General features: G+C 34.7%; 12 protein-coding genes across 13 annotated transcripts; 5 read left to right on the plus strand and 7 right to left on the minus strand.

Moving 5' to 3' along the window:
* The first annotated feature begins 21693 nt into the window (after positions 1-21693).
* LOC145036533 (uncharacterized) lies at positions 21694-26246 on the plus strand. Its single transcript, XM_078984991.1, has 9 exons — positions 21694-22100; positions 23394-23584; positions 23668-23846; positions 23922-24206; positions 24290-24348; positions 24456-24492; positions 24579-24650; positions 24776-25100; positions 25600-26246. Exons 1-9 carry the CDS (start codon positions 22001-22003, stop codon positions 26020-26022), a joined length of 1671 nt encoding a protein of 556 aa, XP_078841117.1. The 5' UTR covers positions 21694-22000; the 3' UTR covers positions 26023-26246.
* Positions 26247-34749: 8503 nt separating this feature from the next.
* LOC145036534 (sulfhydryl oxidase 2-like) lies at positions 34750-38178 on the minus strand. 2 transcript variants are annotated; one of them, XM_078984993.1, is made up of 11 exons: positions 37779-38178; positions 37115-37139; positions 36950-37042; positions 36667-36848; positions 36494-36566; positions 36250-36392; positions 36014-36161; positions 35901-35941; positions 35682-35828; positions 35175-35609; positions 34750-34992 (listed from the first exon to the last, which is right to left on the minus strand). In XM_078984993.1, the coding sequence occupies exons 1-11, from the start codon at positions 38015-38017 to the stop codon at positions 34971-34973; spliced, it is 1548 nt and encodes a 515-aa protein (XP_078841119.1). In that variant the 5' UTR covers positions 38018-38178; the 3' UTR covers positions 34750-34970. The 2 variants fall into 2 exon arrangements, with proteins under 2 accessions (XP_078841119.1, XP_078841118.1); XM_078984992.1 differs by lacking the exon at positions 34750-34992 and having other exon boundaries at positions 35001-35609.
* A 2951-nt stretch (positions 38179-41129) lies between these two features.
* On the minus strand, positions 41130-43797 carry LOC145036535 (uncharacterized). Its single transcript, XM_078984994.1, has 9 exons — positions 43662-43797; positions 43525-43571; positions 42653-42931; positions 42483-42554; positions 42286-42353; positions 41954-42107; positions 41780-41860; positions 41616-41705; positions 41130-41468 (listed from the first exon to the last, which is right to left on the minus strand). Exons 3-9 carry the CDS (start codon positions 42893-42895, stop codon positions 41367-41369), a joined length of 810 nt encoding a protein of 269 aa, XP_078841120.1. The 5' UTR covers positions 42896-42931; positions 43525-43571; positions 43662-43797; the 3' UTR covers positions 41130-41366.
* Positions 43798-50758: 6961 nt separating this feature from the next.
* On the minus strand, positions 50759-51259 carry LOC145035522 (uncharacterized). The gene has a single exon (XM_078984053.1). The coding sequence runs from the start codon at positions 51257-51259 to the stop codon at positions 50759-50761; it is 501 nt and encodes a 166-aa protein (XP_078840179.1).
* Positions 51260-85275: 34016 nt separating this feature from the next.
* On the plus strand, positions 85276-88511 carry LOC145036536 (uncharacterized). Its single transcript, XM_078984995.1, has 12 exons — positions 85276-85684; positions 85976-86085; positions 86181-86291; positions 86386-86443; positions 86586-86675; positions 86756-86850; positions 86940-87131; positions 87285-87342; positions 87436-87550; positions 87863-87932; positions 88047-88118; positions 88222-88511. Exons 1-12 carry the CDS (start codon positions 85483-85485, stop codon positions 88336-88338), a joined length of 1290 nt encoding a protein of 429 aa, XP_078841121.1. The 5' UTR covers positions 85276-85482; the 3' UTR covers positions 88339-88511.
* Positions 88512-98643: 10132 nt separating this feature from the next.
* LOC145036539 (shikimate kinase, chloroplastic-like) lies at positions 98644-101520 on the plus strand. Its single transcript, XM_078984997.1, has 11 exons — positions 98644-98796; positions 99544-99878; positions 99985-100037; positions 100120-100174; positions 100270-100342; positions 100428-100515; positions 100590-100672; positions 100744-100873; positions 100973-101051; positions 101136-101200; positions 101279-101520. Exons 2-11 carry the CDS (start codon positions 99653-99655, stop codon positions 101312-101314), a joined length of 888 nt encoding a protein of 295 aa, XP_078841123.1. The 5' UTR covers positions 98644-98796; positions 99544-99652; the 3' UTR covers positions 101315-101520.
* Positions 101521-101952: 432 nt separating this feature from the next.
* Positions 101953-103041, minus strand: EMB93 (Mitochondrial transcription termination factor family protein). The gene has a single exon (XM_078984996.1). The coding sequence runs from the start codon at positions 102985-102987 to the stop codon at positions 102049-102051; it is 939 nt and encodes a 312-aa protein (XP_078841122.1). The 5' UTR covers positions 102988-103041; the 3' UTR covers positions 101953-102048.
* Positions 103042-103388: 347 nt separating this feature from the next.
* LOC145036540 (uncharacterized) lies at positions 103389-105013 on the minus strand. The gene is made up of 4 exons (XM_078984998.1): positions 104813-105013; positions 104616-104709; positions 104296-104505; positions 103389-104220 (listed from the first exon to the last, which is right to left on the minus strand). Exons 1-4 carry the CDS (start codon positions 104885-104887, stop codon positions 103490-103492), a joined length of 1110 nt encoding a protein of 369 aa, XP_078841124.1. The 5' UTR covers positions 104888-105013; the 3' UTR covers positions 103389-103489.
* A 1310-nt stretch (positions 105014-106323) lies between these two features.
* LOC145036541 (putative histone chaperone ASF1A) lies at positions 106324-107708 on the plus strand. The gene is made up of 3 exons (XM_078985000.1): positions 106324-106679; positions 106953-107068; positions 107134-107708. The coding sequence occupies exons 1-3, from the start codon at positions 106571-106573 to the stop codon at positions 107575-107577; spliced, it is 669 nt and encodes a 222-aa protein (XP_078841126.1). The 5' UTR covers positions 106324-106570; the 3' UTR covers positions 107578-107708.
* Positions 107709-109825: 2117 nt separating this feature from the next.
* On the plus strand, positions 109826-110309 carry LOC145035524 (uncharacterized). The gene is made up of 2 exons (XM_078984054.1): positions 109826-110062; positions 110121-110309. Exons 1-2 carry the CDS (start codon positions 109826-109828, stop codon positions 110307-110309), a joined length of 426 nt encoding a protein of 141 aa, XP_078840180.1.
* Positions 110310-111701: 1392 nt separating this feature from the next.
* Positions 111702-113727, minus strand: APG2 (Sec-independent periplasmic protein translocase). Its single transcript, XM_078985001.1, has 4 exons — positions 113398-113727; positions 112531-112835; positions 112158-112448; positions 111702-112063 (listed from the first exon to the last, which is right to left on the minus strand). Exons 1-4 carry the CDS (start codon positions 113627-113629, stop codon positions 111854-111856), a joined length of 1038 nt encoding a protein of 345 aa, XP_078841127.1. The 5' UTR covers positions 113630-113727; the 3' UTR covers positions 111702-111853.
* A 5519-nt stretch (positions 113728-119246) lies between these two features.
* On the minus strand, positions 119247-119990 carry LOC145036543 (calcium-binding allergen Ole e 8-like). The gene has a single exon (XM_078985002.1). The coding sequence runs from the start codon at positions 119916-119918 to the stop codon at positions 119451-119453; it is 468 nt and encodes a 155-aa protein (XP_078841128.1). The 5' UTR covers positions 119919-119990; the 3' UTR covers positions 119247-119450.
* Positions 119991-144179: the final 24189 nt, after the last annotated feature.

The following is a 144179-nucleotide window of genomic DNA, read 5'->3' on the forward strand; positions in this document are numbered from 1 at the left end:
GGAGCCATGTGTAATATTATGTTGTTTCTTTAGCTAGTAAACCAACACCAATTGTCGCATATCTTTTGTGGTTATCAATCACAATAAAAGGAACAAAGATCATGTTATATCTACAAATCATTAAAATATCTATGCTAAATATTGAATACAAAAATTAAGATTTATATAAATTTTAAAAGAAATAAGTATTACTTACTTGTTTGTTTTGTATGTAGCATCAAATGATATCACATCATAGAATTCTTTGTAGTTTCTCTTTGCTATTCCATCCGCCCAAAACAGTGCCCTTAGTTCATTATCTTTCAGCAAGTAATGAAAAGTGAAAGAAGGCACATTTTTACATCGAAGTGTCAAAAGATTTAGCACCATATACGCATCACTATCTCCTATATAACAGTTTAAATCTCTTGAAAAGTTCTTATAGTCAATTTTAAATCTCTTGAAAAATTCTTGTAGTCACTTTTTTGCACCTTGTTTTAGCACATCCATCCTTTAAAGAAATAACCATGTTATGTACTTTGCTTGCACCTATATTTGATGTGCTTAGCTGAGCTATAACTATTTTGTCATAATGGTCCAACTTTCTTTTTGACTTTGACATGTGTATTGTACTGTTTGTATAGAGCTCATGGTTGTGTTTTTCATAAAATGTTCTAATGAAAAAGCGATCAGTATATTTTATGAATTTTAAACCAATCTTCGCTTGATAATAAATCATTTGACTTGGATGTTTTTTTTACCTTCTTCTCCTTTCAAAGTGTCAGCATCCTTCTTACCTGTTTCACCATCCCTGCTACATATCACATACATATATTATAAAACACCATTAACTGTTTTATTCCATGATCTAATGATTGAAACACAATATTTTTCTTTGGAAGGACTGATTCATCAACTTTTGGTATGCACTCAATTGTTTTTGTACCACAAGGAGATTTCACTTCTATGCAACTTAATTCGTCTTCATCTTCTAATACACATTATTTTGTTGAAAGTTAAATAATATTAAATTGAGAACAAATAATCCACAAGTGAAATACTTTACCTCAACTTGTGTTTTTTTTTTTAATTTTATTAATCATATCTGATTATATAATTTTATTAAATCGTATTCATTGTAAAATCAAAATTGCATCAGATGGGATTCAAATTCTGAAAAATATATGATTCCTATATATTTATTCACATGTAATTTACGTGTTTATCATATGTGATTAACATATAAAACAATATGTATTTTATAATCAATTAATTTTTTTTAATCATATTTAAATCAGAAGTGATTTTCATAAGAATCAGATGTGATTAACATATAAAACAAGTCAATTACAATCAAAACTTTGTTATAATTTATATTTAAAGAAATTTACCATGATCATTATTATTTAAATGTGTTGTCGAAGAAAACTGCTTATCCTCTTCAAAAATATCTTTGTAAAATCCATCTTCAACATAAAAATTGTCATTGCTTATGTTAAATTTGCTAGACTCCTTATCAATATCACCTATCAACAAATAACAAATGATTATATCTTCTTATTATCAATCACATATTATTCAAATGTGATTCACATATGATTTTCATTTAAATCAAATATAAATCACATATGATTCCATGTGATTTTCATACAAATCACATATTATTTACTTATTATTCATCTGTGATTAAAATATGATTTTCATACAAATAACAAATAAATCGAATTTTAATTTGATTTATATGTAATTTACACACAAATCACATATGATTTTTAATAACATACATCAATTATAATGAGATAATTAATTAACACCTGGTAAAAATATTGTTTCGTTTTCCACATCTTCATTCATTCTTTCAGAATCCATAATATTGTTGACAATTCTCAAAAATTATATTGAATAAAACAATGTATTAGACATCCAAATGACATTGTATTTAAATATTCAAATAAAAATTAAGTATTCAAGAATCTATTGTTTTGTTCATTGAACTTTTCGTAATGAATAATGAATGTGATCTACTAATTTATCTTATTTCTCTGTTTTTTTTTTTTCAATTTATCTTAGTTCATTGAACGTTTTGTAATGAATAATGCATGTGATGTACTAATTTACTTTAAGGAAACATAGATCAATACAGTAATAGGCCGATTGAATAGATTTAAGTATGAATGATATGAAATTAAACGAAAATAATCACCTTGTAATATTGATTCGATCTACTAATTTACTGTACCGAAACACAAATCAATACAATCATAGATCGATCGAATAGATTTGTGGATGAATGATATGAAATTAAACGAAAATAATCACCTTGTAGATCGATTTTGTGTTGAGATCAAACAGATGTGAGGATAAATGAATGATCATTGTTGAATTTCTTGAGCTGGATGATTGTCGGCGTACGATAATTTTGGAAAAAAATCATATAGAATCTGTTGCTTTTTTAATTAAATGATGTTATAATCAGGTAATTAAATTGTTTAAAAATATTATTTAAAAAGTGCAAAAACAATCTTACCCTTATGATCTTAAATCAAATCTAATGGTCCACTTTTAGTTTTTGGGTTCTCTGAAAACTACGAGTTCTCAACGGATTTCACACACACACATATATATAGAGGTATCTTTGTGAATAGTTCTTTCCTGTGATTGGTTGATCTTTTTTTGTTTTTTTTTTAACTTTCTTTTTGTTTCTTTGCTTACTGGCACAATACGTGTTATCTTCACAACCCATCGCCCACCATTTATCTCCTTATTAACTTTTCCCTGGTTCCAATTCACAGTTTCAATCACACTCTGTCTTCCACCGCCTCCCTCACCCAATCACATAAACTTGCTTCCACCGCCTTCAATTTCTTTCATCTACATTCGTTTTTACAGACGATCACTCAAAGTATCAGCTTCTTCTCCTACCGTCTCTCTCAACAAATGTTCATCTTCCTTGATTGTTCTCTTCCTGCTTTACTTCTCACCCCTTCTATTATCTCTCAGTTGAACCACCGATCAACCTATTAATCGGCTATGTTCTCACATGCACCATTGCTACCACTTCGCACCCTTTCCCCCCCTCCACTTCCTCTTATCCTTGTTTAAACATCCCTATCGGCACCACCAGAGAAGAAGATGTCAAAATACCTCGGATTTCTGGTGTATAAACTTCCACCTGTAATTAATTTATGCCTCAACTCTTTTACCTATTACCACTTACTTTAGTTTTTAATTTTAATGAATTATCACTTTAGGTCACAGATGAGTCATTCTCGATTGGTCCTATAGGAAGCAACTCCCTCTGCTTCTGTCTCCGTTTGAACCACTGATTTCGCTTGGTGTGCTCGATTAGCACTTCCTAAAATTAGTGTCGTGTCTCTTCGATAAAGGTAAGCCCTAATTTATTTTTTTTAGAAATTACCCAAAATCATACGTTGATTGGCTTCGTTCTTTGTTTAAAGAACGAGATGCCCATTCCCAACGTGGTCTTCTTCCCCCTACTGTTGTCAATCATTATCTTCAAGTATTTTTATATGTTTACATCTTTTTATATTGTAATCTTTGTAATTTACTTTTTTGATACCTTCAAAAGATTCAGATTCAAATTCAAATTCATAATGTCGTAAATATAAATACAGGTAAAAAAAGACGATGCATAACATGCACCAATATCAACTCCCTCTGCAGTGTTACTAGAACATCATGGATCTTCGGGTAAACCACGTGGAACTTCATTGCTAATTAGGAACATTAAATGATTGTTGTAGGCTACTGGTAATTTTCATGTACCTATTTCGATATTTAGTTTACCTTTGCTCTTGGTTTGTTGTTTCAGGTAAAGCAATTAACCTATGCCCCTCCACATTGTTCAAGTCATTATGAAACCTATAATGCTTTAACAAGATCTTTTTATTGGTCCAAAAATTGATCTTTTGGAACGACCCATGACACTAATGTGAGTTCTAATTCTTGATTTTTCATGTAATTTATCTTAAATTTCTTGAAGAACATCTTTATTTAACGTTACTTTCTTCAAACTGACTTTAATAGCCACATACTTTCTAGAAAGTATCTTTAATAACAACCTACTTTCTGGAAATCAAACAATATACACATATTTGAATGTAGATATTATGGTATATTACAATAATATAGTTAAGTGGATACTTAGATTGTGTTAACTTACTTTTATCTAATCCATGCAAGTAAACTATATCACCAGATAAATATTTCGTTTTGAATTTGTTGATTCTTTATCACAAAATAGGTGGCTGTGATTACAGAGAACGGTGGTTCCACGGCACCGATTCATGTCACCTGTAAAGATTAAGACTTTGTAGCTATGTTGTTCAACCATTGTACATTGAAAAGGTATTAATAACTAAGTTTTTTTGTTTTAATTTGTTGATTGTTTTTTAAATGGTGATTTTTGCTTAATTAAGTTCATAATAATAAGAACTGGAAGAGGTTTGGAAACTAAAGATGAAAACCACTTTCTTCACTTTAATTTCCTGAATAGAGGTATGACTACACATTTATTTTTGTATGTATGTGTGTGTATATGTATGTTATATGTTACTGCTTGTATCCCTGTTTGTAAATTAGGTGTGTGTCTGTGTGCATTTGTGTGTGTTTCTCTTTATATGTAGATGTTTTTATCTGTATGTGTGCTCTTGTATGTATCTACATAAAATCAGAGTGTTCCTTCGGTTAATGAATCTCCAGCTCCTGAGAAAGTTGTCCATATTGCTTCTGGAGGTTCTTCATCAGCTATTGTAACTGGTAATATATGTCTCATTTGAAACAATTTTAGTTGATCTTTTTTACTTTTATCAACTCCAACAAGGATAAAATGGTCATTTACCTTTTACTAATTCATTCTGGTCCACAAGAGAAACAACAGATCTCTGTCTGGATAAAGTGTTTGTTGTTTACATAAGGTATGTTTTTGTTTCTTTTCTACAAACCATTTTGAATGAGACTAAATGAATATTTTACCCTTACATTACAAAAAAAAAAAAAAAAAAAGCTATCGAGATTAATTGTTTAACTCGTTAGGTTAACAAATAACGCCTTAATGGGGAAAAAGAACTATGAAGGTGGCATTCTATAATCTATATTTAAAATTAATATAAAATATACAGATAAAGATAAGTTGTATATGTGGGGGAATTGAAGGACAATTAATTTTTCCTTTTTCCTTTTTTATTTATTTTGACCAGGTTCATGCTCATTTCAATTATCAACCCCTAAGTGCATATTTATCTATAAATTACTTGGACATATTCCTTGTTGTTTATGAATTCCTTGTAAACTTTCATAATATTTATTAGAATATATAATTATTTTTTTATACATTACATTCAATTTGTTGACTAAAATGAAACAATTCCATTTATGTCATAAGGACAAAAGTTGGATGATGAAGTTGGTAGCTGTAGCATGTTTATCATTGACAATCAAAATGAAAGAGATCGAAATATCCCTCATTCAAGATTTAGAGGTGTAGATCCTATTTTAGCTAAAGTTGTTAACTTTCTTTAAAGTAACCGTGACCATAGGATTGGATTTATGATTGAATTCACAGGTGGGTCGATCAAGATTTGTATTTGAAGAAAAAACCATTCAAAAAATGGAGTTGCTTGTGTTGATCACATTGCAAAGTATGGGCTACAGTCAAGACAAAACTTCAAATCAGGAGAAGTGTAGGGATATATGAACATCCGATATGCAATTATGTTCTTAGAATTAACATGAACAACATACTTTACAAACGAATATCGTCCAACCCACACAACGTGGGGAACCTTTTCTAGTTGATCATTAATGTCAATTCAACGTCACATCAACTGCATTATATATATATATATATATATATATATATATATATATATATATATATTCCTTTATTTTAATACAACATTATATAATTAAAATTATATAAATTAAAATTAAATTAATTACATAACTAAAATTAAATTAAAATCCTTTTAAAAAAATACAAAACTCTATTATTGAAAATAAAGACTAGAAAATAAAATATAAAATAAAAACAATAAAAGCTTAAAACTTAACATTACAAAATAAAAATTATCATTTGTTGTTGCCATCGGTTGTGTTGTACTCGTCATCATCATTATGGTTATGTTGTCTTTGGTATATGTGTTCCTTCAAATCTTCACAAAGATTGTTGTGCATTTCTTTGTTTTTTATTTCCATAATTCTCACATAGTATGTGAGGGTGCCGCATGTATTTGTGCATGTGGCTAAAGTACATTGTTCATATTACACATACAAATTGACCGACTAATTTCTTTTATTAACATGTTATGAAAATTGGTACAAGTAGTCATTACCTTCTTCATTTTTCCCACTCCTATGATTGTGTTGGGTGTTTTAGTATGTGTCATTTGTTCTTGAGAACTCCAAAAGCTCGCTATACATCATTTCTTTTTGATTTTTGTACTAACTTGAACAATATTCTTTTTCGCCTTGTAGATATGAGTATGATTTGAAAAATATAACATACTACAGATATATCTCATCACCAAGGTAATACCCAAACTTATATCCATTTACATTCACAACATATGAATGCTTTACCATGCAGAATATTGTTGAATATCGGCGGTGCACCTAGCACATCCACATCATTATTTAATCTGTCATATCGAAGTATGCATGCGAAAACCATAGCTTGTTTGAAACTACTGCTTCTAATACTATTGTCGGCACTCCATGATCTTGAATTTACTCCACCATGCATCAGGACAATTTTCCCACACCCAATGTGTACAATTAATGCTACCAAGCATTCATGTGAAACCGTATTTAGCTTGATGTACGACATACAACTGTTCAACATCATTTCTCGTTGGCTTCCATAAATATATTCCACCATAAAGCTCTACAACATACCTATATAACAAATATGCACATTAATGTGTTGTTTCCTTAAATATCTTCAAATACTCATATGATGCACCCGCGATGAGGCCATATACAAAAAGCCGAAGTGATGTTGTACAGTTTTGTAGCGAACTAAAACCTCATTTACCTCTAACATCCCATCTCAATTGAAAGTATTCACAATTATCTTCCAAATATGTAGCTATATGTAGGCATAAAGAACTACTGCTATAGAGACGACATTTGAATTGAATATGGTTGTATAAGCCATCACCGGTAAAGTAATAAAACACCAAAATTGTGTGTGTAGTGTTGCAATCCATTCTTATTAAAATCCTAGTCTTGTTGAGTTTGAATGTAGTTGTGAGGTGTCTAAGTCTGTCTAGGTTAGTCTTAGTGTCAAAAGTTAGTTTGTATGTTTTGTATAAGGGCACTATTTTGTGTCGAAGCTGCAATGTTTTAGTCCCTTATATTTTCTATACGCTTTAGTTATCCCTATAAATATGGGATGGTACTAGAGTTAGAGAAGTTATTGGAGTCTTCGACTTGTACTCTCTATTTTTGTTTGTATCTTGTTGAAGCGTAATCAAGCCATACATATCATATTTACATCGTGTGTTCATAATTCATTCTAAACTCTGATCACGTTCGTATAAGCGATCATTAACAACTACATTTGGTATCAGAGCAGGATTCATTTCAGTTTTGATATGATTTTCTCGAGTTTTCAAAAGTTTTTGAGTCTCGTTCCTAATTCAAAATATTCCGTTCTTTTGATTTTGAAAATCATAATAAATCATTTGTTTTGATTTGAGTATGCATTTGGTTTGTTAGATCGAGTATTTGTGTTTATTTTCTGGAAGTATTGCTCATGAAATTTCAATTTTTGAAGATTTTCTCAAAATCCTTCCGTACATCAATGACGAATTTTAACATGAACACCATGACCTCATATTCTCATCTTCTAGGTTCATCAGCAAAGATTCATATGTTGATTCTAGAGTTATATGATCAATGCGTTGATCAAATGAAGGACTATTTAAACAGAATCGACGAGGAACTCTGGAATTGCATTACTGATGGAATTCATTCTCCTACTAGGCTACAAAGTGATGGAACTGCTGCTACCAAGCAAGATGTTGCTCAACAAGCAGAGAAAGTGAAGAAAAATGAGAAACAATGTTTGTGTGAACTCTGTGATGCTCTTCCACTGGTAGTTTACAACTATGTGCATAGTTGCAAGACATCAAAGGAAATTTGGGATACATTGAAGGAAAAATATCAAGGTAGTGAGAAAACAAAGATAAGCTCAATTAAGTAGTGTCTGTTCGAGTACTTGGTAGAATTCAAGCATTAAAGAAGGAGAATCCATTAAGTTCTATTACGATCTTCTGAATGAACTAGTCTACAATAGTTATGGAGTTACAAGGTCAACAATGGAGTTTAACTTGACTTTCATCATGGGTCTTCACAAGGAATGGCGCAATGTCAGCTTAATGATAAAAACTCAACAATTTTTCGACTAGTTTTCTCTCAATGATCTCTATAATGTCTTAAAGGCACATGAAAGTGAAGTGAATGAGATGTTTGAGGAAATAAGAAGTGGTTTGGGAGGTCCTTTGGCACTGATGTCGAATGTTGCTAGTAAAGAAGCTGACAAAGAGTCTGTTGACAATGAGGGTTCGGAAGATGAAGGATTGATTGTCAATTCTGATGATGAATCTGTAGCTTTCTATTCTAACAATCGAGTGAACAAATTTTTCAAAAAGCCATTTAATCCAAAGTAAAAAAAATGGGTGAGATGAAAGGAAGTTTTTCTGGGAAAAATGTGAATGATGAGAAGCGAGTAGAGAATAAGGAAGTGAAGACTGAGGAAGCGAAGATAGAGAAGAAGATCAAAGGAGATTATGGTTTCGACTGCCATTATTGCAATGGATCGAATCACATGGCGAGTGATGGCATGTTGAGGAAGAGAGATCAGAAGAAGAAAAGAGTCAAGGACGAAGCCTACTATGTGGAGAGGCTTGAGGAAGTGAGATCGAAGACTAAGGGAATGTCTCTGGTTTCGAAGGGAGTGGATGATGAGGTGGGGACGTATCAAATCTGTTCATCAGGATAAGATAATGAGAAGATGCAAAACCCGACTCATGGAGCGATGTTTGCAAGCTTTGAGGAAGAGGATGAAGAGAATCTTACTGGGAAATGTTTCGTTTCTACCACTACTCATAAGTCTCCAATGAATTCGCAGGTATGTTATCTTTTTCAATCTTTTAATATTCCTTCTACTGCATATGATTCAATTTTATCTAAGTTTGATGAAGCTATTACTTATGTTAATGATTTGCTTATTTCTGCTAGTAGTGATGCCAAAAAGTTCAATTCTCAACTACTAGAAACTCAGAAGTGTTTGGAGTCCAAGAAATCTAAGATACATCAATTAGATTTGCAATTAACACACATAATGTGTGACAGATATAGTCTCAGAACTTATATCAATATTTTACACAAACAATGATATACATATATATATATATATATATATATATATATATATATTAATACAACTAAGCATTTGTATGGAAAAGTAATTGCATTGCATCATTCATCAGACATTAGCAAAGAACAACATAGGAAGCTTTTATCCTTTTTAGCCTTCGAAAAGGAGAAAATTGATTCGACTTCCTTTGACTGTGAGAGAAATTTTCTAAGTTTAATAAGATCCCAAATGACTCTTATGCATATGGTGTTGTGAAAATTGAAGAATGTTAGATGCGGATGATCTTGTTGAAGTTGTGAATGAGACCTTAACCAAAAAAAAAAAACAAAAACAAAAACAAATCAAAATTTTGAAAAGAACTAAGAATTCAACATCTAACTCTCAAAACAATTTTGCTAATATCGAAGGATGATTCTAATGATATTAGTGAAATTGAGGAAGACGAATTTGTTGATTGTTCTCAATTATCTGTCATTAATGTCACTTCAATGACTAAGGGTAAAGAAATTTGTAATGATTCTTTGGTTAAAGTTGACACTGACAAACCCTCGTCTTTGAAAGTTCATGATAATGATGATGTTTCAAACGAAACAATCATACCCAGGGTTGTAGTCAATCAGGTTTATGGCGGAGCTAAGAAGTTCGACAAAGTTATGAAAGAAAAGGGTTCTCATTATCTTGAATCAAATGTGGCTGTGTATTCAAACTTCAAATGCACGAACGAAGTTATCATCCCACATCATGTGTTTGTTCATCAGGAAGAAGTGATAAACCTAAACCTGAAATCCATAAAGTTGATGAAGAGGATAACAAGGAAGCTTCGAAAGAAGGATTTTTCTCAAACCAAAGCACTATTGGAAATAATCTCAACAAGAACTCGTTCACTTTTCAAGGACAAAAACCATAAAGAAATTGGGTAGTTAAAACAGAAAAAACAAAACTTGAAAAACAAGCAAATGTTGATGTTCCACAAAAATCAAAGTTTAATGCCCAAAGTTTCAAAGAACAAGTTGAAAAGCTTTCTAAAGAAAATGGGATTTCAATGACCAAAGCGAGAAAGAAGGTTTATTGGCATAATATTGAGTCTGGAAAGAAACAAAGTGTTTTGTTAACTAAATCATCTTAAACGATTTTGTCTAAATCTGTTCAGACATATTCTCAAAACAAGTCTTTTAATAAGAAAACACCCACTCAACCATCAAAAGATTTTTCAAAAAGTCAACCATAAAAAGAAAATTCCAAAAGTAAACCACAGAATTCGAAGTTTACTTCTAAAACGAATTTTCAAAAATCAAACAATGAGAATTTTGTACAATCTCAATCATCAAGAAATTATGTTCCAAATCAACATGCAAGGTTTTCTCAAAATCATTCTTAATGAAAAGATTTTCATTTCATTGAACCAGGGAATTTGAATCACTTCCCAAGTGAACGAAGATTTTCGAATGATTCACAAGTTCTTCATCTTCAAATGTTGGTTATCAAAAACATTTTCAAAATCTTTTTCAACCACAGGTAAAACCTGGTTTTTCAAAACAACATTATGAATAGTTAAATGTCAATACAAAGAGAAATGCCACGTTCAAACCCTCACAACCTTGTTTTCCCAATCCACACTTGAAGAAGCCAAGTAACGCTTCGTTTTCCAAAGGAACAACAAATGTCAAAAACATCAATAACTAATTGGAAGTAAAAGGCAAACTTTATCAAACCGGGAAGTTTTCGCAAGAAGAGATCAAGGTTGCGTATGAAAGTTACTTGAATGAGTCTTCTAATGGAAGCTCTTCATCCAAAGAGTCAAATCCTTTTGTTCGACTGTGGAGAGCTATTCCAAAAGCGAAAGTCGATGAGAAACAAACTCAGAAGGTCATAGGGAAAGTTAATGTTGATTCTAATCAACGAATGAGTAGATTCATGTGCCTTTAACTAACGAAGAGGACTTAATTGATAGTTTGAAATTAAAGTTCGTAATTGGGTTTTAGGATCTTCGTTTCATCATGCATTTTGTTTTAATCATCAAGGACCCAAACAGCCTTGGGGACCTAAATTCTTTAACTGATTTCATGTTTTGTGTGACGAGCAATATGATGACAAGTGGTATATTAATAGTAGATGCTCTCGTCACATGACTGGAAAGAACGAAAACCTGAGAGATTTTCAAAGTTTGTAAAATGCTGAAGTGGTGAAGTTTGGCAATAATAACAAATGCAAAATTAAAAGATATGGCAAAGTTATGAATGACAAGTTCACACTTAACAGAGTTGCATATGTCGAAGGTCTTCAACATAACTTGATAAGCGTTTCACAACTTGTTGTGGGCACTGGAAATCAGGTTGTTTTAATGAAGAAGGAAGTGTGATTTCGAACATAGAAAGGAAAGAAGTTTTGCTCAAATCCAAAAGAAAAGGCGATATGTTTACCCTTGAAATCAAACCAATTATTGGTCTTCCCTCTATGTGCTTACTTTTGAAAGCTTCATCAGATATCAGTTGGTTATGGCCTCAATGACTATCTCACTTAAATTTCAAGAATTTTAACAAATTGGTGGTGAATGATCTTGTTTGTGGTTTACCAGTATTAAAATATGATAATGATACTTTATGTGCAGCTTGCGAACAAGGGAGGAAACATAGATAAGGCCATCCAATTGTCATTGATTCGAAGATCATTGAACCTTTGGAGCTTCTTCACATTGATCTATGTGGTCCTTCGACTGTTGAGACTATTAATAAGAAAAGGTACATATTGGTCATAGTTGATGATTTTTCCAGGTTTACTTGGGTATATTTTCTACGAATGAAGTCTGAAATAGCCCAAGCAATGATTGACTTTATCAAGCACATAAAAGTGAGTTTGAAGAAAAAGGTTCGTAAGATCAAGAGTGATAATGGCTCAGATTTCAAGAACAAGGTTCTTGATTCTTACTTAACGGACAAAGAAATTCCGCATACTTTTTCCTCACCTTACACACCTCAACAATATGGTGTTGTCGAAAGGAGGAATCGGTCTCCCTGTGAATCAGCAAGGACAATGCTTACTTATATGAATCTTCCACAATATCTTTGGGTTGAATCAGTTTCGAAACTTGTTTTAGTTAAAATTGATCTTTCATTCATCGTCAATTTAATATCAAACCCTATGAAATCATTAACAATAGGAAACCAAATGTTAAATTTTTTCATGTTTTTTGTTGCAGGTGCTTCATTATAAATCTTAAGAATAACCTTTCGAAATTTCAGTGAAAAGATGATAAGGGGATATTCTCATAATTCGGTTGCATACAAGATGTTAAACAAACGAACCAGGAAAATCAAAGAAACTTTTAATCTTACCTTTGACGAATATTATGTTAAAAGAGTCGAAAATTTCTTTGAACAAAAGCCAATCATTAATTAATCGAATGATGAATCTCAAAGTTAGAATTTCTTAGATTTTGATTGTGATTTAATTTTTGGTATTCCTGACAAGGCTATCGATGCATAAGTTCATGATGATTATAATCAAATACTTGAAGCATCAAAACACTCTGGTGATTCGACTACCACACATGATGTTGATATACACTCTTCAATGAATTCTCCAATGAATAACGAAAGTCTGCCATATTTACCCAATGATCAAGTTGAGGGGGAGCACTTGAGTTCAACTAGTACTGTTGAGGGGGAGCACACTTTCGAAGGGGAGCTACATCAAGTGAATGTCAATGTCGAGGGGGAGCATCATACTAATGATCCAATTGTTGAGGGGGAGCATCATGCTAATGGTCCGATTTTTTAGAGAGGGGGGGGGGGGGGCAAAATGGATCTTTACCAAATACTTTGAATGTTTAAACTGATGTCTTTCATGACATACCTAATAATATGCCGAATGCAGGGGAAGGAACTGAAACTGATGAAATGTTCGAAGATGTACCATTGGACTTTGATCCTGCAGATCCTCCAATGGATAAATGGGCTCAAAGTCATCCAAAAGAACAAGTTCTTGGTGATCCTCATGATGGAGTGTTAACAAGAGCTCAACTTCGTGCAAAGAATGAGGTATTTAATGTTCATCAAAAATTTTGCATGTTCACTGTTTTCATTTCCAAAAATCCAACAATAATCCGTCAAGGCTGCTATGGAACATCCTAACTGGGTTGTTCCTATGCAATCTGAACTTGCTGAATTTGAAAAAAAACAGGGTTTGGCGACTTATTCCAACACCTGATGATGTATCAGTAATAGGCTTAAAATGGATTTTTTTAAATAAAATTGATAAAGATGGAAACATTGTTCGAAACAAATCTAGGCTTATAATTAAATGTTATTTGCAACAAGAAGGTATAAATTATGAATAAACCTTCGCCCCTGTCGCAAGACTCGAGGCTGTTTGAATATTTTTAGCCTATGCAGCACACAAGGACTTTGATGTATATCAAATGGATGTCAGGCGTGCATTTTTAAAGGGTGAACTGGAAGAGACTGTGTATGTCGAACAACCACTAGGTTTCATTAATGAGAAATTCTCTGATCAATGTTATATTCTAGATAAGGCGGTTTATGGTTAAAACAAGCACCAATAGCCTGGTATGCAACTCTTACCACATTCTTAAAACAATCAAAATTTAAACAAGGATCAACTGATCTCACTCTCTTTCGAAAAAAAGTTGGGAATCATCTCATGCTTGTTCAAATTTTTGTTGATGATATTATTTTTTGCTCTCTTGTTGTATCAAGTGAATTTCAAAATCTTATGAAGAGTCAATTCGAGATGAGCATGATGGGGAAGATCAACACTTTTCTAGGATTAAATATTCGTCAAAGAAGAGATGACATTTTTATCAATCAAGAGAAGTCCTCTCGAAATTTGCTTGAAAAGTTTGGAATGATGAATAGCTCAAAGTTACGAGTACCGATGGCAGTTGGAACAAGACTTGGTCCTTTGTTGGATAAGCCCGTTGTCAATCTCATATTATACTGAAGCATGATTGGGTCTTTATTATATCTCACAGCTAGGCGACCTGGTATAACGTTTGTTGATTGCAATTGTGCTAGGTACCAATCGAATCCCAGAGAACTTCATCTAACAACTGTCAAGAACAATTTTCTCTATCTCAAAGGCACGGTTTCATTAGGATTATGGTATCCTTAGAAAATAGGGTTTTTCATTCAAGCGTTTTCAGATGTAGGCTTGGGTGTTTGTCAACTTGATCGTAAAAGCACAAGTGGTGGATGTCAACTTTTGTATGGGAAGCTTGTGAGCTGGCAATCAAAGAAACAAACATTGTTTTAATTTCCACAGCAAAAGCAGAATATGTTGCTGCTGTAGATTGCACTTCTCAAATCATTTGGATTCAAAGTCAACTGCGTGATTATGCAATCAACATGAAGAAAATTCTGTTTATTGTGACTCACAAAGTGCTATTCGCATCTAGCATAACCCTGTGCAACATTTTAAGACTAAACACATTGCACTTTGATATCATTTTATCAAAGATCATGTTGAGGATGGCAACATTGAAGTTCATTTTGTAAAGACAACAGATCGGCTTGCTGATATTTTTACTAAACCGTTGGATGAAAAGACTTTTCTAAGAATTTTGTCGGCCTTAGGCATTCTTGATGCAAATGTTTTTCCTGGTCTAAATTCGTTATAAAGACAAACGATGTCAAAATCTCGCTGATTCATTCATATGTTACTGTTCACCATTCAACGTTTGACACGCTTCGCTTTCGAAATTCCTCTGAAAGATTCAGCATACGCTTCGCGACTTTACACCAAACGTTGTGTCACTACATTCATTCCTTATATAAGATGTTTAACACTTCGCAAGTCTGGTACATTTTTCTTTTTTTTTTTCTTGTTATTTTCAAAAAGACGTTTTTCCTTCTTAAGTTTTTCATTAAAAAAAAATCAAAAATATCAAAAAGATTTTTTTTTTGTTATTTTCATTCAAAAATCAAAAATATCAAAAAGATTTTCTTATTGTTGTTATTTTCATTCAAAAATCAAAATTTTCAAAAAGATTTTCGTCATTTTTGTTGTTTTTATTCAAAAATCAAAAAACCAAAAATATTTTATATTTTCTTTTTATTTGGTTTAACTAGTTTTGTGTAGCTTGTTTTCGATGTCTCTTGGTGACAATTGCATTGCATATTTAGGGACGGTATAAATTTGCAACTTTATCATAGTTAGGTATCCCTAGAAGTATGCTTCAGCATGTTGTCCCAAGCCTCCCTGACTCAATGTGTTTCGAAGCCTTAATGGAACTCTCATTACGAGAAGTCCTTCCCAATTAGGCTATAGTCACATTAGTCATTGAGCTACCTTACTCCTCTCAAAAGAGTTAAGAGTTTCCCGCTTAGTCCACTTATAGCAGAGGTACATTTTGATTCTCAAACCAATCTTTTTCACCCTAAAGTTCTTTCATGATCACACACAATGACACATACCCAAGACATATCTGGTCAAAACCAACCTGGTTATAGGTATGTAAACAATTTGTGTTTAGGATCTGGATTCATGAGACCGTGATGAAGCTGAAACCCATCATTTCGAAACCTATAAGGAATTGACGGTGAACTTTTAGTTCAAGCTTTTAACGAAACACTTGTTTTAGTACCATATTTCGATATTCAAAATCATATTCTTTCGTTTTGAGTAGTCTTGATAAAATGCTCTTAACCCAATACATTTTTGCACAACGAGATCCAACACTTATTTTTCTTGGAATATGATTTCCATCTGAATATCAATTTGATCATTCGTTACTTGATGTGTTTTCCAAAGCATAATTGCCACTAAGGTCATACAATTAATTTTGTTTACAATTTCTCACACTTATGTTAAGTTGTGATAAGTAACAAAATTTGCGCCTACCAACGAAGGCTAGTTTGTATATCGTGTCAAAGCTGTAATGTTTTAGTCTCTTATATTTTTTGTACGCTTTAGTTATCCCTATATATATATATATATATATATATATATATATATATATATATATATATATATATATATATATATATATATATATATATATATATATGGGATGAGTATTAGAGTTAGAGAAGTTCTTGGAGTCTTCGACTTGTACTCTTTATTTTTCTTTGTATCTTGTTAAAGCGTAATCGAACCATACATATTATATTTACATCGTGTGTTCATAATTCATTCTAAACTTTGATTACGTTTCATATACTCGGTCATTAACAACTACAAGTCTTCTTGATGGCGTGTGAACTTTCATATTGTTTACTAATAAGGTCACCGACATTCCAAGAATGACTGAAAAAATATCATCATCGAATGAAGATGAAGATGAAAAATTATTCATCATTTAATTGTGTTTGTGTAGAATGTATAGAAATATTTGTAAAGAATGTGTGATATTTATAGTGTGTAGTGTGTATAAAACAAGTTAGTATTTATATGTAAAAATGTTAATTTAAAAAAATGTTTAAAAGGCTCAACCGGTCAAATGACCGTTACATTATTCTCTCTTCCGTTACATTATTCACGCGTGGGTTTGAGTGCCAACTCGCCCTTACGAAAGATCGTAAGGACCATACCTCATAGTCTAACCTAGTTCAAGGTCTCAGTATTACTCATGATTCATATATTTATTAGCTAAATGTGTGATTTTAGTCTAAATGGTAGATCCTATATGAGCTTTTTGTGTATGATTTGTTGCCTGAACAAATTCTTTGAAGATGTCGTAAAGTTGAACAAATGCTTAAGGCAATATTAGGGATAAACATATGGACCGGGGAACCGGCCGGAACTGGAACCAGATGGAACCGGTCGGGTCGGGCCGGGACCGAGATCATATTTTTGTAGATTTTTGGAACTGGGAACCGGTAGAACCGGACCCGATAGAACCAGCAAAAACCGGAACTGTTTGTTGCTATTTATCAAGGATCGGTTCCAACATTGAAGACACGGAAAGAACCGGTAGGAACTGGGAACCAGTGGAACCGAAACCGGTAGCACCGACGGTCCGATTCGGTTCTTAATTTCGGCCGTCCTCGGTTCCCGGTCCAGGTCCGGTTCGAGCCGGTTTCCAGCCGGGTCGGTTCTTTTGCTTATCCCTAGGCAATATATCTTCCTTTACCTAAAAGTTCATATAACATCGTTGCTTCCTCCTTTAGTCTTGTCTCCTTTGACATGGCCCGTACACATTCAAGACACATGATAAGAGAAAATGTATGGCGGCATGATAGGTTCACAAAGAATTTTAATATTCTAAACCCCGATCCGAACTTGAATTTATCCCCAAATTTAAGTTTGCGTGTATCTGCATAGGGTAATGAGGATCCTCATGTAAAAATAACTACAAGAATCACCATTCCTTGAAAACCCAACTTGGAATTTGCCTATCAAACTAGATTAAACTTTATCTATAAAGCAGAACTCGATCTTATGAATTCCAGTTACAGTAAATAATCCCAATGAGTTCACAATGACTAAAAGACTCTTTCATCATCAAAAAAATGTATTATAAATATCCGAACATCTTAAACGAGTTCACAATGACTAAAAGACTCTTTCATCACCAAAAATGAATCGTAAGTATCCAAACATCTTATACAAATTCCAAAATATTACACTAAACTACAACTTAACTGGAGACCAAACATCTTATACAAATTCTAAAATATAACATTCAATTGTAATTTAACGGGAGACTTTTAGTTTCTTTCTAATTACCTCCAAAATCGATTCTTCATTGTTCAAGTTAAGTTATTACGAAATCACTTTGATACGATAATAAAATAAAAAGTTATTAAAACTAGAGATATGTGCAAAAAAAATCATTATATTTTGGCTCTATTGATAAAAAAAAATCACATATAATGATTTTTTGCAATTTAACCATTAAAATGGATAAACACTTTCAAAACAATCATTGTAAGGTTAAAGTTAACCATTAAATGGTAACCGGTTAGTGTTGGTTTTAATTGTTAAATTGCAAAAATAAATAAATAAATAAAATCATGGATGTTTTTTTCGTTAATAAGGTTAAAGTTTAAGGATTTTTTTTGGAGTTTTTTTTATATATATACTAAATTTATTTGAAGAAAACTTATATTTATTTATTAAAAAACTCAAAATAACAAAAATTTTAAATAAAAAACACAATAATGATAATTTATATATCATGTTTGGAATTTTTTGTGTTTCTCTTTAATAAATATCATTACTAAAATCATAAATATATCATCTATATTCTATATAACTTAAGAGGGATTTGTTGATTTTTCGCAATAAGTGTGTTTCTAGGTCAAATGTTATTTCATTGTTGAATTTTTAGGTCTTGGGTGTAAAACATTTATTATAAAACTAAAACTTATCAAATATCATTTCACAATTGAACGACACCTCAAAAAATAATGCATATGAGAGGTTGTTACTACCACCACCATTTGCCACCAACAACACCATCTCCACCACAAAACATCGATAGCCCCTATCAACACCATCTCCGACTCACCTTCTGCATTTTTCATCTCTAACCCACCATCATTACCATTGTTCACCTACTAGTTTTTCTCTTCATAATATTCTAAAAAGCCCAAAATGACAAAAGTTACCTAATATGAGCCATTAATAAACACAAATTTGGACTTAGGACATAACCACACATTTCATGTAAAATGAGGGCTTTTACGGCAACAACCCTAATATAAGAGCTACAATAATTATGAAAACACATGTTAAATACAAATAATATGATTTTTGTTGATTTGTCGTAAGGATTGCATTTCTAGACCACATATATATCATGAGAAAATTATTTTATGTTTTTAATAAATAAATATAAGATTTATTCGAATAAATTTAGTATATATATAAAAAATCATTAGAAAAGTCCTTAACCTTTGACATTATTAACGAAAAAGTAATCCATGATTTTTTATTTTTTATTTATTTATTATTATTGTTATTATTATTATTATTATTATTATTATTTTGCAATTTAACCTTTAAAACCGACATTAAACCGGTTATAAGGGTTGTTTTTTATTTTTCAATTTAACTCTTAAAACTGATATTAAATCGATTTCAATGGTTAAATTGTAAAAAATAACCAAGAATTACTTTTTTGTACATGGAGCCAAAATATAAAGATTTTTTTTATATATTTACTTTAAACTAATAAGTAATATATTACATATAAACCATATATTGATGAATTTACAATTGTCAACTATTCCATTTGACATATTTACATGTCCAATATCACCATGTCATAAATAATTCACCAATTCATCATGGTAGACTACTTCTCAAACCACTTTGCTATAGTTACATAAAACTTATAAGTTTCCATAACGCCATCACATTGGTTTCTTATGTTTATGATCACGAGTTTTTTAAAGTCATGAAACAGTTCATACATAGCTTTTGTTCAAGTTTTTTTGACTTCATTTCTGATTGATCAACATTATAGTCTTTTTAGACCACACTTTATAACTTCAATCTTGTACCACGTATATAATATGGTTGCTACCCACCACCCTATGAAGACCAAGGAATGTATGCCATCTCTAACCTTGTCATGGACTCATCTCTGTAGCTTGCTACAATTTGCTTCCGTTTGTTTCTTTAGTTAGTTTTTTCTAAGAAAATTTTCCTAATGAGGGTTTTTGTGCCAATTTTTGTACACAGACTAATCCATTTCTGCAAATATAATGCTGGAGTTAGTACAGATGAACTTAGTAATATCAGGATTTGACTACTAGTCAATAAATTATCATTATATCTTCCATATATATTACCAAATCACTACAATCCGAAGGTTAGTTTCTTTAATACTCGCATAAATCTGAGTGTGGGTTTGGATTTTTTTTATGATTAGTTTACATTTAATTGTTATAGATTTTGGTTGAAAGTATTATATTTAGAGTTTATTGAGAAGGGAGAAGAAAAATATCAAAGAGACAATGACAAACCTGTCACAAACAAACTTTTTATAAGAAAAAACCAATAATAATAATAATAGTAGTAATAATAATAATAATAAAATAAGGGAACATTTTTACAATTACTCAATTGAATAATATAGTTAATTATGAGACAAATAAACTATGGGAAAAATGGTCTTTTAGCGGCGAAACAAAAGAGTGATTAGTGGTAAATTAGGCAACATGTGGTGGTCACGTGGGACCTATTAAAGCATTAAAAAGAGGAAAGCACTAAGATCCGGGAAGGCCCACATGTAAAACTAACCCGATATAAATGTTGCACCTAAATTAAATGTTGTTTTTTCTGTATCATGGTAGTATGATCTATGTATATTTAGTCTTTAAAATTGCGAACTTTAATGTAAAACGTTTTTATTTAGATCATGAAAATTTATCATTTTCTAATTTATTCATTGGAAAAGAATTAAACTTGGGTAATTTATCAAAGAAACATTCACGACAAGGTGCCTAACTCCTTTTTTCTTTAAAGCAAGTTTCCATCCTTACTATGCTTTCGTTTTCCATGTTTGTTATTTGTTATCTTGCAAGAGAAGAAATGTTACAACTAATATTATTTTATATTTTATTAATTTTAGGGTTAACGATGCTCTTTTTATTAATATTTTTTTTAAATATAAATAGAAACAAACTATTTCGATGGCTTTGGTTGACCAAGTTGTCAACAAACTGATTCTACTAAATATAAACATTTTGTTTTTGTTTTTTACATGCTACTAAAAACTCTTAACCAGTTCTAACTTCTATAACTTTAAATAAATTTCACTTGATTAGAATCAATCTCGGCTTGACTCGTTAACATCCTACATGTGTTGAACATTAATCTACAATCTGTTATATAATTATGTATTTTAAAAATATTATACACAATAATAGAAAGTTAACACGAAAATAAAAATACACCCCAGAAATAAAAACACATTATTATTTTATGTTTCACCGTGTTTAAAAGACAAGAAGTCGGTCTCATAAAATAAATAAAACTTATATCACCGAAACAACTAAAATCCCACTTTCGTATTATTTTTTTTATATATTTTTATGTTTCTTTTCGGCTTTTTTGACCAAGTTTTACTATGGATTAGACGCATTTTCTTCTGTTTCAAAAAGTATTATTTGTTTATAAATGGTCATTAAAAATCGGGGATAGTTGTTTAATTTTATGATTTATTATAATATATTCCGATTTTAATTCTATTATTTTATTTAATAAAATATATATTTTTATGTATTGAACTATTGATCATAAAGATCGCTATTTTTTATTACGCATTTATACATTGAAAGTTGATATTATTTTAGAAAAGACAAATAAAACCCATAAATCTTCTTATATACCTTTCTTCTCTGTAATCTTTACACTCCTGCATTCACACAGCCTCCCTTACCCGCCTTTTCGCTTCTTCGTCTCCATCACCCATGTGCGATCACACCCTCATCTCATCCCGATCTCTCACTCTCTCTATATATACACAATTTCTATACGTATACGTCAGCTTAGAAGACTAATGTGAAAGACGATCTTTCGTCATGTTTCTTGTTTTCTTTCCGTAATTCAATCATACAAATGGATTTCAAGACTATCAAGAATTTGGGGTTCCTTTGATTTCTTCACTGAAATTTTCAACTTCAAACATCATCAGCACCTGAAGGAAGAATGGCGAAGAACCCCTTGTCTTTACTGTTCTTCATCGTCTTCATCACCTCTGTTTCACTTCTCTCCGTACAATCAGAAGATCAATCCAAGTTCATATTAGGTTTGCTCGCAACCATTGCTCTCTTTATATGATCCTTTTAATGCTTATTGATATGTCGGTTCTGGGTTTTTTTGTGTTTGCGGAATTCAACATGTTTCGTGAACAAAGAAATCATCTTTAATCGAATTTCTGAATTTTCTAAAAAAATGGGGTTAAGGATTCAAGGTTCTTGTTGAAATTTTCTTCGAAATTGAGAATGTTTCGTAAACTGATAGGTCACTTTCTGGTCATACTTTACTTCCTGTTCATGTTTTCCATCATTAAAGTTCATTAATATGATTTATGAAGATTATAAATTTGATGAGTTTTGGAATTGGGGTTTTTCATTGTTGCTGTTTTGTTGTTTGGAGTTTGGTGATTATGTCTGTTTCTAATTGGATGAATGTAATCTAGACACATTGGGTCATTTTCTATTAGTGTATATATAGTTAGGCCCTTAAAAGTTAAAACCAGTCTAACTAGTAGCACCACCCTAAATGGCACACCACCCACCCGGCGGCGCTGCTCTTAACTCCCGTCGCAGTCGTAGCCCACTCGGCCTAATTCCGGCTGTTCCATCTGTCGCAGTCACCGGAATTCCTGTTTTGCTCGACGGAGCTTCAGATTCTCCGATGCATACCATCAACCGTCGTTCTCCAAACTTGTTCATCCCTGATAGCCAGATGATGTTCAATATGCTGAGTGTTTGTGATCATATGATGACATCTACTGAAGAATTCTTAAATTCTAACCCTGGGTGGATACCAATTGTCTCACAGCTCTACGTCTCTGTTTTATGGGTCGTTCATATTCTCAGAGTCTTCGCTAAATATGGATATGGAGGAGCTATCATCCATAACTCAATTTGTGATTACTTTGTCGGATACGAGGAGTGTATGATTCCGGGTCCTCTCGTTCCTTTCTTTCAATCCATCGCCGCCGTCAACGGCCCTTTTGACTGGATCGGCGATATGCCAACATCGCCTTTACGAATATCAATTGGTCCAAAATTAACAACGACAATGACAAGTTTATCGGGATTGAAGAGAACGCCCTTTACACCGGAGATTATTGGAAGATGCTTCCTCATCGATCAACCTGCCCTGTTTCAGCCTTTTCAGTCTCTTCTCTTTATACTAATTTCGTTGCTTCCAGATATCACGTTAACTATCTTTAGGTCGTTAGTTTCCAGTCGTTTCGTTTCTTGTACTGAAATCAACATTAACAACGAATATGAAGCTTTTGTTGAGTTTTAACGTTTCTGCATTATGTTAATACGCAATTCCTATGCGAAATTAAATCTTTTAATCACAGGGAAAGATAACTTCGGCCATTGGAGAAACGGGATCTTGAGCTCAACACCTGCAACTGAAGCTCCTTCTCCCTCCAACTATCCATCCAATACACTTGTATTAGCAGGATCAAGAACAAAAAGACCCGACATTCTTAACAATTTCAAACATTATCAAGCTGGATGGGACATCACCAATAAACATTACTGGGCTGTAAGTTTAAAGATTCATAAATTTAGTCTCATTCATACATTCAAATACCCAAATTTTCAAGCTTTTAGTGAAATTATCAACAGTCTGTTGGATTTACAGGCGTTGCTGCTTTCATTCTTGCAATATTATGGTTCGTGTCCTTTGGATTGGCCATGATCATCCACCATTGTTGTGGATGGAGAATAGACATTAAAGGCCAACAATCACACAGCTCTCAAAGGCTTTGCTTGATTCTGCTTCTTGTTTTCACATGTGCTTCTGCGTAAGTTTTTTATATTATGTCAACTTTATTATTGATTTTATTGTGAATTTTGGTAACAATCATGTTGCTACACAGGATTGGTTGCATACTTCTTTCAGTGGGACAAGATCAATTTCATGGGAAAGCTATGGACACGTTGAATTATGTTGTAAACCAATCAGATTACACTGTTCAAACACTTGTAAATGTCACGGGGTATTTGTCATTAGCAAAAACTGTAAATGTTGCCCAAGTTTTTCTTCCTTCAGATGTGAAAGATGATATTGACCACTTGAATGTTGACTTAAACAATGCTGCAAATACATTGAGGCTGAAAACGAATCAAAACTCACATACGATTAAAACCGTTTTTGATACAGTGTATGATTCCTCCTATGAACACAAGATTATTATCCTATTTATGTTAAATTTTGAAAAAGTTTCTGATTGTTTGTGTGTTTCAGGCGATTATCAATGATTGCTGTTGCTGTAGTGATGCTTCTTGTTTCACTTTTAGGCCTTTGTAAGTATGCATTAAAAGCATGAAGCTACTTACTTCCATTCATAACATGATTGTTTTTTGGCTTGTGTCTTATGATTTTCATTGTGTTTTCCCTCGTTTTATTGCAGTTTTGTCTATCCTTGGTCACAAGAACACAATCTACATGTAAAGTTACATTCTTTTTTCGTTTTATGGACTCGTTTTTTAAAGGGTATAATTGTAATTTTAACTCATCGTATCTCTTTATGCAGATTCATTATCAGTGGATGGCTGCTTGTTGCAGTTACCTTCATTCTATGTGGAGCTTTTGTGATTATCAACAAGTAAGACAGATATCAGTTTAAAATTACATAAAGTTCCAAACTTTCTTGTTTTAGCAATGTGTTAAGTTAAAATTACGAAATTGCCCATTACCAAACTAATGCGCTAATGTGTTTTTTTTTTTCAGTGCAATCACGGACACTTGTATGGCAATGGGTCAATGGGTGGATAATCCACATGCCGAAACTGCCCTTAGCAACATTCTTCCTTGTGTCGATCAAGCAACTACTAATGACACATTGTATAAGAGCAAATTAGTGGTTAATGATATTACAAATATCATCAATGGATTCATAGGTTCTTTTGCCAATTCAAATGCGCCACCTGGAGGGAATTCTAATTACTATAACCAATCTGGACCTTTGATGCCATATCTTTGCTATCCGTATGATTCTCAACTACACGAACTGGAATGTCCCCCCCAATTGGTTTCAATGGCAAACGCTTCTGTGGTACGTGAATTTGACCTTTTAAGGTCAATTTTGACCAAATTTCATCTTCCGAATATGTGTGAATTTTGTTATAAATTGAATCCCTAAAAATATCGAGGTGTTTCGTTTGTTACAGTGTTTAATGTGGTTATGGTTACGAACTTTAGTATTATGTAACTTTCTACCATTGAAAAACACCCAATTTTGTATTTGAAGTTCGATTACATCCCGCAAGTTTTATTCCTGGAAGTAATTCTATAAGGACTTGTACCTCATGCTTTGGGCTTTGTACATTTCTCAAGATTCAACCTTTTTAGCTCCCTATTCAAATAGCTCCCTATTCAACTTGGATACCTTTGTACATTTATCAAGATTTGAAACACCCGTTTTTGCATTTGGGGTTCTTAGTAGATAGGCAAAATCTTTTTCCTGGAGGAGTAATCGTGTAGTGACTTGTACCTCGTGCATCGATAGTTGTACATTTTCCAGATTTTGACTAACTTGACTTATGGATTTACAGGTGTGGCAGAACTACATTTGCAGTGTGTCAGAATCAGGTTATTGCAGGAGCACAGGAAGATTGACACCGGAGATGTATCAGGAACTGGTTGGAGCAGTGAACATAAGCTACGCCCTGCAACACTACGCACCACCATTGCTCAGCCTTCAAGACTGTAATTTTGTACGTGAAACATTCAGAATCATCACCTCCGATCATTGCCCTCCATTAGAAGATCGACTTCGAATGGTGAATGCAGGGTTGGGTCTTGTTTCTGTTGGAGTGATGCTCAGTCTTGCACTTTGGATTATGTATGCAAACCGGCCTCAAAGGGAGGAAGTGTTTGGAAAGATCTCGTGTAAAATGATGGGAAAATGCAATGGTAGTAATACGAGCATTGATGTAGAATCCAGAAGTATGAAAATGGCAAGAGGTGAAGTTTAAGATGTTAGGAAAGTTGGGTTATGATGGTATAAGGTTTTATATATATACATATATATAGAGTAATGTGATACGGGGTTTTTCGTTGTGATCTTCCCCTTTCCCTGCCAGATTCAATATGGAGCGAAGCACCATTTTGGATTTTGAGCTGGCGTATAATGTGTAATCATATATGGTTCTTGTTTGAATTCTTTGTCATAAAGCATAAATTTCTATATTTAGAGCAATGCTTTGCATGGGTTTACATGTTTTTTAATGTTTACAGAAACAAAAAAGTGCTTTCCCTTTGGATATTGCCTCTTCAGGCTCCGTTTCAAGTTTTATGCCAAGTACAATCTGGAAAAAAAAAATGATTTTTTAAATTTTAACGGCATGGCTACGACAGGTTCCAAAAATCTAATACTCCTACATTCTATAATCAAAGTGCAACATTTTCCTATAAATGTTTCATCACACATCTTTTATCAAATGACCGATGTAAAGGAGAGAATGAGTTGATTAAAGAGAATCTCATTTAAGTGAAAGGTATAATGCCTTAATAAAAAAAATCTGTAATTACAATTTACAACGATAGAGTAGAAAGAAAAATAAGTTGGATGCTATAAGTTAACATATAAAACAAATGAAAATGCATCAATGGAATGGAATGCTTCATTCCATTCCATTGTTCGTTGAATTCCATCATACTAAAATAGAGAAGCAAGACCTGTATAAATGCTTTGCAATCTGAAATCTGAAAGGACAATCATGCAAGTTCAAATCTTTCATGCCCATCTGAAAAAATATAAATTATGTACCTCTTTTCCAGCCAGCTTCCAAAGGTCCAACAATGCCTTGAATTTCGGCTGCATGAACTCCTCGTAAAGTAGTTTTTATCATATCTTGTTTTGGGAACAAATTCCGCAACCGTTTTCTTTAAGCGATTACTCTGATTTTAAAATAAAGCATAAATAAATCGGTCTTCTCTGACCGAGAAACTGGGGATGTCACAATATATATATATATATATATATATATATATATATATATATATATATATATATATATATATATATATTAATGAATTGACATATATGTTTGTTTTTTCATCTGTTAGGCCTTTTAGTTATTAAGTGAGCCTCTTAATAGTACCATTCAAACTTCTTCTAGAATATCCATTTGTGCCTAATTGGTTTTTTCTTAGGAGGCAAAGCTATCAATTTCCAATGAGTTTTAGATGAATTCATAAATTCCTTATGTGTTTGGGGTTTGTTACTTATTAAAATTGTCATTTAACTCCGTCCAAAATATTTGGCTTTTTTGACATGTTTGCTTCACTAGGCTCCAAGTTCTCTTTTTAAACCTTAGAAAAACTCTTTATTTGAATGTGAACTTTTGTGAAGATTGATCGGTCCTCCTTCATCTAGAGGTTTTTTTCTTTAAACGGAAAATGACTTTTCTTTATCCTTGTAAGGAAAATTATTTTCAAAGAACTTAGCTTATGTTGTTTCCATGATGATTTTATTTTGGATATTTTCAACATATGAGTTATACACCAGAAAGTAGGAATCCATAAGCTACACAATGTATGACACGAAATATTTGTATTTCGCAAAATCGTAGTAGTGAAAGTGGAATATTGGGGTTTGTGATTTTTAACACTTGAAAATCACAGTAAATTCAAGAATTTCAAAATCAATAATTAATCAATATTGTTTACAAAAAATTTATTGTTTCAAAAGCTTTATTTCGGATCAAAGTTGTGCCAAGACCCGAAGAAATAAAAACAAAAGTTGTGTGCAATCACGCATTCGTCTTCCCGCGATCCTTGAAAGTACCTGAAATCATAAAACAAAATTAGTTAAAACACCTGAACCTAGCTCTCTCTCTCTCTCTCTCTCTCTCTCTCTCTCTCTCTCTCTATATATATATATATATATATATATATATATATATATATATATATAACCTTAATTTTGTGTGGGTGGCCAATATCCACTCTTGCCCTATATTACGCTCTGTACGATGTTAAAGAATTTTGAAAATAAAAATAAGAATTCAAATGATGATTTTGAATTTAAAAAATGACATGATAAAGATAGGATGTCGCCTCTAACTTCCAAAGTATTTTGGATTTTGGATAAAAATCCATCTTGTTTATGCTTAAATAATTTGCAATCATAGCTTATTTATTTGCCCGACTTAACAAATTAAATAATGTTATTCTTAAAAGTCTTAACTATATTTAAATATTATTAAAAGAGAACTCTTAATTCATCAATGAGACAATCATGATCCTTGATTGTATTTCAATCTTATGTTTCCCACCGTGAGATCAAATTACTAACATCATCTTTCATCAAATATAATTCAAACACAATTACATTTAATTATAGAATCCTTAAATTCAGTAATTATGTTATCAATTGAAGCATATTATTCTATTTATATAAATGATATCAATTTCTCTAGTTAATATTGTTCCAAATTTAACTCCTTTATTTATAGTTTTTTGCTTTAAAATTCAAACCGATTTAGCTTTTTTTTACTAAAAAAACTCATTAAATGATTATATCAATAATTCATTTATTAACCTATAAAATCTAATGTAAGCTCATTAAATCAGCAAAATATTTGAGAGTTAAAATTAAAGTCAATATTATTTATAATTTATTTCTCAATGTATCCCACATAAAATGAATCAATTTGAGATAATAATTTGAATTTTAAAAACTAATTCAATAAGCAAGTCAATTAATTTTAAATTTTAAATCAATATAACTGTTATCTTTTTTTCAAATCAATAGACGAAAATCTCTAAGACGATATCTTAGGATCCTAATTTTTTTTGGAAGATATTGATTTATTTATTCAAAAACAACCTATATATACGATTACATTGAAGTTATTATTATTACGATTTTGGATTGAGTCCTACAATTTACAGTGTTCTTCTTCAGTGGTCTTCCTCTCCGATTCTTTTTTCCAACTTCTTTCTTTACTTTGTTCTCCTTCTTCTTCTCCAATTTCTTACATTTACTTTGTTCTTATTACCTATTATTAGCATATTCCTGTTTGAGAGGTTATGAAAAAAATTAATCAATCAACTTTAAGCATATAAGTTTCATTCATCTCTATCTCTAAATATTATTAAACGAGAACTTTTAATTCACCAATGAAGCAATCTAGGCCCTTGATTGTACTTCAATCCTATGTTTTCCACATTTAGATCAAATTGTAAATATTATCTTCACCAAATAGAATTCAAACACAATTACATTTAATTTTAGAATCTTTAAATTCAACAATTATGTTATCAATCGAAATATATCATTCTATTTATATACGACATTTCAGTTTTCCAATTAATATTGCTCCTAATTTAACTCCCTTATTTATAGATTTTCGCTTCAAAATTCTAACCTGTTTAGCTTTTTTTTTATATATAAAAATTCATTAAATAAGCATATTAATAATTCGGTTATTTACCTATAACATCTAATCTAATCCCATTAAATCAGCAAAATATTTTAGAGTCAAAATTAATGTCAATATTATTCATAATTTATCTCCAAGTATATCTCACGTAATTGAATCAGTTTGAGATAATGGTTTTAATTTTAAAACTCATTAAGTAAGTAAGTCAATTAATTTGAAATCTGAATGAATATAACTTATATCTTTTTTTTACAGATGAATAGCCAAAGATCTCCATGATGATATCTTAGGTTCCTAATTTTTTTTGGAAATAATGACTTTCTTATTCCAAAACACACTATATATACGATTACTTTGAAAGTACATTGTTGTTTTAAACTGTTTTTGTAAACATATAAAAAGCTAAAACTATACAGTTAGTTGTTTTAGGTATATAAGTCAAAACTATGAATCTATGAATTTTTTAATAACTTATACGTAAACACCAACTTTTTATTAGATAGAAAATTGCTTTAAAAAATAATTTATATTGCTATATATTGTTGTCCATATAAAAAATATATTTTTTTAAATAAAAACACTCGGCTTTGAAGAGTGTTACACTAAACGATTAATGGTATATACTTATTGATATGTTTTCTGATGAGCATCAACGAAAACTATTTATCCTTACTTTATTGTCAAGTTTGCATTATTTGTTTTTTAAATATATATATCACCATTCATATTCAGATGATAAGAATTTTATTTTATTCTTATAATTAGTTTTCTCATACATTTCTGACATGATCTTCAAATGTTTTTTGTTCCATTCTTTGTTTTTTATTTATATCGGTTTTGTGTATTTGATTTGTTTCTTCAAGAAACTCAGATTTCCATTAATCTTGATAATAAATTTGTTGAACTAAACATACTTTTCTGATTATAAATTTGTCCATTTTCTATTGTCCATTTTCTATACTTTTACTGGCTTTTAATGAACAATTACTTCTTTCACTTGCTTTAGATTCTTGATTACTCATATAGGGCTGTAATAAAATAAAATTTTGATAAATTGAAAAAATTATTCATCGAAATCTTAAAATTTTGAAGTTTGTCGGAAATTTAGTTATATGTCAAACTGGGCTTCTTTTTGTGTTGTCATGTTTGTTGATTTGGCTTTGTAGGGTTCATTTGAAGTTTCACTTCAAAAATGTTAATGTTCACATCCAAGTGGAAACAATCACAACCGGTAAGCATTCTAAATGATTTTTCACTTACATTAATCAAAACCGTTACTTTAAATGGTGCGTTCTCATAGATGTCACACAGTTATCACTATAGAGACCTTCTAGCGGTCTATAAAAGAATAATAGCAGCTCTATGAAGAATTGTGTTGTTTTTTCAAAGAAGGATAACTCTCTCAACATTCGTTCTTTATAGTTCTTTCTTTTATTTTAGATATAGATGCGTGTCACAAAAATAAGACAGTAAGAGGTGTTAGTGACCATTAATGATGAAAATGTAAGATATAATTAAATAATATCATATAAAGTATAACTTTTAGATTTGTGATATTTATTTCTGTGAAAAATATGGTGTTTGATTGCTAGGTTACATATCTAGGGGTTTTTTTTCTAATTTCATTTTGACAAGTTTAATGTAAATTTAAAAATTGAAGCGGGGAGGAAAGATATGTGCTAATGATTTTGAATTTGTATTGCCCTCCAAAAACCAATCATAGCCTCACAGACCGTTCTCTCATATCTCAGTAGATCTCAGCATTTCCCCAAAATCAACTACAAAATGTAACGTCCCGATTCCAGGTATAATTTTAATTAAAGAATAATTGGTATTATGTCCTACTCGGCGAGTTGGTTGCCCTACTCGCCGAGTAGCAGTGGGATTGGAACGCGTGTTTAGTGACCTACTCGGCGAGTCCACCAAGGGACTCGGCGAGTAGGAGCTGGCAGATGAAACCCTAAATTCTTGGGTTTTACACCCAATTTAAAGGATCATTGGCCTCCAGCAGCCTCCCCTTATGCCTCTTGTCTCTCTCTCAAACCCTAAAACGTGTGTGTGTGTGTGTGTGTGCGTGTGTGTTTGGTGTCCAAGCTTGAAGGAGTGACTTTGGAAGGAAGCAATTGAAGAAGAAAGGAAAAGCAAGGCCAGGAACTCGGGAAAAGCTAAGGGATTGCATCAAACATCACTCTCTGGAAGGTAATAAGCTATTCCCTTAGGCTCTTTTCACTTTGAACCTCCCTTGGATGGGTGCTATGAAGGACTCTCCATGTTTAAGCTAAGATCTGAAGTTATAACTTCAGATCTGGACTTCCTTTGACCTCTAGATCTATAAAGTTCCCAGATTGTGCAAGGTTGAGACTCTCCCAAGGTGTAAAACTCGATTAAAGAGCTTAGATTGATCATTTCGGGCCTTTAGAGCCTTGCATGTACGTAAAGATTGCAACTTTACGTAATAAACGTGCCTTAGGAGCTTGGATCTGTAATTTGGGGCCTTGCCATGGCTTAAAAAGCAGCTGCATGGATTAAGATCTGCATGGACTCGGCGAGTTGATTAAGGGACTCGGCGAGTCCGTTGAAGATGGCCATAAACTCGGCGAGTTCGTTGAAGATTGTCTTGAACTCGGCGAGTATTAGAAAACTCGGCGAGTCGGAGACCTGCACTCGACGAGTCGAGTCAACATGGACTGTTGACTCTGACTGTGGACTTTGAATTGGACCAAGGGGTTGACCAATTGAATTTTGTGGGTCTCTGGGATTGGGAGATTTATGAAAAAGGTTGTGTGGTACTTTTAGGTGGTGAAGTTCGTGTTGGACCCGAGAGTTGAGCTTTCTTATTTCCGACGACAGTTGCGAGGTGAGTTATCCTCACTATACTAAGGGGTCTAAGGCACTAAGGCCGGCCCATTGGATTTGATATCCTAGTAGTCATTGATATGTTGAGTTGAGTTAGTAATGCATGCCAGTTGATATGCTAGTCGGGTAGATCTGTAGGATTGCCTGTGATACTGATTGATTACCTGTATGTGCATTTATCTGTTACATGTCGACATGTTATGTGGGGTGGGTTGAGGTTGTACTGAGGGCCCAGTAGGCATTCCAGACTCATACTGAGGACTCGAGAGCATTCCAGATTCGAGCTGAGACGATGGCATTCCAGATACGAGCTGAGGGTCCGGTAGGCATTCCAGACTTGTACTGAGGACCCAGGGGTAGTACAGCTTGTAAAGCTGTGGACCCAGTGCATGTTGTTATGTTCTGTTTTGATTGATATGATATGCTAATGTTGATATTGCTATGTGAACTGTATGTGTATCGGTATTTTGGGGGTAACTCACTAAGCTCTCGGGCTTACAGTTTCAGTTTATTGTTTCAGGTACCTCAGGGGATCGCGGCAAGGCTAAGGCTTGATTGTACAGCTCCTCCTATTGTGTTATGTTTCTGGGGAAAACTCTGATATAAATATATTTTGAAAATAAAGTTGTAATGTTTTGATGAATTTGACGTGTTTTTAAAAATTTAAATTTGGCTTAAATTTTTAGTGTTACACAAAAAGTCATGGATGTATTTCTTGAATCAATCATCTAAACTGAATTTCATTTGTTAGTTGGATTCAGTGACCAAAATGCAAGATTTGTGAAAGTTCATTATTATTTATTAATGTTACCCTTTGACAAATTATGAAACTAATATTATATTTTTGTTCATAACATTTTTTTTTTTTTGGTAATAATTTCTTCAATCGGAAGATATGTATATGTGATTGGGTGTAGTTTAAAAATCATATTTTAATTCTTATAAAGAAAAAAATACTTTAGAAATTGACCAGATTACAATTTGAATTTGATGTTTATAGTTATGGCAATGCACTTTAATTGCAATGTTTATCGAATTTCTTTGTGGAATTTAACATTGCTAGTACATATAACAACTTATTGTTGCTTTTGGTTTTACAGGGTCAATATGAGAAGAACCATATAAGCCTCCATGGGGGTTGATACACCGAAAAAAAAGTCAATTGATAGAGCTACTGCACAATATGTTTTAATCAAAGAGGTGCATCATATTGTGATAAAAAAAAATCATGTGGATCATTTATGTTAAAAAAATATTGTATTAAAAAACCAAATTGCTCTAGTATAAATATTAAATATTTTTATTTAATAAGTTTAGTTCAAAAACTCTAAAAATGAATCTAACTAACATATTTTATTAAAATTTCACCTAAGACAATGCTACCTATTAATGTGATATGTATTTAATTTATGTTTCACACGTTTACCGGGGATGATAATCTAGTTTTATAAGATAGTAAAGATAACATTCATGTTCCGTGTTACCCAAAGTATTAGTGGTCGTGAAGGCTAATAATTCCTTAGAAATCATTTCATCTTACACTTAACAAATAAAGGTCCTAATTAACAATCTCTCAAAATCTTGCAACAAAAATCTTAAATTAAATGTCAAAACAAAATTTACTACACGAATTAATAAACACTCACTCCTTCCCTTTCAAGCCTTATGCCAATGTATTTGTAAGATAATCTATGAGTGATCTTCCTTTGTCCAAATCCCATCATAGTACAAATCTACAATCCTTACTTCAATTTTCAAAACTCCAGACAAGCACTACATATACCACAAAGGTAAATGAAAATTCATTTAAGTGATTTCCAAGATAATCTATGAGTGATCTTCCTTTGAAGTAATACCTTCCTATTCCTTATAAGCCCATCTAATCATGAATGAGTATCATCCACCCATTGCAATCATCAGAAAATTCATCCACCCATTGCAATCATCAGAAGTAATGACCTTGTTATATGATGAATGCTTATTTTAGTTAAGTGATTTCTTTTGTCATAGTAAAAGCATAAGCTACTGTATTTCCTGCAAGAGTAGGCGTGTTGTCACAAGCTGTAATATTCTCTTTGTCTCATGTGTTGCATAAATCAATACTATGCTCTCGGCTCTTTCTCAAATTTGACATGCTTGTTTGAAGGCGTTTCATCATAGAACATAGCTAAATTTGGACCAATGGTGCACCAACATTTTCGTTTTGTACTAAAATCACATAAATTTGCCAAGCACAGGGATCATTTTTGCAATTTTGTTAAGTTAAAAATATAATGTGTTTGTTTATTAACACGAGATGCTTACGATAAAATGTTAACTGATATATTTAATTTAAAATATATACTATTACTAACTATACCATTGAAGATTTGAAGAGAATTCGACGTTTATAGGATTTCATATATCCTTCCAACCTACCTACCACATATTTTAATGAAATTGTAGTCGCAACTCAAATACGTTAAGACTAATGTCATTCATCATGTTACAAAAACCAGACCAAATCTGTACATTCATTCCCATATATGTATAAAAAAATTTTATAGATAATAGAATAGATGTATGTATGTCAAAAAGAAGTAAGAATGGGACCTCATGCATACACCACAATTTTGATCAATTCTTGTAATTCATTTGCATTTTGCTTCCATCACTCACTCAATGAATCAATGAACGAATCAGCTCCAGTTCCTTCTTGGCCTGAAATTGTTGCGCAACAAAATCATTATAATATTATATTTCCTTTCCTCTTCTTCTCTTAAAAAGCAAGTCATTATCATACAATCTATTTCTTCTTTCATTTTTTTTCCCCCATAAATAAATATAAAGTTATAAACCACACACACTACACAATCTTTAAAAGTTGAGGTTTATGAAAATACTTCCGGTTCTTCTGCTGTGACCTCCAAAAGCACGCAAGCGCCCCAAACAAACAGCTGGCAACCGCAATCCCCACAGCGGCCCCCACAGGCACCACAAGCGCATTTGTTGATTGTATCAAATCCTCCGAAACTGCCCGGATTTTCATTTGGGCCTGCCCGAAAAGACTCTTCTCTTTCTCCACGTAAAGTGACACAAGCATCTGCCCGTAGTACCTGCCCAAAAACTTGTACACCTCTTCCCGATCCCAATCCCCATCCCGGGCAGTTGTGTAGCATTCCGGGCAGAGGTGTCTTGAAGGCCAGATTGCTTTCGGGAACTTCGGGTCACCCGTGCTGTAAAGTGCTTCGGTTGACTTTAGTCTCTCGTTGACTTCATTGTGTGCTGTCCATAACCACAGGACAAAATCACGTGTGGTGGTGAACGGAGTACTTACCCTGCAACCACATTCATATGAGAGACTAAAAAGTAACATTGAAAGTCAATGTAACAAACTTTGACTTTCTTACCTTGAGCACATATTGTAGAAGTGTTGACTACACTCTTCACAAGCGAAAAACTTATGTATAAAATCGCAAATTGACGTGAATGCCATTTGACTTTCTTCGTTTTCAACTCTCACAGATAATGAATGTAGCAAAACCCATAAACCACAACTATAATAAAAAGAAAATATATGTTATATATAGGATTATAAGATTAATATTTAATAAAAATATATTATATACCTGAATCCTCTTGTACCATTTTTGCTACCACGACAAAACATCTGTACATATAATACCCAAAATCAAGATTTTCAAAAGTAATAATTTTTTTTTTAGAAAAATATAAAAATTACCCAATATCCACGTGGGACTTCTTTTCCACATATCTCAAATTTAGTAAGACCACCATGTTGAGTGTTGTTTTTTTCAGATGGTGATAAAATATTTGAAGGGTATAAATCGTCAAAATTCACAAGTATATCAGCACTTCCTCTTCGACACCTACAATATTTTAAATTATAAATTAAGTAAATAGAAGAAGAAAAAAAATGAAAGAAAGAAAAGTGGGTTTGTTATTTAAAATATGAACCTCCTTGAAGGGTGATGAGCTGTCATTAATTGCATGAATTTTATAAGAGTAGCTCGAGTTTCTTGTTTAATCATCTTGTTTTCAAGAATAATGTCAAAAGCAAGAGAAGTAGCCTCTTCAACATCATAAACAGCACGTGCAATCTATAAAAACAATAAGTAATTCTAATTTCTAAGCTTTAATTACAAAAATATAAAACATAAAAATCTTACTTTTATAGAACAATTGGAAAATTGATTCAAACCTGTCCAGGGTCTGAGAAGTTTGATTGAAGAAGCTCATCATTTTCATACTTTTCATCTTCCAATTTATATGAACTATGTAAAAAAGTAAAACATGTAGTACATATTAAAAACTCATTAACATTGTAAACACAAAAAAAACAATATAGATACTTCACGATTATATATTATATACCTTCCTAATTGTGTATTAATCCATTTGAGTAAACGATCAGAAGTTCTTCCATCTTCAATAGAAACAATTTTACTTTTTTCATCTTTCCCATTCCAGCTACCACCCACAAATTTTGAAGGTGGGCCCCAGAATAGTGTAGGGTAGTGACTAATAGAGAATTTATCGCATAGATTAGTGTTTATCTGTGCTGCCAAACATGGGTAAAAAAGGAATTTGTTGCTAAACCATATAATAAATAAGTGACTTAATGAAAAATATTAAGAATGAAGAAGTGTAACCTTACCTTATTGGCACAGTCTACTCGTGTCATTAATATAATCCCTGGATGAACAGCATTGGCTCCATTGAAAAGCCTAGCAACCTTTTCATATTGAGGCTGTGAAATTAAAGATAGAAGATTAAGTGATGCATCAGAAATATTAACATTGTGAGGAAACTATTTAAGTACCTTATAATTTCTGCAAGCTGGACACCTGCAAAGAGTAATAACAGAAACAAATTAGGGCTATAAATGGAAGATATAGATTGAGTCCAGGGGAAAATTGTTTTCATGAAAGGTACAAATTCAAGAAATTTCTAGGTGTAAATAGACCAAGTGTACTATAGGTATGGAAGAGAAGAAGTGAATGAGAATCCTTTTGTAACTAAAAAATAGAATCTTTATAGCCATGAGACTTTAGATATTTCCTTTTAAGGTTCAGACATCCTACAATTTTCTGCAATGGTATGACTGTTCATCTCTGTTCTTGATTTCTTTTCCTGCAGCAACATCCGAGTAGGATCTGATTGCTCCATCCTTTCCAAATCGAGGTAATTTGTGGATTTTAGGTAAATACACTCTACTTTACTCCAGATTGATATGAATTCCAGATTGTATTTAGAGAAAAATCACTGGATGAAACAATTGTCCCATAAATTTGTAACGGTGTCCATTTGGAATAACAGAGGTTCTGATTTATGTTTCCAAATATGGAAATTGTGAAAAGAAGAAACAGAGTAGAGCATAACTTCACGTAAAGGAAATGAAAAACTGACAGCAGAAAATTCCTCAATAAAGTAAGATCTAACTTAATAAACCCTAGAAATAAAGAAAAGGGGTGTCATAGACCAACCAGTGAGCGAAGAACTCCACAATGGCAAAAGTAGCGGGTGTATCCTTGAGAACTGCATCGAAGTTGGTGGCGTTCAAATCAACAGCGAAATCAGGTTGATCTCCACCGCTGTTGACGGCACGTAGGAGCAATCGAGATCCCGCCGCATGATTGATTATCGAAGCCGATGAGAGCAAGGATAATGATAAGAAGCTCCAGAGAAGCAGGGGCGTCGTCAAAAGCCTAAACCCCGAAGACATGGATATAGAGAAAGAGAGACGGGAGGTTCTGAGAGATCGGAGTGCTGTTCGGAAATTTTGGTTGACCGGCGGAGAAAGGTGCGTACGGCGCTACTTCCGATTGAAAACGGGAAGTCTGTCCAAGACTCCAAAGTAACCGGTGTTTTGAAGAAATAAATTGTGCAAAATACATTACCATTAAACCACTTTAACCTTTTTTATGATTAAACGTTATTGTATTTTTTTTTTTTTTTTAAATGCAATTTGATTCTATTTATGAGAAAGTCGTTTCTTTATTTATTTTTATTTTTTTATATTTTAGAGCTAAATTTTTTGAAAATCTTTAAAGAATTTTAATTTTAACTTTATTTAATAAAAATCTGTTATTATAACCATTTTTTATTTACCAACTAATCTTAAAATATGCTTTTAGTTAACTAATTTGTTAATTTTTTTAAAACATTTATAAGACTTTCAATAAAAGCTATTACTTGGCAATAATCTTTAATAAAATAAATGTATTACGGTACAAAGAAGTATGTTTTGAAAACTAACTGCACGAGTTGGTTCAATCAGGAATCAGTTACAAAATCAGTTTTTTAAATAAAATAAAATAAAATAAAATATTAAAAAAAAAAAAAAAAAAAAAAAAAAAAAAAAACTAGAGTTATTATCATTGTAACCCAACAATGTTTAATATATTGGTTTAAAATGTCTTTCGTGATAATTTTTTGCATTTTTAAGGGCAAGAACTTTTGTTTTACCTTTATAAAAGGTACTTTTACATTTTTTAACAGGTAACATTGCCTCGTCCTTATCATATGACAACTATGCTTATGAGTCAACACAGACCCGTTATTGAGTCCACGCGATGCCACATATGCATGGATTAACGAGAGTCATTTACGTTTGTCAACCTCAATCAGGCAATCACCCTTAGAGCCCAAGTAATCATCGATGGTGGTGGGCATATTAAAATTTGACTGGTTACACAAACAACCACCCTAAACATCAAAGCAAAAAGAAATAATGTCTCGAAACAAATCCCAATAGCCATTCCAATAATTTTCCCAATATTTTTCTTTGATTTTCTAATCGATGGTAGAGGGATTGTTCTAATGTTACAAGTGTAAACTCCACGCCCATCACCGCATAAACTGGGATTTCCCTCGAAGCTTGAGTAATTTAGTAAGTTCTGGTTCGGTCTCCGGTTCAATTCTTAAAACCTTGGTTTTGAGTAATTTAGTATGTTATGTCAAATTAATTATAGATTATATTTTAACAATGCATACACATTCTTGAATTTAATCTCGATTATTTTAGCATGCTTGATGTATCATTTTTTGTACCATTCAATCTCAATTTTATTTTGGTCTTATGTTTCCACAAAAGAAAAAACCTCACCAAAATTTCTAAGAAGTTTTGAAGACCTAATAATCTTATTTCTAGGTTTCCATCTATAGAAAATGTAAATCATATCCTAAAAGCTTGATTGTATAAAATATCCAATATTTTATATTTTTTTTATGTTCAGCTTTTTTATTATAGAAAAATCTTTAAAAAAAAAATATTTGATTCTTTTAACAGGTTTAACGATAACCTTTTGATTTTACACCGTTTTTTTGTTTGGCTCATGATTACCTTGATTTTCTTGTTGTGGTTGGTATGTTGTTCTTAATGGTTTTCAACATTAAAATTTGAAAGAAACATTTGATTTTTTCAAACAAAAGAAAAATTATTTTCTAATTTTAAATTTTATGTTTTTCCTGTTAAAAACTTTTTCAATCTCAATAGTAACTTGATTCATAATAAGGGCATTAGATTCCTTTTTGACCAATTTTCCCCGTTAAAAGACATATAACATAGTCAACAAATTCCTTAAACATTCATTATTATTCAATTTCAAATTAGCTAACACTGAACCTTTAGTTAGCATAAGCAAAACCTTTGGTCTCCAAAATATTTCGTTTGCTAGCCGAAGGGTATGCAACTATGCATCTCCTAATTTGAAATTTGATAATAATACAATGTTTAAATAATGAGTTGAGTTAAATTAGATTCCACCATAGATTAAAGTTTGAAAGTTGTTTTTTGTTTGATTTTGAAAAGAGTTTAAGATGTCAAGCAGCATAAATCGTTGTTTTAATTTCCATATGATACTACTTGTAAGCATCAATTAAAATCACTATTATTAAATAAATGAATTTAAATAGCGACCATCAACCATCCATTGTTATTAGTTTCATTTCATATAATTCAATTGAGTTGGTTTATTTTCGTTTTCATGGTGTACGTGTATATATTATAAGAAACAACTAAGATAACGATTTAAGATTCTTAATAGAGTACAATAAATACTCATGATGATGAGACTGATTTAACCATCCAAGTATAAATATGTGTTTTATAATTTTTATTTAGCATATAATTGAAAAGTATAAAATTTATTTCCTAATACTATTACTTTAAAATAGCAATACTTAAAACATTAATTTTTTGAAATATTTTTTTCCCATGAATAATCATATAAAATATAAACCGCTATTTTCCCCACCCTAACGACTATAAACCTAACACCTACCCCATAGACGGAACAACTACCAAAAAATGTATGAGTTTTACACTACTAAAATACCAAAGTATGATTTTTGCAACTTTGTTTCATCTACTTTTAGATCATAAATCAGAAACTTGTTTCGTATAGTTTTACTTACACCATAATGATAGTGACAATTAAAACAAAATGAAAGAAAAAAATGTTTACCACATGTGAATAAAGTGTAGCATTTTCCTAAGGATTGTTATTCCATTTCCATGATTCGACATATACTTTTATGTAACTTCTTTAGTAGTACATATTATTTTATTTTATTTTTAAGTATTATCTTTTAATTTATCAATTTAATTCCATTTTGTCAACCTCTAAATGATTCAGAGGCCGGTAAATCCGCCTCTAAATGTAAATGATTCAGAAGAGGCCAGTGAAAATGTCTCTCGATAAAAAAACATATTGTTTGGTCAAGTCTCTGAATAATTGTGTTAGTATTTAAAATGATAAAAATGACCATTTTACCCTTTAATTTATAATTGCACAACATCAAATTTACATCTTTACCAAATTACCATACATCACTTAATGGAAAACAAAACAAAAAAGGGCATTTTGCTTCATTTGCTTTGTAAGTGGAAATTTTAAAAAATACGATAACAAGATATATAAAATTGTACATGATACAGATTATGCTTTAACGCAAGGCTACTTCATTTTCCAATAATCCCCTTAGAATACACATTTAAGACACTAAACATTGAACACGTGTCAACACTTCAACATTTGGTCCTGATTGCTCAAACCTCATGTCAACACAGATCAGTGAACACGTGTCACAGGTGGCTGTTGCTGAGGTGGCGTTAGACTACCTTCTCCCTCATCATCATCAGAAGAAAGAGACGACATTGATGCACTTAAAGCCTAAAAAAATCAACCCCAAAACAAAGCAAGCGGTTGATTGGTGTCAACATGACAAAAAAAAAACTTTTTGTCGACACAAAAGACTTAAATGCCCTCGTAGCAACATCAATTGGAAAAACAAGAGAATGTAAATTGTAAAATACTCACCAATCGTCGTCGCCAATGTATCAAAGCCACCATGGCTCTCATCATGACATATATTGGTACAACAATTGCTGAAGTTCTTAAGAACCATAACTAAAAAAAAAAAAAAAAAGTTGATTATCAAACTAGAAAATAAAAGAAAAACAAATAAATAATCTTTATCTTACCACAAACATAGGAAACGAGTAATTCCATGTTCCATTTACAATTGCAGGAAGTGAGTGACGCAATAATAGAAGAACCACAAACTACAAACAAAACATAAGAAAAAAATAAATTAATTGGAGGGGTGGGGTGGGTGGGGTGAGGTGGGGGGGGGGGGGGGGGGGGAGATTGCATACAATGGCGGCAACTGAGCGGAAGCATGTGAAGCTTCTAGAAGTGGGGTCCACGTATTCATCATAATCTTGATCGAGGAAATTACGATCGGGTGAAACAACTGTAATTAATCGAGGATTATTGTTTGTATCCCTTCTAGCTACATGCCAATGTCCCCTGAAAACCTCACAAATGAAAGGATTTAAGAATCAAATTAAAGAGGTTTGACTTTTGAAGTCAAATGAACCGATTCTTAACTTCAAATTGTCAAGACTCGTAAAATATATATTTGACCTCAAAAGTCAAACTATTCCACTTTTTTTTTTTCATATAGTAACGGAATGTGAATATGTACCTCAAGTTCAATGGAATTCCCCCTAACCGAAAAACACGTGATGGTGCTGTGTAACCCGGTTTGAATTGCTGCAATTAAATTATAAAACTATTTCAGAACCTTATATGAATAAAAAAAATATAAGATTTTGAGAACAATAAATGATATTTCCAAAAAAAAAGAGATTAAGAAAAATAATAATGATAATGATAAGGAACCTGGTGACAAATTTCACACATGGTGTCACCCTTCTCATTACACCATCTTTGAACACATCTGCGATGAGCATACTACAAAAAGTAAAAACGAGCCACTTTGTGAAAATTGCATTTTTATTTTATAAGAAAAAGTAGACAAATGAGAACATCTCAAATGTTGAATAACTAACCTTTAAGCTACCACAACAAGAGCATGGGGTCTCCATATTTGAATCGAAATCTTCATCTTGACATATTCTGCATTCAACCAATTTCTTTGGAGTGAAGTCAACATGAGAAGAAGAAGAAGAAGAACAATCGATAACTGTGTCATCTTTTCCCAAATTCTTTGAAGGGTTTCTGCTTTCGATTGCAGCTTCTAATGTTGATTCTGTGAGCAATCGATCAACCAAAAAGACGAAATGATCCCCCATCACAACACCACTTGGATTGGAATATATTTTATTATCCTGAACAAAGAAACCCCTCATGATTATTCATTATAAGTCGCATAAGCAAAACGCAACTTTTAATAATTTAATTATGCATCAAAATATATGCGAAAGAAGATAAAAGCATAAAAACTGGTGCCCAGATGAAAAGAAGTGATCTTTTGATCAATACAAGGCAAAGGCCACACATTATATATTCTCAAAATACTTCCGTGAAAAGTAAAATGAATTCCAATCGAAATAAAGTTGTGTAAAAAGATTCAAATAACAAAACCCAATTCAAGAAAAGTGAAAATTAGTGGAAAAAGGAGCCCATACCTTCCAGAAAGATGAACTTTCGATCAAAACAAAGCTAAGGCCATATATAAAGCTTCAATTTTTTTTTATATAAAAACTAACAGTTTCATAAGAGCTGGAAAAGGAGTCAGGATGAAGAACAAGCTAAAGTCGATAAAAAAAACAAATTCAAAAAAGGTGAAGCATTAAGGCAGAAAAGGAACCCTTATGAAATCAAAAAGGTGAAATTTCGATCGAAACAAATGATGTCGTTCATAAAGATTCAAAACCCTAATTTGACAAAAGCGAAAAAGTAAGGGAAAAAGGATGAGTACCTCCAGATGGGTAAAAAGCGGGTTATCTTTCTTGGAAGGAATAAGACCTAAAGGCATGGAAATACAGATTATAAACGAGAATCTTAGATATATAGTAATGGAAGAAAGGTGAAAGAAAGAGGAAAGATGAAACTTACAAGATGGGGATCGGATGAGTTGAAAGCCAAGAAAGTTATGAATATTTGAGGCTCTTATGAGGGTTTTGCTTTCAGCTTTGGAAATCCCTCTTGTAAAGAGCACTCAATTTGCATAGTGGAATCCATTCATTCATGTACACTATAATAAATTTCTTTCTTGTTCCTCTGTAAACTTGGACATGGTTTCTCTTCTCTCTATACACACACAGAAAGTGTAACTGTGTGAGAAGACAAAATTGATTTTTTTATGTTAAAGAAAATTATTGGACATTGTTGGTTTAAACTTTAAAGATATGACATATGTTGGTTTGTATTTAATAAGCCATATTAAATGACAGAATTCAACTTATGATGTCAATTTCAACATCTTCAGCATTGTTTAGTTTTGACTTGTAATTTATATGCATTATTGAATATTAAAAATCAAATAACGTCCGAACTCCAAACAAATATTGTATGAGTTAATCAAGTATAACTTGTCAGAATATCTCAATATCGTATATATGATTAGTATATCTTACTCAATTGGATCTCATGACAGAAGGCTAGAATCGTATAAAATCGTGGTGTGGCTTTTAGTTAAAATCGTATAAAAAATAGCATATGTTGGATTGTTGGTTTTTAGTTTGTTAAAATTGTACCGTTTGATTTTTTTTTTTTTTTTTTGGTGGGATTTGCAATTTTAGGTGCAATTTGTTTTTACGTGGTTTGGTTTGGTTTATAATGCAATGTAGTTTATATATTTAAACGGTTTTAAGAACCGCAAAACCGATCAACTATAGTTATATTCTTTTAAGGTTTACATTACACTAGGGATGAGATTTAGAACCGAAAAATCAGATCGGAACTGGAACCGTTAGAACCGAAATATATAGAACCGGTTCCGAGTTTAAACATTTGCTTTATCCGGGTTTCGGGTAATTCGGGTTTGGGTCCATCGGGTCTGGGTAAACCGGGTCTAAAAACCGGAACCGGTGTTAGGAACCAGAACCACTTTTAGGGTCGGAACTGGTTTTTGTGAAACATTTAAAATATGTATATCTCATTCGTTTCAACTCCGATTGACTTGAGGTTTTTTCCAACGTGTAGTTTTGAGTTTCCACATGATTTTATACTATAAATTGCTATTTTTAGTTTATATTCATTGACTTGTAGTCCCCCAAATTCGAAATATCAAAGCTAAAAGTTTTTAGTTTTCAGTTTTTTTCTATTTTGTGAAAATTTTAAAACATGTATATCTAATTCGTTTGAAGTCGGATTGACTTGTGGTTTTTTCCAACTCGTAGTTTAGAGTTTGTGCATGAGTTTACACTGAAATTTTGTCATTTTTGGTTTAATATTCAATGATTTACAGTCCCCCGAAGTCGGGATATCAAAACTGAAAATTTTCAATATAACGTCCGTAGATCCGGGCTAGTTAATTTAAGACGTTAAGCGTCAAAAATGACTTTTTGATGGAAGATTATTTTGAAAGAATAATCTTAACTAAGTTATAGAATATGTTACAAGGATTCCGTACATATAAAGAACGCCAAAATCCGAGTTATAACGAAGAAGTTATGACCTGTCGAAGTTTCGCGACAGAACCGGCACGACACAGCGCGATGTAAAAAGTGAATTTACGTTAGAGTGATATTTAGCCTTAGCAATCTAAATGAAAGTCGTAGAATACGTTAAACCATGAGCGTGCATAAAAAGAACACCCAAATCTGACTTCGTATGAGGAAGTTATGATTTTTCGAAGTTTCGACTTAGCAGTACGCAGCCCGAATGCTCGATTTGAGACCGAGCGGTTTTTAGCCGAAACAATCTAAATGAGAATTGAAGATCTCATTAATTGTAGTAAAACAATAAAAAAAAATAGGCGAAAACGGACGTCGGATGAAGAAGTTATGATTTTATAACGGAGTTTTCCTGTCCCGGCCTACTAAAAATAAATAATAAAAATAAATTCAAAATTAGCCGACAGAGTCTAAACGAAAGTTGTAGATCGTAGTCTCACCTACGCGTGGATATAAAGAACGTCGAAAACGGAGTTCGTATGAGGAAGATATGAATTTTTGAAGTTTATTTAATAATTTCGATATTTAATTTAAATAAAAATTGGCCGATATTATCCATGGGGGGAGTCAGCGACCTTATCGTCATTACGCCCTGCGTAATGAAATTTACGCCCCGCGTAAATCGGGCTTCAGCCCCCTATAAAAGGAAGTCGAGTGCAGCCGATTCAGTTGCTTATTTCTTCCCGTTTTTCTCGCGTTTTTGCATCATTTTTCGTAAGAGAAATATTCCGAAGCCCCGATATCATTCCCGAGCCCCGAAGCAAGTCCCGAGGCCTCGAAGATCCCGAGAAGTGCAATTCCCGAGCCGAAGCTCTGTCCGCGAGAAGTTTGGTTTTTGTGAAGATCTTTCAGATCTACCGAAGAATACTACTTCTACAAGCCGTAGTGTTGTCCGATCATCTTCTGATCAAGTGAGTGTGTAGTTACTTTCTTCTAACGTATAATTATGAAGTATTTTATACGAAATACGTGTTATGTGTGTATATATATTGTTGTTTATATGTATGAGTGTGTGGTTACTCTCTTCTAAACACATAAATATAAAGTATTAGCTATGAAATACGTGCTATGCGTTATATATTAATTGTCTATATGAGATGGGCTTGGAATTGATGTTTTTATATGGGTGTTAAATGATTTAAACTATATATGTAATTTATATCTACAAATATGTTGGGTAAAACATGGGTAGATGAAATAGTTGATGTGTGTTGAACGAATGTGATAAGAGAAAGGTGAGGATATAATGGTGATGATAATTAGGTGATGAGAAACAGGTGATGATGATTAGGTGATGAGAAATAGGTGATGATAATTAGGTAATGATAAATAGGTGATGTGAGATGAGAGGAGATACCATAACCTTGACCGGCGATGTGGAAATTTGGCGATGTAGTCATCTACCAGAGTATAGATGGCGACCACGGACCCCGTGGAAACACCAGCAGGCTCATAACCTGTAGGTGATTAATTACGATTCCAGGCGATGTTGTGGCTACGTATTCATGCGATGATACTCTAACCCTTACTATGAATTACGAGTCCAGGCGATGTTGTGGCTATGTATTCATGCGATAATAGTCTAACCCTTATTATGACTTACTAGTCCAGGCGATGTTGTGACTACGTATTCATGCGATGATCCTTAGGAAAAAGTCCTTAGGAACAAACATACAAGGAAATGTGATGTAAGGAGATGAGAGGTAAATATGATGTAGGAGATGACCCTTAGGATAATTCCTTAAGGGAGGTACTTAAGAAATAAATGGAGATAACGGGGATGGGTAATTGGGTTGATAGTTTGATGATTGAATATAATAATTATATTATTGTGGATTGAAAACCCTATATGCTCACCAGGCTCCTAAGTCTGACCCACTCAGTTTAATTGTATCACAGGTATCGATACAAAGCTGCTTTGCACTGAGAGATTAAAGGAGATGTAAATCATTAGTGTAATTGAATGTAAGTTCTGTTTATGCTTATATGTTTGTATCGGAACATGACATCCCGAGGTTTTATTATTAAATGAAAATACAATCTCTTTGAGAAATGTTTTGATAAGTTATTATCATATCTTGTTTTGGGAACAAATTCCGCAACTATTTTCTTTAAAAGATTACTCTGATTTTATAAAACAAAGCATAAACAAATCGGTCTTTTCTGGCCGTGAAAATGGGGATGTCACATTCAACTTTTTCAGCTATTTGTTTTTGTACTTTGTATTTTGTGAAAATGGTAACACATGTATATTTCATTTGTTTAAAGTCGGATTGACATGCAGTTTTTTCCAGAATGTAATTTAGAGTTTGTACATGATTTTAGACTATAATTTTTTCAATTTGGATTTCATATTCAATGAGTTACAGTCCCCCAAAGTCAGGATATCAATATGAAAATTTTCAAAGTTCAACCCACTAAGTAGTAAGTAATTACTAAAACATTTCGGTTTTTCCGGTTCTAAGCCCACTTTATCCGGTTCCAACCTACCTATTTTGATGTTTTCGGGTTTTCCGGTTCTAGACCCACTTTACCCGGTATCGTACCCGAAACCAAACCGGAACTGGTTCCTATATACCCGTCTGGTTTCTAGTTCTATAAAATCCTGTTAACCGGTTTCGCGTTTTTCGGGTCCGGGTTTGGACCCACTTTCATCCCTACATTACACGAGTGCAAATGTAAGTTCTATCTATGTCACAATTTTGGGAAAATACCGGCAATAGTAAAAAAATGGGGGGTATTTTCAAAACTTAGACATGAAAATGGATATTTCCGGGTATAGACATGCATTCCGCGGAGGTAGCTCCGCGGAGCTCCGCGAAATGGCAAAACCATAAATACATTAGTGTATTAAAAAAGAAACTCAAGATCCATTCCGCGGAGCTCCGCGAAGGTAGCTATGAGGAATGGATCTTCATTTTTTTTTATTCAAATCGATTTTTCGAGATTTATATTTATTCCCCCAACTAATTATTTTCAAGAGAATATTATGATAGTATGGATTTTTCTTGACAATGTTTGGAATGAATGTAAGGTGGAAAAAAATTGGTATTTTAATTAGAGATCATTACATAAAAGAATCATTATAGGATTTTTTTTTTTTTTTTTTTTTTTTTTTTTGAAGATTCATTCCTCAGAGCTACCTCCACGGAGCTCCGCGAAATCCACTGTAGCTCCGCGGAATGGATCTTGAGTTTTTTTTTTTTTTTTAATTTCCTCATTTATTTACAATTTTGTCATTCCGCGGAGTTCCACGGAGCTACCTCCACGGAATCCATGTCTATACCCGGAAATTCAGTTTTTTGTGTCTATATATTGGAATTCAACCCCAAATAATGTCTATACCTGGTATTTTCCCCACAATTTTACCCTTTGGAATACTTTTTATTTATAAGGCTATGGAGCACAATCGATTTAACAAAAACAAAGGTTTTTAAAATTAATAGGGAACCTTTAATGGTAAATTCCATGGAATTACATGGCATGTTTTGAGCAAAATCGCCAAATGATAAGATATTCAATCAATGAGTAAAAATCATAGACCGAAATTTTCAGTGCCGGTCACCGAAAATCTACGGTGCCAAGACAAAAAATGTTCGGTGGTCCACGAAAAAATATCCGATGGTCTGATTTTTTTTTCAATTATAGTATTGAACTTCTATATTAATGTTGATTATAGCATTTTACTTTCATTTTAATGATAACTTTAGCATTATATGGTTGTTATTTGTTAACTTTAATGGCCAAACTCATGGGAGTAGTATGAATTAAATTGTGAAATACAATTTATGTTCCAAACACTATGTGGGATTGATGGTCCCTTATATAAATGAATGCGGATGTAAAGTAGTTATGCCATAAGAACCAAAGTTAGTTTTGTTTTGTTGTGAGAATATGAGATTCTGAAAATGGAAAGAGGCACCGAGTTGTAAGATCCTTAAAATGTCGCCACACTAAATGTGTACAAATGTATGTGATTCGATAAGAAAGTCTATTTTTGAAGAATCTCAAAGTTATGAGAGTATGCTTGTAAGTATTTTACCTTGAGCATAAATAGGTTAAAGTTGACATTAAGATCGTGTATTTAGTTTAGTATAAGGGAGGAGGGAATCATTCCCTTCCAACCCACCGAACCCACTACCAAATTAATTTTTGTCTCTTCTTTTCCTTCATCTTTCCCAACCCACAACACATGAAAATTCTATTTTTTTGAACTCATTCAACCCACTCAATTAAAAAGATACAAAACAACTAAAGTACAAGTTATAAAACACATGGTACAAGAGAAAATAAGAAAGAGAAAGTAGAGAAAGATGATGATGTGGGTTAGTGAAACTAATCAACCCACTCATTGAAGCGGGAGTGGTACCGTCGATTACTCTATTGCTAATTAAGAGTTTACATTTGATTGTTTTCTATTTTTTTTAATTGAGTAGGTTCAAAAAGATAGGATTTCTATTTTACATTTGATTGTTTTCTATTTTTTTTTTTAATTGAGTGAGTTCAAAAAGATAAGACTTTCGTGTGTTGTGGGTTGGGAAACATGAAGAAAAATAAAAGAGAAAAAATGATGTAGTAGTGGGTTCAACGGGTTGGGAGGAAACGACTCCCTCCTCCCAAAAAAATTTAGTAAAACATATCATCTCAACATCTCACGTCAATCCGTCATAATGTTTATATTAAGGTTAATCGCAGAACACTAGTAATATTTTAGATGTATTAGAGTTTAGTTTTAGTTTGAACCATGAACCTTCTGTGTGGAATTTCACTCATTAACCACTAGACTCTATCAGAATTAGACTCTATACATTTTCGTATGTATGTTTAGTACCCAAAAATGATTAAGAACTTCTTAGAAACATGTCTATGGGACGTGAAATCAAATGTCTAGGATTTTGTTCTCGTCTTGGATCACTTTAACACAATCAACCAAGGTTGTCATTAGCGTTGTCTTAAGTTATTTAAATTATCATCTAGTTTTATTTTGGATCTTTAATACTAGATGTATGCTTATGTATTTAGTTTCAGTTTCTTTCGATAGGCTGCCTGGGTTTTCTTTTTTTATTTTTTTAAAAAAATTTAAAGTAATGTTAATCATTGTTCACTTTTGTTGTTTTAAAATTGATCTGCTTTCTTTGAAAGTTGGTTTAAAGTTGGTAGACACAGTTTCATTTTGAATGCGTCAAACGTAATAGTTTTTGCCTTCCTAGTTGTAATTACAATGAATCAATTGGATCCAAGTCAATACAGGTTGATTTCATTAATAAACAAACTTTAATTCCTTTGGTTAAAAATCTTAATATTATACTTACATAAGAATTGGTGAATGACTTGTAGAACAACATAAAAATCTTTAAAAATATTTGAGAGTAGAAGATTTCAATTGCACTAAGTGTTGCTTCTTTAGTACGAAAAAAATTATCCAGTCATTTTAACATTAGTTCTTTTTTATTTTTTGACAAATATTTTAATATTTAAACAAAATTATATTTACAATAATTAAAACATTCACCCTAAACGAAAAATAAACATTTGTCATCTACAACAACCAGGCTCCTCCGTAATTGTGTCGAGTGACGGTTTTCTTGACCTACAAAACGCCAGCCTATAACTAAACTCCGGCACCTCCGCCACCACTCTCCGGTGCTCCGTCTCCACCATGTTCACATCGCCATTTTTCTCCAACTCCGGCGATATCCTCCCCGAAATCCGCTTAGCGGCACTGTTAGCTGCCATCCAGAAAACCGCCATATCTGCAGGTGTAATCATCGAATTCAACCTCCTCATCGGAAACATGATGTAAATGTTATTAGATTCCAATTCTTCATCAGCTGACAGAGGTGAAAATCTTCTGTTGATGTTTAACGACTGGGAGTTGACGAGGAAGAAGTTGGGACACTCGAGCATAATCTCTGCCGCCTCGACGGACTCCTGAAACTGTCGGATTTCACCGGCCGGAAACATAACTCTGGCTGCTTTGTTGCTCTTGATTCTAGGGGAGATCATGACATTGCATGCTGAAGCGTAATTTCCCATTTTTGGAAGAAATTCTCGAGTTCTGAAATCTGAAAGAGAAAATTGGGGAAGATATAAAGGATTTGAAATGCGTGTGAAAATATGTGCTGTGGATTTGGGTGTTGAGAAAAGGGGAAGAAGGTGAGTAAATAGAGGAATTGTCACGCAGATAATTACGGCCGACTTAATTTAATAGTAAAAGATGTAACGGAAGAGGAAATACTTTTTGGTTAATAATATTACATTGACAAAATTACAAAAATGATCCATGTGGTTTTCCAAAAGTATTAAAATTAATCCCTACTAATTTTTTTTTATACAAATAGTCCTTGTGGTTTTCAAAACTTACATGATCCTTTTTACTAACACTGCAAGTATTCAGAAGGCATTTTCGTATTTTCAAGCATAAAAGGTTTAGGTTCGTAACTTTGGTTAAACCACATGGACCATTTTTGTAATCCATTTTATATTGATGTAGAAAACAAGGGAATGAGGATTCAAACTTAAGACCTTCTATCCCTCTCATTTTTCAACCAAAACTCTAACCCACTAGGCTAGAGTCAAACTTATTTTTTTTTCGAAAATTAATATATATTACCAAAAAACCGCAAATAGATTAATAAAAAATACATATTTTACAAAAAAAAATGCTTTTTAAATTAAGCAAAATATATTTTTAGCATTGTAAACAAAATATATTTTACAAACAAGTTACTTGTTTTTTTACGTATTTATCTTTCATAATTTTTTTATGTATTTAAAAAAATACGTTTTCGTATAATATGTTATTATATTGTTATGATCTTAAAACATATTTTTACGTTTTTATAAAAAAAATGTTTTTTTTTCTTGCACATAGAAAACAAAGATTTTTTTACATATTTATTTATGTAAAATATGTTTTTTTTTATATTTAAAAAATACATGTTTCGTATTAAATGTTTTTACATAAAACATTAAAAACGTGATAACATAATGTAAAAAAATGTTTTAGGATCAAATAAAAACGACTTATATTTTCTACGTAAAGCAAACTAAAAACGTTAACATAATCTAAAATTGCGTTTTCGTATGATATGTTATCACGTTAATGTTTTTATCGTAAAACGCATTTTAAGACAGCATATTTAAGATAACATATTTTTACTAAAACACATAAAAACATATTATTCGACAACACATTTCGTATAAATAATTATTTAAAATAACATATTTAGCTAATTTAAGACAAAATATTATAAACATTACATATATATTTAAGATAAAATATTATACAAAAACACATATTTACGAAATGCTATCTTATTCTTAATGTTTTTAGTTTTTACGTAAAAAAAGATAATTGCAAACCAACTAAAGACGTTAACATAACGTAAATATATATATTTTCGGATTATAACAATCTAATAACATTTTATACAAAAACATATTTTTTAAATATATAAAAAACATAATTTACATAAAATAAATACGTAAAAAAAATTATACGTGAAAGAAAAAAAAAACATATTATCATAGGAATGTAATAACATATTATACGAAAAATTATTTTTTTAAAATACATAAAAAAAAAATTTACACTTGTGACACTAAGCCTCTTGAAGGTCAAGGATTCTTGCAATCTTTGAAAGGTGTCATCTAAACTTGTTGTATTATAGATTTCGATTTCAATATATGCTAGATTACGATTTTCAATTCTTGGATGAATTGCATGTTCAATAGAGAAGCTTAGATCTAAGCTTTAGGGTTTTGTATGAGCACATATGAATGTTCTATTGTGTAAAACCTATCACATACCACATACCATATAATCATACATACTGCCGGACAATTCTAGGATGCCCGATGTAACACCGCATTTTCAAACAACATTTTTTTTTTTTTTTTGATTTTTATAGAAACATAATTCCATCAATATTCATGGAAACAACCATTTTAATTGTTCAACAAAATAGTACAAAATCCCAAGATCAAAATGTCAAGCTCCAAACGCGTGTGTACGGATTAAGCCGGCGCCTTCCCGCGGTCGTCACTAGTACCTGAAACAAATAACATCAACACTGTAAGCACAAGGCTTAGTGAGTTTCCCAAAATACCACATATAGCACATATTAGCCACTCTAGGATATAACTCTGTGGGTCCGTGCACCCAAACTCTGTGAACCCTCAGGTTCCAACTCTGATAATCATGCACCACATAAATCACATAGAAATCATGCAGTACAACACATAACATATATATAGCACACAAATACTCTATCACATAGCTCTGGTTACCTACTCAAGGTAAAGTATAGTGAGAAGACTCACCTCGCGTGTCTCGGTAAACCGTAACCCTGAAATCGCTAAACACTCGATCTGCCGAGCTGAAGTCCCCCTATAGCACAATACATCTCTAATTAACACTTTCCCAACTAGGGTTGACCACACTATAACAAGACAATCTAGGTCAACGCTGGTCAACGGTCAACTTGACCGGACTCGGCGAGTGCACTATAGCGACTCGGCGAGTCTGAGCGCATACACCAATTTCCCTGGAATCCTCTCTTGACATGTCGAGTAGTTCCCCCAACTCGACGAGCTCCACCTGGCACGAGTTGTGGGGCCACCACGACTCAACTCGCCGAGTCTCAAGAACAACTCGGCGAGTCCGGTTTGACTCGGTCCACCTGACCATCCTGACTCCCCCTTGACCCACTGAGTACACTCATCCCAACTCGGCGAGGCCACCCGCTGAGTGGTCGTGCAATATTCAAGCTACTCGCCGAGTCTGTTCTTCGGACTCGGCGAGTCCGTGCCATGCACTGACTCAATCTTGCTCTAAAGGCCAGACCCAGTCCATTAATCCATAGATCCAGTCCCTCCAAGCTTATTTAGCACGTAAAGTCACAATCTTGATGCACATATAACCTCTACATGACCATAAATGATGTTTTTGACTCAAATACTTCAACACAAGGTCAAGGACTCCATTTCCACCCATAAAGCTTGATGAGTGAGGCCCTCTGGACCTCTATGGATCCAGATCCATGGTCTCAACTCAAAAAGGGAACCAAAGGGGCACCAAATCACCCCATAAATGACCACATTAAGCCCTAAATTGCATCAAACTTCACCAAACAGAAAATGGTCCGAAAATAATACCTCTAGGTTGATGATCCAAGCTCCAAATCCACGAAATAGCAACCTCCTTTGCTTCCTCTTGCTTAGGGCCTCCTTCTTCTTGCTAAACAACACACACAAGATCAAGATTGGCTCTCTTTCCTTCACAAAACGTTCAAGAACTCTAGGGACACTCTCTGGGGTTTGGGTGAGCACAAATGACGGCCATAAGGCCCCTTAAATAGGCCTCAAACCCGGAGATTTAGGGTTTCATAACACAGTGCAGACTCGCCGAGTCCATACCCTGGACTCGCCGAGTCCAAGTGCGCACCCTCGATCAATCCCGCGTCCCTACTCGGCGAGTCCGAGCTCCAACTCGCCGAGTCTCTCTCACAATATATAAAAATTCAAACTTACAAGATACCTGGTAAAAATCCGGATGTTACTGACCAGCTGTATCTGCTCTGTCGTCTGATTCACGATCTCTGTACTGCCCATTACCCTTTGCCCAACCTCTCCCCAACATATGGGAGTCCGACACCTCCTACCATACAACAGCTCAAAGGGCGGCATACCAATGCTCGAATGATAGTTGTTATTGTAGGAAAACTCCGCCAAAGGCAAATACGAGTCCCAACTACCCCCAAAGTCCAATACACAAGCTCGAAGCATATCCTCGAGTGTCTGTATCGTCCGCTCACTCTGACCGTCGGTCTGGGGGTGGTATGCGATGCTAAAATGCAACTTAGTACCCAACTCCTCATGAAATTTCTTCCAAAAACGGGAAGTGAAGCGCACATCGCGGTCTGAAACAATCGAGATCGGCACCCCATGCCGAGATACAACCTCCCTCACGTAAATCTCCGCCAACTTCTCTGCTGAAGAACTCTCACTGATGGCAAGAAAGTGAGCGCTCTTTGTCAATCTATCCACAATCACCCAAATTGCATCAACTCCCCTGGCAGTCCTCGGCAATTTGGTGATAAAGTCCATGGTGATCTGTTCCCACTTCCACTCGGGAACCTCCAATGGCTGCAACTTGCCATGCGGTCTTTGGTGTTCGGCCTTTACCCTTCGACAGGTCAAACACCTTTCGACAAACCATGCTACATCCCTCTTCATACAGGGCCACCAATACTCCTTCCTTAGGTCCAAATACATCTTCGTGGCCCCGGGGTGGATCGAAAATTTCGATCTATGAGCCTCCTCCAACAATGTGGCACGGGTACCGCCCACGAACGGTACCCAGATCCTACCCTGATAAGTCATAAGGCCTCGACTATCCGATATAAACTCAAGAACCAACCCAACAACCCGCTCTCTCTTCTGCATCTCCGGACGCACGGCCTCTGCCTGAGCCCCACGAATGGCGTCCAGAATTGGAGCTATCACGGTCAATCTCAAACATACATCTCGCAGGGGAGTACTCTCCGCCCTGTGACTCAACGCGTCGACTACCACATTAGCCTTGCCCGGGTGGTACAAGATCTTGCAATCATAATCCTTGACCACGTCTAACCATCTTCTCTGTCGCATATTTAGGTTAGGCTGATCCATCAAGTATTTCAAGCTCTTATGATCCGTGTAAATCGTACAACGAACCCCATACAAGTAGTGCCGCCAAATCTTGAGGGCGAACACCACTGCCCCCAATTCCAAATCATGCGTGGGGTACCTCGTCTCGTGAGGCTTCAACTGCCTCGATGCATAAGCTATCACATGACCCTTCTGCATCAATACTGCTCCCAATCCTAGGATCGATGCATCACAGAATACCACAAAATCTTCCATACCTTCCGGAAGGGCTAAAACTGGAGCTTCACACAACCTCTGGCGAAGCGTCTCAAAGGAGGTCTGCTGCTCGGGACCCCATGCGAATGCCACACCCTTCCGGGTCAATCTGGTGAGTGGAACCGCAATCTTGGAGAAATCCTTAATAAATCTCCGATAATACCCTGCCAACCCGAGGAAACTCCGGATCTCAGAAGGTGACCTCGGCACCTCCCACCTCATCACTGCGTCAACCTTGGCCGGATCGACCAATATCCCCTTCTGGTTAACGAGATGTCCCAGGAACTGGACTTCCCGTAACCAGAAATCGCACTTGGAAAACTTTGCGTAAAGTTTCTCCGCTCTCAAAACCCCAAGCACCTCCCTCAAATGCTCCTCGTGCTGCTCACTAGATCTCGAATATACCAGAATATCATCAATGAAAACAATCACCGACCGATCCAACATCGGCCGACATACCCTGTTCATGAGGTCCATGAACACAGCCGGGGCATTAGTGAGCCCAAAAGGCATCACCACAAACTCATAATGCCCATAACGCGTCCTAAATGTTGTCTTCTGGACGTCCTCGTCCCGCACTCTCACCTGATGATAGCCCGACCTCAAATCAATCTTGGAGAACCAAGATGCTCCCTGTAGCTGATCGAATAAATCATCGATCCTCGGCAGCGGGTAACGGTTCTTGACCGTCAGCTTATTCAATTCCCGGTAATCAATACACATGCGATGCGATCCATCCTCCTTCTTCACAAACAAGATGGGTGCTCCCCACGGCGAGCTACTCGGCCGAATAAACCCCTTCCCCAGCAACTCCTGAAGTTGCGAGGATAACTCCTGCATCTCTGGAGGCGCAAGGCGATACGGCACCTTAGCAATAGGCGCGGCTCCCGGAACCAAATCGATGCAAAACTCCACTTGCCTTACGGGAGGCACACCTGGTAACTCTTCGGGAAATACATCCGGAAACTCCCGCACCACCGGAACTTCCTCCACAGAGCTCGGTCTCTCAGAGATCACTCGCGTATCCATCACATACGCTACATAACCCTTACAGCCCTGCTGTAAACACTGCCTCGCCCTAGCAGCCGAACAAAAGGCTGATCCAGAACGTGTACCCTCGCCGTATACTGAAAGAACTCCCCCACTAGGATCTCGTATAGTCACCAGCTGTTGCTCGCAATCGATAACCGCACCGAATCGGCTCAACCAATCCATGCCCACTATAACACAAACATCACCCATCGCAATCGGAATCAGGTCGATCGGAAACTCAACCCCGAATATCTCCAATACACATCCCCTGAAGACCTCAGTAGCACAAATCACCCTGTCGGCGGCTATGGAAACCCGCAGGGGCCGACTCAATGTTCCCCGACTAACACTGATACGCTGACTAAATGCCAAAGACACAAAAGATCGACTCGCACCCGAGTCAAATAACACTAAAGCAGGTACAGAATTCACAAGGAAGGTACCTATGCATAGCATAATATAAGCATAATATCTCAATACCATAAACAATAATGAAAAGGAAACATACCAGCCACAACGTCGGGTGCAACGCGGACCTCTTCCGTAGTCAGCTGGAAGGCTCTTCCCCGAGCCCTCGGTGCCTCGGCCTTCACGGGCCGGCTCTCTGCAGCAGCAGCTCTGATGGCGGCGGGAGCAGACCCCTGAGATGCCCCGCGCAGCAGCGGACACTCCGCCTTCCGGTGTCCATTCTGGTTGCAGTGGAAGCACACTGCAAATCCCTTGGGGCAGTCCTTAGCCATATGCCCCTCCTTGCCACATTTGTAGCAAGACCCTGCCCGACAGGCGCCATCGTGACCCTTGCCGCACTTCCCACAAGTGCGGCCCTTCTGGCTCCCGGGTCTGGGATCAGCGGGCTTGGCCCGCTTGGCTGCGGGCTGGGACTGTGCCGGCCGCCGATCCCTCCCCATAGACTCTGCCTCCTCCCTGGCCTGGGTCTCAAGCTCAATCTCTCTCTTCCGAGCATTTGCCTGAAGCTCGGCAAATGTCCGGTACGAGGAGTTCGCAGCGAACTCCCGAATATCCCATCTCAAAATGCTCAGGTAACGGCTCATACGTGTCTGCTCGGTGGACACGTGCTCAGGGCAAAACATCGCCCTCTCCTGAAACATCCTCGTAATCGCTGTAACTGACTCGGTACCCTGCTTGAGGGTCAGAAACTCTTGGGCCAGACGTTCCCTCTCCACCTGAGGAACATACTCATCTCGGAACATGGAAGTGAACCTCTCCCAGGTCACTGCCGAAAGCTCAGTCGGTGTGAAGTGCGCAGTCACAAACTTCCACCAGTCCTTCGCTCCCAAGCGAAGCTGGTTCAGCGCGAACCGAACCTTCAAATGCTCAGGGGACGAGCAAGTGAAGAAGCATCCCTCCATATCAGATATCCACCTCATAGCTGCCACCGGGTCCTGCGTACCATCAAACTCTGGTGGCTTGGTGTTGCTGAACTCCCTAAACAACATCGCATCACCTCCCTGGGGTCTTGCCGCAGCAATCGCTGCGGTAGCTGCTGCAACCGCAGCCTCAGAAAGAGCGGCATAGCGCTCGTCAAACGTCTCAATCAAAGCGGTCTTAATGGACCCGAACATCTCTGGTATCTCGGCTCTGATGACCGCAGCCACCTCCTCATGAATGATCTGTCGAATGTCCTCATCACTAGATCCGGCATCCTCCGGCATGTGTCGTGTCCTCACCATGATCAACCTCTGAAATACAACATGCGATAATTAGAATTCACTCGAACACCCTTACATTCAACAATCCACCCCTCCTTGATTCTTGGCATCCCCAGATTCTTATTTGAACTGCGTACCGCACCGGTGCTTTTAGTAGTACGGGCCCAATACTACTGTCCGCACCGTCTCGGTACACACCCTAAATCGTCCTCTTCGGATCCCAGTCCCCAAGTACTCTATTATACTTAATCTCTCTGAACAGATCTCACACAAAGCCCTAGCTGCTACCTAATTACTCTCAGCGTCTCATAGCAGCTCACCATTCCCTAAGCTAAGGCATCACAAAACAGGCCACTCTAGTCCTATCAGCAATACCCAGCCTACTCTAGCATGCACACACATCACAGTAATAGTTATTACATAACAAAAGATATTTTGGGAATTCACCGTTCGGGTGCTGACTGATCGTACACACGTTTCTTCCTGGAAAACCCTTTACTCTTAGAAAATTTGGTTTTTATTTTGAAGATATCTCTTTATTTCCTCAGTTTGAGTTCAAATACCCCCGAAGGTGTACCCGAATCCCTCAAACCAAGGCTCTGATACCAATTTGTAACACCGCATTTTCAAACAACATTTTTTTTTTGATTTTTATAGAAACATAATTCCATCAATATTCATGGAAACAACCATTTTAATTGTTCAACAAAATAGTACAAAATCCCAAGATCAAAATGTCAAGCTCCAAACGCGTGTGTACGGATCAAGCCGGCGCCTTCCCGCGGTCGTCACTAGTACCTGAAACAAATAACATCAACACTGTAAGCACAAGGCTTAGTGAGTTTCCCAAAATACCACATATAGCACATATTAGCCACTCTAGGCTATAACTCTGTGGGTCCGTGCACCCAAACTCTGTGAACCCTCAGGTTCCAACTCTGATAATCATGCACCACATAAATCACATAGAAATCATGCAGTACAACACATAACATATATATAGCACACAAATACTCTATCACATAGCTCTGGTTACCTACTCAAGGTAAAGTATAGTGAGAAGACTCACCTCGCGTGTCTCGGTAAACCGTAACCCTGAAATCGCTAAACACTCGATCTGCCGAGCTGAAGTCCCCCTATAGCACAATACATCTCTAATTAACACTTTCCCAACTAGGGTTGACCACACTATAACAAGACAATCTAGGTCAACGCTGGTCAACGGTCAACTTGACCGGACTCGGCGAGTGCACTATAGCGACTCGGCGAGTCTGAGCGCATACACCAATTTCCCTGGAATCCTCTCTTGACATGTCGAGTAGTTCCCCCAACTCGACGAGCTCCACCTGGCACGAGTTGTGGGGCCACCACGACTCAACTCGCCGAGTCTCAAGAACAACTCGGCGAGTCCGGTTTGACTCGGTCCACCTGACCATCCTGACTCCCCCTTGACCCACTGAGTACACTCATCCCAACTCGGTGAGGCCACCCGCTGAGTGGTCGTGCAATATTCAAGCTACTCGCCGAGTCTGTTCTTCGGACTCGGCGAGTCCGTGCCATGCACTGACTCAATCTTGCTCTAAAGGCCAGACCCAGTCCATTAATCCATAGATCCAGTCCCTCCAAGCTTATTTAGCACGTAAAGTCACAATCTTGATGCACATATAACCTCTACATGACCATAAATGATGTTTTTGACTCAAATACTTCAACACAAGGTCAAGGACTCCATTTCCACCCATAAAGCTTGATGAGTGAGGCCCTCTGGACCTCTATGGATCCAGATCCATGGTCTCAACTCAAAAAGGGAACCAAAGGGGCACCAAATCACCCCATAAATGACCACATTAAGCCCTAAATTGCATCAAACTTCACCAAACAGAAAATGGTCCGAAAATAATACCTCTAGGTTGATGATCCAAGCTCCAAATCCACGAAATAGCAACCTCCTTTGCTTCCTCTTGCTTAGGGCCTCCTTCTTCTTGCTAAACAACACACACAAGATCAAGATTGGCTCTCTTTCCTTCACAAAACGTTCAAGAACTCTAGGGACACTCTCTGGGGTTTGGGTGAGCACAAATGACGGCCATAAGGCCCCTTAAATAGGCCTCAAACCCGGAGATTTAGGGTTTCATAACACAGCGCAGACTCGCCGAGTCCATACCCTGGACTCGCCGAGTCCAAGTGCGCACCCTCGATCAATCCCGCGTCCCTACTCGGCGAGTCCGAGCTCCAACTCGCCGAGTCTCTCTCACAATATATAAAAATTCAAACTTACAAGATACCTGGTAAAAATCCGGATGTTACACCCGACCTACCCATGTCAAGCCATTCCGAGGTGCTGACCTACCCATGTCGAACCATTCTGGGGTACTGACCTACTAGTGTCAGGCCATTATGGGGTGCATGCCTACCCTCCGGTCTATCTCACCCGGTCACGGGGACTATTTCATCTCATACCACTATCACATAATAACATATCATAATCATGTTGTCTGACATATATGGAGTGTCCGACCTACCCTTCAGTCCTAACGTCGAGTCCCCACATCCATGAAATTCTACAACCACATCCCTACTCATCGAGTCTAGCAAGAGCTCGACGAACTCTCCTTCAACAAAACATTGGGTCCTTCTTCAACTAACCCGCCGAGTTCTTCCTTGAACTCTTCGAGTCCATCTTCATCCGTATGAAGGTGTTCAGTCTATGACTCGCCAAGTTCAACCTTGAACTCGTCGAGTCCGTCTTCATATGGTTAGGACATTGCCTTGAGTTCGCCAAGTTCCTCCTTGAACTCGTCGAGTCCTAGAGTGAAACATGAGTTTACTTTAATTAAAATATATACCAGGAACCGGGTGTTACAAATCTCCCCCACTTATTTTAGACCTCGTCCTCGAAGTCTGCTGCCGAATCCGGAAAATGCTTGGGGTGGTGCTCCCTCATCTTGTCCTCTGGCTCCCAAGTCCATTCTAAGCCCTTGTGGTGCTGCCATTGAACCTTCACCAACTCCACCCTCTTGTTCCTCAGATCCTTTAACTTCCTATCGAGGATCATCACTGGCCGCTCGATGTAGTTCAGGTTGTCATCCACCTGAATATTGTGACAACCCGAAACCTTTATCTTGTACACTTAGCCAATTCAATCAATGTGAAACTTGTTCTGTTGACTTCTTGTACTATTTAAGGGTTAATTTAAGCATTCTAAGCTTGATCATAGCCAAGGTTGAGGTTAGGAAAGAGTCAGCAAGCCATAGAGTGACGAAACCGGGCCATACACACCTTTAGGGAGAGCGTACGGCCGTACACATGGGTGTGCGGCCACACACTCACCTCTTGGCCGCACACTACCTTCTAGGCAGCACACCACTCTTATATAAAGGGTAAACCCCTTTCCTTTCATTCCTTTCACTCTTTGGCCGCACACTAACCATTGTCTCAAGTTTCTTCAACTGTGAACCCTCCAAAGCTTCAAGAACGTGAGTAATTCATCCTCTAACTTGATATCCATGAAAGACCACTCTATCTAAGCCTTAAGTGTGTGATATTTGTCATGTTCTTCGTGTTTGGAAGTGAGTTTGGCCGCACACCCCCTTTAAGATTGTCGCACACTCTTAAAATGCCCTCCAAAGTGAGTGTTTGACTTCCATACTCGAGATAGACATGACCCTAGCCTTATTGCACCTTGGAATCGACATTTTGTACATTTTCATGTGGGGTGTACGACCGCACACACCCTTATGTGGCAACACACTCCTTATGTGCGGAAACACACTCCTGTGTGCGACCACACACATACCCTAAGATTACAAACCCACTTTTAGGAGCCTTAACTTGCACTACAATCGAGTATAGACCTAGAACACTTCATGGATGCAAGTATGGACCTTGAAAACACCGCGAAGGCACCTCTCATCATGAGTATACGATCATACACCCCTTGGGCCGCACACCCATGGCCGCACACACCTTTAAGGTGGCCATACACCTCCCTCATGTAATTCTTTAAGGTCCTAACACTTAGTGCAAATAGTTCCAAGTCCCTAGAGTGGTTCTCCATCACATTTAGTAGTGAAATGCCCTCATTTGACTTATTTATGTGTCATTACGTGTTATTTAGGATCAAATTGTGTTCAGGGCTTCACTTGAACACCCAGCTTTCCGTATCAATCCTTCAATGAAACCACTCGCTCAAGGTTAGTTCATACCCCTACGCTTTTCCGAATTTTTCATGTTTTCAGGGGGGAATACAAGCAAAAGTACAAGGAAACTTGTGCTCAAAGTATATTATTTTGTTTAAGATAACTATATTTTAAGAACGCTTTTAACATGGAAAACAGTTTTTACCAAACGATTAAGAAATCAACTCGTAGAAACAATTTTCAAAACTAGGGTAACGAACTTGTGAATCAGGTAGTAAAATGTATTATTTTATACAGGATTCATGCAAATCATAAAAAGGATTTTCAGTATTATTACTTGTAAATTGTTATTCTAAGTTTGAGACACATCCTTGGTAACACTCCCACAGAATCAGAGTGTAGGACTAGCACTTGTAACCAGAATCTCTCGTAGGGAGAGTGTGACTATTGTGTATAGATCTATACGAGACTGACTATCCTGCACCTCGTTGCTAGCTACAGCCGGACCGGTAGGTCTACGGGTGACAAAGTCATAAAGGATACTAACCCCGTTACGTGCCATATCAAGTTAATGTATGGTTATAAAACTCACAACTTAGACAGTAGAGATTTACTTTTGTAACCTCAAAGTAATAACCGATTTAATTACTAGAGGGTATTAATAATACCTTTAGGATTTAGTTCACCACGTATTTATTAGTTTTATTTATGTAATAAGGCTAATATACTTCACTCGGAGTAACTAAGGTTTTTCAAGGAAACCACGTTTAACGATATAAGTATGGTAGATACTTGTACACTTTATTTTAGAACAGATAACCAACAACCTACTTTTAGGGAAAATATAGGATTTTCCCAGGATAACTCGGCCTTTTATAAACGGATTGTTTAACAAGTAACTAATAGAGGTTCATATTCATTCCATGACACCTTGGATTGTACATATCTTGTATGAATCTGGAAGTCATGGAAAAAATGGGTTTTCAAACACACTTTTCATAATAAAATATAGGATTTTCTTGAGGAACCCTTTTCAAAAGGATCAAAGAAACATTTTCCACCAAAACTAAATGCTTATGAACTCACCAGCTTTATGTTGATATTTTTTCAAACTGCTTGTATTCTCAGGAAATCAGTAAACAGATATTTCTTGGATTTAGAGGAGCCGGAGCAGTAAGAGTCATGTCTTTATATTCTACTTACTTTTGGTGTATTTAAAACTAGTTCCATACTGATGTAAACACTTTTCATATATATATATATATATATATATATATATATATATATATATATATATATATATATTCATTATAATGGTTGTGTTACTATGATTGTTATCGTACAATGGTTGTGATGCTAAACATGACGTCAACCACCCCCGAACGTTTTCTTCATTCCGGTTTGGGGGTGTGACAGATTGGTATCAGAGCCCTTGTTTATAGCGAACTAAGTATATCAAACCTTACATGGTATACAACTATAAACACTACGGGGCCTAAGTGCTCTAAACTAAAAGTATATTTTCAAAATATAAAGTATTTTGTAAAAAGTATACTAGTATTCATACGTAAAAGAACCAGAGTCATAGATAGAACGAAACAAAAGTATTTGGATGTTGGGACACTGCAGTTAAATCTGGGTAGTTATGTAATCATGTATAGGATCAATATAGTGTGATCAACTGTATTCATTCGAGACATGACCAACATGTGTTTGGGAGTGACTGTGGTGTTAGCGTAAGCCTAAAACTTACCAAGAACAAAAACATCCAACATAAAATACTATAGGAGTATTTTAGCTAGAGCCAATTTCAGTATACAGATTCATTCCAAGTGTTACTACCTCTTCTGTAATGCCCATACCTGGTACATAGTAATTCATTAAATGTCTTTTATAAAGAGCTACTTGGCGAGTAGTAGCCCTAACTCGTCGAGTAGCTGCCAAGTTGAACGCGGGTTTTAAGTGATCTACTCGGTGAGTCTGCACCTGGACTCGACAAGTAGACCAGTCTGGAGGAAACCCTAATCTTTAGGGTTTGTACCCTATTTAAACATCCTTATAGCCCTTATCCCAGCCTCCAGCACCCTTGGAGCGTTTCCCTCTCAAAACCCTATCCCTCCATTGGTGAGCTTGAGTGATTCCTTCTTGAGTTTGAGTGTTTTGGTGTATTTTTGGAGGTGTAGAAGAGAAGAAAAGGGAGAAGGTGCAAAGGAGAAGAAGGAGATCCAGAAGCTAGCTTCTGTTTATTACTTCATCTGGTAATAAAGCCTCTACCTTGTTCATTTTCCTAGTAGATCTTCATATATGCTTGTTTTGCCGCTTTTGGGACATTTCGAGGTCCAAACTCGAGATTGGAGCTCCCTTAGGGTAGTGAGCTATAGATTTTGACATCATTAAGCCCAGGAGCTCAAAGTAGCTACCTTTATGCAAAGCAAGGCCTTGTTCCAAACCTTAGGTTCCCATTTCTAGCTTATTTTGGTGTTTTAGCTTCATACCTCAATGCATGTACGTAAAGTTGGCAACTTTACGTGTTATATCGGCCCTAGAAGCTCAAATCTATGAATTGGATGCACTGGAGTCGATTAGAATCAACTGTTTAGTAAGGACATGCATAGGACTCGATGAGTTGTTCTTGGACTCGGCGAGTCGGAGCACAAACCCTCCTGATATCTCCGATTTTAGAGTTATGAGTTGAATAAGCGAGTGGAAGAGGACTCAGTGAGTTAGAACAAGGATCCGGAAGTAGAGGGACTCGATGAGTCTATGTCCCGACTCGGCGAGTCGAGTCACGAGTTAGAGAAGTGTGAGTCCCGGAAGTCGGCGAGTTCACAGTAGGACTCGACGAGTAGAGTCAACCAGGAAGTTGACTTTGACCAAGGGTAAAATAGTCATTTTACCTTGAGATTAGTTATCAGTATTTGATTTAGTGTTTATGGGATTTGTAGTCGGGGAGTTCCGGAGCAGCAGTGAGACAATCTCAGATTTAGCACCTCAGCAGCCAGCGTTACGAGGTGAGTTTCCTTCCAGTAGGAACGAATCTACGGCCACAATACCGGCTCGTTTAGTTAGCAGTATTTCCGGACCTCGGTCCGATGTAGTAGTTAAATTGCTTGATGTCTTTGTGATTAAAGCATGTTTTGTGTTATGTGTTTCCGGATGTACTTATGCTAGTTGATATGTTTATGCTATGCTATGCTTAGTCAGTTTTTGGACTTCAGTCTGATGCAGGGAAGAAGGTCCCAGTCATGTAACGACCCAAAATTTAAGACCAAAAATTTCTTTAATAAATCATTACTTAAAGTAACATCATCATTCCAAAACATAATATGAGTATAAGTTTTCAAAACATATGTTCGTTATCAGAGTAAACATTCCCAGGCTGTCTAATCTATGGTGTGTGCCATGCGATCACCCCGACCTCTTTCCTCCGCTACCGGAAGTACCTGAAACCAAAACTGAAAACCGTAAGCACGAAGCTTAGTGAGTTCCCCACCCTACCACATACCATGCATAACCACATACTGCACATACTGGGCCACGCCCCCTATCTTGGGCCTTGCCCCCTTCCTCGGGCCTCGCCCGCTACAACGGCCCCGCCTGGCTTCGAGCCCCGCTCGGATACAGATCTGTCTTACTTAGGCCTCGCCTGTCACAGGGCCTCGCCCGTCAACAAATAATAACACATAAACATTTCATAACACATAACTAACACATGCAACTGGTTCTGTCCTAAGGCCTCGCCTTTCCTGGGCCTCGCCCATGTCCTGCTACTGAGGAGTCATGGAACCCCATCCATGCTCCTAATGGTAGTGAGGTACGGGCCTAGCCCACTCTCACTCCTGTTCTAATTCGGGCCTCGCCCCTAATCTGCTACTAGTGAGATATGGAACCCCATCCACACTCTGCTATTGGTGAGATACGGGACCTCGCCCACACTCACCTCCTTACCAGGTACATACATGTATCACACAGACAACAAGTATAAACTATCATATATAAACAATTCCTTGGGCGCCCGCCCGCTATTACTGGACCTCGTACTGCAAACAATGCTAGCATACTGTGCCTAGGGCTAACCCTCAGGTCTTCTACTCATAACTACATGGGCCGGCATTGTGGCCTTAGACCCATTCACACAAAGGGGAAACTCACCTAAACTGGATGAACTTGCTGATGATCTCACTAGCTGCTTCCCGACAACTCACGGAACTCCTGCTCCCCCTTGCTCCCCAAACTACCAATATCAATGCAACACTGAGTCTAACTGACCCCCGAAAGACAATCAAGTCCACCCTGGTCCAAAGTCAAAGTCCGGGTCAAAGTCAACCTTCCAGGTCAACCCTACTCGCCGAGTCACCCTACTGACTCGCCGAGTTCAAAATGATTAGATTCCTTTCATTCGCAACTCGACTCGCCGAGTCAGTCCATGACTCGCCGAATCTACCGATTTCTGAGTCCAGACCTATTCAACTCACTGAGTCTCCACCCGACTGACTGATTCGAGTCACAACTCGAAGGGTTTGGGGTTTCGCGACCTGAATCGCCGAGTCCAAAAACAGACTCGCCGAGTCCAAGGCAATCTTCATACGACTCGTCGAGTTGTTCATCCCACTCGTCGAGTTTCTCCACAACTTCATGCTACTCGCCGAGTCCACTCAAAGGACTCGCCGAGTCCCTTCAGATCTCCTTACATGCAGAGGATTTTTGAGTCATGCATGGACTCCAAACTATAGATCCACCCTTCCCAAGCCTATTCCACACGTAAAGTTGCAAACTTTACATGTAGAGAAGGAGATCTATGCAAAATATGCCATAAACTAGAGTGTAAGGCCAAGGGACTTCAAAATCGACTCAATGGCTGATACTTTATGCTTCTCCAGGCCCTAAAACACTTGAATCTGAAGTAGCAACTCCAGATCCGGCTTCTAACCCAAAATAATAACATTATGGCAAAAGAGCCCCAACAACCACACATAGATATAGGTGCAAAAAGGGTCCAGGAACTAGTTTATTACCTCAAAGTGCTCAGAATGAACTCACAACCCTAGATCTATAGCTCCTTCTTGCTCCTCCAAGTTCCTTCTTCCTTTTCCAAGCTTAAATGCACCTTCCAAGGCTCAACTAGGAGATATGACGGCTAGGGTTTGATATCCAGGGCTAAAGAGGCAGTAAGGAACCCTAGGAAGAAGATTAAGACATTTATATAGGCCCCAAGTCCCGAATTTAGGGTTTTCCATGCACAGACCAGACTCGCCGAGTCACCTTGATCGACTCGCCGAGTCGGTCGCTTACACCTCGATCCGGATCCCGCTCGGACTCGCCGATTCCCTCCTTGGACTCGCCGAGTCGGCCCTTTAATTAGGGCTTTTCTTTCCTTTCATGGCTTTTGCAACTTTGGGTGTTACAAGTCAGTTCCAGATTTCGGTCCGATGCATTTAGTTCCGGACTTCGGTACGATGCAGGGGACAAGGTCCCGGTCAGTTCCAGACTTTAGTCTGATGCAGTTTCTGGACTTCGGTCCGATGCAGAGGGCAAGGCCCTAGTTAGTTCCGGACTTCGGTTCGATGCAATTTCCGGATTTTGGTCCGATCCAGTGGGCAAGGCCCAGTATGTGTTTTATATGTTATTGTATGGTATGTGATAGTTTGGGGGAGCTCACTAAGCTTCGTGCTTATAGTTTCAGTTTTGGTTTCAGGTATTTCCACAAGTAAAGGGAAGAGCTCGGGATGATGGCATCGCATACACCACCGCTTCAGTTTTTGTCCTGGGAGTCGATTAAGCTTTTCATAGATATGATTTGATACAATCTTGATACAGTTTTCTCATGATACTTTATTATGGTTTTGAGATATTGACGTGTAGGTTTTTATTTTATGATATTGATATAATGATTTAGTCATGATTAAACAAAAATTTTTGGGTCGTATTTGTTGGATTAATGTCTTAGTCCATAACTATAATTGGTAAGACTTGACCCGACCCGGCATGGTCCATTTGGGTTGCATGGCATCATGCACTTGGATAGACTAAATGAGAGAGATAAGACACTTATGGTTATTAATATATTATAAGTTCTAGTATATTAATAATAAGAATAATAAGATTATTTAATTAGTATCGATCAAGAATTAATCTAGGATTAATTAAGTGATCAAAAGAAGACTAATTAAATATATGGGTTGATTGTGTAATCATCCGTACTTGTATAGTGGGCTAATGCTACATGGATAATCAAGTTGGGCTAAAACCCATAGGATGGTCCATGGATGCTCCATGGTGTATTTGAAGCCATGGATCCAAGGAAATGGAAAGTCATGACAATTAGGGTTTACCCTAATTGTAACACTATATAAAGATCTTATTCTTGACAAAATCGGTCACTAGTATCAGTCTAGAGAGGGCTAGCCGATTTTCATGAAGTGTAGAATTCTCTCAAGTTATTCCAAGTGTATTTGGTGTTGTGTGAACCATTTGAGGTGTCACACTTGGGGCACTAGGCACTCAAGCTTCATGAAGACTTCCTACATCAAAGAGGTATGTATTCTATCTTGTTACATTCATTGTTTTGTATGCTAGATTAGGATAATACCTTGGAAGTTCTTATTTGCATGTATAATAGAGAAAACATAGATCCAAGGTATTTAGGGTTGCATGTACACTTGGGAGTGTTAGAATGCTCAAAACCCAACATTGGTATCAGAGCCTAGGCTTGTTTTCTTGTTATACTTGCAAATGAAGCTGAAAAATCGAGTTTTGATGCTGTCTGCCCAGCAGACTCGCCGAGTCCATGAAAGGACTCGTCGAGTCCAAGGCAAAAAGCACCCAACTCGCCGAGTTGGTTCGTGCACTCGACAAGTTGGACCCCCAGACAACATAAATTCGACTTTTTTTTTGGCTGGAATTAGACTAGGGACATTACGCTAAGATGTTTTTGAACTTATAAACTTGTTTTTGATGTGGTAATGTTCATGCTAATCCAATTTCAAAGATAATTGTCAATAGATTCATGTTTTGTATTAGTTTAAGCTTTAGACTAATTACATGAAAAAGTTTGATTTGAATTATCTTGTTCTTATGAGTTGCTTAGATTAATAGAAAAGTTGAGTGAAATAGTTGTTTTCAATCCAAATTAATCTAAGAGTTGATTCTAAAATGTGTTTTTGTAACTTGTCCTCAAGTTATATGAAAAGTCACATTTAAGTTTCATAAAGCTCATAAAAGTTGGCAAAGGTTACAAAATGAAGAGTCTAGTTCTAATTAATTGGTGTTATGATTCCATAATTTGTTTATGGAGGACCAAGAGTCTCTTCATTAAATAATAAATAAATAAAAAAGTGTAACCTTAATTAATTCCATAAGTTATAAAATAAAGAAACGTTAATTCTTTTATTAGTTTAAAGTCTTCCATAACTTGTCCTCAAGTTATGGAACTTGAAGAGGTTTTGGATTAAAACTACTTTAAACACATAAGTTATGGAATTAATTAGTTTTGAATAGTTTCAAAACTTGCCCTCAAGTTTTGGAATTTGTAAAGTTTTCTTTTATGAATACTTTAATTCCAAGTTAGCCCTTAGAATTTTAAGAGCTAAAATTCAACTCTTATACTTTATAATATTATAAGTTAATAATATATATATATATATATATATATATATATATATATATATATATATGTATAAGAGTAAAGTCAGTCTTACCGTTACTACGCCTCATTCACGAAGCCAGTCTATAAGGTGGGTATAAGGTTGTTGCCTATAAAATGGCAACTTAATGGGTGTCCACTCTCACCCACCGCTTGCTTGACTGGTGGAGGGTCGTTACCCGAACGGGTTTGATAGGACTATAATTCTCCCTTCATTAAAAGTATTAATGATAAATACTAAGTAACTAAACTCTTAATAATACCCAATCTTAGTTACTTAGGAAAATGTGAATAAGGTGCTAATCCATGAAATTACACTTTGCACTTTGTTTAAGTCGGTTAGTGGAGCGTGTGTGGTTAACCGGCACACTAACTCGTATCTAACAAGGTAGGCAAAGGGTAACTTAATGTTTATCATAGTATCGATGGAGCGTGTGTGGTTAACCGGCACATCGATTGAGGGGTAAACACATAAGGGTACCAAGTAATTTGTATGGTTACTTCACACCTTATTTTGTGATCCTCGGCATCCTAGTCACAAAACCTGAAGGGCACACTCGAGATTGAAACATGCCATTGAACAGTTCAATGAATCTCAATGATCTAGGAGTTTCAAAACCAATTAAAACCTAATTATTATTTCGTTTTTCATGGTGGAAATTGGTGAATCGTCATTCACCTACCTTCAAATATTTTATAGCTTGGATTACGGCATCCCTCTTCTAAGTTATAAAATAGTTTGTTGGGTCCTAGCCTTAATATTCCAGATTGGGTGTCATATTAAGGACTTTAGATCAACTATCTTGAATATCTCCCAAAACATGTCTGGTTTAGACATTTATGATCTTCCCAAATCTCTTGAAACAAGCTTTCCTAAATGAAGATGATGTCCCTTGGAAATCATACTTCTTTCACCTCCTCAAATTATTCTCCCAACCCACAAGTTCAAAGTCACTCAAGCCCTATTAGCAAGGCAAGGTCTAGGTGTGATCGCATCTTGGAGATGTAGTCACATATTGACAAGCCGGGAGAGAAGGGTGTCAAAGTCTTGAGAAAGTTGGTGGTTCAACCACTTTCTAAGTCACATAGTGAGTTCTTTTGGAACACCTATGAAACAGACTATGACAAGACCCTTAATGATCTTATCTATTTGCTAAGATCAACTTCTTAAAACTTTATGGACATTGACAATAATGATATTGGATATCTAGTAAAGCTCTCTCTCCCAAGTGGAAAGGGATCTGCCATAGTCAACTTGGTTGACCAAATGGTAAAGAGAAAAACTAAGTCTGTGATAGTCCCGTATACCATTATCAAAGGGTCCATATGTTTATATTGCCAAATGAAGGGGCATTGGTTGCAAAGCTGCCAAATTTACCTAAGGATGTTAAAGTCAATAAGTTTGACTCTACTTCAGGTAAAGTCCATTATCTAACTCTGCTAAGTTTCTATTCTGAGATTCTTGATACATGATGTGACTGGGTCACATGGTGATTTTTAAGAATCAAAGAAAAGTGAAGGAACTTAAAGAAAGAATATATTGAATCTGATCGCATAGATGGATTTCTATCACGTAGTTTGAAGATCGGATTCTTGAGCTACTTCTTAGGAGTTATGAGATGTTGCTTAGGAATTTATAACAACAAGATTTTCATATGGATTGTAAGGATAAGTTTTTTCCGCTAAGTTTTAAAATAAAAGGAAAAATGATGATTTTATTTATTTTAAAATATCCTTACAATGGCATTTGAGGAAAAATTGTTGCTTATATGATTCCATTAATAGCAAGAGTGGAAATATGAAATTGATTCCTTCATTTGTGGTAATGTCTAAATTTACCAAATAAGGAAAGATTCTCATTACCCAAGTCTCAATTGGACCGGAACTTGGAATCATGCAAGTTTTATAGCATGATGAATGAGAACTTTCAAGTATTGGAAAATTAAGACTAATTACTTGTTCAGATGGATGTGTGAGTCAAGTAAAGGACTAAGGGATCGAGTACACATTCTTGTACACTGGTCAAGTCCACCACAAAAGATCAATAAGATTATTCGTCATAATTTACTAAAGTTCAGTAAATATGGTTATACTTACAAGCTTAAGTGTAATTCTGAGACATTGGAAAAAGGTTCCAATGTAAGGCAGAGCGAATAAGAAGAATCAAATTAGGCAGAAGGATAGAAGTATCTCAAATCTGAAAAGATGGGAGAGTACTTTCGTACCAGTTTTTATAATCATCTTAATGATATAGATACCTTATCACAATTCATCCTCTAAGTGCTTTCTTATAGCTAAGAAGAGGAACTATGAATTGTTGAAGTGGTTAAATCAAGAAGATGATTCGTACTTCGTTCCAAATACAAATCTTAGAGTCATACTCCAAGATAGTAACTTGAGTGACATGTCTCAAAGAAGGTTTAAAACACTTGTCAAATGTAAGAGTAAAAGTTTTATACTCTTGTACATTTGAAATTGGTAAGTTGTGATGTTTTGGATAAAACAAAGACCAACTTAGGACAATTATGTGAAGTGTTTGTCTTGGTTAGAATCCACACTATCTCTTGGATGTTTGACAGGTCAAGATGACAGTGGGAGTCTTAAAGGTCTTGAAAGTCTCAAGAACTAATTAAGAATAAAACTTGAAGTTCTTCACTAGCACACAACTTGAGGTTTATAACCTATCGTGTTGACATATTCTGTGCCCATTCCAGTTAAAGTTGGCTTTGCATATGAGTTCTTAGAGTTCTCAATGTGTTGCACAACAACTTGGAAGCAATGGCAGGCCCTTGAGCTGCCAGGTGGCAAGAAGTTAAGATTAAGTTCAGTCCATATGAGTTTGGATTTGTCATTATCCTTGTCTTGTGACTATGGTTTTGACAATTCACATGGATAAGAACACATACACCATTAAATCTAAGTGTCATAAGGTTTCTCTCCGATTCATGAAAATGATGGTGAGGAAACACTTTCACTAAGTAGATTTTAGTTAGATAGCAATTGTGATATTTGCATTCTCAAAGTTGTTAGTGGAGCGTGTGTGGTTTACCGGCACACTAACCTGGACTTGTGAGAAGTGGCAAAAAGGTCTAACCATTATGATTACGGCATCCCTCTTCATAATTGTTTAGACACACAAGTGTGCTATCTAAGGGAAGGTGTATGTTTTTTGATAAAGTTTTATCAAAAAAATCTAGTATTAGAAATCTGAACTTTGGTAAGAAAGTCAGCTGATTTCTGAGTACATGTCAAAGCTAGTGGGAGCATAACTGTTATGCTAATAATCATCATGTTAGTGGGAGCATGATAATTATGATAAGTATTGCAAGTTAGCAATGTTAATTATAGAAAACAAAAGGTTTCAATTGGGAAAAGGTTGTTTTGCTATAATTAAGGGAGAGGAAATTATACTTCATCTCAAATCTATAAGCTTAGATCATGAAGCTTTAATCATTTAGTCAAGGATATATATATGAATTTCATGTTGGAATGGCTCAACATAAGGAAATTCTGTATATGGGTCCATTATTTGCGTTCAAAAAAATTCGATTATGATTACGACATTCCTTTTCATAATCTGAATTATGAGAACTTGGTAAATAGAAATGGAAATGTTATAGCAAAAGACTGGTTTAGTCTTTATGTGAGACATCATGAATCGTGTCTCATATGCTTCGGATATAGGATCGATTACATGCGCTATATTCATTCTTTCAAAAAATTTCCAAATGCCTGGGGCATTAAGAAAGGAAAAGGTTTAGAACTGAATATGACTAAAAGGATTAAACAATTGTTGAGGACAATCAAAGGTTTACCAAATATTGGTTGCTCAAGGACAGTTGGAAGTATAGTGATAATTATGGAAGGACCATATTGACGTAATCTGTAAAGAGGCAACTCTTGTTTCAGAAGTGATAGTCAAAATGGAATCTGGAAATGTTTTAAAGTTAGAATTTTCAATCTGTTTAAGATTAGGAAACTTAATGCAAGAAGGACGTTTCCAAGGAGTTTATCTCCTTTGGAATACTCTGTAATGATTGTTGCCAAGTCTTTGTGAATTTGTGCATATTCGTTACAAGAGGATTAATGCATATAAGTTTAGAATCTAACAGATTTCAGTAAATGGCATGAATTTTGAATTCTTGCATTTGCAGTAAGGATTTGGGAGTGTGAAAAGAGAATCATTGAAGTTATGTTCAATTGATCTAGTTCACAAAGTAAAGATCATAGACAAACATAGTATGCATACTTGGTGTATGGCATGGCTAGTGTTTAGAAAACATAGTGTACATGCTTGGAGCATGGGACAACTATTGTTTTAAATTCAAAAATAAAGTTGATAGCTGAAACAGTATACAATGAATAATGTGTAATCATATGGTGATAAATAAAAGGTGTTTTATTTATGTTCATAGGTTTTGATACCATATTGGATTCAATTATTATTGTATTTCACTTTGCATGTTTTGACTTCCCGAATAAACTAGGTTATTCTTCCGGAATGACTAAGTTATTCAAACCATCCACAGTCGGTCATATGTTGGAAGTAGATATGAATTAAGACTGTCATGGGTTGGCTTGTAGAGGTCTAAGGTGTTGGACAAAGGGCTACAACACTCATGAGTGCTCATAAGTTCTCAGTATTGGATTCAACCCGCGCTCATTGGAATCACTTCATGGATTTTATCACGAGTGATCATGAGACGATAATATCTTATATTCTTCAAACCCAGAGATATGAGTTGTTACTATGAGTTGGTTGTACATTGATTGCACGACAACGCATTTGGTAACTCGGTGCCATAAAACGTGCCTTTGTGTATGATTCAACAAGTAGTAGAACAAGCCATATGAGTCGAAGTTTATCCATTCCTTTTACCTTCGGGATAAAAGCGATATCTGTGGGCCCCTCGATGATTTGATGATGACAAATGGAAGTGCTCGACCGGGCCAGGACTGATTTGATTTGTTCAATTAGTCAGTCATCATAAATCGGAAATCGGGAAACAACAAATGGACAGAGAGAATGATTATAATCCATGTCTCAGTCCATATGATATCTAGAATGGAGGAATATATGATCCCTTATCTAATGGACAAGTCATTGACAAAGGTCAGAGTTCATCGACAAGGTCAGAGTTCGACAGAAGCTTTTGAGAGCTACGATTGCCAGTCGGTTCCTGAAGTCATACGCAATAATAGTTTTAGACTTATCCAAGTGGGAGACTGTTGGATTAATGTCTAAGTCCATAACTATAATTGGTAAGACTTGACCCGACCCGGCATGGTCCATTTGGGTTGCATGGCATCATGCACTTGGATAGACTAAATGAGAGAAATAAGACACTTATGGTTATTAATATATTATAAGTTCTAGTATATTAATAATAAGAATAATAAGATTATTTAATTAGTATCGATCAAGAATTAATCTAGGATTAATTAAGTGATCAAAAGAAGACTAATTAAATATATAGGTTGATTGTGTAATCATCCGTACTTGTATAGTGGGCTAATGCTACATGGATAATCAAGTTGGGCTAAAACCCATAGGATGGTCCATGGATGCTCCATGGTGTATTTGAACCCATGGATCCAAGGAAATGGAAAGTCATGACAATTAGGGTTTACCCTAATGGTAACACTATATAAAGATCTTATTCTTGACAAAATCGGTCACTAGTATCATTCTAGAGAGGGCTAGCCGATTTTCATGAAGTGTAGAATTCTCTCAAGTTATTCCAAGTGTATTTGGTGTTGTGTGAACCATTTGAGGTGTCACACTTGGGGCACTAGGCACTCAAGCTTCATGAAGACTTCCTACATCAAAGAGGTATGTATTCTATCTTGTTACATTCATTGTTTTGTATGCTAGATTAGGATAATACCTTAGAAGTTCTTATTTGCATGTATAATAGAGAAAACATAGATCCAAGGTATTTGGGGTTGCATGTACACTTAGGAGTGTTAGAATGCTCAAAACCCAACAGTATTTTGGGATGTTACATCTTCTTTCTAAAGAAATAACTTACTTGCGTTAGTAACCTTTCTATGCTTATCGCTTGGTAGAATACTTTTATCATCAGGATGAGATATATCTTGTTTCATGTATCTCGAGGACTTACCATCCTCTTCTTCCTGATTGTTTCTAGAACAAGATGCCTCCCAGACAAAGACCCATCAGAAGAAACGATGACACACACCACCACCACCCCCTCAGTTCGACCCCGTCATGTTCCAGGCAGCAGTTACAGCCGTCGTGACTGCAACAATAGCACAAGTGAACTCTAGTGGGCCTGGAGGTGGAACCGACCCACAGCGGCAAGACGGAAGTCATGGACATCAAAAGGAGTGTTCCTACACGGACTTCATGACCACAAAACCCAAGTCCTTCGATGGAAATGGAGGTGTTATCACTCTAACTCAATGGTTCGGGAAGATAGAATCCATCTTCGAAATCTGCACCTGTCCTGAAGCAAAAAAAGTGAAGTTCGCCGCTTGCACCTTCACCGATAGAGATTTGACCTGGTGGAATGGTCAAGTCAAAACCCTAACCCTACCAGTGGCTAATGCCATGGGTTAGGAAAGACTGAAGGAACTCATGCTTGCGGAATACTGCCCAAGGGGCGAAGTGAAAAAGTTGGAGCACAAACTTTGGAACTTGAAGATGAAGGGTTCTGACATCGTTGTCTACGCCACTAGATTATGTGATTTGGCTCTCCTCTATTCGGGAATGGTCACCCCAGAAAGCAAGAGAATATGGAGGTACATTTAGGGACTTACACAACCAACCAAAGGAAACGTCTTGGCTGCTCGGCCAACTACATTTGATAAGGCCAAGTGTCTGGCGTAGACTCTGATTGATCATGGAGTCGATCTTGATGAGGTGACAACTGTTCCTGAACCACAGAAGGAGGGTAGTGGGAAGAAGAAATTTTGGAACAAGCGCAAGGGCCAGTCCTCTCAGGAGCCCTCAAAGAAACAAAAAATAGTGGCAGTCCACATTGCCACTACTCCTGTTGCAGTCTCCGTTACTCTAACAAACCCCAGTCGCTATGCTAGAAAACTACCTCTGTGCAACAAGTGCAACTATCATCATCAGGGACAGTGTCGGGAGATGTCGTGCACCAGGTGTGGCAATAAGGGACACACAACTCGATTCTGCAAAGGACCAATCCAACCAACCAATCAGGCTCCTGGAGTGGGTGTTGGTCAAGCCTGTTATGGATGTGGAGAGGTTGGGCACTTCAAGAGAGATTGTCCCAAGGCAACAGCAGGTGGCAATACTGGAAGGGTGTTGCCAATGGGCGAGGAGGAAGCGGTCGCTGATCCTACCATTGTTAGGAGTACGTTTCTCATTGACAACTCTTATGCATACATTCTTTTCAATTCGGGTGTGGAGAGGAGTTTTGTTAGTCATCCATTCAAACAACTAATCAAATGTAAATCTCAACCTTTAACCGAAACATTCACCGTCGAGATGGCTAACGGAAAGAAAAAGAGCACTAACGACATATTTATAGACTGTACTCTTACTCTAGACAATCATTCCTTTCCCATCGACCTTATGCTAGTCTCCAAAAAAAGCTTTGATGTCATAATCAACATGGATTGGTTGATCCCTAATCATGCATATATCCACTGCTACGAGAAAACTATGTGTCTCAATCTTCCCTCCGGCGAAGCCCTCATGATTTACGGTGATAAACCCAGTTCGAACCTTCGTATCATTTTATGCGTCAAAACCTAGAAGTCTCTGCGGAAGGAATGTCATGCATTCCTAGCTCATGTTGTTAATGAAAAGCAAAAAATTAAAGACCTCGAGAGCATCCCCGAAGTCTACAACTTCCCTGATGTATTTCACAAGGATCTCCCAGGAATTCCTCCTGAGCGTCAAGTCGAGTTTCGTATTGACTAAATCCCCGGAGCTACTCCTGTAACTAAGTCTCCTTATCGTTTGGATCTGACAGAAATGCAAGAATTATCCAGCCAGCTCAATGAGCTGATCCGCAAAGGATTCATAAGACCAAGTTCCTCACCCTGGGGAGCCCCTATCTTATTCGTAAAGAAGAAAGATGGATCTTTCCGGATGTGCATCGACTACCAAGAACTGAACAAGCTGACCATCAAGAACCGTTATCCCTTACCCAGAATCGACGACCTATTCGATCAACTTTAGGGAGTCAGTTACTTCTCGAAGATAGATCTAAGATCAGGGTACCATCAATTGTGAGTTCACGAGAATGATGTGCCCAAGACAGCATTTTGAACTCGCTTAAGACACTACGAGTTTGTAGTAATGCCCTTTGATTTGACCAACGCACCGGCAATATTAATGGACCTGATGAATTGGGTGTGCCGTCCTTTCCTAGACAAGTTTGTGACCGTGTTCATTGACGACATAATTGTCTACTCGTGGAGCGAGGATGATCATAAGCAGCACTTGAAGCAGGTGCTATAAACACTAAGGACGGAGAAACTATATGCAAAATTCTCAAAGTGTGAGTTTTGGATCAGGAATGTAACTTTCCTTGGTCATGTGGTAAGCAAGGAAGGCATACACATGGACCCTTCCAAGATCAAAGCGATTAAGAACTAGTCAGCACCAAAGACACCCACAGAAATCCGCCAATTCTGGGGTCTCGCTGGCTATTATCACAGATTTATCCAAAACTTCTCCAAATTCACTAAGCCTTTAACCACCCTGACATGACACAGAAAGGTGTATCCTTTAGTTGGGGAGAAAAGCAAGACACTGGGTTCGGAACATTGAGGCAGGCCCTATGCAGCGCACCTATCTTGTCCTTGCCCGAAGGGGACGGAAGATTTCATGGTCTATTGTGATGCATCCAATCAGGGCTAGGTTGTGTGCTTCAGCAGCCGAAAATACATGAGTGGAAGTGGGAAATGATTACAATGGATTTTATCACTAAGTTACCCAGATCTCCGAATGGGCACGACGCCATCTGGGTAATTGATGAGCGGTTGACAAAATCCGCCCACTTCCTGCCAATCAAAGAAAACTTCAATATGGAGAGCCTCACACAAATATATATTCTAGACATAGTTCGCCTTCATGGTGCACCTGTATCCATTATCTCCGATCGAGATAGTTGGTTTACATCCAAGTTCTGGCAATCACTACAGAAGGCTCTTGGAACTAAGTTGGATATGAGCACGACTTATCATCCGCAGACAGATGGACAGAGTGAGAGAACAATCCAGACATTGGAGGATATGTTGAGAGTCTGCGTTATCGACTTTGGAACGTCATGGGACACTCATCTTTCCTTGGTTGAATTTTCCTACAGCAACAGCTACCATACCAGCATCAAGGCTACACCGTTTAAAGCCCTTTATGGCCGCAAGTGCAGATCCCCTCTGGTTGGGCTGAAGTGGGTGACACGCAGCTACTCAAGGGTCAACGATTGAAAAGATTGTACAAATCCGAGAACGACTGAAAGCCTTACGAGATAGATAAAAGAGATATGCCGATAAGAGACGGAAACCCATGGAATTCCAGGTTGTTGACCAAGTCCTTTTGAAGGTCTCACCATGTAAAGGCATGATACGTTTCAGAAAACATGGAAAGCTTAACCCAAGGTACATTGGCCCATTCGAGATCCTTGCTAGGATCGGTCCCGTAGCATACAGACTCCAGTTACCCCGAGAACTCAACAACGTTCATCCTGTCTTCCACGTGTCGAACCTAAAGAAGTGTATGTCCAACGAGACACTTGTGATTCCTCTGGACGAGATCGATACGGACAAAAGTCTATGTTTTGTGGAAGAACCTGCTGAAATCATGGACTGAGAGGTCAAACTCACCAAGCAAGGTCACATCACGATAGTGAAGGTCCGCTGGAATGCCAAGCGGGGGTCCTAAATTCACTTGGGAGCGTGAGAATTCGATGAAGCAGAAGTACCCTCAAAATTTTCCAAGTTCATGATTGTACTTCGTTTTGAATTTCGAGACAAAATTCCCTCTAACGGGGGGATGATGTGACAACCCGAAACCTTTATCTTGTACACTTAGCCAATTCAATCAATGTTAAACTTGTTTTGTTGACTTCTCGTACTATTTAAGGGTTCATTTAAGCATTCTAAGCTTGAGCATAATTTAGGTTGAGGTTAGGAAAGAGTCAACAAGCCATAGAGTGACAAAACCGGACCATACACACCCTTAGGGGGAGTGTACGACCGTACATATGGGTGTGCGGCCGCACACTCACCTCTTGGCCGCACACTCCCTTCTAGACAGCACACCCACTCTTATATAAAGGGTAAACCCCTTTCCTTTCATTCATTTCACTCTTTGGTCGCACACTACACCATTGTCTCAAGTTTCTTCAACCGTGAACCCTCCAAAGCTTCAAGAACGTGAGTAATTCATCCTCTAACTTGATACCCATGAAAGACCACTTTATCTAAGCCTTAAGTGTGCGATATTCTTCATGTTCTTCGTGTTTGGAAGTGAGTGTGGCCGCACACCCCCTTTAAGGTGTCCGCACACTCTTAAAACACCGTCCAAAGTGAGAGTTTGACTTCCATACTCGAGATAGACATGACCCTAGCCTTATTGCACCTTGGAATTGAAATTTTGGACATCTTCATGTGGGGTGTATGACCGCACACCCTTTTGCAGCAGCACACTCCCGTGTCCGACCACACACACACCTTAGGACTACAAACCCACTTCTAGGACACTTAACTTGCACTACAATCGAGTATAGACCTAGAAAACTTCATGGATGCAAGTATGGACCTTGAAAACACCACGAAGTCACCTCTTATCATGAGTGTACTTCCGCACACCCCTTGGTCCGCACACCCATGGCCGCACACACCTTTAAGGTGGCCATACACCTCCCTCATGCAATTCTTTAAGGTCCTAACACTTAGTGCAAGTAGTTCCAAGTCCATAGAGTGGTTCTCCATCACATCTAGTAGTGAAATACCCTCATTTGACTCATTTATGTGTCATTACGTGTTATTTAGGATCAAATTGTGTTAAGGGCTTCACTTGAACATCCAACTTTCCGTATCGATCCTTCAATCAAACCACTCGCTCAAGGTGAGTTCATACCCATATGCTTTTCCGAATTTTTCATGTTTTCAGGGGTGAATACAAGCAAAAGTACAAGGAAACTTGTGCTCAATATATATTATTTTGTTTAAGATAACCGATTTAATTACTAGAGGGTATTAATAATACCTTCAGGATTTAGTTCACCACGTATCGTTATAAAACTCACAAATTAGATAGCAGAGATTTACTTTTGTAATAATGAATCAAGTGAACTAACCTCAAAGTAATAACCAATTTGATTACTGGAGGGTATTAACAATACCTTCAGGATTTAGTTCACCACATATTTATTACTTTTATTTATGTAATAAGGCTAATATACTTCACTGGGAGTAACCACGGTTTTTCAACGAAACCACGTTTAACGATATAAGTATGATAGATACTTGTACACTTCATTTTTAGAATTGATAGCCAACAACCTACTTTTAGGGAAAATATAGGATTTTCCCGGGATAGCTCGGCCTTACATAAACGGATTGTTTAACAAGGAACTGACGGAGGTTCATATTCATTCCATGACACCTCGGATTGTATATATCTTGTATGTATCTGGAAGTCATGGAAGGAATGGGTTTTCAAACACACTTTTTCATAAGAAAATATAGGATTTTCTTGAGGAACACTTTTCAAAAGGATCAAAGAAACTTTTTCCACCAAAACTAAATGCTTCTGAACTCACCAGCTCTATGTTGATATTCTTTCAAACTGCTTGTATTCTCAGGAAATCAGTAGACAGGTAATTCTTGGATTTAGAGGAGCCGAAGCAATAAGAGTCATGTCTTTATATTCTACTTACTTTTGGTGTATTTAAAACTAGTTCCAAACCGATGTAAACACTTTTCATATATATATATATATATATATATATATATATATATATATATATATATATATATATTCATTGTAATTGTTGTGTTACTATGATTGCTATTGTACAATGGTTGTGATGCTAAACATGACGTCAACCACCCCCGAACGTTTCCGCCGTTCTAGTTTGGGGTGTGACAAATACCCTCCAAAGGCACCACTGCCGAGTCGTCCACCAGGCACTTCTACAACTGGGAGACGTGAAAAGTACTGTGAATCTGATTGAGTTTGGCTAGCAGGTCCAGCCTATATGCCACCTTGCCCACCCGGGCTACAACCCTGAAAGGTTTAATGTACCTGGGGCCCAACTTACGCCGCTTCCTGAACCGAATGATGCCTTTCCAAGGCGACACCTTCAGGACCACCATTTCCCCGACCTGGAATTCCAGGTCCGAACGACGCTTGTCGGCATCACTTTTTTGCTGACTCTGAACAGTCTGAAGCCTGCTAGGCACCTACTGGATCCTCTATGTAGTCTTGAGTACCACTTCGGTACTCCCCATGACCCTCTGGCCAACCTCACCCCAACATATCGGGGTCCTACACTTCCTCCCGTACAACATCTCGAATGGAGGACGGTCGATACTTGTGTGATAGCTATTATTATAGGAAAACTCTGCCAAAGGAAGATAAGTATCCCAACTACCTCCGAAGTCTAATACACACGCCCGGAACATATCCTCCAGAGTTTGGATGGTTCGCTCACTCTGACCATCCATATGCGGGTGAAAAGCGGTGCTAAAGTGCATACGAGTACCCAGCTCGTCATGAAACTTCTTCCAAAATCTGGAAGTGAACCGCACATCCCTGTCGGAAAATCACCGAAACTGGCATCCCATGTCGAGCCACTACCCCTGTGATACAGATGCCAACCAACTTTTCAGTCGAAATGCTCTCCTGAATCAGAATGAAATGGGCGCTCTTGGTCAACCGATCCATGATGACCCAAATCGAATCCACTCCCCGCGCGATCCTGGGAAGCTTCGTGATGAAATCCATAGTGATATCCTCCAATTTCCACAGCGGAATATCCAACGGCTGGGTCTTTCCGTAAGGCCTCTGGTACTCGGCCTTGACCTTCCTGCATGTCAGGCATCTCTCAACAAACCAAGCTACATCCCTCTTCATGTAGGGCCACCAATAATCAAGACGAAGATCCCTGTACATCTTCGTCGGCACGGGATGGATAGAAAACCTAAATTTGTGTGCCTCCTCCATCAATACCCAACACACACCTCCATGATATGGGACCCACACCCTACAGTGTAGAGTCAGCAATCCACGACTGTCATAATCGAAGGAGAAAACCTAACCCACAATACGCTCACTCTTGTGGTGTTCCTCCTTTATAGCCTCCTGCTGGGCCTCTCGAATTCGCTCTAACAACGGAGTCACCACGGTCATCCTCATGTAAATATCTCTGATCGGCGCTGCCTTGCGACTAATCGCATTAGCCACGACATTGGCCTTCCCCAGGTGGTAGAGGATCTCACAACCGTAAAACCTAATACAAACATAATACTACCTGATCAACACAAACACCACAAATACCAACAAATCACTTCTTCAATACATCAACAACCTTAGCCACCAGAAACCAAATATCACAATTACCAGTCTGACCACCAACACAGTCACGGAGTGCAACTTCTTTTCTATCTGCTATAACCGACGATGCAATGCAGTAGGTCCACCCTGCTTATGACCAAATTTCGGCCCATTTCTTCTTTCAAACGCTCCACTTCAAGTTTTTGTTTCACAATCTAACCTCCACATTTACAGAAAATAGTATGCAAATCGCCAAAGTTGAGACAATCCCTTGAATTTATCGATACCGATTTGGGTGATTGTGGTGGTGGGGTAGCCATCGCGATTCACGTGAAAAGGATGTTTGTCGGAATGTCAATATCGTTTAGTGTAAAAAGGGAATGAAGATTTAGGGTTTCAACCAATTTATCCCTCCTTTTATGTCACAAGAGAGGGTCCACAGTAAGTAGTAACCCTTAGGGCCCAAGTATTCCACGAAGACCCAACTCAGTGACATGATCATCGATCTGACTAAGAGTTGACTCACTTACTTATGTGTATTGTAACTTGTATGGGTAACCAACAAATTCAGCCGGTAAAGTAACAATTCTTTCCCTTAAAATGCAGGAAAAAAAAAACAATAGTAACCTTTTAAACCTTAACATATAACATGATTGAGCTACAATGACATTTACTTTATTTAAAACCTTTATAATAAATAAATATTTTTTTTTATCATTTGTCACACTCTCATTCAATTTGTTACTTGTCACACTGTTATTCAATTTGTCAAATATCATTTTATGGTTATTTTGATTTTTTTTTCCACATATCATTTTATTAGTTTTTATATTTTATTAAATTTCACATAATATTTTACTGTAATAATTGTAATAAATGGATATTAATTTCATTTATAAACTTACTTTTTAATTTCAAAATTTCCAAAATTAAAGCTCATTAGTTTTTTTTATTTAAATTAAATTTAAAAAATAAAAAATATTTTCAATATAATAAATCATTATTTTTATTGTTTTCTTATAAATTCAAAATTTTTAAATATTTTTACTTTTATATTTATTTATCTAAACACACCGAAGAAGAAAAAAAATTAGATCCCATGGTTAAATCACAAATCTAGTAAAATAACATTTTTTTTTTGGAATATTACATTTTCCTACTCTCGAGTGTTGAGTCTTGAGGAGCGTTTTTGCAGTTGGACCGTAGGAGTCTTGAGTCTGGATTGCAGACTTCGGACTGAATTTGGACTGCGCCGAGGAACACAGAGCCCTCCAAACTCCAGGCAAAAGGTGAAGATCCAAATTCAGACAAGAATATAAGATCCATCTAAGTTCAAATCTTCGGTGTAGTTCAGTAAACAGATGACTGGTATGATGAGCGGAGAAAATCGATTCAGCGAAGAAGGAAAAGATGCATCAGATGTAATGGAGAAGGCAACACAAGCAGCAAATGATCTGTACACGATACGAGACACTTACTTCCCTTCAGACCCTAATGAAAAAACTTCCAAATTGCAAACGCAATCTCAAATCGCTCTCAATCTCCTCGATTCCGTTCCTCCTGGTACGCTTCCCTCGAAACCCTACGATTTTCACCTTTCACGATTGTTAATGTCTCTCTATATGCCTGTCGCTTATTTTGTTTGAATGGCATGATATGATTTCTCGTAGCAGAAGGTTAATCGAATACATGCTAGGTTAAGTGTTAATTGTCGATTAGAGTGGTAGAAAAGACGCATTAGAATGCCGGGTTAGATTAATCTGGATGAATAGAATCATATGATGCAACTTTAATGGTGCTAATGGGGATTGATGATGAAACTATGTTTGATTTTATTATGATCGTGATGTGCAGAACAAAGGAAATTGCCTACACAACGTGCAACATATGAATACTTGAGAGGGAAAATATTAGATGTGCTCCCTGAATACTCAAAAAAAGCAGAAGATCATCTTTCTAAAGCTGTAAGTCAACTGATCATATCTTTTAATCATATAAAAATACATAAGTTCTGTTCAATAAAATCTCTCATTCTTTAATCAACTATTTGACTTTACAGGTTAAACTGAATCCATCTCTTGGAGATGCTTGGTTGTGTTTAGGAAATTGCATTTGGAAAAAAGGAGATTTACCTGCAACAAGAAACTGTTTTACCCTTGCTCTAAGCAAGGTTGATTATCACTTCACTTGTATATATTTTTATAAATTCTTACTAATATCCACTTAATTAACTTCCAACATTTTTCATTTTAATGGTAATACAGGGTCCAAACAAAAGGATACTTAGCCAATTATCAATGCTTGAAAGACGAATGGCTCAAGGCAAGAAACATTTCTTGTTTTTTTAATGTGGTTGTTGCTTATGTTATATATATATATATATATATATATATATATATATATATATATATATATATATATATATATTTTTAATCTTACCTTTTTTTTATTTATAAATCTTTAGGTGCTGATAATCAAGAGGAAATTGTTGCTGAAAGCATAAAACACGCAAAGGAAGCTATTGCTTTAGATGTGAAGGATGGGAACTCATGGTGTAAGTTTATTGCATAATTTATGATCAAGACATAAGAATATAAGTGTATTGACGATTTTACCCTTCTGTTATTCCGACAGACAACCTTGGGAATGCTTGTTTGACATGTTTCTTTGTGACGGGGGCATGGGATCACAGCAAATTACATCAGTCTTTAAAAGCATACCAAAATGCTGTATGTTGGAAATCTATATTGTATATTGTAGATTTGACTTGAAAAAGTCAACTTTGATCTAATATTCTTCCTTTGATGATGTAACACAGGAGAAAGATGAGAGCATGAAGTCAAACCCAGACTTATATTTCAATTCTGCTACTGTGAATACATATCTGGAAAATTACGAAAGGGCCCTCAGTGGATTTGAAGCAGCTGCATCTAAAGATCCTTGTCTTAATGCCACTGAGGAAGTTCAGAAAATGGTCAATCTTTTTGACAAGATAGACACTTTGTTGAAGGCAAGTTTCTCTCTTTTGTTATTATTACCCTTTTCTTTTTAAAATCCAAGAAAATTGTATCTTAAATATTCAGATAAATAAAAGTAGAAATCAAGATTGTGTTTTCTTGGATAAAAAAGCTCGAGTCTTTGATGTGAAGTAATTGTTTTCCAGGGACAAATTAAGGCCAAAAGGCTTGCTTCTTTGACATCATCTCTTGCTGAAGTTAAATGTAAGAGACCCAATTTTGTCATTTCCCATAAAAACTTATCTTTTATGTGATATTTGTGTTTTAACTTTGAAAAAATTTCTTTGTGGTGTTAAGTGAACCCATCTCACAAGAGGGCCACAATTGATAATTTGTTGGAGGGTCTTAACAAGACAATTGCAGTTGTGGGAAAAGTGATTTTCTTCATTAAGCATGATAATATTACTCCCTTGTAAGTCAAATCTTGTTTCTTTTTCACTTAATCTTGAACTTAATTGGTTAAGCCCAAGAAAAACTTGGCTTAATGGGTTAAGACATTAACCATTCAATATCGTGAGATTTGTCTTTTGGAATGTAAGGGTAAAACGGTCATTTAGTCTCATTCAGACGGTTTATTCGGTCTAGAAAAGAAACAAATCTTTATGTATACATCACTTTATTCATCTTTTTGACTTGATACACGATGAATGAATTTACAAGAAAAGAAAAGGAGGTTTTCCCGTTACATCCTTACATTTTTACAAATTTGCCCTCATTGTTGCAGGTATTATCTAGTGTGTGATTCAAACCAACTATGTTTTGTCCTTACAGTATATGGGATAAAGAAAGATGCTGTAAGTGTCATAAAAATCTTTTTTTTATACATCTTTAAGCCAAAAGTTATGAATTTTCAGGAGAATCTTAATCCATATGACCAAAAAGTTGTGTTTTTTTTTTTTTTTTAACAGATTAAAGAAGGGGACCAGTTAACTCTATTGGATCCTTATTTCCACAGCAACGATTTTTCATGGAATGAAAAGGTTTGTTAAGCATATTGTCATGAAGTTTTGAAGCATTACACTCATTTTTATGATTCATAATTTATTAATTCTTTGCAAAAAAAAAAAAATTTTTTTTTTACAGAGATATGAGTTTAGATCAGTACGTGTGGACTTTTTGGAGCAAGTGCATGTGAATGGAAAACCTGTCCCACCTCAATATTCTGTTCGCTCATCAATTTATGCACAACATAAACATTGAAGACTGCATAGTTTTTTTTTTTTTTCAAAGTTTTTTGGAGTAAAGACTCGTTTGATTTGATGATTATTGTGTATAGACGATTGTTATGGTGGTGATTTGTGGCTTGAGATGAAATGATGTATGTTTTGGCTTTTTTAAAGAAATGATAAAAAATGATGGTTAATTCCCCTTCATGGTGTTACTTTGATGATTGGTAAAGAGTTGTAAATTAACTATTGCATTTGTTAAAATACAAAGGGCGTCTATGATGTTAATGTCATTGGACATTTACTTGGTATAATTGGAACACGAATCCAATAACGTGAGTGTAACGAGGGTTTAACCTAAGATCTAATACAAGTTAGGATGTATGGAGTGCACATTTGTATATAAGGTGAGTTGGGTCGTGCCTTTGCTTGGCATCCATGTTGTCTATCTAGTCGGTTAAAAGCTTTAGCTGTATCATGGTTATTTTTCGGAAACCGTTCTAACTCTAAATATTATTTTCATCAATCTTATCCATATTTTGCTAATTTTGGATGCTCTAAAAGAATACAAACATTCCATATGCTCTCCAATAACATTGCTTTCTTTTTATACTTGAATTGAAAGTGCATTTAATGGATTATCCCATGATTAAATTTTGTTTAACCTAGATATATAAAATACTAGCTGATTGTGCATGTGTTGCACAAATTAAAAATATGTTGTTAAAGCATTGAAAATGTATGTTGTTTAAAATGTTTATGTTATTTATATTAACTAAAAAATAATAAGTTTACACTAAGGTTATTTATAAAATTTCAACTATGAAATTAACTAAATTTTTACTTATTTGACCTTTTTTAGTTCCTGCAGCACCTCAATCCAACTTTAATGATGATTTTGACCACAATAATGACATGATCGACAAAAACATAAACATGAAAATTATAGATAAATTTGTTTTTTTTCCGCAACAACTAGAACAACACCAATATGAGAAGAGTAGTCAGATATGATCAAAACACTAATGTGAAGTCATTATGTCTAACAACATCAATTTTTTTGTTGTCCAAATTTAATTCTAATTTTGACTACAATAATGACATAACTGACAAAAACTCAAAACACGAAAGTTGTAGATACGTTTGTCTTCTTTCCACGACAACTTGAATTACATCAAATATGAGCATCGAGTAGTTGGATATGATCAAAATACTGAAGTGAAGTAATTCTGTCAAACAACATCGTTTTTTTGTAGTCGAACTTCAACTCCCATTTCAGTTATAATAATTATAGATTTGGCAAAAACCTGAAACAGGAAAGTTGTAAATAAATTTGTCTTCCTTCCGCAAAAACTTAAATCAAGTCGATCAGAGCATGGAGTAGTCGGATATGATTAGAACACTAAAGTGCAGTAATTTTGTCCAACATCATTTTTGATCATTCTCTAAGCTAGATCTAATATACACATGTGAATTATATATAACTCTTATAATATAAAATTAGTGTCATGATTCTTAAAAGTAATGTAAGTAAAAAAAATTATTAAATTGTAATGACGAATTACTTGAAAAAGTTAAAGAATCATACAAGTTTCAAATGAATATGGTGTAATAATGAGATATATATTGAATTATATTCATTTGAATGACCACAATTATAATATAATATAGATACAAATTAATCGTGAAATCATACGATTCATCAAATATCCAATAACTTGTTGATTACTGATCCTTTTTTTAATAAAATTTTAATGATTTGTAAGGGTAACTAAATGTTCGTTATGGACACAATTGGTTATTGAATTTTATGTACATCATTATATACCACTAAAATTTTCTAACCGGTTAAAAGGTATTGGTTTTACCGACAATAACATGTTAAATCGATAACAAATAAGTCTATGGGGATATTACCTGAAAATGGTAAATGACTTTTAGAGGTAAGTAAATGTATTTGGGATAAACTCCACAATGCGATCAACATGTCAAAACTCAATTTTTACCGGCATACATCTCCTTAATAATGGGCCTTCTATTTCCCATCATTTTTATGCAGATGACGCCCTCTTCATCGGTGATTGGACCAATTCCAACTTCTCGACTTGGCCAAAATTCTCCGTTGCTTCCATGTTGTCTCCGGTCTCCATGTTAATTTCCATAAATCTAGAGTCTTTGGTTTAGGGATGGAAAACAACGAGATTTCTACCTATGCCAGAATCCTCGAATGTGAAGCGGTCACCTTCCTTTTTATTTATCTAGGTGTTCTTGTGGGGGCCAGCATGGCTCGCAAACGCAACTGGGCTCCGGTTTGGATCAGATTAGTAGCAGACTTTCTAACTGGAAATCAAAAATTTATCTTTTGGTGGCAGATTAAGCTTAGTCAAATCAGTCCTTAGTAGAGTCTTTGGTTTAGGGATGGAAAACAACGAGATTTCTAGCTATGCCAGAATCCTCGAATGTGAAGCGGTCACCTTCCTTTTTATTTATCTAGGTGTTCTTGTGGGGGCCAGCATGGCTCGCAAACGCAACTGGGCTCCGGTTTGGATCAGATTAGTAGCAGACTTTCTAACTGGAAATCAAAAATTTATCTTTTGGTGGCAGATTAAGCTTAGTCAAATCAGTCCTTAGTAGCATGCCCCTGTATTACTTCTCTTTGTTCAAAGCTCCGACTCCCATCTTGGAGAACATTGAAAAAATTAGGCGTAGCTTCCTTTGGGGAGGATGCGAGAAAAGAAACAAAATTCACTGGGTAAAATAGGATATTGTCATGGCTAGTAAAGAGCGTGGTGGCCTCGGTGTCGGGTCTATGAGGAGTATCAATATCACTTTACTTTTCAAATGGATATGGAGACTAAAGTCGGACAGCTCATCACTTTGGAGTCGAGTTATTTGCGCTATTCATAACTCCTTTTCGAAACTGCTATCTAATCTTTCTAAGAAGTCTTTTCCAGGCGTTTGGTATAATATTGGTAAGATTATGCAAGATCTTGAAGCTTTAGACATCAATCCCATGAGGATTCTTAAGTGTTCGGTGGGCTCTGGTGCTAACACCCTCTTTTGGCATGACTACTGGCTGGGAGACGAACCTCTCGCCTCTCAATTTCCTCACCTATTAGCCCTTGATATGAAAAAAATTCTTTCTTGTTTCTGAGAGAATTTCCCTCAATGGTTGTTGCTGGAAATGGAAAAAAACGCCAAGGCTTCCTTGTGAGATTGAGGAGTGGGACAAAATCCAAGACTGTTTTCGTAACTGGTCTGCCTCTAATTCCCCAGATAGGTGGACTTCTACCTTTGCTATTGATGAGAGTTTTTATGTCTGTGATTTAAGACATATTATCGATATTAAAACCACATGTGATGTTGATAATCCCACCATCTAGACTAATGAGGTCCCCTGTAAAGTAATCGATTTTGTTTGGCGCGCATGTATGGATCACATTCCTTTTGTGGTGGCCCTTTCTCTCAGGCGTCTCCATTCCCACATCCTGTCACTTTTGCTCTAATGGAATTGACTCTACAGATCACATTTTGATTGGCTGCTCGTTCGCTACTTAGGTGCTTCAATGGACGTTAGATTGGTGTAATATCCCATGGCAGACTTTTGATTTGGCGAAAGACCTGGTGGGTTTTGTGGCTAATTGGGGGTAGATGTCCAAAGAAGAAAAGAACCTCGATTGCCATTGTGTACGGTTACTGTTGGTTTGTCTGGAAAGCCATAAATGACATTGCGTTTAATAAAAAGTTGTTGGATTAGTGTCTAAGTCCATAACTATTTTGGTATGTACTTGACCCGATTGTGCATGGTCCTTTTGGGTTGCTTTCACCAAAGCAACTTGATAGGATGAGTTATGGAGAGAGAGAGGAATAATTATGATTTATAAATATATTATGAGAATAATATATTAAATAAGAAATCATATTGTTTAATTATTGTTTAATATTAGTCAAGAATTAATAAGAATTAATTTTATGGCTAAAAGATATTAATTAAATAAAGGGGACTAGAACTGTCAATTGTGTGATAGTTGGCTATTGGGCTAATGGACTCCATAAAGGATGGAGTAGACGAATTCTATGGGGAAACCCATTAGAAATCGTCCAAGGCCTCTAAGGAGGGAGTCCATGGGTTGCTTAGGGCCTAAGCGGTCAAATTAGGGTTTCCTTGTTAGATAACCCTAATAGCCTCACTATTTAAGGAACCCTAGGGCAAAAAAACATGGCCAACTGAGGTTTCTACACGTTTTTTGGGTGCCTCCTCTCTTATCATTCTTCATCCTCTTGCTCTTGGTGTTTGTGAGCCATTAGAGGAGTGACACTTGTGACTCTAACCTTTTTAAAACCATTACAAATGAGGATTTGAGATTGTTATTGCTACATAACAATCAAGGTAATATTTAAACCCCAATCTTATGTTAATATGATTAATTGTATGCTAGATCTAGGGTTTATAACTTTGGATATTCAATTGCATGTTAATTAGACAAACTAGATCCAAAAGCTATTAAGGTTTGCATGTACACCATAGGAATGATATTTTGCTCAAAACCCATCAAAAGCATACCACCCCTACGAAATCGGCAGACCACATTATTAATAAGGTGTACAATTGGGTGAACTTTAAGGGCAGTTTGGGTAGATTTATTTGGTCGGATTTGCTTTGCTATCCTTTTAAAACTATGTAATTTCGTTTTGTTTTTTTTTTTCGCTCCACCTGTCTCTGGTATGTCTCTGGTAGGCGTGAACTTGTTCTGTTTTGTTTGTTGCCCCTTTTACAAATCTCTGTTTCCAAAATAAATAAATAAATAAATAAATAAATAAGTCTACTGGGATATTACCTGAAAATGGTAAATGACTTCGAGAGATAAGTAAAGGTATTTGGTCGATTAACAGTTTACGTACACAATTTATCATTAAAGTTGTGACATCTATTCAAAAGGCACAAGGATTTTGTAGCGATCAACATATATGCTTAGGGCTGTAAATGAACCAAACGAACATGAACAAGGTCTTGTTCATGTTCGTTCGTTTAAGTTAGCCGAACAACAAACGAACACGAACGGATAAACGAATGAGATTTTCTTGTTCATGTTCGTTCGTTTAACAAATTACTTTGTTCATGTTCGTTCATTTATGTTCGTGAACATGCTAAACGAACATAAACGAACAAACATAAACAAACAAAGATAAAAAAAACACAATTAAACATATATGAACATAAACGAACATATAATATAGCAATATAGTAAAAAATAATTGAATATACATGAATATAAATAAACTTAAACGAACTAACATAAACGAACGTAAATGAACATCGTAAACGAACATCACGAACATAAATGAACGAACAAGACCATTGTTCATGTTCGTTCATTTAACTAAACGAACGATAATTTTTGTTCATGTTCGTTCATTTATTAAATAAACGAACATAAACGAACTTCTCGCCGAACAGTTCACGAACAGTTCACCGAACGTTCAGTTCGTTTACAGCCCTATATATGCTTGTTAAATACCCAATATCTATAAACTGTTTATAATCAAGACTCGTTTTCAAGACTTCCAAACCATCTATCAATGACTCGCTAATAATAAACATAATTGCATATTTTATAGTTTATTACTCTATACAGGAGATGAACTCATTAAACCTCGATACAATTGAATTTACATTCCTAACTAGTGTCATCACACTATTGTAGTATAGAAGAAGTTCATGAAGAAAAACCCCTTTGTGATTTACATCGACCGTTAATAATATATATGGAGATAAAAAGGATGACATTGCCTTTGAGAATTCACGAATTCGAGCTGAATCATTCCTTCAGTTTCATCAATAGATGTAACGCCCGTAGATCCGGGCTAGTCAATTTAGAGATAATAGGGGCCGAAAACGAATTTTTGACAAAATATTATTTAGAATAAATAATCTTAACCAAGTTGTAGAATACGCATCAAGGGTTTCATACATATAAAGAACGTTGAAATCCAAGTTATAATGAAGAAGTTATGGTTCGTCGGAATTTTACGGCAAAATCGGCACGACACCGGGAGACGTAAATAGTGAATTTACGATGGAGGACTATTTAGCCTTAGTAATCTAAAAAAAAGTCGTAGAATATGTTAAACAGAGAGCGTCCATAAAAAGAACGCCAAAATATGACTTCGTATGAGGAAGTTATGAATTTTCTAACATTTGGCATAGCAGTACACGACCCGAAACTCGAATTTTAGTTCGAGCGGTTTTTGGCCTATGCGACCTAAATGAAAGTTGAAGATCTCATTAATAGGAACTTGGCGGTAAAAATACAGACGAAAACAGAGTCCGTATGTAGAAGTTATGAATATTACGTGGACATTTAACAGTATAATCTCCTCGTACTGTTAAATTTAAGATCAGTCGAGAATTAGCCGACGGAGTCAAAATGAAAGTTGTATATCTTATTTTTACCTACGCGTGGATATAAAGAACGTCAAAAACGAAGGTTGTATGTGAAAGTTACGGATTTTAGAAGTCGGTAGTGTGCTGTGCGAAAATGGGTGATGTGGCACAATCTTGGCCATTGCTTTCTCCCCAAGTCTTGCCACTAGATGGTGACATGTGGCACCAAGTTCAACCATTTTTCTCCCTATAAATATAACCTCTTTCACCCTCATTTTCTTCACATCTTTCCCATTTTTTCTTCTCTTTACTCTCTCTCCAGCCCCGAAACCCCCTGAAAAGCCTAGGGAACCTCCCTATCACGAGGCGGAAGCCCCAGAGTGCTCGATGGCTCCGAGAAAAAGAGCTTTTCGGCTCGGGAACGTTGCTCCAAGCAAAACCCGGTTTTCTATAAAACCCGTTGTAAGTGAGCTCTGCATACGCTATTTTTAATATAACTTTTATTTAATTATAGTAACGTTATTAGGAACTTATAATAAGTACTTGGACTATTATTGTGGATTATATAAGTATTGTTTAACGTTTATATAATAGTAATAATAGCTAGACTATTAATTAGTCTCGGCGAATAATATACTAAACTCTAGTGGTAATAATACTAGGTTTCGTCGAAGGAAATTATTTTAAAGTAAACGAAGCGTTGTCCGAGTATCGAGTCATCACCTTATCAAGTGAGTGCATAGTTACTTTCATCTTACACATAGATACGAAGTATTTTATATAAATTACGTGCTGTGTGTGCATATTATCTGTATACTTACTATCTATGTTGGATGAACGATTTTGTACATGTTTTAAATGATTTAAACTGTATATGTATTTTATATCTACAAAATGTGTTGGGTAAAACATGGGTAGATGTAATAGTTGCTCTGTGACTAAATAAAATAATGAGATGCCTCGTTATAGATGTTATTGATGATCCAGTCATCTAGCGGAGTATAGATGACGACCACAAACTATTCTAGACAGTCTAGTGGAACGCTAGCATGCTTGCAACCTGTAGGTGTTTATTTGAACTGTATGCTCACCAACAATACTCCATCCTCCACATGGTTACCGTATTTGACATGAATTGTTGAGGAACCCCCGAAGCATGTGTTATCACACCGATGAAAGTCCCTTAGACTAGGTCTCTTGTGTTAGATGTTTTAGGGACGTAAAGTGAGGATAACAGGAATGGGTAATCGGGTTTGTTTGGTTTGATAAAGTTAATAAACTTATTTATTGTGGGTTGAAAACCCTATGTACTCACCAGGTTTTCCAACCTGACCCACTCAGTTTATTTATATCACAAGTGTTGATATGAAGTCACATTATACTGAGAGATTAATGAGATATAAATCACTAGTGATAATGAATGTAAATTCTGTTTATGCTTATGTTTCTGTATTGACGATGACATCCTAAATGTTTTAAAATGAATAAAAATATTTTTCTTCGAAAATGCTTTGATAACGTATTATCATGTTTTACTGGGAACAAATTCTGCAATATTTTTATTAAAAGAGATACTCTGATTTTTATAAAACATAAACAAAATCGGTTTTTTCTGACCGTGAAAATAAGGATGTCACAATAGACATGAATAATTTGCAATGCTTTACAACCCTAATTTACCACATTTGAAACATTCAATGATTAAATAAGATTTTAAATTGGTTTACATTGCCAAGTAATTCCATGTAATATCCACGTCGATGTATTCGTTTCCAACTTTATATTATTGGTGCAATGAGCTATTGTTGGTGAAAATGTGTGGTTTTTAACAGGTTTGATAATTTTTGTATATTAATAACAATTAGTTATCTATAGAAGACATAAACATGCTTATTGGCAACTTGGAGATGTTATTGATTTAACGGACTATTATCAGCAGTGATGGAGCTTGAACAAATGAGTTGGGTCCGAAAGTAAAATATATATATAAAAGTTGAAGAACAATGGGGGCTATAGTCAATTTTTTTTGTTTTAGGTCCAATATGTAAAGTTTTTAATAGTAATGGACTTGTTCTAAAAATACAAGGGGACCATAGTCAAAGAGTACCGAAGAGCTATTACTTTTATAAAAATAAATAATTAACTAAATAATTAACTCAAATGCAAATATAATGCAAAGTAAATAAAAATAAACAATTTAAATCATCATACATATTGCTTTTTTGTAAAGTATTTATTTAAATTGTCTATAAAATCCTTTTGTCCAAAAATCCAAAATTTCCGTATTAGGTTATATTTATATAAAGTATAATTTCTGTTGAGACTTCTTTTCACTTTTTGCTTTATAAGCATCATTTCAAGATATCCATAAATTGATTGAAGTGTAAAAAATAAAACTGTTGAAGAGGAATTTGATCAAAAATATATATATATATATATATATATATATATATATATATATATATATATATATATATATATATATATATATATATATATATATATATAACACAATAAGTGTCAAATTGAATATTTTTGACTTTTATTTTATTGCTTATTTCTTTCTTAGTAAATAATTTATGTGATCGAAAACCTAATGTTAGTGTTTTATGCTGAAAAGTTTTATTATTTTGGGAAAGTTTTTAATAAAATCCTAAAAAAAAAGTTTTTAATAGAAAAAAATCACGATTATTTAACATTTTATCCGAATTAATGAAAAAATCTTTTTTTTTTTAATATTTGATCAAGAAATAACAGAATATGATTTAAAAAAAATTTCTATTAAAAAATACTTTTAGGATGTTATCAATTTTTTTTTCCAAAATAATGTAACTTTTCCGCATAAAACCCTTTGAATATTTTACTAATAATCAATCAAATACATAAATACTATTTAATAAAAGAATCGGCCAAATTTATTATTATTATTATTATTATTATTATTATTATTATTTTATGTCAATGAGTTTCACAAACGTTTTTAATCAACAAATAATATTTAATTACGAATAAAATAAGACTTATAATTGTTTATTTTTTTCGTATTTCAAAATAATACATCTAAAAACTAAAATATAAATTAATTAGTTATAAATAAATGTACAATCATATCATATCATTACATAATATATTATAAAATAAATATTTTTTATATCATCATATATATGAAACCTTGGATTCTTTTTTAATTTCTAGCTTAATATAATTAATACATTAATTTAAAATATGTTATTGAGTATATAATATTATCTTATTGATCGACTTTTAAAATATTATTATAATACATTTACTTTTTAATTTAAATATTATAATCCAAAGCATAAATCAAAATATAAAATAAACTTAAAAAATATATTTAAAATAGTATTTTTCAAAACAATTAAAAATGTATATATATTATAAATATAGAACAACAAATCAAATTAAATATAAAATTTCAAAAACTATTTTTGATTATAATTCAATTTTCCAAATAAGTCGTTTTTAATTAATGATTAGGAAAAAAATTACATTTTATTAACTTACAAACAATATTTCATATATCAATTAATCATCACGATCGAAATTGAAAAAAAATAAAACAATAGATAAATAAATTTTAAATTAATCAATCATAAAGTTAAATTGTAATATTAAATTGAAACTCGTGTTTAGTTTTATTTAAATGCAAAGTGTGGGTAGATGTTATTAAATGTTATTATTGTGATGAATATATATTTTATAATATAATTCAAAATAATTATAAATTTTTATAATATAAGAATTATTATTTTATAGTTAATGTCTTATTTTTTTTTTTTTTTAATGTGTATAAAAAAATTTAAATTTATGATATTTACCTAGTTTTATGATATTTACCTAGTAAGAATTTACATCTGGATCCCTGTGAAATTATAGATTTGCATTTGTGTCCTATTATAATAATACATTTGCATCTGAATCGTTCTAAAAGTAATGCCTCTTACTTACCACGCATTTCTCGTAGAGTTTGGTGGTGGGGGTTGGTGGGAGAAGTTCACATAAATCCAGTCAAGTTGAAGCTAGTTAGGTACAATTCGTAATACGACAGTCAAATTCGCTTCAATTAATTCTCCGTTTTCGATCCAGGTATTCATCAGCACCTCTTTCTGTAAACTCGTGTACGTAATTCGTTGTATGTTGATTCTAATTCCCCAAATCCATTACAATGAGGAACTATCATTGTCAGCTTTTTTTGAAGTTCGGTAATCCTAACAAATGGATTAGAATTAGATCATATAGATTTATTAAAAATTTGAAGTATATTTGTCGTGTCGGTCTCTTTATGATGCATGTTCGCCGATAACATTCATAACAATGTTAAATGGTAAATACTTATCGATACTTGATAGGAAGAGTTTTCTGATAGGTGATGATAATGCCAGATGTGTTTATGGAACATTGAAGGAGAAGTATTTGATAATTCACACCTACTCCTTTCAGCACTTTTGACTTTCGATGCCAATAGTTTCAATTTTTCACTAAACTTTACAAAATTGATTTGGATTTTAAATTTGCGAGAAAGAATTGCCAACCACATAACTTTCTTTGTAACAAGTGCTTGAAATAGAGTAATAATGGTGTTAAATCTACAACATGATCCACATCAACTGTGAATTCGGAAGCTTGAAAGGTATTAGGTCTACTAACAAACTAAAAATGCAGCCTTTTATAAAGAGGTGTGAGTAAATCATAACTGTAGTTGATATTCGATATGGTTCTAAGGGAAATTTCATAGGGATGCTATAACTATAGCTTATGAATTTATGATGATTTAGTTTGAAATTGGAAGCAGAAATAGGGAAATGGATACCAATTTAATAATTTCTTTTGCAGCCAAGCTGATTGGAAGGGGTAATTCCGTAATTGTGTCCAGTTAAGAATATAAGCCTGCTGTTCATATTACAAAAGATCTCAACTTTCTGGATTTTGGATCACAGAAAGAATGGAGGCCACAGTTTCAAAGAGCTTACAATTAACAACATGGAATAGTTCAGATTATACAGTTCCAACACTGAACAATTCCATGAGGTTATATACAAGATATGAGAAAAATAAAAGTAAAAGAGTTAATAATATGCTAAATTGCAATCATTTGGCAACTATAAAACCAGCAATTGGGCATAGAACAGCAGGGTTAAAGGCTTCATGTACTTCTCAAAATTTTCCAGGTAATGTTTGAGGGTATATTAGGAATTTCATAGTCAAAGAAAGAAATGCAAGACACATTATTTATATGTAATAACATTCTTTTCTATATTTAATTTCTTCTTGTAGCTTCACTACTTAAATCAGAAACCTTTATTGCTGAAGAGGATCTGTTATTAAAGGTATATCATGTTACACCATGTGCATATTATATAGACTTTATAATTACAAAAATTCATTTATTTATTCTTGTTTGAATTGCAGAAAAAGTCTGAGGAGATCAAACCATGTCTGAGTGGAAGGTGTATTTATCTTGTTGGTCAGTTCTAATGACATTTTCCATCTTTAAATATTTCATTTTTCTTTTATTAATCTTATTCATATATTATTAATATTATTATTGTATGTATGTAGGAATGATGGGATCTGGAAAAACAACAATCGGGCAGATATTATCTGAAGTTCTTGATTATTCTTTTTTTGACAGGTTTGTGACATATTTTAATCCATTTTCTATTCAATCAAATAACCAAATAGGATAAAAAAAAATTCATATGTTTAGATGCCTACAGTGACAAATTAATCGAGCAAGCTGCTGGTGGAACTGCAGTTGCAGACATCTTTAAGTTACATGGCGAAGGGTATTTTAGAGATAACGAGGTTAGTTTTATCGTTTGCACATGAAATTACATTTTTACCCCTTCTTTCCTTCAATGGTATTGTACTTTTTTTAGACTGAGGTTTTACATAAGCTGTCATTGATGCATCGGCTTGTTATTTCAACTGGTGGAGGTGCTGTTGTTCGGCCTATTAATTGGTATGATTTAATGTTTTTTAATTTATATTTTATATTTTATGGGGTTAATTTGAGTAAAAAAAATATAACAGGAAATACATGCACAAGGGTATAAGTGTCTTTATAGATGTACCCTTGGATGCATTAGCACAAAGATTAACTGCTATAGGCACTGCTTCTCGCCCGCTTTTGCATCATGGATCTGGTGATGCTTACACACAAGTAAACATCTTTTTTTATTATTTTTTTAAAAAAAATTTATATAATAATTTTGCATATTAAATTGACAATTTATTAATGTCATTTTCTTGATATGTGTAGACTTTCATGCGACTATCGAAACTTTGGGAAGAAAGAAGCGAAGCTTACACTAATGCCAGTGTGAGGGTATCTTTGGAATGTATGTATATAATTTTTTTTTTCCCTAAATTTATAAAAATTATAAATTATTGATTTTCTTACGTATTTTTATAATGGTGTTCAGGTATTGCAGACAAGTTGGGAGTTGGAGATGTATGCAGTGTTAATCCAACTCAAATTGCAATTGAGGTGTTTAAATATATAAAATTTTAATTTTATGTTTTGAATTTTTTTTTTAGATATTTAATTTGTTATGGATTATGACAGGCATTGGTGAAAATTGAGGACTACTTGAAGGAATAGAAAGATGATTTTGGGTTGTAAGTTGTGCAATTAGCCTACAAAATATGGTGGGAAATAGAGTTTAGGGTTTTCACTTAGGATTTGGGGGATGTGTTGTGTTTTATACTGTTTGTGGGTAAAGTTGGAATTTTTTAATAAATTATTTTCGTTGTTGTATCATTTGTTTTGGTCTTCAAGAAATAAAGTCAAGATTTCTTTGTGCTTTACTTCATCTCACATTGGTTCATTTGAGTTGCTTATTTTTGTCACATTAAATTTTGTCTGAATAAAGTGATATCAAGATAAATAATGTTTAAAAAACTAAGATGATGACACTACACTTGAGGAAATGGAGAAAAAATATAGATGAAAGCAAATTATAGAAAGTTATGAGTTAATGGGAAAAGTCTCCATAAGTTACGATAGCAAGAATGCATTGGATTTTTTTCATCGACTTATATGCAACTAAGGCTCTAAACAAACCGAATTATCAATAAACCATCGTTCTTTAGCACCTTAACAACATACTTATACTTCTTTAAATTAATACTTTAGCACCAAGAACCACAAAATAACCCTCTTGTAGTTACAAACCAAGAACTTTATGGAAATATGTTGTATTAACAATGAATGATTACTTCAGCATATGCTATAATAAATTAATAACAAATACAATGAACTTTATTTGCCAAAGATTCATTCAACAATATAAGAGCTATAAAACAGTTAAAATTGTGTGAAACTACAAAGATCTATCATCTCTTATCACCTAACCGAAGCCTAGCTTCAATCAACCTAGCAGTGAATTCTCCATCACTAATCTTGAGCATATCCCACAATGGTACACAAAGCCCTTCCTCAACCAACAATCGATGCCTACGAATAATCTTACCCTCCAAACTATATGAAAAATACTGTGGAAACCTCTTCAAATCGCTTAAATCCCCTTTCATTTCATTCAGAAAGTAGCTGACTTTGGGCTTAAAATTGTTTTCGATGCTGAATGTTAATAACCCAGGTGATCTCAACACCATGTTAACCACTTCTTCATACGAAAACCCTAATCCAATCAAGAAATCCAATTTGGGCATCAGTGTGCCTTTTACGCTTGAAACCAACAGTAATGTCGTTTGGGAGGTGATTTTATCAGGACCCACGAACCCTAATTCTCTTAGAAATAACAATGCGGGTTTCAATTGATCTTCTACACTGGATATCAGAAGTCTAGGGCACCGAAGTATCGATTTGTGAATCTCAAAGTAAGGGAGACCCACGTCGTTTAACAGGAAATCGAATACGGGGTAAAGATCGGAGTGGGGATCACAGGAGAGAAGCTGAGGGTACATATCGAAGATACGCCCGAATTCCGAACGTTGGATCCCCATTGAAGAGAGACAATTCTCCACGGATTTTAGGGATTGGAGTGAAGTTGATCGGAAATTTGGGTTTTTTTGTAGGGCTTTTGTGGGGTTTACTTTTAGGGCTTTGAGATAGAGAATCTTTTCTCGGAAGAGCAGGCCGGAGTCGGTGGTGACCAACGGTGGTGGTGGTGGTGGTGCGGTGGTACTAAGAACTCCATTTTTAGGGTGTATTGAAGCTCTTCTTAGGACTTTGTGGTGGGTTTTGGCAAGGTTTTGAGGCGATTGAGGAGGTATTGAAGCTTGAGGAGGGACATGAATGAATCTAATTATCATCTGATAGTCGTTTGTGTGTGCGTTTTCAAAGGATGTGTTTCAATGAAGAAAGAAAGGGTCGAGTCATATAAAATATCATTTTGGTGAAACATTGTGAAGTTATTTGAAGTTAAAGGGTCTTTCTGTAAATTCGTACATCATTTTTTTGCTGCAATATTGTGAAGTGGTATGAAGTTGAAGGGTCTTTTTGTAACTTTCATAAACGAAAAGATAATAATCGGTTTTCTTTATGAAGCCATTCAATAAATTAACTATCCTTATACCCTTTTACCGCATATTTTGTAATGTATTAATGATGACATTTTATTTTTATGATAAAAACCTATCAAAAAATGTTGAAAAATCATCCTTTTTTTTATATTTTATTTTATATTTTTGGTAAAATAACACAAAAACACGTATAAACATAAAAATCAACATTATCATATTATCCCAAAACGTCTTAAAACTCATAAGAATTCATTCAAAATACTCTATCAAATAGCAACAAGAATCAAAATCTCTAATCATCCACAACAAGATTTTCCATTTCACTCACAAGTTCATCATCCGAAGAACATCCTAACCCTAACTCCAACTCCCTCAAACAACTCATCAAACCATTACTCGCATGAACAAAAGCATCTGAATTCCCCTTAATCTTCTCCACTTCCACCTGCATTTCACCAACAAAGCTCATCATTTTCTCAGAAGCACCTCTAATGGCAGAAACTTCTTGAGGGGGATAAAGACACGCTCCAATCTCATCCACCTGCAATCCCATACTTTTACAAATCACCAACAACTTCTCTAAAGAATCCACTGTTTGATCACTTTCATTTTCGGTTTGTGGGTTCTTGAGTAGACCCGTGATTGACCGAATAATTGCTTTGATTGTTGAAAGTGTTTCAGACACAACATTAATGGCTAATTCTGCAACTTTCATCTCTTCTGGTGACAAATCACTCCCTAAATCTCCCTCAGATGAGTTGTCACTTTCATGTGCATCATCATTATCTTTATCATTATCGGGTTTTGAAACCTCATTGGAAGTGGGTTTTGAGACCTCATTGATAGTGGGTTTAAGCTCCTTCATCTCACGAAGAACATCTTTTACAGAAACTGCAATTTGAGTCATGGATCGGCCTATGGCTGTAATGTTTGTTCCGGGAGTCTTTTTAAGAGCAGAACACGCATCCCAAACAGTGCCTACAATCTGAGGAATCGAAAGTTTATGTGCTTTACTGTTGTTTCCTGCATATTTGACACATATTATCAATGGAGATGTATTAAATATGTGTGTTTGTAGAAGAAGGAACGGGAAATTACCATAGGAAGCAATGGATTCTTTTAGCAGCATAAAGCTGCAATCGATAACCTGTTTAACAGATTCATGGATGCAAGCTGAAAGGGTAGTTCCTGCACCGATCTTACTTCCATGTGAAAGCAAAAGGAATCCTTGTAGCAAATTGGAATAAGACGCCATGGTTTCCTCGAGTGCTTTTGCATCAGGCCCTTCTCCGGTCCAAAGCATTCCGACTTCACAACACCACAACCACAAACCGTTAAACAATCTATGTTCAATAAATGAAACCAAAAGTCGAAATCTCAAATCCAATTGTCAAAATTTGAGAGAAGAATGGAATCACCAGTAGTGGCCTGTTTATAGAGATGTTCGCCCAATTTGACGACGTCATCCCAGCTTCCTTTATCGAGCGAAGACGGCGGAGTTTGATTCAAAACCTAGAATCGGTTTCTGATAGTGATCAATAATATAAAAAGGATTTCTAAATCGAAGAGCTCCGATTTCTTAGAATTGTTGGTAATAATAGAAAGTAAATTATACCTGGAAAGTTTCGTGGATGGTGTTAAGATGGTGGACTAATAACTGGTTCAGCCGTTCTTTGTCTTCTTTGCTCATCTTCTCTTCTCTTCTCTTCTCTTCAGCTCTCTCTCGGCGTTCTTGGGGTTTTGGGATTTCAGGAAGTCAACATACACCAAGAACCCTCACACAGAGACTAGGTTATGGCTATCAATTTGTTTTGGAAATAGTTGAGTATTAAATTATAAATGTTACAAAATTTCGTCTTAAAACACTTTTTTAATTAAAAAAATTTATTTTTATATATAAAACCACCAAACATTTCATAAATATTAAATTGAACTAGGTTTGGGCGATTTGATCAAGTAAAAGGGGAATCTATATATTTTACGTTGGATCTTTTGTAATGTGATTATGTGGAAAATAGTTATATTTTTTTATTCGGTTTTATGGTTTTGCAAGATTGGTCACATAATTTTAAAAGATATAGCATTAGAACATTCTAAAAAATAAAAATCAACTATAATTATTAAATGATATGCAAAATGACGTTCTTTTTTTTTTATTCCAGTTGCATCGGGTTATTTTTTAAGTTTGATTACAACAAAAATCAAACAAAACATAAATATTCACTTTCTTTTTCAATTCATTTGATTGAATGAGTTAACCCATTAAATGAGTTGGATTAGAATTAAAACTTTCAACATGTTTACAATCCATACGTTTAAAACTTTTAAATGAGTGTTTAGGAGTGTTTCTCAAATTATCTTATTAGTTTTTCAAAAAACTAATAAGTTACAAAAGTGTTTGAATTGTTTAAAAATGTTTTTTCAAACAATTTTTTGGATCGTCAAAATAAGAAAATTTCAAAAAACTACAAAATCCTATTTTTTTTGATAACTTTTTAGTTTTTTCATATCATTTTTTATCTCTAAAAAGCTAAATCAAACACTTTTTAAAACCAACTTATTGATTTTTTAGTTTTCTCACCACAAAAACTAATTCAAACACTTTTTTAAAACTTCTTGAAAAAACCATAAGCCAATAAATACCTTTTTTTAAATTACCAAAATCACCTTTAAAATGAAAAAACATTTCCAAACACATCCTAAATATATTTTAATTTTAGTTTATTTAGTATTATTATTTAATTGATTACTATATCTTGATAATTTTTTATTTATCAGAAAACAAAAAGATATAGGTTAGTAACCGTTATTGAGAATCGAGTTGTTAAAAGTGAAAGTCGAATTAAGTATAATTCATGAATTAAACATTCATAATGTTTTATGTTATAAATACTTGATTTGTGTGATGAACTTATAGACTTTGATTGTATTATTTTTTAACTTTAACAACTATTATATTTTTTTAAGTTTTATATAATTTTATTTTGATTTTATGGAATGAATACGGGTTCAACCTCAAAACGGATCAACCGATTGAATTGAAATTTCAATAACCCATTATCAATCCTAAACTCCTAGTAATATATAACAAAAACTTGTTGCTTCCTTTTGAACCCAAAAGGCATACATACGAGCCCGATCCAAAACCCCAAGCTCTTGTATACGCGGGATGCCAAAATTTTGTCCCGCCAAAATTCTAAATCTCTTTATACTTCCTCATCAATTCTTCTTCCCGTGAATCTGTTTCAATTTCTGTTTGAGTAACCCTGATTTTTTATTTATTTCGCCTTACAGTTTTCCATAATTTTGTAAAATTAGGTCACAATAAACACAGAGATCTGGGTTTTGTATCCTTCATCTTCAAGAGATAATCATGAGCGCTGTGAATCTAACAAATGTTAGTGTATTAAACAATCCAGCTCCCTTCCTTAGTCCTTTCCAGTTCGAAATCTCCTATGAGTGCTTGCTTTCTCTCAAAGACGGTAACTTCATATCCATCTAAGCTACTTCTGTCAACATATTCCTTTGTTGCCGTTCTTTTATCTCGAATCGAATCGAGGATTTGTATGTGTTTCGATGAGTTTCGTGTAGTTTTTGGGTTCCGTTTCATGAATTTCTGTTATTTGAACTTATTGATTTGAGTAGAGATCAATAGAACAATTATTAGCTCGAGTTTCAAATCATGATTTCTGTTCATCTACTTGATGTTTGATGCATATCAGTACCTGATTTTTGGTTTAATTTTGTTTTCACAGATTTGGAATGGAAACTTACTTATGTGGGATCTGCTGAAGACGAAACCTATGATCAAGTTCTCGAAAGCGTCCTGGTTGGGCCAATTAATGTTGGGAACTATCGCTTTGTCTTTGAGGTAACCCTAAAATTTCATACTTTTTTTGTTCTAAAATCATCGAACTAAATCAAATCCATTTTTAGGCAGACCCTCCAGATGCATTAAAAATCCGTGAAGAGGATATAATCGGTGTTACAGTTCTGCTATTGACATGTTCATATCTAGGACAAGAATTTGTTCGAGTAGGGTACTATGTAAACAACGATTATGAAGATGAACATTTGAAAGAAGAACCTCCACAAAAAGTATTGATAGATAAAGTTCAAAGAAATATTTTGGCTGATAAGCCTAGAGTCACAAAGTTTCCCATCAATTTTCACCCTGAAAATGAAAACATCGAGCAATCTGAACAGCAGCCTAATCACTCACCTGAAATTGAGAATGAACATGAAGAACATCAACAGACTGTTGCTTCACCTCAATGTGAAGAGTTGAATCCTGTTAATTCTGAAATGAAATGTGTTGATGGAGAAGAAACAGGAACAGATTTGTTACAGGATCATCAGCCTGCAGTGGTGTCTGCTTGAAAAGTTTTCTTATTTTCTTTTAATTCAATTTTTTTTTTTTTAAAGTTTATGTTTTTCAAGAACAAAAGATGTCATGTTTACTATGGTGATATTATATTTAGATATCCTATATTTTATATCTTTCTTTGTCATTTGATAGTTTGGTGCTTTGTGGTGTTTGTGAAGTTCTCATCGGTGTATCTTCTTTATCAGTTGCATAGATAAAGTTGATTAGCCTATAATGGTGGCATATGTTTGAAAAAGTTGTGTATTTTAGAAATTATAAGTAACACCTTACCTTTTAAATTTTGATTTGTCTTTATTTTCTCAATACATGCCTATTTATTATACTTTCTGAAATAGAACACAAATGTATACCATAATATTGAAAAAGATAGAATACTGATAACGCAATCTATGATATGAACTCATAACATTTCCGATTGCAAAGTTATTCCGCATCATATCTTTCTCATTTTATAGGAAAATTAAAAAAGAAATTAAATATCTTTTTAGCTTTTATTCATATTTTTCTTCCTATTTATTTAAGATTATGACAAATATATAAATTTCATTCCAATCAAATTTAAATTAAATTCAATAACATTTTTCACCATTTAAAATAGATAGGAAAATAATAGGAACAAAAAACAAGAAGATATTTAATTTCTCAAATTAAAAACTACAATTATAACCAAGATCAAGAACCCGTTAATACTATGTGGCATGTACCTAAAATGTAAAGTTATCATTGAATTTTGGAAACAAACTTTGCTGTCAGTCAACAAAAGCATTTTAGTATGTTTACCTTATATCTTAGATTGAACTTGAATATATCAAATTATTTTTTGAAATTTTACACCTTTGGCTTAAATTTTAATTTATATTACAAACTTTGTTTGAGCTTTAAGTTTTATCATGAATTCGTCCCAAATTTAATTTAATTCATAAATTTATTTTTCTACACCTTTTAAAGAAATATTTAGAACATTTTACAAAACTTTAAAAAAAAATCCTAAATTTGTTTTACAACATTTTAAAAACGTTTCATAGATTTTTTAATAACTTTTAATAACATTTAAAAATAATTTCGTTAAAAATAAATCATATGAAAGTATAAATTTTTTTTTATAAAAATATAAAACAAGTTTAATTGAAAGTAAAAAAACATATATGACAACAAAAGAAATCTCAAAATCAATATCATATCTTGTTAAAATTGTCACCATAAAAATAAAGCCATTTGTTGGCAACTTGAAGATATCCTAAACTTTTCATAATTATGTTAAAAATATCACAATAAAAATAAAGCCATTTGTTGGCAACTTCCTTGAAGATATTTTTATTTTTATTTTTTTTTCCTTAAAAATTCAGGGATAACCCATGAATAACTACTTGTGTTTGACAAAATTGAAAACCGCAGCTTGCTAAAAACGAAGACATAAACTCATAATAATAAACAATATGAGAGTATGCAATATGAGATATGAGTTGCTCGTTATGGGATGAGCTGGACAGCCATAAACGGCGTGCTAGCAGGTGGAACACCGCCCCCTACTCGTTGCTTCTTGTTATGTTACAACTCGTGTTTGTTACCACCGGATGAAACGGCTATTATACCTTTTGATTTTAAACTCAAACGGTCAATTTAATAATAATAATAATAATAATAATAATAATAATAATAAAATCTTTAAAATTAATTATTCTTTTCCGATATTAATACCTATTATCTATACAATTTTTTACACATAACTTCTCTTTTTCTCTCTAAATAATTTCAATTCTTTTCAAAAAAATTATGGATCATTCCGACACGTCCGATGATTCAGATGATGATATTTTCTTCAAGATGACGTATCATTATTACACTACCGACCTGCTACAACCAGATCCAGCCCCGCTACTAACAAGACGTGTGATGCTAAACAAAAATTGCGAGAAAGGACACGAACATCTATATCGCGATTACATTGCGGATAATTGTGTATACGGGTCGAAGGACTTCAAAAGAAGATTTCGTTTAAGTAGGAACGTGTTCCTATGGATTGTCAACGCATTGGAAAGCCATTATCGCTTCTTTACTATACTTTTATACAAAATAAATACAAATGTACTACATGTTTCTTTAATTTTACAACAAAATATCTTTTTAAACTGTAGTTAATTTATGTTTAGGTATGAATTTTTTCTATTGAGATATGATGTTAGAGGTAGACGGGGGTTTACAATGTTGCAGAAATGTGTCGTGGCCATTTGTTTCATGGCTATGGGGCAGTCGCCTAACACCATGGACGACTATATAAGAATATCCAAAAGAACCTCAAGTGAGAGTTTGTATACATTGTCAAGGGGTATTGTTGAAACATTTGGAGACGTGTATCTGCGGAAACCTTCGTTGCATGATTTGCAAGAATTGTATGCGGCGCATGAACGTCATCGTCATGGGTTTCCCGGAATGATCGGAAGCATTGATTGCATACACTGGAAATGGAAAAATTGTCCGGTAGCATGGAAAGGGCAATACGTAAGTGGTCATCACGAATCACCTTTGTTGGTTTTAGAGGTTGTTGCTTCTCAAGATTTATGGATTTGACATGCATTTTTTTGGGGTTGCAAGTTCCAATAACGACGTCAACGTTCTTGATCAGTCGCCAATATTCAACGATCTTTTGAATGGAAAGGCCCTGGATGCTCCTTTCACGGTGAATGGAAACGAATACAAATATGAATATTACCTTACAGATGAATAATATCCTCCGTATTCCACATTTGTGAAGGCATTTCGACATCCGATTATTTTAAGAGAATACAAGAAGGACCACGTAAGGATGAGGAACATGCTTTTAGAGTGCTGAAGGCGAAGTGACATATAGTTGAACATGTTACATAGCCATTGGACACTATATCCCAACGGAGCCCAGATACGTTCAACTTCAACCAGACACGTTCAACTTCAACCAACGGAGCTCAGACACGTTCAACTTCAACCAGGAACATCAAAGTATTTGCATCGAGTCATTGACATTCAAGACGTAAATAAACACAGACAACTTCCAGAGGACTTGACGAATTATATTTTCTATGGTAACCATAACGATAACGAATAGTGTTGTATTATTATTATTATTATTTTGAATTTGGATGTTATGTGTAATTTAATTTCTATTTTATTTTTAATTTTTAAAAATTATTTTTATTCTATGTTATTTATAATATTTAAACATTATGTTATATTTAAATTATATTTGTTTAAATTAAAAAAAATCGAAAAAAAGAAAATCATAAAGTAGAAAAAAGTTGATGTTATAATAAGATGTAATTTCCTTATTTGGTATTATAACACCATTGATGATATGTGATGTGAAATGACACCAAAATGGTGTTATGACCAGTTGCCCACACCTTAATACTCTGAATGATTTTTGTAATATTTCAACAACCAACCGATGCAACCAATACTTTCTTGTAAAGCCGAAACTGTAAATTAAACATTAAAAACCCAAAGGGAATAACATTCGCAACAAAAACATTGAGAATGACACTTCCAAATTAAACCATCTAATCCCTTAATTCTTCTTCTAATCAAACCTTCAAAAAATATGATTTTTTGCTATCTACGAAGCTGATTCCTTTGCAATCCTCTCAGCCTTAGCAATAACCTCATCAATTCCCCCAACCATACAAAACAACTCTTCTGATAAATCATCATATTTCCCATCCAACACTCCTTCATAAAAAAAAGTAAATAATCATTAATAAATGGAGTCAATAAAAGTGTAAAGATTAATTGATTCAAACTTACCTAAAAACCATGCGACGTTATGTCCGCGGTGAAGTGTAACCGTTTTTGGCGCAATATGTGTTGGAGTAAAGCACGTGGGTTGAAAGTTTCTTTGTTTTAGTTAACAATAGTCCTAGTCTTTAGAAAGCCTTATCCATTCTTCCGTTGCTTTCTTTTAGAAATTTATGTTTCTTTGTTTTAGTTGTGCAAATTTGAGTAATGTTTATTATCATCTTAACTTTTAATCACGTCTATTTAAATTGCAATCATATAAACACAATGTACATCATATAATGGAACAATTTACCATTAACAACCACATTTCATAACTAGTTGCAAACCATATATGGAAGTGTGCAAATGTGTAACAAAGTAGTATCATTTGTTCATATAATCAACATGTTATGTACCATTAACAAATAACAAATAATACATTCTACAAAAAAACACATAACAAAACAATATCATCATATCATACATCTAAATACATTCTTTCATCTCTCTCATTCCCAATCACTTCCCAATCAACTTAACAGTCCATGCACCACCAAAGTAGAGCCCCAAAAGGGGTCCCGCCAAAAGCATTTGAGTCAAAGGATCCGTTGATGGAGTCACAATAGCAGCTGCAATCACAGCTCCAACTACAACATATCTCCATACTGATAACATCTGATTACCAGTCACCAATCCAACTTGCCCTAACAGAAGTTGTATAACTGGAACCTATAATTCATAAAAGTCAAAACCACCATGTTTGACTTTACAAGTCAAAGTAATTGTAAAACAGAGAAAAAGGGTGGGTTTCGTTTCGTTTTACCTGGAAAGATAATCCTGTGCTGAACATGAGTACTAATATGAACTCGAAGTATTGGTCAATCGACCATAATGATTCAACGACTCCTTCTGCATAATTAACGAAGAAGTTTAAAGCTGCTGGAGTGAGAACGATGTAGGAGAATACGATCCCTGTGTAGAAAAGAATCGAGGATCCAAGAACAATTGGGGCGAGAAATTTTCTTTCGGATCTTGTTAATCCAGGTAAAACGAAAGCTATGATTTCGTAAAGAATAACTGGGCTTCCAAGAAGAAGACCACAATACCCTGATACCTGTATACAAAAAGACAAAATTAGCCTCGAAAGATGGAGCTTCAAAATGGTAATGAAATACCCAATGGTTATATGATATGACCTTTATGGTTGTAAAGAAGAATTCTCCAGGAGCTAATTGAAGGAATCGAACACCTTGAGTTCTAACTGGAGCTTCTAGAACCATGATGAGATCTTTTGAGTATACAAAGCATCCTAAAATAGCAGCCCCCACTGCTAAAACTGACACAAAGATTCTCTCTCGAAGCTCTTCTAGATGATCAAAAATGGTCATTTCTTTGTCTTCAGGGAGGAGTTCTTTATCTGGGTATAGAAAATTGTAAAGGGCACTTTCGGTATTTGGATCACTGTTTGCGAGTTCATCTTCTTTGATGTCATCGGCCACCTCTATGAATATAACAACAGAAGAACTATTAATGAAACATTAAACTTGCTGAATAGCTTACTAATTAACAAAACAGATTAATAATTCATGCAAAAAAGCATGCAATTTACTAATTCAGTAGTTTCAATAGATTAGGTCAATTGACCAATACTTTGAGTTCATAAATCCACATAACTTAGAATCTTAGATGGTAAAAATGGACCCTTTTACAATAATTATCAATTAACTGTAATATTGCAATTGCATCCTGAATGCAATCCTAAAAACTATGTTTGGAATATATTAAACCTCATAAATAACAAAATTCAAGGAAACATCATTCAAGTAACAAATGAGTCTGTCATCAAATCATGATAAGATAAGATTGTTCCATATCTTACAAATCAACTAAAACTAAATAACAAAGTTATTAGTAGTCCACCTCAAGATTCATGTACGAAAGTCACCAGAGGGATTTCTCAAATATGTTTGAATACGAAGAAAAAAACACATGAACTTGATTGGGTAGATGTTACAATAATCAATTAAGATATCCGAGGATTCAAATTTGGTTATCGAACTTACCTACTGTTCCAGTACCCCCGATTCCAAGCCTTTTCTGCATCTCCCGCACATCTTCAATGGCAAAGCAAACAACTTTGCTGTTCTTTCTATGTCTTTTACTTGAGATACTCAAAGGGGTTTTTCTTTGACTGATTTGCAAAGAAGTTGAAGGATTTGTTCTTGAGTTCACACAGCTGAAGCAGTTGTTTGTGCTGAGATGAAGATTGAAGATGAGGGCATTTGTGCTTCCCATTTTTCTTGGCGTTTTTGGGTGGAATTTCGATTTTTTTATTTTTCTGGGGTTTTACTGAATTTTGGGTTCGTATAATTTGTTGGGAACGATTCTGATGTGATGACTGGTCCTAAATTATACACCTTTGGACTTTGGTGACCGTCTAACCGATATTTTTAACCGGTGCATGTTAGCAAAACAGGTCTGGCGTTCTAATCGTGCGCTTGATCAAAAAGTGTTGATAGACCATTTTTTCTTTGTTCCCCTTGTATTTTGAAAGTATGGACCACTCGCTACCTCCAAGTTTCCATTATTTCTCAAATTAAGGTCAGTTTGATTAAACAGAAAATATGTGGTTGCGTCTAGTTTTTTTTATTTCTTTTGTTTTTTATTTTATTTTTTGTTTGAACGGCAATCAATACATTAGCGTTAAAACAAGAAAAACAAGGACATAGACAAAGGAGCTTAAGTCGGTACAAAAAGAGTTTAAATTAGGCGATAAAAACCAAACTGACCAATCAATCGACCGACGTTTAGATCTATTTTTAATCCAATTAAAAGTAGAAATGTGAATGTCGGAACGAAATGTATTGTGAGCTTTCCAGATTGTCCAAAGAGTCGAAAACGCATTTAATTAAAAAAAAAATTCCTTTTCCCTATTTAGTTTTTCAGAAAAATGAAATAAGTTCCATTAGAAAATTAGAAAATAAGTTTAGATATGTATTTTTCTATTGATTTTCATTTTTAAAAATGGCGATGATTGTTTGTGGATATGGCGGGGATGGTAGCGGTCACGGTGGACAGGGTGGTGGTGGTGGTGATAGTAGGTTGGTGATTATGATAGTGATGGTGGTTGTTTGTGTTTGTCGGGGTGAATGTGAGGTAGTAGGGGTGGGTTGGGTTGGGTTGGGTTGAGAGTGGGGTGTTGGGGTTTGGGATGAGTGGATGGATAGGGTGGCATGAGAGTTAGTTTGTGTTTATATTTTAGAAAATTTTTTGAAATTACAAATATATGAAAAACAATAATTATTGGTTTTTTAAAAATTTCTAAATTCGTGGTTATTTTGGAAAGCAGTAAATTTTATTTTTTTACCTAATTTTAGATATATTATTGAAATAAACATTTTTTCAAAATTCTCATATTTTTTAGAATTTATCTGAAAAACAACTTATTTTTCTATAACTAAACATACCTTATAAAATTTTAATTATTTAGAGGCCTTTGATTCATTTAGAGCTTGGATCAAATTAAACGTTGAGTGGTTCAAATGTGACAAATAATTTTATTAAAAGATTATCGAAACAATCCTAATAATATTGTACACTCTTCTAATAAAAACAAATTACAAATTACACTATTTTTATATGTGGAAAAAATGTAATAAAAATTGGTATGTTTAATATTAGTAACAAGGAAAAATACCAACCAAAATTATTAAACTATTAAGAAAGTTTTAACTAGACATCTCATTAAAAACGTCAATGAAGGCATGTGATTGTGTTGTATTGGAAGAATTTTGTATATGGCTTGTTAAACTTCAAAATAACGTATTTGTCAATCACTTGGGTTGTGGTGATTTGGTAAAGACATATAGAAGATATAGTGGATAATCTATTGACTCATGTTCAATTTTAGTCATACTCAACTCTTATGACCATGGAGGTTCGCCTGTAGTAACTGTAGGATATGAAACATAGTCTCATGTTTGCAGCGAGGGTTTAGTTGGTGCGCGAAAGTTGGTCTGGAACCCTCGTTAGGGAGGTTTCCTTTCCAAAAAAAATATCGTGTTTGTCCAACTTAAAATTTAAATATCACATTTACCCTTGTTAACACTTAAAATATCACATTTGCCCAAAATTAGTTTTTAAAGTCCATTAATAAGTTTTTATATTTTATAATCATTTTAATTATAAAAAATATAATTAACCAAAATACCCTTTATAAGGATTAGCCACAATAAAGCTGATACCATATAAGGATTAGCCTCAATAAACCTCAGTGAGGTAATCATGTATATATGAGTATATATACTACAATGAATAATAAATACAAACTAAAATGCAGGGATTATCTTATCTAAACTATACATCATAATATTTGAATATCACTTCAGCTTATCGCTAATACCTTTCAATACTAAAACCCCTTTTACCATAAACTGAATGTACTGAATTAACCCCAACTATCCTAACCCTTCTTTTGTCACATACATAGAGAAATTTCTCTGAGTCATTACCAGGAAGAGGTAAAAATTCTTTTCAAAGGGTACCAAGTTGCCAAAATCGTGTTTTGGTAAAGCTATACTATCCAAATCCCCTTTAGAGCCACTACATCATCCTTTTCTACCACTACCACACCATCATGAATCAGCATACAACAATCAAACAATTAAACCGTAATCCAACAACTATAAAAGAATATATATATATATATATATATATATATATATATATATATATATATATATATATATATACACTCCAATGTTGCATATGCTAAAAAAATATGCTTATCTTTTACTTTCAAAGTACCCTTCTTTTACTTTCTCAAGTAAAATGATAAATATTGGAACCATGGGAAAGAACTAAGATGAATATTTCAAATACATAAGGAAGTAAAATACCAAAACAATGTGTAAGATTTAACCCTTAGGAATACATTACTAAAAGACTTACATATGAAACTTTATTTCATTTTAGTCACATGATCATTTCATACTACAGTTGTAAGTATTTACATAAAAGCCCTTGTTTAACTAACACATTGAGAAAGAAGACAATTAGGAAAACTTATTTTTTTTTTTTGGCATCAACTAGGAGTTCATTGATTTCAAGAGCACTAAAGGATATGATTTGTATATTCTTCACACCAAATTGTTGACATATGTTGCTTAAAGTTTGTATACTATTATCTTGCCACTATTAATTGTTGCCTCAAATGTGATGTGGATGCCCCAACTTGCTCTTTTTTCCTTTATCAATCTACAAAACACGATTATGCAATTCTTTGTTAGAACCTTTCTCTCTATCACACCTACTACCCTGAATTCATCTATGAGAATCATTTTATGCAATCCCAATTAAGTCTCCCTTTTTAAACCCACACGTTGCCCTTGAGAATCAGAGTTCAATAAATCCCAATTTAGAAATGAAATCCAGATGGAAACCCTATAAATTTAGAATAAAAAGAAACTACTTGAATCAATATATTAAACAGAACTGAAGATATCAATTGATGTCTCGAGGCTTAGAGAAGATGAAGTTGATGAATATTGATGACTTTGGTTGTCGTTCCAGTTTTAGAAGACATTGATGTATATAAATCTTTCAAGAAGTTTTAGTACGGTTAGGGGTAATTTGTTGTATCTAATTTATGACACAAATGTTATTAGGATAATTTGGTCATTTAGTTTTTTTTTTTATGAATTAAAATGATTATAAAATATAAAAATAATTAAGACTTTAAAATACGATATTTTAAATGTTAAGAAAAATAAATATGATATTTAAATTTTATGTTCGACAAATATAATATTTTAACGTTATATATATAAAATTCAACAACATTCAAAAAATTAAAATAAAATGACTACTATATATTTTTATTTAACTTTAATATTTAAAATCATTAATTAAACTCGAATAGAGATCAAAGGCCCAATAAATTAAAACAAGTGGTTCTGAATTCCGATTATTTTTAGGCTATGGCACAACAAATAGTTAGCCCATATCCAAAATTCCCTTACTTATTGGCCCACGTGGTTTCAGCCTCAATTTATTTCACTTGTATAAACATCAAACCTACTCATTGCTTAGTGAAATTGATTCCCAATGAATATTGCTATTGATCAATCTTTTTTATCTGAAAAAATTTGGAACCCAATTCCTTCTTTTTAGTAAGCCTTCATTAAACTTGTTGAATGTCATGTGCTACATGCTTGATTATTTATTTATTTATTTTTAAGAATAGAAGAAGCATATAACAACATCTAACATTTGTTTCTCCTGATAGGTTGTGACTTGTTGCTTATGAATTTTGAAACAACTTAAGAATTATGTGTTTAAATATCCTAGAGCATCTTTAATGATATTTTTTTTGAGATGTCAAATATTAATAATCAACTTCAAATAGTATTTTTTTATAATTCGAGTGAATTGCTTTTTCTGCCAATAATATTAAAATAGTTTGATTCTATTTTTCTTTTTCTTTTTTGTTTTATGTTTACACTTTACCACAATTCAACATCAATAAAACTCGAAAAATCCTATTATAGGGGAGGTAATATGTCGACGATCGTGACTCCATCATGGATGGAACGATTGCATCATAAAGATGATCTCGAACATGTGTGAAAATTATAGTACACACATATGGATAAGAGAACATGCAAAAGAGGCAACAACACAAGGGAAGAGTAACGGGTTGTTTGATATGTCTTTTATTGGGTTTGGTAAAGAGGTTGGGTCTAACCCGATCATATTCAGATTATTTGATATCACAATTAAAAGTCTTTGATTCGGTCTTAGACCACACTGACTTAATCATATTGATTTGTTCTTAGACTATCAAACCACCCCTACATGAATATGGGTAGCAAAACATATACATGAATAAATCATAATACAAGCATATGAGCTAGGCTACTCCTCAAACACTAGAGATTAGAAGTAAAACAAACATATAAAGATACCAGGCTACTCATCAACCCTAATAATTAACCTCTACACCCTCCTATATAAGGTCACAACCTTATACTATCATCCTATTTCCTTCTAGGATTCCCTCTCATATCCTTTCCATCAAACATCATTAAATCTGCCATCCTTATCAAGGATGATGGTATCCTCCCTTGATATGCCCATACCATCTCAATCATCATTCTCTTAATTTTCCCGTGATTCCTAGTGAATTTCTTATAATCTCATTTGGTATCCTATCCAACAAGGTTCTACTGTATGTCCACTTCAACATCCCCATTTATGTTACTTTCATCTTCCTCTCACCCTGTAATATTATGGACCAAATCAAAATTTAACACGTTTCCCCAAAAATGTCTAGGGCTTGAGCTCATTGTCGAAGCTTGAAGGTTTGTTAAATTTAGAGGTGATTTTGGACCACTCATAAGACATTTTGGAGTGTAACTTTGGTGTGAATCTTGTTTTGGTTTTAACATGATTATAATTTATAGAGATTTGAATTTGGTGTGAGTTGGATAAATCAATTAACAACATTGTTACGTGGGAGTTTGTGTACTCATCCATTCTCGTGTTAGGTGAGAATTTACGGATTTTCAAATTGACGTTATTTTTTATTGAATTATTTTAGACTTATCAAAGATAAAATGCTTGTCCTAATAGGAAATGCACTTCGTTCGAAGCGAGCTCCGAAATACACATTTTCGGATGCAATGCTCATTTTGGTAACTGCATGAAAAAGATGTTAAGAAGACATAAAAAGAGATTTCTAATGGTCAATCTTATCGTGTGAATAATTTTAAAATAATTTTTTATTTTTAATTTATATAATAATGTGTCAAATTGCTATTATTTTTTTTATCAAGTTGTCAAATAAAATGAATATTTTACCACCGAATATACAAAATATAAATTAAAAAAACTCAACATGGACAACATACAGTCAAAGGAAAGATGAGTCTATCAAGATTCCATTAATTGAACTTAACAAAGCTACGACTGCATTCAATTACAAGGGCAATTCCACATTTTAATTTATATGAACTGTGGATTAATCAATTCCCTTAATTCATATTTCATCTTCATCATACTAAATCCTACACCATTTATCAGAAATCAAACACTTATTTAAAGGAAGATTCAAGCATCAACTCTTCGACATCATCTCTTTGAACTCCTCGAAATTGACATATCCATCGCCGTCGGAATCCACCGACTTGATCATTGTCACGCAATCATCAACCGTACATCTCTCCCCCAACCGAGTCAAGATCTGATGCAACTCAGTCGAAGAGATCAACCCGTTTTTGTTCAAATCGTAAAGCTCAAACGCTTCGTGGAGCTCGTTGATTCCTCCCTCTTGGTCTCCGGCGTTTTCTTTGCAGAATCCGGCGAACTCCTCGAGGTTGATGAAGCCGTCGCAGTCTGCGTCGAGTTTAGTCAGCACTTGCTTCGCCTCTTCAGCAGAGATGTCGGATCCCAGTGCCTTCATGGCGTGGACGAGCTCTTCAGCAGAGATCTTTCCGTCGCCATTGGTGTCGAAACGGCTGAAGATTTTCTTCACGTCGTCGATGTTGGTCAAGAAGAGCGAGAGGTTGTTGGTTTCTGTCGCCATTTCTGAAGATCGTTGAGTGAGAAAGAGGGAATGGGGAGAGAGCAAATATAGAAAGAGGAAGACGCGTGAATCAACGCGTATGGTTCGTGTGATAATGGAGAATATTCGTTATTTAAAAAGATACAAGATAATATGTGATTTTAATACCATAAATCGTTTTTAGTGTTGTTCTCTCTTTTTTTTTTTGGGAAAACAAATATTCGTATGGTCAATATAAAGTAAGATAACAAGAGGTACGCATGTTTTGTGTACTAAAAATGTTTTTTTAGAAATATTCTTTAAAAAAAGTTATATTGCATCTTTTGAAAACAATAATGGGATAATTTGGAAAGACAACAAATTATATTCTTGAGTAAATTACATAAATTGTTTATATGGTTTGGTGTAATTGTTTTTTGCAAGGAGTTTCAAGGATCACAGGGGTTTGATTATGGTAATACTAGGCTACAACCCGTGGAATCCACGGGTAAAAAATTTGTAAAAAAACTATATTATTAATAAGAAATATTTTTGTTTCACATTTTTATATTTATTATTTAAAATTAATATTAATATATATTTGTAAAAAAATATACAAATTTGAATAGATGTTAAAAAGAAATACAAGCAAACATTAGAAAAGGTAAATATGAAGATAACTAAAATGAAACTTTGAATGTTTGAATGTCTTATGAAATGCGAGGGCAAATTAGTATTTTTGATTTGAGAGAGCAAACAATAAACACCATGTGACATTGATTAAAGTGTGAAAATGAAATATCAAAACAAAATCAATATTATGGATTGCAATGGTATATAAAAAATAAAACATTTAAAAAATGTAATAAAAAAACACAATTGTTTTAATTTAAACACTACGAAGCATTTATAAATTTATAAAAACTTTCTTATACATAACATTGGAAGTTTTGTTTGTAAGTCTATCATCCTTATCTAAAATTAACAATTTCAATCATTCCCCTGACTTTTATTAATTGTCCATGTGAAAAAACAGGATCTTTGAGATGCAGACCAACCTTTGATAGCAAATGCCCCTGACTTTTATTAATTGTCATTGCAAAACATACAACCAAAGGAAATTGTCTTCTTTGAAATTTGAAGGGAATTTTTTTTCCAGATGGACTTAAAGATATTCTTGGAATAAATGTTTGTTTTCCAATATTAGTTCCAGATATGATAATTGACTCAATAACACGCTTGCCCAGAGATTAGACCGGAAGGTCGACAGGGTTAGGACCGGAATGTCAGTATGGTAGGACCGGAAGGTCTACCTGGATTATGGGATTGGAAGATCCCACTGAGACACAGTGACCGGAAGGTCTTTTAGTCTAAGGTGGCTAGTATGTAGATGTTGTATTTTGGGGAACTCACTAAGCATTTATGCTTACCGTGTTATGTGTTATGTGTTTCAAGTACTTCCGAGGATCGCGGGAAGACTTCAACATGATTGTACACTTGCATAGAGATAGAATGGTCGTCCTGGATTGATAAATTGTTTTGAAAACTTATTGATTGATTTTGATAATTAATGTTATGACATTTGTTTTTATGAAATTTAAAGTGAAAATTTGGTTGAAACTTTTTGGTTGTTACAAGTTGGATAGTCTGAGAACTCTTGGTCGAATGCCTTATTGCGATGTTCTTGTCTATTGTTCGCTCTAAGGTGAATTATATGTTCGACTGTCTATCTGATCCCTGACTCTATCTGATTTTATGTAATGTATGAAAGACCATGATTTGGTGCTTGACAATTTCATGAAAGACCATGGGAGGACCATGACAACTATATGTAAGACTGTGGGAGGACCACAACATTCACACGTTCTGTACCAATATGTATGTTGATAGGTCGACACTAGATCTGAGGACTTTATGTGTATGCACTGTATGTACGGTGAAATATGTGGTATACTGGGGAAATCACTAATATTTGTGCTTATAGTTGTGGATTAAACATTTTGCAAGTTGTTCATGAAAAGAGCTCGACGAGACTGTAGACACGCATCAAAGATATTCGTTTCCATAATTTTGTAAATTTAACTCTAATAATGTATGATTTCAATCAATTAAATTTTATTCAATGATTTTTGAAACAGAGGTTTGATTGGTTAATCTATTTTAAAAATGAAAAAATATATTTGTAATTTTTGGAACATTACAATACCAAGTTCACCAGGACTTGTCGTAATTCACTAGGATTTAACCTTAGTAACTATTTGTCAATATACTAATTAAACTCCATATCACAACTACTAAACGACCTAACCCCATAATTACATATTATCAGTTCAACCCTACACAATTAACACTATGTAATCATAATTACGTACTATTGGTTCAAGATGATACGTTATCATGTTCAACGATCGTATCCTCAAAAGTTCTATCTATAAGCCGTAATCATCCCTTACCGATTCTGGTTTCAATTCCCAAAAAGAACCCATTAGAGAAGCCCTTGAACTATTTATGAAAGGTTGATAAGCCGATTTCGCGTCGCGACGCACATATCAAGCATCAAACACGCTTCGTGTCAACACGTGTCAAAATGAAGTCGCCACGTATCACTAGGCGCGCCACATCTTTATAAAGTGTGTCGTGCTTTTTGTCACATTTCATGCCCTTATGCCACATCTGTTACGTATCTCGTGACTCATATTCACACTCGCATCACGATAATACTCATGCTCGCGCAATGAGTCACAACTCTGTCTTAGTGGTTCACTCTTTGACTTGGACCACTCGTGCCGCGTCCTTACACATTTGCACGATCACACCGCTTCCCTTTTCCAAAATAGCAACTTACTTTACATATACATACCAAAATAGAGTATAGTCAAATTTTCGGTTGTTACACTTATAATACATTGACGTATTGAAAATGTGATTTTAACATCGAGCCCTTATTTTCGATCTGTGATCATGTCATATTCAATTAGTGATTTATATTCGTATCCTTAATAAGATAAATGATCAAAATTTGTCCTTATGTAAAGGTTGACTCATTTAATTTCTACAATATATTTGCAGTTTGCCGATCATTTTTATTTATTTATTTATTTTTTATTTTTAAATCTCTACGAATTCCTAATCCCAAAGATTACGAGGCCCATGTTTAACTTCGGTAATTAAATATACTTATCATACATACTTATAAAGCTAACATTTTTCTTGAATCTCATGCATTTCAAACCCTCTTTTTTAACTTTCTCAAACCACATTTATTTGAAAACCCCTTTTTTTAACTAATGCAACTCAAAAGTTTTCTTAATTATGATTTAACACTCAAAAGTTTTATAACTTATATTATGTTTAATTAGCATTTAGTGAAAGTTTACTATAAAAAGGCAAATCTTTTGTGTCTTTTGTGTTATATAAAATCTTACATGTAAGAAGGATTTGAAGATATTGTGATTCAAAAGTTTTCATATAGTTGAAGCATTCACGATCCAAATATGATGATTTGAAGAAATGGGTTATGTCGCATCGATGGTAATTGTAATATGATTTTTTCTTTCAACCAAAACAAATGAAGCTTTTCTATTCTTTCTTTATATCCAGTTTCTCATTTAATCTTTATATGTGATTTGTGTGTATTACTCAATATTGAATGCGACTCTCCAAACATCAAAGTTTTGCTTGAAATATCTTTCTGATTCTTCTTTTTCAAGAAAAATATTTTGATTCCAGGTTAGTGAAGAATTGTCATCAAGTTTCTATGGTTGAATGATCTTAAATGAAGAAAGAACATTCATAAAATGGATATAGGTTTTTTTGTTTGAGCAAGGTTAACTATCAATGTTTTGCTTGGGATATCTTTCTGATTCTTCTTTTTCAAGAAAAATGTTATGATTGCAAGTTAGTGAAGAATTGTCATCAAGTTTCTATGGATGAATGGTGTTAAATGAAGAAAGAAAATTCATAAAATGGATATAGGTTTTTTGTTTGAGCAAAGTTGACGAATGTTAGTTTTTTCTTTTGATTTAAATGTATCTTTATGTAACATCTTTATTTATATATTCAACCATCCAATGCTCTTATTTATTTAATTGTAGTTTTTCTATTTTGATTATGTTCATTTTCTATTATTTTTTATTGGGTTATCCTACACAACATATTTAAAAGACAATATTTAAAAGATAACATAGTTTTGAAGATTTGATATGTAATTATGATAGACTTATCATGATATGTTCTTCATATGTAGGCCTGACAATTGGGTTGGGTTCGGGTTGGCGGGTTGGCGGGTTGAAATTCAGAAACTCAACATATAATATATGGGTTGGTGGGTTGTCGGGTCACGGGTTGATGGGTTGGAAACATCAACCCAACCCAACCCATATAACTCGTATAAATATATGGGTTGGCGGGTTCACATATCAATGGGTCGAACCCAACACGTATAACCCATTTAATAAGCAACACATTTTAAGATGAAATTGAAAAATCCAAATAAAATGAAGTCTAAAAGTCATAAACATTAAACATAAATTCATAAACATCCAAAATAAACATTAAACATAAAGTCATAAACATCCAAATAAAACTCTAAAAATCAAAACATTCATGAAAAGTGCAATTGTTCAAACATACTGTAGAGTGTAGATTGTTACTTACCGTAAAAAGAAAGGAAGGTGGGTCGAAAACGTCAAAGCTGACAAGAGTGAGTACGAACAACGATGAGCGAATGAGGAGCGGGTGACGATTGGCCGGATGAGTGATTAAATCGTGAGTTCGTGATGTTGCTTCCATCGAAGATCGGTCCTTAACTCCTTAATCTTTATCCTTCGTTCGATCGTTCGTGAATGTGGAGACTAGAGCAGGTGAGGAACGATTTTTTTTTATTAAGGCACGCAAATACCTAATGGCTGGCTGCACAAGGACTCAACAGTCAACACTCAAGGAGTCAAGGTCAAAGATGGATGATGGGATCATGAGACACAAGCCCAACAGTAGCCCACAACACAATGCCACATTGCCCAAACATATGGCTGATGATATACGAAATTACGAACGAATACCAAATTAAAATTTAAGGATATGATAAATAGAAACTAATAGTATAATATGATGTTAGATTGTTAAAAAATAAAATAAATAGATAATTAAATATATTAGGCAGGTTGGCGGGTTGACCCGCGAACCCAAACAGGTAACCCAACCCAACCCATTAAATAAACGGTTTGGCGGGTCATAAATCTCAACCCTAACCCGCTTATTTTCGTGTCGGGTTACGGGTTGGGTCAAGAGTTGCCACCCCTATTCATATGTAAGTAATTTATCTATATTACTACCACAATAATTACATATGACATTTACGAATATATATATATATATATATATATATATATATATATATATATATATATATATATATATATATATATTATATGTGATTTGTTTAACATGTATATGCACCTATGTAAGTTATAAATTTATAATTAAATATTTTTATGTTTAATAATTGAAAGGATTAAAATGATGCATCAAAACTAATTATTTAGAAGAATATAATAATAATAATAATAATAATAATAATAATAATAATAATAATAAATATAAATATACATTTCCAAGTACCGTATTTATTTGAAACTCACATTACAACTTAAGAGTTTTCTAATTTATGTATATTTATTAGTTAAAACTCAAGAGTTTCTAACTTATGATTATTAATTAGTAATCACTAATAACTTTCTATTTTCCTTTCTTTTATAAGGTTATAAAGTTTTGCCCATTAAAAACATTAATGTATTTGAAGAGATTTATTATTTAAATATGAAGAGTTAATATAAATATTATGATAGATGTTTTAGTGTTTTTATGTTATTAAAAGTTATAGTGTTTATTTTTCATATTTTTTTTATTATTCGTTGTATATATCTTTTTTAATACAAATTGTATAATAGATGTTTTTCTATTTTTATGTTATTAAAAATTACAGTTCATATTTTTGTTGATACGTTTTGTTATCCGTTATATTATCATTCATTTGATATATAATATACACAATTTTAAACGGTTCATAAAATTATCAAATAATTGTATATATAACAATGATTTAAAAGTTAAACTATAATATTTAATAAAACTAATATGTTAACTATATGTTTGCTTTATTACTAATATTTTTTTTTTAAAGTAGAAATATTAAATAATAATTTGATAAAAATTATTATTTAAACTATTAAAAAGTTGGGAATTCGCATAGTTCTAAATATAAGTACGCATTAAGCCTTTTCACGGATGGATTCATATCTTTCCATATATAGCTCATTCCCCTATACATATGTTTTAATTGTCTTGATTTTTCCACTAGCAATTTAACCTTATTATCAAAAAAAAAACATATCACTCCAAAGGGAATGGAAACACTTTGTTTGAGTTTATGAGGATAAACTTTGGATACATCAAAATCCCCAAGAAAAACAGATCCCGTCGTCTTGGACCAATACCGAGAAAATTTACACCTATGTAGTAAGCAAGTCATGCCAAACATGCATTTCCAAATTATTAATTCACCCCTGTTAACTACCTTTAAAAATAATAAAAAACAATAAATATAATAAGTCAAATGAAAAAAATAAACCCGAAACATATCACAAACATTATGAAAAAGGGTAAACAAATACACGTATGGACGTATTATGAGATTCAAGACTTTATTATGAGATTCAAGTTTTATATTGTAAAATTTGATAATTACTCCATTTCTCAAGATTTGAGTCGTCTTTTACTGAAATTACATGCTTTTGGATCTTGTGATCGCAAACTCACAAGATTCTAACTGCTTTGCTTTTTCATTGTTCAAGTTAAAAGTTAAAATATCAAATATGTGTCTTCACTTTGTTTGTTTGGTTTTGTTTTTTTTTAATAAACAACACATTATAATACATTAATAGTACTTTCGCATACAAAAATGAATATTTTCAGATTTCACAATTGATACACTTTAAGATTTAAGGAGTATGTTTTACAGAAATAAACTTGTAGTCGTTGTTGGACGTTTCTTATTATTATTATTATTGGTCTTGCTCGGATCACAACTTTTAATGAGAATCAAGATCAATGGATGATTTGTTATATAAATTTCTATGTTTTCTACTTAATATCTCTTAGATTCTTATGAGAGCACGACATGAAGCTAATCCTTCTTAGTTATGAGGGTAAACTCCTCCATTGATGATATACCATTTTTTCCTATGTTTGAATGAGGTGCTACATCTTGAATACCCAATATCAATCACTAAATAGATAAAATTGTGACAAAACACCTCATGGTGGACCACAAGTGTGCATTGTTGGAATATCTCCACTTATATGTGGCTTTAAGACCATTTCTATAAAATTATTTTAGTTGTTATTATATGGGTAAATAGCACAAAAAACACTTTTTTTACATAGAAATTCGATTTTGACACTGTGTGCGTGTGTGTTTTTTTTTTGTCAATTTTGACACTGTGTTTTCCAATTTGTTACAATTCTGACCACTTGACCGGTTAACCAGGTTACATACTGATGTGATAGTTTTGATGACGTGGCATACTGATATTATATACTGACGTGTTAAAATTGAATTTTTTTCTTACAAAAACACTAAGTTTTCATTTTTTTTTTCCGATTTTGACACTAAGTTTAATTTTTTCTTTCAACTTTGACACCATGTTTTTTTTTCCAAATCGAACATCATTTTTTCCAATTTTGTTCGATTTGGACAATTTTCTATTTGAAACTGTATAAATATTTTTTTAATACATTTAAACCGTATAAATATGTTTTTTTTTTCATTTAAAAACAATAGTTTTGTATAAATACATTTTTTTACACTCAAACCATATTTTTATATATAAATATGTATTAGTTATATAAAAATTGTATTTTATATTAAATATGCAACTTTCAAATGTGTTTGGAGGTTTGGAGGCGTGTAGTCGATCAAAACTCAGATATCAAGTTTGCAACCCATCAAAATTTTACATCTTATTAGAAACTTATGGTTAATGTGATTCTCATGATATAATTAAGGCTTTGACTGTAAGAAAAAAAACACCTTGTATTTAAATAAAAATGTGATTTTTAAACGAAAAAAATATGTTTATACGGTTTAAAATGTAATAAAAAAATAAATTTATACGGTCTCAAATGGAAAATAGATAAAATTGAACAAAATTTGATAAATGATGTGCGATTGGAACAAAAAAAACATAGTGTTAAAATTGAAATAAAAAGTTAAACTTAGTGTCAAAATCGAAAAAAAGTGAAAACTTAGTATTTTTTGTGGGAAAAAAAATCAATTTAGACACGTCAGCATATCATGTCATCAAAACTGACACGTCATCATGCCACGTCAGCATGTAACCTCGTTAACCGGTCAAGTGGTCAGAATTGTAACAAATTGGAAAACACAATGTCAAAATTGACACAAAAAAAAACACGGTATCAAAATCGAATTTATGTGTAAAAAGAATGTTTTTTGTATCATTTACCCTTATTATATTTACATTTTGTGATCGTGTAACTATTTTAATATGAAATAATTGGTATCCCATCTTTCCAAAAAGTTACTTGATGGAAGTAATTGTTAAATAATGGCAAAATGACTCTTGAGGGTAATTAACTTTTGCGTTTGTAGTCATTTGGTCCTTTTTTTGTATTCAATATACCATTGAACTTGTTGTTTGCGCTCACCAAAACCCTTTTGACCTGTGATAGCCGGTCAAAGGGTTATGGTGAACACAAACAACAAGTTCGATGGTATATAGAGTACAAAAAAAAAGGAAAAGGACCAAATGAGAACAAATGCAACAGTTGGTTACCTTCCTGATTCTTTTTCCTTTTACTCATTTACTGTAAATCTCACGTCATCCTCTACAGATATTAATGACTTTATGAGATTCATTCTTGCTTCTCTTCAAAACATAACCTACGAAAGAACATTATTCATACATGTACAACTTTGTAATGCACTTGAATATTTATTAGGGAAATCTTGACTACGCAAATGCATTTCATGACTACATTTACATTTCCAATCAAATGATTTATCGTATCATGGATTCTAAACAAGTCTACCAACGAGTGGAATCATAAGTGCTGTGATTTTTGAGTTACTTAGCTTTAAGATCGAATTCATGGGATAAGATACAACATCAATATGTACAATATCATGCTGCTTTTGTAGATACATCACCATAATATATCTTGAGATAAACGTTTATGTTGATAAATATATCTCTCATACACAATCATATCCTTTTGCAGAAACGTGTTGACAACTAACTACAATAGGTATAACGTAGACCATGTTTTAACAAGGTTACCCCTTTGAAACGTTCTTCATATACGTTATAGCCAAAGAAGCCTGCAACCTTTGATAATTTTGCAACTTTAATTTCATTTAAATTTTCGGGAAAAATGACCGAGGAGGGTAACCAACTGTTGAGTTCATTCTCATTTGGTCCTTTTTTTTTTTGCACTCTATATACCATCGAACTTGTTCTTTGTGTTCACTATAACCCTTTGACCGGCTATCACAGGTCAAAAGGGTTATGGTGAACGCAAACAACAAGTTCGATGGTATATTGAATACAAAAAAAGGACCAAATGACTACAAACGCAAAAGTTAATTACCCTCAATAGTCATTTTCCCTTAAATAAATGATAGGTAAATCAAATTTCCCATTAGATGTGCCAAATGCACAGAAAAACCAATGGAATTTCTCTCATGCCACACCAAAACAGAAACCCAAAAATACCATCGAATTTTCCGTGAAATCTTTCATCAATTGAGACATCATTATATGGATTATTCATCAACATCAAACAACATTTTGAAGATTGATCATCGATCAAATAAGTATTTTAATCACTTACATGTTAGATGAATTTGTGTTTGAATTGATTAGGAGATGTTTGAGAATGCTTTTTGAACTTCAAAAGTGGGTTTTGGCAAAAAAAAAAAATATATTAATTTATGACTGTGACTAAATGAGTTTTTTCTTTTAAAAAAATATTTAAATTAGTTTTTGTGGGGACGAAATCCAATATATTGGTAAGTTGTTTTTGAAAAATATTTGACTTATGTTATGTTAAAATGACAAAAAAAAAAAGAAGCTAAAAATATTTCAGAAAATAGGTGGGTAGCTCTTATATGAATTGAAAAGCAATCCCAAGAAAAGAATAGAACATTTCCTTTTTGGCGTCCCTGTATAACGATCCCATGAACGACGGCGTTGAATATGTTGAAAATCATGGGGTGTCGTTCTCCTGTCGCTTTTGCGCTAGGCTGAAAATGAAACGCCTTAACGTGGTGTTTTTTTTGGCCCAATCTGCTTAATGTTTGTTGGCCCAATTTCATCAAATTAATTGATATGTTACAGCATTGGGTATGGGTCATACCCATTGGCATGCACAACGTTGCCATCACCTCCAACTCTTCATGACTTTTAGAGGGGATGATATTCCCAGTTTTAGCTTCGTTGAGGTGAAGAAAAAAAAAAGAAAAACAGAGAAAAGAAAGAGGAAGAAAGAAAGAATTTGGCGTAATGGGGCGTTATGCCAGCAACGAGGAGCAACGAGCAACACCAAAACGAGAAGCAGGGGCGGTATTTGTGGTGTTACGGCGGCGTTATGGAGGTGCCACATAGGCACCTCCACGACGTTATGGTCCCGTACGGTATGCTCTTAAATTGTTAATTATGAAATTAAAAAAAGGCCCGTTAATAACAAATACTTCAAATAAATTCAGATATATTATACACTAGTTTTTTTTTTTTGGAACGACAACTATCTTACTTTTAATCTAATCCTAAAAATCACCTATGTCTCAAATCGAAACTTGAACCCATGATCTTTTATTTGAAAGAATAACTTATTATCGCTAGACCAAAAGTCTTTTGATTAGTTAAGGAGCAAAGTTATTTCATTTTATTATTATTATTATTATTATTATATCTTGCTAACCTAATAGAATATTATCGTGTGTTCAAAAACATTTATTTATTTATTTATTTTATATTAGATGTAAGATCGATTTATTATATAGTTTGATTAAAAAAAGTCAAATATCAAAATGTAAACAATAATTTGATTTTAAAATAAAATTTTAAAATAAGTAATGAAAAAACATATTAATGTAAACAATAAACAATTTTAAAAATATAAAGAATGATAAAATGTATTAGTTACAATTTCCTATCATATTCATTACATTTTGATACTTTACATATACAACTATAAGTATTATGTGACTTTTTAATTTTAAAAATTGAAAAAAAAAAAAAAAAACAGAAATTGACATGTTGATATTATTTATTTTAAAAAATATCACAAATGATAAGTATCAAAACTTATGAAAGATTGACATATGACAAAATAAATCTTCATCAGTATAGTAAGATTTTAATAAACATTAAACCTTCAATTAAATTGCTAGAGACAAAAATAAAACAGGATAAAATAGGGAAAAGAGGAAACCGGCGGCAACAGAGCTTCACTCATTCATGTCGCCTATTTGTAGGACGACACAAATTTACAGTGTTCATGTTAGATCGTTAGTCCGCCTCACCACCCCACACCATGCGGGTGACCATAATAGATGGTCTAACATCGAATGAAACATGTTCCATATTAAAATAGTAAAATTTACCACAACTATTCATAAATTTCCATAAATAACGACCTATTTTGTCTATATCGATTTATTTCTCTTGAACTTTCCAAGGCTTATTATTAAAGATTCAAAAAAGATTGGATCTATTGAGGAACCATTTGTTGTTTGATATGAAAATTAACTGTGGACATATCGAACACTCCAAGTAAAAAGATCCGACAAACGTAAAAACATTTCTTAAGCATGTCATGCCAATCATGTGTCTACAAATACTTCACCTCTACTAAGTAATATTTAGATTCAAAACAATGCGTATAGTTAAGTAGTTATTCATTATTTTTATAAAACATTACTAAGATACATATACATGTATTTGTAATAAACTGCCTGTAAAATTTATATAGTTGTTGGGTGAACAAATATATAGGTGGATCGTATTATGAGATATAAAAGTTATTGATATTCAAACTTTGCACATTCAAAATTTATCGGTGTCCTGCGATTTACATCCCACATGATGGGTTGGGTATTGAGACAAGTTTCGTGAGAACCGTCCCTGGGGCACGGTAAACCGGTTTAGCCTCGTTAAAAGTTGTCTCGGTTATCTCCACATGTTGGAAGAAGTTCATATCTATTGTATGATATTTATAGATAAAATAACTATTTAAATTGTAGATATGAAAATGAGTAAACCGATTGTATTGTTGGATTTGAAGGTTTCCATGTTTCCCATGGTTTGTTTGACGGATATAATTAGTTCAATTTTATTAATTAAGACAACGTTTCTCGGTTCTGCAACAAGCAAAATGTAAAATTTGAATTAGTTTGGTGAAAAGTAAGGGTGAGCTCCATTCTAAAACGAGATCAAACCTAACTGGAATCGAGAAACTGAGAACCGGATTTATTGATATGGAGGAACTGAGAAACGAACATAATTACATATTCGGTTCCCATTTGGTTTCGATTTCAGTTTTGGTTCAGTTCGATTTCAACAAGTATTTTGATCACTCTTAGTTGTTAGGTTCTGCATTAAATAATTTTTTTTACCAAAAATAGTTTAAGTTGTAAGAAATAGTTTCAATATTACAATATACCTTGTTTGAAAATTATAACTGAATATGAATTTTAAACTACTTAATCATTTGCCTTTAGTACCACGAGTAAACAAACATATTAAGTTTTATTTGGCGCTAGCTGAAAAGACTAGTTTTTAACTTATAAGCTACTTCAAATAGCTTATCAAAAAGTGTAACACTTATTTCTCTTAGCTAATAGTAACATGAGAGGTGTAGCATGTTTGTAAAGTTAAATAAGGGGTTAAGAAATGTATTTTTCTAGATTATATTAAAGAATTGTGAAAACTATGTGTTGATGTGTAGTTACTAAGAAAAATTATATATACCCCTTCATTTATGACTTTATAAGTAACAATATAATCATTTTTAGCTAAAGTAATCTAAAAGAAAATTGTAGTGGACTCAAATATGAATTTGTGGATATGAAGATCATATGAAATCTAAGTACGCACAAAGAAGTTATGATTATTTGAAGTTAGAAAGTGAAGTATGTTGCTATTTTAGACATCATTAATTCAGATACAAGCTGTGTCTATGGAGACACGGGCTATGTCTCTAGAACGTCACAACAAGATTTTTAAGGCATAAGTTGGTCGTCTTGCATCTTATCTAATACATACACACTTTAGAGTGCTACTAGAGGTGATGTAGGTGAGCAAAATCCTTATAAAAAATGCTATATGCAAGGGAACTTCAAGATATTTATAATAAAAATTCATTCATTGGATTAAAGGTAAACTCCATCTTCATTATCAAGCTTGATTACTGTTGATGGTGAAATTGGATTAATAATGAAATTATAGCTTGTGTATTCTTTTCATGGAAAGAAAGCTAACTAGTATGTTGAAATGAGATCAGTAATCATGCTTTTAGATAGTATATGATGAAATCATGACTAGTTAGTTGAATTAGGAAGAAGGTCATGAACCCTAATTTTAATGAATTACGATATAATTGAAATTGAACTTATATCTTAATGAATTAAGACATATAACAACGTATTCATGGAGTATAATTTTTTTTGGTGAAGATGTTAAAGTTGATATATGTATAGATGAGTTGTACTTTGAGTTGTGATACTCAAGTTAATGCATTATTTTGATTGTTAACTGGGAGTGATTTTTAAATAAGTATGTTATTTTGACCGTTTATGGAAATAAAGTTGTGACAAACGACTGAATTTGTTGTCAATCGTCACTTGGGAACATGAAGAATCAAATGTAATAGGATTAATTATAAGCTCTAACATTTGACAAAATGTTGATACTTTCTTAAGGGCACATCAACCTATAATATGGATGTATTGTGTTGCTTTAGAGGCCATTTCTCTGATGGAGGGAGCATAGATAGTGTTGTGGTATGTGTTGATAAGGCAGTATGGGTTGAAAAGGTCACTCACACATTTATTTCACAAAAATTCAATAAGAACACTTACCTCTCTCTCTCTCTCTCTCTCTCTCTCTCTCTCCAATGACGGTAGCCACCCACCGCCTCCACCATACTCGCTACCACCATTGTCGACCTTGCTACCTTAGTCTCTTCAAGCAACCTTAACTCCTACTACCACAGAAAAAACCCACCATCATATCTACAAAAACCTAACCCTAGAACTATTGTTGTTTCACCCTACCCTTCCTAGCTACCTTATTCGCCACCCCCAAATTCTTTGTCTCTTCCTCGACAACCAACACCATTGTCGACCCAGCTAACTTAGTCTCTTCAAGCAACCTTAACTCCTACTACCATATAAAAACCCCTACCATCGTATCTACAAAAACCTAACCCTAGAACTGTTGTTGTTTCACACTACCCTTCCTAGCTACCTTATTCGCCACTACCAAATTATTTTTCTCTTCCTTGACAACCAACACCATCTTCCATCTCTCCCTTCTACTTTTCTCTAAAGTCTCTCATTAAATTCAGATTTTCTTTTATTTTTTTGGAAAGTTTCTTAAATAGGTGGAAATGAAGGACAATAGGTGCTCCAGTTCTATGTATCGTTTTTGACATAGATTATCCCAGCCTTGGAATTAGGTATGATATCAAGTTTTTTATTTTTTTGTTGATTTTATATCCCTTTTCTCCTTTCTTCTTTCTTCCTCGCTAACTATTTCCAACCTATTGCTAGCCTCCTGCCGGTAATCTAGCAATTAAGAAGCAGATTTTGTTTCATTTTAACAACCTTGGAGCATTCTAACTCTTAGGCAAGATTTCCAAGACAATTTTATGTGAATTTTTTTTGTTGTTTAAAGTAAATCACATGAAACAGTTAATGGCTTTGGACTACTGAGAAGATCTTGCTGGTCCAGAGCAGGCTCTAGACTGCTAAGAGTCGGCAAAAGAGCTATGCTGACAAGCACCGGTCAGACCTGAAGTTTCAGGTAGGGGATATGGTTCTCCTGAAGGTGTCACCTTGAAAAGGTGTCATCCGATTCAGGAAGCGGGGCAAGTTGGGCCCCAGGTACATTGGTCCGTTCAGGGTTTTGGCTCGGGTGGGCCGGATGTCATATCGACTGGATCTGCGAGCCGAACTCAGTCAGATCCACAACACTTTTCACGTCTCCCAGCTACGAAAGTGCTTAGTGGATGACTTTCCAGATGTGTGCTTAGAAGATATTCAGGTGGAAGACCGCATGAACTACGTCGAGAAGCCGATGGAGATTCTAGATCGGAAGACAAAAATCTTGAGGAACAAGGTTGTGCAGCTTGTGAAGGTGCCGTGGCTGCACCACAATGGGTCAGAATGGACATGGGAGCCAGAAGAGGAGATGAGGGAGTACTATCTAGGATTATTTGAGATAGTAGACTTTGAGAACGAAGTTTGAGACAAGTGGGGGAAAATTGTAATGCATGGTTTCTAGTATGTATTTAACTTATAATTATTCATTTTTATATAGCACCTCGATGAGCTGGAGGCCCCAAACTTATTGAGTAGAGATGTTTTGGACCACATGTTTTGGTGACCAACTCGACGAGTTGGGAGGTCTCAACTCGATGAGTTGGTTGGGTGAAATGAAACCCTGATTTTGGGGTTTTGCACCCTATTTAAACACCTTAACCCCAATGTGTTGGCCTAATTTCTAGCCTCCACTGTCCAAAACCCTAATCTCGAAACACGAAGGCATGGACGAAGGTTGGACGGAGGTTACGGGGTCTACTCCACCCCTATCAGTACCACGTACTAACATAGCATACAAGCACATAAATCTCAACAGATAGTGGCATACCAGACAATTATCATAAAGATAATCATCTCTATTGTAAACAACTACTAGTGGGCCAATATTGGTGCCTTCGACCCACTTATACCAGGAAGGTAACTCACCTCGAAAACTAGAAGTAACTAAACAGTCCTCGGCTCCGAATATCAACCCAACTCAATCCCCTACACATAAAAGATTCTTTAATTACCCTTTAATACTCATAACCCCTTAAGGGTCAACTTTGGTCCAAGTCAAAGACAAAGTCAAAGTCAACGCTCTGAGTTGACTCAAGTCGTTGAGTTTGCCCTTCAACTCGCCGAGTACCCAAGAATCGCAGAATCCTGAAATCGCAATCAACTCGTCGAGTTTTCCTCCAACTCACCGAGTTCTTCCTTTTCAACAGAATCATGGCTTTTCAATATAACCCAACGAGTTCTTCAGTCTGTTAACTCTTATTAATGTATTAAGTCCTTATTCTTCAGATCTACACCCTATACTCAAGATCTAGGGTGGAAATGCCTCTACGGGGTCTACTCCCCTGTGAACTATCTGATCACAGCCCCATTACCCTGCAATCGGCTGTTGCAAACTTTGGGCCGATTCCGTTCAAGTTGTTTAACTCCTAGTTACTAAAAGAGGGCTTTGATAACTTGGTAATTGATACATGGAGTCGATTCAAGGGTTTTGTTACCCCGGATGCTTATTTGGCTGCTAAACTGAGGTTCCTAAAGAACTCGATTAGGAAGTGGAGGATGGAAGTGAGAAAAAAAGAATCAAAAGAGCTAGATGACTCAATACTTCTAGTCAAGGATCTTGAGAAACAGGCGGAAGTGAGACCCCTTACAGTTTCGGAGATTTGCAATTGGAACGATGGCATTAAAAAGATATCGGAGTTGGAACGATTGAAAACCATGGATCTAAAACAGAAGGCGCGTATTAAATGGACTATCGATGGTGACGAGAACTCTAAGTTCTTCCATGGCTTCATCAATGGTAAAAATCGGAGGAACCACCTACATGGCCTAACAATTAATGGCCGTTGGACAACAGAGGTAAACCTGATCAAAGAGGAAGTTCTGAAATTCTTTAAATCGAAGTTTTCTGAAGACCTTCCTGTTCGCCCCAAGTTCATTAACCCGGCATTCAAAACTTTATCAATGATGGAGGCCATTAAGATTGAATCTCCCTTCAGTTTGGAGGAGGTAAAAGCTGCAGTCAGGCAATGTGGTAGTGATAAAGCCCCAGGGCCAGATGGCTTTACATTAAAAAAATTTTAAAAATTTTGGGACAGTTTCAAAACTGATATTATGAACTTTGTGAGGCACTTTGAGGAGTATGGTTCCCTGTCTGGTGGGTGTAATTCTTCCTTCATTACACTGGTTCCTAAGGTCAAAGACCCTCTCTCACTGAACGACTACCGTCCTATTAGTCTAATTGGGTGTCTTAATAAGATCATAAGCAAGCTTCTCTCAATTCGTATAAAGTCTTTCATTGGTGGGGTAATCGACGATGTACAATCTGCTTATGTAGATGGTCGTTGTATACTTGATGGCCCTCTCATAATCAACGAGATTTGTTCATGGGCGAAGCGTTCCAAAAAAAGAGTCATGCTCTTCAAATTTGACTTTGACAAAGCATTTAACTCGGTGAACTGGGAATACCTTGACTCAATTCTTGGTCAAATGGGATTCGGGAACAAATGGAGAATGTGGATTTGGGGAAGCTTGAGATCATCCAAGGCATTAGTTATTATTAATGGTTCTCCAACTAAAGAATTCTCCATCACTAAAGGAGTAAGGCAAGGGGATCCTCTCTCTCCATACTTGTTCCTTATTGCCATGGAGGGCTTAAATGTGGCTCTTAAATCTGCCCGGGATAAGGGGATTTTTAAAGGGATTCAAGTTCCAGGAAATGGACCAATTATATCTCATCTATTTTATGCGGATGATGCGCTGTTTATTGGCGAATGGTCCAGATCTAACCTGAAAAATTTGGCACGTATTCTTAGGTGTTTCCATATCACATCAGGTCTCAAGGTGAACTTCCACAAATCAAGAGTCTTTGGTATTGGATCCTCTACGCATGAAACATCGTCTTGGGCAAGTTTATTGGGCTGTGAAGCTGGTGTACTACCGTTTGATTATCTAGGTGTCCCAGTGGGTGCCAATATGAATCTTAAAAAGTATTGGCAGCCAATATTAAAGAAATTTCGTTCAAAATTATCATTATGGAACGCCAAAACCCTCTCCTTCGGGGGCAGGCTAACTCTCATAAAGTCTGTCCTCGGCAATCTCCCCACATACTATTTATCATTATTTAAAGCCCCGAGTGGAATACTTGAGGAAATGGAGAAAATTAGAAGAACCTTCTTATAGGGTGGATGTGAGGATAGGAGGAAAATACATTGGGTTGCTTGGGATAAAGTCCTAGCTGCCAAAAGTGAAGGTCGTCTCGGGGTGGGATCGATTCGAGCACTAAACATTGGGCTGCTTATAAAGTGGTGGTGGCATCTAAAAAATGAAGGGCACTGTCTCTGGACTAAGGTAATACATGTGATCCATAATCTGGGTAACAAGCCTTTCGTATACCTTTCTAGTCAGAACTGTAGTGAATTATGGAGCAGTATAGGAAGGGTCATAAACCAACTGGCGATGCACGGAGTTGATGGGAACGATATTTTTAAGTTGGAGGTACAATCTGGGAACCATACTCTATTCTGGTATGATCCCTGGTTAAGTTCAGGGATCCTAAAAGACAAATACCCCGCTCTATTTGACTTGGATGCTCGAAAGAAATGCACAATTGCTGACAGAATATTTGGATCAACCTTCACTTGGAACTGGAAGTCTCATCCCCCAGATCTTGGCCTTGGGCCTGCGGTCCAGGCTCTCATTATCGACCTCTTTAGGATCCGGCTTGCCCATGGACCAGACCGCTATAAATGCAAACTGACTGGGGATGGAAAGTACACAGTTAGTTCGATTCGGAAGGTCCTTGATAAAAATCTCAGCCTGGTCAGTAGCCACCTGACTATTAACTGGTACAAAGTTGTGCCCATTAAGGTTTTGTGTTTTATCTGGAAGGCTGTGCAGTGCAGAATACCTGTTGCTGTTGAGTTGGTGTCGAGGGGTATTATGGTCAATTCTCTTTTGTGTAGCTCGTGTATTGGATAATAGGAGAGTGTTAACCATGTTCTTGTTGGCTGTCCGTTTGCATATAGAATCCGGGAGAATATTATGAGCTGGTGCGGTGTCACACTTAATCATTGCTCATTATGGACTACAGGGGATTTACTTCAGTCTATTTCTGAGTGGGGCAGCTGCCCCAAGAAAAGGAAACGGCTTTCAATCATAAGCTATGGAATGCTATGGTGCATATGGAGGTGCAGGAACAAATGTTTGTTTAACAACGAAGGAGCTTCTTTGATCCAAGCGACTAGTTGCATTAAAACTATGGTTTTTTTATTGGTGTAAGCATAGGGGTAGGAAAACAATGTGTAATTGGGATGAATGGTTAGTGTCCCCATTCTCTGGTTTGTAAAATCTGTTCTCTTGTATGTTTATTTCTGGGATCCTCATTTAGTTACTTGCTAGGTGAGGATCTCCCCTTTTAATATATTTGCCGTTTCCAAAAAAAACTGGTCAAAAGAGACCTAAATGGTAGGCCAACACCCAAATAAGTTAGGAAATATGTGATTTATGTGCTTATATGCTAGGATATTATGTGGTAGTTGTAGGGGGTGAAATAGACCCCATAACCGGTTGAAAGAGACTGAAAGGGTAGGCCAGCAACCATATATGCTAGGTAATATCCGGTTGAAAGAGACCAAAGGGGTAGGCCAACAACCAAATATGCTAGGTAGTATTCGGTTGTAAGAGACCGAAGGGGTAGGCTAACACCCATATATGCTAGGTAGTATCCGATTGAAAGAGACCAAAGGGGTAGGCTGACACCCAGATATGCTCGACTGTATCCGGTTGAAAGAGACCGACGGGGTAGGCCAACACCTGAATATGCTAGACAATATGTTTATTGTATGGTATGTGGTATGATGAGGGAACTCACTATGCTTCGTGCTTACGGTTTTTATTTTTGGTTTCAGATACTTCTACTTCGAAAGGAAAGGAGCCGGCATGATTAAAGCACATCACACCGTGATTTTCTGCACATCAGATCTTTGGGAGTTGTACACTGATGTTGTTTTCTTATGACATGTTTTGGTTATTGAGATATTGGTTTTTGATTATGATATGGGATGACACTATTGATGTTTTCAGACTACTAGTTTTTATTATTACTTAATTAAAAATGAAATTTTTGGTCATGAATTTTGGGATGTTACAAACTAGCTGGATCAACCTAAGGATCTTAGTCAAATTCATAGCACCTTCCATGTTTCTTAGCTTCAGAAGTGTTTGAAAGCTGACACAATTGTGGTTCCGTTTGATGACTTTCAGTTTCATGAGCACCTGAACTATGTGGATAGGTTGGTGACTATTCTAGATAGGAAGATGATGGCCTTGTGTTACAAGGTGGTACCCTTACTTAAGGTTTAGTGGCAGCATCAGAAGGGTTCCAACTGGACTTGGGAGCCCGATTCAGAGATGCGTGAGTACTACCCAAATCTAATTACAAATTAGGATTTCTAGGATGAAATCAAGTTCAAGTAGAGGATAATTGTAACAACTATTACTTGGTAAGCATCACTTCTTAGTTTATCAATTAAGTTTTTTAAGGATGAAAACCTTGGCGACGACGTGAAAATGTGTGTGTCACGATATGGAAATTCTTGGGGATGAATGTGTATCTCATTGGTTGTCACGACATGACAACATTTAGTCACGATGTGAGATCCCTTGCATGCAAAACCCTAATTTCAGGGTTTGTGCCCCTATTTAAGGGAAGTGAGGCTAGGTGTGCACACCCTTAACCTCCATCAATTCCCTTCTCCCTCGGGAAAACTCTACTCCTCCATTGTTGATTGTAAGCTCCTTTATGGTGATTTTAAGCCTTGAAGAAGAAGAGAAGGCATTTTGGTACATCATCTTAGATAGCAAGCCTCTCCATCATCATGTTAAGTTGCATTAGGACGATTGTAAGTCCTCAAGCTCCCACCTTTTTAGCTCAAACATGTTAGATTTAGAGTTTGGTCCATTTTTCTCAACATTTAAGGAAATTTGAGTGTTGGAATCTCATATTGTTGGCAACTTTATGAGTTCTTGAAACCCCTTTGTAACCCCTTGTCCTAGATATGGAAAATTAGTGAGCTTTATGTTCCATGCATAATATGTGATCTCATTTTCCCTTATTTTTGACCTAGCTTGTGTTTAAGACATGCATGTCTAAAAGGCAATGATTTTTATGGTATTTTGAGATGGAGATAGCCTTGTGGAAAGTTTGGTTGCTTATCTTGAATGATTAAGAGCTTAATGCATTGACCTATCAAGAGCAAAGCTCATAACGTGAGAGGTTGGCTGTTATGATGTGATGATGGTCAACTTCAAAATTATTTTGTCCTCACTTTGCCATGAGATGACCATTGGGTGGTCATGATGTGGTGATCAACTAAATAACCTTTGAGTGTTGACTTTTACTTTGAGGAAGTTTGAGTGTTGGAATCTCAAAATGTTGGCAACTTTATGAGTTCTTGAGATCCCTTTGTAACCCCTTGTCCTAGATATGAAAAATTAGTGAGCTTTAGGTTCCATGCATAATACGTGATCTCATTTTCCCTTCTTTTTAACCTAGCTTGTGTTTAAGACATGCATTGGACATGCATGTCTAAAAGGCAATGATTTTTATGGTATTTTGAGATGGAGAAAGCCTTGTGGAAAGTTTGGTTGCTTATCTTGAAGGATTAAGAGCTTAAAACATTAACCTATCAAGAGCAAAGCTCATGACGTGATAGGTTGGTTGTTATGATGTGATGATGGTCAGCTTCAAAATTATTTTGTCCTCACCTTGCCATGACGTGACCATTGGGTGGTCATGATGTGGTAACCAACTGAATGACCTTTAAGTGTTGACTTTGACTTTGATCGTTAATTTTTTTGACTAGGTTTGACTTCAGGTCAAATTGAATGTTTAAGGCTGTAGTTTGAGATTTGGTCCCAGTTTGTTGTATATGTGATATGTATTTCCGTTTATTGGATCTGTGATTAGTAGTGTTATCTTCTAGGTCTTATGTGAGTTTTCTCATTATACTTTATACTTCAGTGTATGTCTTTATGTGTAGGATGTTGTTATGTTGTATTTTCCTATTAGATTGGTAGATCTACTATGATTACCTATGTTTGATTGTTATTGTTTTGAGAATATGTCAACATAGTATGGTTGGATTAAGGTAGTATTGCTTTGTGCTATAAGCTAACAAACCCATAAATAATCCATTCATAAGCTGAGGTCTTAGGAGGGGTATTCCAGTCTTATATTATGGGTTCGGGAGCAAGCTAGACATAAGCCTAGGGCCTGAGAGGGGGTGTTCAAGTCTTATGTTGTGAGATCGGGGTAAATCTAGTCTTATGTTATGCGCTCGGTGTGCATGCATTGTATATGTATTATTGTGTAGGGTATTTGGGGGGGGGGGGGGGATATCACTAAGCTTTGACTTACAGTTATGGATTTCAATGTTTTAGGTACTTCAGATGATCGGAAAGGCGAAGGCGTGATCTTACGTATCCTCTTACCTATTTATGTATTGAGAGATTATTTTGATACTCTGATTTCTATGGATTTGGTTTGAAAACAATTTATAATAGTCTTATGGTTTTATGAAAACGTCTTTTAAAAAATGAAAATTGTCATGGTTTTTAGGATGTTTTGTGATATGTGCTCCGAGCTTAATGTCGTTTGGGGGAAGCTTCATCCTGGTTAAGCCTAAGAATCACAACAAAGAAAGAACTTACGTCAATCATCGTCTGGGAGGGGGTCCTGGAACGAAGCTTTGACGGTCTAGTCAGTAATGGGATAAGAGAATTAGGGTTTAGTTTAGGGTAGAGAATTAGGCGACCCCATCTTCTGGAGAAGAAGGGTTTCTTTTATACTTGTCGTTAGAGGACCCGACATTACTTTTTGTCTTATGTGGGCTGAGAGGACGTGGAGGCGTCCTATTGGAAGATCGTGCACCAGTAGCGGTTATCTACCATTGGTACAAACCTACCGAAGAGCAGCGCTCTGAGCGCTACACTTGTCGCTCTGGGGAACGGTTAGTACTGTTTTGGCTTGCTATAGACCAAAGTTTCTTGTTCTGAATTGGAACTTAGTGCTAGAGCATCGGGGCCTATGTGCAAGGCCGTGAGGGCGAGGACCTGGGCGTAGCACTTATGCTGGGTAGCGAACGTTAGCTAGGCTATCCTTTAGATATCTGCTTCGTTATCTTTGACATATTCTTGGAGGGATTCATTAACATGATTTTACAATCTTATTTATTTAATGATTATTGTTAAAAAATTAATCATTATTTCAGATTTTGTATATATGAACATTTTATTTTGTTATAATTTTATGATAACATAATTGATAATATTATCGTATTGAAAAAAAATAGAATATATGTCTGTTCAAATCTAATTAGCGGAAGAGGTGTGCTTGAAAATATAGGAATATACTAGGAATATACTTTTTGGGGGTAAAAATGGGGTTAAGAATGGAGTACGGTTGGAGTGAAACACTATTTACACTATTTTTTACTTTATTTTTGGTGGAAAAAATGGAGATGGATTAAAAATGGCCTTAGACAATAAGTGGTGATGAGACCTAAAGACCGGTTTGGTGGGAGGTTAAATGGGAACATATTGGCTTTTTCTTTTTATTTTTTTTCCCTAAAAGTATTGATTTTTGATTTTATTATGTAGGTTTATTTCCATATGAATATACTACAATATCATTAGTTGCAATGGAAGTTGGATATGACTTCATAAACTTTGACATTATATGATAGTATTAAACTTTGACATTATATGGAAGTATTAGAGACTGCGAAATATAGAGGTTGAAAAATGAATTTAGGTTTTTAAGGATCAACTCCCATCACTCTTGGAAAATAAATTATTATTTGGCAAAAAGAGTGATTGACTCGATACCCACATACAACTTCAAAATTGAGGCTAAGGAGGTTGTTGGAGTAGCTCAACATGTTTTCCTCCTAGGTTATTATGGATTATTTTTGTATGGTTTTAAATTTGTTGCTTAATGACCAACCATTGGAGATAAATGACACTCCTAATAAATTTGCTTTGGCGTTTCTTCATAGTTTGGCAAATATTTATTGTGGCACTTAAAAGAAGAAGACAAAACTGCGAAAATGTTCCTTATGGCATGCATTTATCAGGAAAAAATTTCAAACCAATAAACTTTTGGATTGGTGATTTTGTGG

The sequence above is a fragment of the Lactuca saligna genome, chromosome 3, assembly GCF_052625555.1.
Source record: "Lactuca saligna cultivar CGN05327 chromosome 3, ASM5262555v1, whole genome shotgun sequence".
Classification (NCBI taxonomy): Eukaryota; Viridiplantae; Streptophyta; class Magnoliopsida; order Asterales; family Asteraceae; genus Lactuca; species Lactuca saligna.

What these genes read in the sequence shown, in the direction of transcription:
- LOC145036533 (XM_078984991.1), top strand. Translation starts at nt 22,001, where the DNA reads ATGGCGAAGAACCCCTTGTCTTTACTGTTCTTCATCGTCTTCATCACC. An exon ending in GTTTTCACATGTGCTTCTGC is followed by an intron (nt 23,847 to 23,921) that starts GTAAGTTTTTTA and finishes GTTGCTACACAG; the next exon opens with GATTGGTTGCATACTTCTTT. An exon ending in CACAAGAACACAATCTACAT is followed by an intron (nt 24,493 to 24,578) that starts GTAAAGTTACAT and finishes CTCTTTATGCAG; the next exon opens with ATTCATTATCAGTGGATGGC.
- LOC145036534 (XM_078984992.1), bottom strand. Translation starts at nt 38,017, where the DNA reads ATGTCTTCGGGGTTTAGGCTTTTGACGACGCCCCTGCTTCTCTGGAGC. An exon ending in GAGTAGACTGTGCCAATAAG is followed by an intron (nt 36,849 to 36,949) that starts GTAAGGTTACAC and finishes TTGGCAGCACAG; the next exon opens with ATAAACACTAATCTATGCGA. An exon ending in AATGGTACAAGAGGATTCAG is followed by an intron (nt 35,829 to 35,900) that starts GTATATAATATA and finishes TTTTTATTATAG; the next exon opens with TTGTGGTTTATGGGTTTTGC.
- LOC145036535 (XM_078984994.1), bottom strand. Translation starts at nt 42,895, where the DNA reads ATGGGGGATCATTTCGTCTTTTTGGTTGATCGATTGCTCACAGAATCA. An exon ending in GGAATTCCATTGAACTTGAG is followed by an intron (nt 42,108 to 42,285) that starts GTACATATTCAC and finishes TGAGGTTTTCAG; the next exon opens with GGGACATTGGCATGTAGCTA. An exon ending in ACTCGTTTCCTATGTTTGTG is followed by an intron (nt 41,706 to 41,779) that starts GTAAGATAAAGA and finishes TTTTTTTTTTAG; the next exon opens with TTATGGTTCTTAAGAACTTC.
- LOC145035522 (XM_078984053.1), bottom strand. Translation starts at nt 51,259, where the DNA reads ATGGGAAATTACGCTTCAGCATGCAATGTCATGATCTCCCCTAGAATC.
- LOC145036536 (XM_078984995.1), top strand. Translation starts at nt 85,483, where the DNA reads ATGACTGGTATGATGAGCGGAGAAAATCGATTCAGCGAAGAAGGAAAA. An exon ending in TTACCCTTGCTCTAAGCAAG is followed by an intron (nt 86,292 to 86,385) that starts GTTGATTATCAC and finishes ATGGTAATACAG; the next exon opens with GGTCCAAACAAAAGGATACT. An exon ending in GAAGGATGGGAACTCATGGT is followed by an intron (nt 86,676 to 86,755) that starts GTAAGTTTATTG and finishes TTATTCCGACAG; the next exon opens with ACAACCTTGGGAATGCTTGT.
- LOC145036539 (XM_078984997.1), top strand. Translation starts at nt 99,653, where the DNA reads ATGGAGGCCACAGTTTCAAAGAGCTTACAATTAACAACATGGAATAGT. An exon ending in GTTGTTCGGCCTATTAATTG is followed by an intron (nt 100,673 to 100,743) that starts GTATGATTTAAT and finishes AAAATATAACAG; the next exon opens with GAAATACATGCACAAGGGTA. An exon ending in CAACTCAAATTGCAATTGAG is followed by an intron (nt 101,201 to 101,278) that starts GTGTTTAAATAT and finishes GGATTATGACAG; the next exon opens with GCATTGGTGAAAATTGAGGA.
- EMB93 (XM_078984996.1), bottom strand. Translation starts at nt 102,987, where the DNA reads ATGATAATTAGATTCATTCATGTCCCTCCTCAAGCTTCAATACCTCCT.
- LOC145036540 (XM_078984998.1), bottom strand. Translation starts at nt 104,887, where the DNA reads ATGAGCAAAGAAGACAAAGAACGGCTGAACCAGTTATTAGTCCACCAT. An exon ending in CCATCCACGAAACTTTCCAG is followed by an intron (nt 104,710 to 104,812) that starts GTATAATTTACT and finishes AACCGATTCTAG; the next exon opens with GTTTTGAATCAAACTCCGCC. An exon ending in CTATAAACAGGCCACTACTG is followed by an intron (nt 104,506 to 104,615) that starts GTGATTCCATTC and finishes GGTGTTGTGAAG; the next exon opens with TCGGAATGCTTTGGACCGGA.
- LOC145036541 (XM_078985000.1), top strand. Translation starts at nt 106,571, where the DNA reads ATGAGCGCTGTGAATCTAACAAATGTTAGTGTATTAAACAATCCAGCT. An exon ending in CTTGCTTTCTCTCAAAGACG is followed by an intron (nt 106,680 to 106,952) that starts GTAACTTCATAT and finishes TTGTTTTCACAG; the next exon opens with ATTTGGAATGGAAACTTACT. An exon ending in ACTATCGCTTTGTCTTTGAG is followed by an intron (nt 107,069 to 107,133) that starts GTAACCCTAAAA and finishes ATCCATTTTTAG; the next exon opens with GCAGACCCTCCAGATGCATT.
- LOC145035524 (XM_078984054.1), top strand. Translation starts at nt 109,826, where the DNA reads ATGGGGCAGTCGCCTAACACCATGGACGACTATATAAGAATATCCAAA. An exon ending in GGAAATGGAAAAATTGTCCG is followed by an intron (nt 110,063 to 110,120) that starts GTAGCATGGAAA and finishes TGTTGGTTTTAG; the next exon opens with AGGTTGTTGCTTCTCAAGAT.
- APG2 (XM_078985001.1), bottom strand. Translation starts at nt 113,629, where the DNA reads ATGGGAAGCACAAATGCCCTCATCTTCAATCTTCATCTCAGCACAAAC. An exon ending in TCTTCTTTACAACCATAAAG is followed by an intron (nt 112,449 to 112,530) that starts GTCATATCATAT and finishes TTTTGTATACAG; the next exon opens with GTATCAGGGTATTGTGGTCT. An exon ending in GCACAGGATTATCTTTCCAG is followed by an intron (nt 112,064 to 112,157) that starts GTAAAACGAAAC and finishes TATGAATTATAG; the next exon opens with GTTCCAGTTATACAACTTCT.
- LOC145036543 (XM_078985002.1), bottom strand. Translation starts at nt 119,918, where the DNA reads ATGGCGACAGAAACCAACAACCTCTCGCTCTTCTTGACCAACATCGAC.